This window comes from Chlamydotis macqueenii, chromosome 1 (assembly GCF_036417535.1).
Source record: "Chlamydotis macqueenii isolate bChlMac1 chromosome 1, bChlMac1.mat, whole genome shotgun sequence".
Lineage (NCBI taxonomy): Eukaryota > Metazoa > Chordata > Aves > Otidiformes > Otididae > Chlamydotis > Chlamydotis macqueenii.
Window position 1 is genome coordinate 109,867,784 of NC_141556.1, and position 144,179 is coordinate 110,011,962.

General features: G+C 36.7%; 2 protein-coding genes across 4 annotated transcripts; one reads left to right on the top strand and one right to left on the bottom strand.

Annotated features, from left to right (window-relative positions):
• The first annotated feature begins 28,258 nt into the window (after positions 1–28,258).
• On the top strand, positions 28,259–54,884 carry CHODL (chondrolectin). Of its 3 annotated transcripts, XM_086739618.1 has the most exons (8): positions 28,259–28,371; positions 43,670–43,982; positions 44,756–44,913; positions 48,260–48,307; positions 48,691–48,774; positions 50,456–50,558; positions 52,916–52,994; positions 54,669–54,769. In XM_086739618.1, exons 1-8 carry the CDS (start codon positions 28,275–28,277, stop codon positions 54,669–54,671), a joined length of 885 nt encoding a protein of 294 aa, XP_086595744.1. In that variant the 5' UTR covers positions 28,259–28,274; the 3' UTR covers positions 54,672–54,769. The 3 variants fall into 3 exon arrangements, with proteins under 3 accessions (XP_086595744.1, XP_086595736.1, XP_086595753.1); XM_086739610.1 differs by lacking the exon at positions 52,916–52,994 and having other exon boundaries at positions 54,669–54,884; XM_086739627.1 differs by lacking the exons at positions 48,260–48,307; positions 52,916–52,994 and having other exon boundaries at positions 54,669–54,884.
• Positions 54,885–60,064: 5,180 nt separating this feature from the next.
• TMPRSS15 (transmembrane serine protease 15) lies at positions 60,065–118,150 on the bottom strand. The gene is made up of 27 exons (XM_086739635.1): positions 118,006–118,150; positions 115,368–115,498; positions 114,999–115,066; positions 114,111–114,155; positions 111,585–111,727; positions 109,858–109,902; positions 106,243–106,284; positions 103,769–103,888; positions 98,514–98,622; positions 95,366–95,475; positions 92,919–93,056; positions 91,521–91,670; positions 89,129–89,231; positions 88,497–88,647; positions 87,183–87,324; positions 82,355–82,444; positions 80,929–81,054; positions 80,322–80,453; positions 77,821–77,931; positions 75,038–75,170; positions 69,509–69,604; positions 66,024–66,073; positions 65,412–65,586; positions 63,317–63,498; positions 62,975–63,070; positions 61,905–62,044; positions 60,065–60,220 (listed from the first exon to the last, which is right to left on the bottom strand). The coding sequence occupies exons 1-27, from the start codon at positions 118,148–118,150 to the stop codon at positions 60,065–60,067; spliced, it is 3,129 nt and encodes a 1,042-aa protein (XP_086595761.1).
• Positions 118,151–144,179: the final 26,029 nt, after the last annotated feature.

The window sequence follows — 144,179 nt, forward strand, 5'->3', positions numbered from 1 at the left end:
AACGAGCAGAGTTTTTAATCTTCCCTCTTTTCAAGGCATTTCTTTTGCCCTAGTGTCAGTAACTTCATCAGCTGGAATTACAGAGCAGTGTGGTTGATGATTTCTCATTAATTTTCTTAACAAAAATTATTGAACTGTCAAATGCAATTGTTCAAATCATAGTCAGATAAAGATCTGCTTTATTTTGCTATTTCATCTTATGATTAAAAAAAAAAAAAAGTGGGAAATGATTCTCTACCACAGGAAAACAATTGGAGGCCTCTCCTATTACTTCTTATTAAACAGACCCTGAAATAAAAGTGACTTCCCTGATGATATTCTCCAGACTTTTCACTTTATCCCCAGGGTCCAGAATCTGGAACTACTAGGAAACAGCTGTGCTATCAAAGCATTCCTGTACAGAGGCCTCAAACACATCAAAAATACCAAACTGGAACTGAATGTTCAGGAAAATTATTCTGAACAAGTATACCTCAAGTGAAAGTTAAAACTGCATTTTTAATAGAAAAGGTCCTATTTTAAAGGACCAGAAAATTTACTGAGAAGCCAGTTGCCAGTTGGGAAGAGCTGGTGGGTAGCAACAAGTTCCTAAGAAAGCACTGCATCCTACTTCTAGTAGCAACTGACGTAAATAAAAATAAAAAATGAAGAACCTATTCTGATTATTAAGGACATTATTTTCATTTTAATGAAATTAATTATCACCATAGTCTTCTGATGATGATGAGTGGCAGAAAGTCCTTTCACTCTGATGCTTAGGAAACAGAAAATAAGAAAATGTGTTTTTCTGAAAAGCAAATTATACAGGGTTAAGGAATCTGGCTTCAAAGAGCCAAATAGATCTTTTTTTTTTTTTTTTTTTTCTGTCTCTGATGTCCAAAACACTAAGCAATCAGAAAAAAAAAGACCTGTAATTGAACCAACTTTTTGAGAATGCATCAGATACTGTATTTGCTGCACGTCTGTCTATCCTTATTTCCACCATATTCTAGGTACACATGTAATTTGCAACTAATAAAACCATATCAAGAATAGAGAAAAGCAGAATTTCATGGAATTCAGCTATTAACAGACCATTCTGTCAATGATTTCCTGTAACTGAGCATCTCAAAACCCATCCTTAAGATCACAGTAGAATTCAGTTTGGAAAGAACCTCTGGAGATCTGCCATCCAACCTCCAGCTCAAAGTAGAGTCAGCTACAAGGTCATACAGGCTGCTCAGGGCTTTGTCCAGGCTGGTCTTGAAAACCTCCAGGGACAGAGCCCATAAGGTCTCTCTGGGCAACCTGCTCGACTGTCTACCTGTCCTCACAGTGAAAAATTTCTCCTTGTACCTACTATGAACCTCTCTTGTTTCAAATCATGCCCATTGCCTCTCAGTCCCCTACCATGCACTGCTGTAAAGATCCTTTATCTGTTTCCTCAGTGACCTCTCCATAGGTATAGGCAGGCAGCGGTTAGGTCGCCCTACAATGTTTTTTTTCACCTTTTCAGGCTGAAGAAGCCTTGGCCCATCAACCTCTGCTCACAGGGCAAGTGCTTCAGCCCATGACCATCTTGGTAGCCCTCTACTGAACCTTCTCCAGTTTATTGGAATATTTCTTGTATTGGTGGGCCCAAAACTGCATGCAGTCTAGATTTGATCTGTCGAGCACAAGCAGAAGTGAATAATCCTTTCCTTCGATCTACCAGCTATGCTCCTGTTCATACAGCCCAAGATGCTGCTGGCCATCTCTGCTGCCAGGGCAGGCTGCTGGCTCACACTCAGCTTGCTGCTGGCAAAAGCCCCAGGGCTTTTCCATCAGAACTGCTCCCCAGACAGTCACCAGTCTGTATTGTTACCAGTGATTCTTCCTTCCAAGGGGCAGGACTTCTCATCTGTCCTTGATTTTCATGAGATTTATTTTGGACCATTATTTTGGACCAGCCTGTCTAGATATCTCTAGATGACAGTCATGTTCTGAAAAGTATTGAACGCTTATCCCAATTTGATGTCAGCTGAAAACTTGAGGATGCACTCCATCAGCTCCTCCAGGTCATTGACAAAGATGTCAAACAGGACAGATCCCAGGATAGCCCCATTGGTATTCCATTTGTTACTGACCTATGGTTAGAGGAGGACTTACTATATCATTTTTTGAGCCTAACCATCCAGTCGATTTTGTCTGAACATCCAGACCATAACACCATAATATGAACACAAAAATATTGTGGAGAACAGTGTCAAAAGCTTTGATAAAGTCAAGGTAGATGACATCTGCTACTCTTCCCTAATCCACAGGCCTGAATTTCATCTTAGAAGGTAATCAGATTGTTTTGGCATGATTTACCCTTGGTAAAATCATGATGACTGTTGGCCACCACCACCTTCTCCTTTATATGCCCCAAAATGTGTTCTAAATTAGATTTCTCCATGGGACTGAAGTGCAGCTAACCAGCCTGCAGTTTCCTGGGTTGATTACTCGGCCATTTTCTGAAATTAGTGTGACACTTACCTTTCTCCATTCATCAGAGATGTCCCTTCCTTTCCTTTCAAATATGATAGTGGCTTTGCAAGGACATCACCTAGTTCTCTCATCACCCTTGAATGATCCCGTGGTCAAGTTATCCCTGACTCAGTCTTCACTGCTGATAGCTGTCCTCCTTGAACCCTGCCACTAAGTGTAGGTTTCTGGAAGACACTGAAACGCAGTGGGAGAAAAACTTCATGCTGCCCTTCAGGTCTCTCACAAGTCTTGACTCTAAGTTTTCCTGACACCATCCCTTGATGCCTGGACAGTTTCTCTAAATTCCCCCTTTGTAGTCTGTTCCTGCTAGCATCCTCAATATATGGCCTGTTTGCACCGGGGCTCTGTCATGAGTTCCCTGCCTTGCTCAACAGTTTGTAGCTGAGTTGCACAGTTGCATACCAGAACTCTTGCAGAACAACAATTTTATTGCACAAAAGTCTCCCTGGATTTCAATGGGACACAAGCAACAATTCATCCTTCAACATCCCTGTATTTTGTGTGTCTTCCTCTTGTAGCATAGGCAGCCGTCTAAAAAGTTATCTCCAGAATCGCTGAGCTGTGAGCAGCCAGGAGTATAGTTTACCTACACAAGATATGAGAATCCTGTAATCTTATATACATAATAGAATTTGTGCAAAAAAAAAAAAAGGTGATAGAATGTACATCGCAACAATATGGTGTGTTTTTAAGCAGGGTTTCAGAAAGTAAACAGTGGAAATTCCAAGCATTCCTACTACACAACATGTGCACATGAACACTAGAATGAATGGAACAGAAGAGAAATAAAGCCTCACGATGAGTACTGTTCCCTGACAGGAGGAACAACATGAGCAATTTAACACCAAACTAGCTATTAGGAGAACCTAGTAGTTAATTCCTTAGACAGCAAAAAAAGAGGAAGGGTGTGGCAGTTATACAACAGAGTTGTATTTAAATAGATCTAAAAAGCATTCCTAATATCTAAACTATTTTTTTCTTCGTTTTTCTGTAAAGAAATTTTGTGTAAGAAATCAGATTTCTTAGCTGATTGAGATACATTATAGAGCCTTACAGAAAGCTAGGACAGACTAAGAACATTTTTGTACAACCAAGCACAAGAACAAGCATCGTACAGGCTGGCACCATTCAGAATGCTCTAACAAACACTACTCCTTCAGACTCAGGAGCTAAGTCAGGAAGATTGTCCTTTATTGTTTGGATGACACAAAATATCAAGTATTTCCACTCTTTGCTCAACACTTTGGATGATGCATTTTTGTCTAGAATAAAGTTAAAAATATTGATCATTATACAAACAAAGTGGAAAAGGTTTATTTTTATGCCATGTTAAGTTTGATAGTTCTAGACACTTCCTGACACACTAATTTGTGTGATTTATTATGGTAAGGAAGACAAATTCAGAGAGATGGAAAGAAATCCTAACAGCAGATTTGTGCTAAGTCCACTGTTATCATACAAAGATGACAGTTTTTCCTAAGGAGGCTGTCTACAGAGAGATAGGTTTAATCTAAAATTTAATATCAGCTTTTATGACTGAAAGAGAAAACTGAAATAAAAATGAGCATAAATGAAAGAAATTATACAAAAATTACTATAATTATGAACATCAAAGTTACTTATCAAAACTCCAGCTTCTTTATGCTAATTATTTTCCCAACAGATTATTCTGAATAGGATGAAGCCATCTCAGTTATGAAAGAAAACTAGTGTTTTCCCGTTCCCTGATAATTAGTCATTCATATTTAGATAGCCTTCATTCACTTCTGCACAGGTGCCTCAACCTTTGCCACACAACGTTGAGCTGTATTTAGAGAAATACCCTTTGAATACTTCTATAGAAATAATAAAAAACTGTATTAACAGCTTAATCACCCTGCATCTCTCCAAACAAGAGATATGTCATGTGAAATTCATATTTTTTGTCAAAAACATGCACAAACCAGTTCTGACAGACTAAAATATGACAACGTTGTATCAGCAAGCCTGCTTCAGTAGCCCTGTTAATTTAACAACCTATTCAGCAGATATTCCATTTCCGTGGCTGCAGGCCATGAAGTTTCAGTAAACTTCTATGAGCTGGCACCTGCAAAGCTTAACTCCAGTTCAATAAAAATAAATTCCTGCCTTCCCCATCGCAGATATGTTGACTGCTGACTATGGCTATGACTCTCCAGCAAAAGCATGTCCAATTCACATATCTATATATAGGTCAGCATTATATGTCCATCAGTCTTGTGAACTTATGTTTGGATAGACCATAACTTATGACATGTGAGTGGGAGGAAAGTCCATGAAGAATGATGGAAATACATATGTGCTCCGAGATGTCAACAGGAAAGAGGTTCCCTGATCAATATATTTCTGTCTCTCAGCACTCGAAAAAGTTATTTACTTATGGCTATAAGTATTAGAAAAAATTTCACAAAAAAACTCCAACAAAACAAACACTTTCATCCCACTCCCCCTGCCAATGTCTTTGAACTACTTACTACCTGACCTCATGGGTAAAGAAATTCACCTGCATAATATATTCATTGTCCCATGAGCCAGGATTTTCTAATGGAGAGTTACTGCTAGGGTGCTACACTGCATCAACCATAATGCACCTTACTCTCCTGCTTGACACTGACTGGTACATCACAACTAATTTAGGCTAGACAGGGAGTTTACATAAGATTCAATAAGGGAAGAATGCTTTTAAATACTGGGAAGTCTGGTTTTACCATCTTAGCCACAAAACAACTCAAAATCTCAAATCTGAATGTCTTTAATCAGACATATCTAAACAGCACAAGTTAATGTTCCCACAGAAAAAAAACCCCAATGAAATAACCAATGAGATGATAGCAGTCTGCTATTTCAATAAGCTCCTTAAATAAGCGTCATCCATGAACAGAAGTTGTCAGTTGTCATCCCTGATGAAAATTAATAATTGTCATCACTACATTCAGTAAAAAAATAGACAGGATTAGCAATATTAATATAATTGATCAGGCAATAAAATAAATATAATTGGTTGGTTGCTGGAATGAGTAGGAGGAATTTTCTTCTACTGTTTATTTAATCCAGATTCATGAATTCTGTTAGGTCTTTTCAAGACCATGTGCCGAGTACAGGTTTTATGGTAGCAGAGATACCAAAATTAGTTTTTAAACAAGCTGATTCTAAAGCTAGAAACTACCTAGCTAAAGTAGGATATTTGGCATGGACTAATTAACCATGTAGAAATAAAAATTGATGTGTGGCACCGATCAATTTACGTAGCCAAACGTTCACAAAGACCCTAATGAATTAAAGCCAGGATAACAAAGAACTGCATGAATTACTTCCTTTGCTAGCAATGATTTAAAGGGATGAGAGATTTATGTGCTGTTACTATACTGACTTGGTTTTATCTGGTTTGATCTTCTTAAGGAAAGGATATAACTTGTGAATATGCTTATTATTATTATCCCTCTAAACATAAAGACTATTTGTATTTGATTCCAACAAATGATCATTACACACAGAAGATCCACACTTCCTTCTTGACCATTCCCTCAGTGTCACATGCCTGGCTACTGAAAGATGAATGACCAGCACAAGAGAAGTGTAAGTGTAGAGAGTTGTACACTAGGGATGTTGAACTATTATTGTTCTCTAGAAGATGTCTATCTATCTGTTTTGGCCAAGATATATTGTCTTGCCAATAGCTGTTTGTCCATCTGAAACCTTTCATTGACTGGTTCATATAGCGTCAAACAAGAAATGTTTAACAATGGAACAAGAGGAATAAAGGGAAGGACTTGAGGATGAGAACAGAGCTAGAAGAGATACGAGGAAAGCAGAATGACACCACACTTCCAGTACTCAAGTGCAAAGTGGTGACAGAGGAGCAGAAGAAAGATGTAAGAGGAAAAAATATCAGAAGGGAGGAAAATATAGGAAGTCAGCATCTCAGATATCTTCTCACTGTCATTTGACATGGATCTCTCTTCATCACTTCCTATCAACTAATTTCTACTGACTTCAAGGTGCTTGCACGACAAACTTCTAACACAGTGAAGGAGGGTGGGAATTAATTAAGGACAGTATGTAAGATATGCAGACAGCAATCAAGTTTAAAACAGAATTTCAAGATACCTCGAGGATTTGCTGAATAATATAGATGTCATTATTATAGATATCCCCAGGTAAAACCTAATTTGAGGTTCGTTATATTAAATCCCTAATAGCTAGAAATTAAAAACTGTAATGTTAGCTCATATTAACTTTAACCGGAAATTCTAGTTTCCCAAAATCTGTTAATCTTCCTGTCTGTACACAGTATCTTGCCTTTATTTCAGATCTCAACAAGAAAGATCAAAGTGGCCTTGAAGTGGTTAGCTTGGAATAATGTAGCACAAGGAGCCTGTGATCTGCATAATGGTTAATCTAGGTGTATGCCTCTGTTTCATGGATGTTGTGTGATTGCTATTTAGCCAATATATATACAGTCAAAGTGTAGCTAGTAGATGTACATGTAGTCAAAGCATATTAATCTTGAGTATATGTATAATGTATTGTCTTGTTCAGTTGAAAAATCATAGGCACCTGTTCAGGAACTGCAGCTTTATTAATAAGACAAGAATATTAGACTACACTGTCCAAGGGACTCTTCAAAGCTAAGTCCATATTCCAGTCCTGACTGCTGTCATTGATTGAGAAATTTGTATTTTAATCAAGACTCTATAAGAATACCAGTGATCTTAGAGCTGGTGAACCTCACCATGGACGGGTTTTGAGCAGCATGCTGTGCCTTGACCATAGACCCATCTGATACTATATAATCTCAGGGTTCCCAAAATCAGAAATAGGATTTTATAACTGGCTATCACCTTTTCTGAGCTACTAATTAAGTTATCTGCTTTGCAAGTGCTTGTACATTTCTTATGAGATGTGGAAAGAACTGGCACCTCCTCAGTGCAAAATAGCTCTTGAGCTTCTCTTTGGGGATACAAGGAAGACCTGACCTCTGTCTCTGTGTTAGTAACCTGAACAAATCTAACTGCAAACTTTTCAGGATATATGGTCTGTGAAAGTTACCACTAAAACCCACTGCTATTGCACTTTTTTTGAAACCTCCTACACAGTGTGGTGAACTCTTACAATTAATTGCACATCCATAGTACACTTCTGAGCAGCACACACCGTAATATTGAACTGTGGCAGATAGTGCAGTGGGATATTTTTGGAACCAGGAAAACCCCTCTATTTTCCACAATGCAATAAAATATACCACTGCTTACACTTCAGTCAAAAATTCACAACCAGGTCTTCAGTCTTTCTGTTATTTTTTAAAATATTTGAAAATGAACAGCATGCTAAATCTCTGTTCTAACTGTTTTCCCTCACTGATCTGGCCTCATTTCACAAGTGTAGACTGCTTGTGCCAAGATTTTATACACTGCTTTTTCTTTCTCTCTCCACTGTGCCAATAAAAATGTTTTTCATTTGAAGTCTTATATTTATTACTTTCAGTGTCACTTAAAGGAATAAATCTATCACAGAGTAAAGTGCACGTCAATAAAGTAATGTACATACATCAAGTGAACTTTTTACCAGCTAAAGTACCATGGTACAGAAAATAGAATTCTTTGAAATATACTGTAAGGTAATGTTCTTAACTGTAACTGTAAATTCTGCAGTGAGCAAATAAAAGTGTGCTTTTATGCTCTAATAAAGGTCAGTTTTTAAATACCCTAAGATGTCTTAGCCTATTTTAACCTCTTCCCTATAGAATTGCTCCTTTGAACTAAATGGGAAATATATTTTATCTATTTTTGGTTAATAAATAAATAAATAAAAAATCTATATAGCTAGAAGAGCTTCCATAGAAGATCTGTAATGAAGACCTCTAGCTCCTAATAGCCTGAAACTGTTTGGTTACATATAGTAACTATCTGGAAGGTAGCTGTGCAAGTAAAATAGATAACCACAGCCAATTACGCAGCATATCCTCTCCTATTTGTCTGGACAGCCTACTGCAAGCCAGAATGAGCTGCATTCAAGCCAGAACCTTAACTTATCAGAGTGATCCTTTGACGATCTAATGCAGTTGGCAGAAAGTCTAACTGTTTTTTTCAAATGGTTTGCTGGGAAATTAAAAAGCCCAGACGACAAAGGGATCCATTTAGTGGACTTAGCTCTCAGCATGTGGGCTGAGTGTTTGGCTAGACAACCCTCAGGCTGGCTTCTGTCAAAAATTTGGATGGAACCATCAAGTTGTCAATAGGAACACAATACCATCTCTAGCGGGCATTACAAGTGTATTAAAAGTAGGCAGATGAATAGGTATACACATCTATTTCTGAAGTATTATTATGATTGAGCAGAGTCACCTCAATTTATTTCCATTGGCAGGCAGGCATTTTCTGTTCCTTTTTCATAAAGAACCTCCCAGAGTTTTCTTTAAAACAGTACAGAAGGAATGGTATGCAAGGCTTGGGTATTGCAAATAGCTTCCCTCAGACAAGCTATACGTCCATGCCACACCACACTGATTTCAGGCTTTTGGCTATGCTATAAGTCAGTAACTCTCAAGTCAAATGGGCTCAGTTCACATGCAAAGTGGTGTTTTGCTTGGATTTTATTATTACCGGTTCTGTCAAAGCATCCTTAAACCTGAAAGATAAGCTACTTTTTTTTTTTTTTTTTTTCCCAGCTCATGCGTTTTCCAGTAGAAGTGAAGTCTCTGATGGTCTAATATCACTCCTGTTTCAATTGGTGCTAGTCTTATCCCTGATAAGAGCTTCAACCTGTGCAGTTCTACAAAAGGCAAGACAATTGAGGAGATCACAGACATAAAGCCAAATATATTATGGCAATGGATTTTCACAGCTGCAACAGTGTGTCAAAATCAAAGCAAACTTAAAAATTCTGGAAATAGTACATGAGAAAGTAAGAAGTGACAATTAGATGTAAACCATTCTCCTTTTGGATTGGTATGAAGATCAGAACAAAAGAAACCACACACCTTGCAACACTCGCATCCTTTAGATGTGCAACAGGACCACTTAAAGCAAAACCAGAAGTCTTTTTCCCCAGTCATCTTTCTGATATATTTTTAGTAACATTTTGTGTAGTTTGACAATGAGCTGTGCAAGTTCATCACTTGTTTGTTTCTTGGTTTGTTTGTTTGGGTTTTTTTTTTCTGGAGTATTTAACATAGTGCCACTTTTAGTACAGGACATACTTTATGCTGTTACCATTTCTAGTCTTTCTGAACTCTTCAGGTTTTTTTTAGACAGGGTTTATTTGTACAAATGACATGCTGCATAAGGTCTATAAGTAGAGGATAAAATTCTTTAAAAAAATTTATTTTCCCTCATTAGCATTATGGTAAGAGCTGAGGTAGAAAAGTGATTACAGATATACGAATACTGAGCAGTTAACTTATGAATATGGCAAATATTAAGATTTTTCAACATTGAACACAATAAAAATACAGAACTGTTTTTACTGCCCTATATATCAGCTGAATAGGTTACCAAGACTTCCAATTGCCTGATAATGTTCCAGTGACAGACTGGTCAGAAGATTAATTATCAGTCAAACCAAATAACAGAAGAAAACAGATATTCTCCTCTTTCAGGAGAAAGGAGGTTGATTAATTTACAAATGAAATTTATGAAAAGAGAGTGCTCTGCTCTAATGTTCTGCTTCAGTTATGACAGTGAAGCATAAATGCACTAGCAAAGACAATAGACACAAATTGCTGTTGATAAAAAAGAAGCAAAAATATTCTCAGAATCTCTATAGAAGCAGATACTCATCAACTCTTCGTTGCAATGATTTGTGCTCAGCATTATTGTTTGTGCTGTTAGCTGTTGTTAGCTGTTGTGCTATTGTTTGTGCCCAGAAGCTCTGATCATTATTGTCACCACCCTTGCTAGTATGATCTAGAAGGAAATCATGCCTGCCTCAAATAGCAGAGTACTTCAAAAACAAAACATAGATAACCAATGTAAGGTAAGTACTGTTAACCTTACTTTACTGATTGGGATCTGAAGTCCTACCAGATGCATCCCACAGTACTGGAAAACCGGAAATGAAGGCCATCTCAAAGCTTGGCCTTGGTGACAACACTACCCTTTCCTATCACCTTTTCACTTAACTATTGATAGAACAAGACTGACAACTGAAACTGGACTGACAGCTGTGTCTGGTCTTCTTCTGAATGCTAATATGCTATTATTACACCCTGGGGAGCTAGGTATCCACTTGGTTGGTTACACATGTCAAGCTATTTGATTGCATATGAACCTGCTCTATAGGCCTTCACTGCAGAGTAGGGGAGTTTCGAGTATTACTAAGGCTAGGCTTTGATTAGCCATCAGAATAAAATACAGTTTATGTGGTGCTACTGACTTGCTACTAATTGCACACACTGCCTCAAAACTTCCATCCGATGATGTGAGCTTACAGACAAACAGCAGCCATGCTGTCGGTAGGGAAATAGCCTTCCTTAAAGGATATAAGATGTTCAAACTTTGAAACAGGCCTATAGTTATTTGCCAAAATATTTGACAGTCATGTTGACAACTGTTCCTGGATTGTGATCTGAAATACAGGTGATAACACTCAACTTTGTGAGCTGACACTGTGTGGGTGAACTTCAGAGAAGTAAATATGCCTCAGAGATAAGCAAGTAAGGAGGGTAAAGGGTAATAGAGAGAAACTGTGACAGAAGGAGATAATCAAAATTGGAACTAATTAAGGTCAGGTTTTCAGTAAGTATAGTAGCTTCAAATGAAATATACACTTTGGACATTATCTGTAGGCAAATTTAAAACAAGAAAGTGAAGGGGAAGTCAAATCTCTCTGCTGAGCACAGCACAGATATGTATCAGACCTTCAGGAGCTCAGCAGCATGCTGTGGTTCCCGGGCTTACTTGGAAGGGAAATGTGAAGGACAGTCTGACCCAGCACCAGCAACAGGGCATTCTGCTCTGCAGACTGGGATGCTTTTAAAGTGCTGGAGCACAGATTTCTGAGAAAGAGAGAGACAGGCTGAAGAGAGCGCACTCCTAATCCACATTTCAACCCTCAAATTGCAGACTGTGTTCCCTTAAGATGGAAAGTTTTCCAGAAAAGGGCTACATACTCTGTCAATTCCAAGGCAATTTTATTTTCTGATGCGATCTGTCCTTTCCCACTCTCCTGTAACTGTTGTCTTTGAGTTTTATTTTTGTCATAGTGTTGTCCCCTGAATTTGGACACTGGCAAGTGCAGAGGCTCAAAAATGGTCATTCACTCCTAGGAGGAACATGTTCACTTGTTTTGATTTTCTTAGTAATTTTCCACTGCCATGTTAAATTTCAGGTTAAATACTTCACTTTCTTTGCCAACTAGAAGTAAAGTATTATTGATCAGATCTGAAATAAAAACAAACCTCTGTATTTAGACCTTTACAATGTTGTTATTGTAATTATTTGTCTTGAATCTTTTCATTCACATTTCATTTTAGGACTTCCAGGTAGAAAAATTAGACTATTCCTCCAGAGGGAAAATTCTGCTTTCTGATCAAGTCTATTTCAAATTGTCAAAATTAAATTGACAGCATGCAGAGAAGTCAGTGTTCCAGAAAAGTATCTTCCCTAACTCAAGTACTTTTAATGACCATTTAGTTCACCTTTGTTCTCTTCCTGTATTTCATGAAGATGACGTAAGTAATGATTATTATATTAGCTCTGGTACCATGAATGCTACAGCAGATTTGTAGCATAATTCTCTTCCTCCTTAGGGAACTGATATTTTTATTCACAGCACAAGAAAACCTAGTTTGTGGACAGAATATTTTCCCCCATTTCTGTTTCTTTATTTGGTGTTTTGATGCAATAAATAGATTAGATAGACGAGACAGTAGTTTCATAATCCTGTTCTGAGCCTACCAGAATTAATTACTGTTCACATAATACTATTCAGGAAGTATGTTTTAAAAAGCAGAATACTCATTATCGTATAATTTTCAAGGATGCCATCCACATGGTATAATTCCCAACAGTTGTGGGGACGGATACTTGCATATTGCAAAAGGGGAAGACAGTTAGCAGGTGACGAATTGTCCGGTAATGCCAGTTGGTGCAATGTGTGGTCCTGTGTGAGGTTGTCACAGCATAGTTCTTCTCCCTCATTAGATGAAATTTCACCTGCCCTGGCTGCAAGTATCAGTATTATGCCAATGAGTGCAGATGAGGTTAAATAGCTACAGAATGGATCTGAGCCTACTGAAATTAATAACAGCCTTTCTACTGGCTTCATGACACCTTGTGTCCAGCCTTCAACACAGTCCTTTGCACAAAACTTAAGCCAATTTAGATCCAGTTCCCTTGCCTTGAATAATCCAAAGTTTATAAAAAAGGCACATGAAAATGTATCTATCTGAAGACCTCTTTAGTAGCTCATTTGCCATTTAGTAAGCAGTTCTTGGCATCCACAACTGAAGTAACCTGATAGTTGCCCTTACAGACTGCAAAATTGCAGTTTCCTGTTCATCTTGTTCAGCTTACTTTGAATACTGCACTTTTACCTGTTCTGTCCCTCAACAAAAGAAGAGGAAAATCTCAGATCTTGTTAATGCACAAACACAAACCAGCTTCCATAAAGAAATTATTAGCAGACCTGAAATGTCTTTGTGATGTTTAAATTTATTGCCTAGATCAATGCTGAAGGGATTTCTCTCACTAAACTCTCTAATTCCTAAAAGTTAGCCAGTGATGACTCAAATCCTCTCTATTAGAACAGCCTTACTGAGCTTCTCAAGTTTATCAGTGAGTTAAAATGGTATCTAAGGTATGTAAGTAGTACAAAAATTCTGAACATGGCATCCAAGGCATCACTAAGGATAATTCGTTAGGATGATCCTTCAACAGACAGACTTAATGAGTTCAGAGAACCATTTCAGTCCTTCAGTTACAGAGGTGAACATACCTAGAGCTTAAGCTAGAAGCTTGAGAAACTTTTTTCTAGATCTTCTTCTTACGAAATGACAATTGCTTACTTTGTTATTTCTTATACAGACAAGTGATTATACTTATATAGATCCTGTCATTGTCCATGCATTTTTTTTTCTTTTGTTTCACTAAACAAATATTTGAAGATAATCTCAAGGTGACATTTGGAGAAGCATACACACAGTCTTCTTTTTGGTCAGAAATACAGACAAGCAAAGCATTGAAGTAAGTCAACATTTATACTCTTTTACCACTTTTGTTTCTTACCTTGCATCTGTAGTTGCACATTTCAAAGCACATCTACTGCACATCTGACGAACTATATAGCTATTAAAAACTGAAATACATTAATAGCATTGGAAGGGATAGGGCATACAAATCACTATTAAAGGAGAAGTGGTTGCCACAGTAGTGGTGTACAGCTAAATGTGACAAGATGTTCAGAGGCTATTAAGTTGATGTTGTATCATATTGAACAAAGCAAAGTTAGCCAGTGATGACTCATGTCCTTTCCATCACAACTTAATAAATGGATACAGAAATTATATTGATTTTCATGGGCAAGCAAGTAGATCTGAAATCTGAAAATTTGATGAAATATAAATTATGGAATAGGGACCACGTGTGATGATCTCATAACAGGGTGAAAAGTCCATTACTTGGAGAAAGTATGCTAAATTGCAAAAGTTTATTTTGACAAAATATCACAGTAGGGGTTTTTTTCTGCTAAATATGGGTTGGGAAACAACTTCTTGTGTCATTAGGATTCTCTGAAGCCTTGACTCTAACCATAGAAAGCTCTGATGTGCAATATCTAACATGTCATAAAGTGAAAAGTGTTAATGTGAAAGTACTAATATGAAAAAGGCAACTTCACTCAATACCACAGAATGAAGAAATATAAGAGAAAAACTATTTGCTGTTTTTAAATGAGAACTTGACAATCAGCTTTCAGTTTAATTGCAATTACAATCATTAGGTGAAAACTGATTTTCCCAAAAGAAATTTTCTACATAATAGTGTCCTCTGAGTTTACTTTGTGGGGCTTTTTCAACCAATGCCTCCACAGATCGATGTTTCAAATAAAGATTTGTTTCTATAAAATAAATTTTCTTGTTTATAAAGCATGAGTTATACCTTTCAAACTTGTAACTCAAATAGTTTTTAAAATCAGAAATTAAGAACTTTTCCAAAGTTGCTTTTGTCAGCTTCTATCATAATTACCATGATGTTTTATTAATAAGGGCCAGAAGATGCAAGCAGATCTTCTTGGTTATCCGTCCATATGCCACACAGTCAGATAAAAAAACTTAAACAGGGAAGTGTACTCCATCATCAGAAATGTAAGTGTACAGGTTATGCAGAGGCTAAGAAGATGCATAAATGGAGTTCAACAGTCCCCTTGTTTCCTGAACTCTGCAAACTGGCTTGAGAAGTCCATGAGAAGCTTTTTCAGCTTTTGAAAACAGAGTATACTCTCAAGCTCTGCACTTAGTTCTCTTCCCTTCATGCACCCAGAAGATGGCAGTGTAGGACTCTCCAGGAAATGCTCAGGAGAAGGGCAATATTTGTGTCCAACTTCTGTCACCAATGGGTTTTTTATAAAACATAAAATTTGTGCCATGAATTTATTCACATTCGCTACAGAGGAATCCATCCCTTTCCAGAAGGCTTCCTTCCATTCCCCAGGACCTTGGACATTTCAGCTACCCAAACATGCAATGTGCATCCACATTGTAGGAACAGCAGCAAAGATATTTGTGGAGTACGACTTTTAGTACTTAAAATCTCCCAGATACTCACCCCAAATTAAAGCAGACCACACAATTAAGTCCTGGCTTCCCTGCAAGATTAACAGCAATTTTGGACAGATCATATGGCTTGGGCCAGTCCTGGATATGGCTCAGGTCATGCCCAGGTCATGGAAATCTGGGAAAGTATCTTAGATGTTTGGGAACAGTTCAGTGTCATCATATTTATCGAGATCAATAAAGTCCCTGAAGAGATACTGAGTTTGTATTTGTAGAAAGAGGATTTCCAAGTCTTGGGTCATTCATGTGTCTCTCAGGGGCCTCAAGGCAAGTAGGGTAAGATCTGCAACACACAAGAGATCAGAATAGAATGCTTTGAGATTTTCCAGGTTTTGTTTATAACATCTAGATCAACAAAATTATCTTTAAGATGTTCAGATACTCAAAACTTTCTAAACAGAACAACTCCTATAACAGACAGCTGAACCACTCATTTCTAGCCTCTGTGCTTTCAAGATGAAAGCAATCTTGATATGAATGGCCAGTTGGAGAAGAACATTTAAAAAGATACAGGAAAAACAATTAAACCTAAAAATCCATTTCTACTCAGGTATTGCTACAGCAGTATTTGGAAACTTTTGCAAGTTGTCAGTGATTATAAAGATCGCTTGCTGCTATTTTATTTTACTTAACATGCTTAGGAAAATGTTTGAAATACAGCGCCTTACTGTGTATGTAGTTTAACTCATAATTTTTTCTGATGTTTTTATCAATTAGACAAAACCAATCCTTTCCTGAGCTAATTCAGCATGACAACATACCTACAGCCAATTCTGCCAACTAAGACTACTACTTCTAGGACATTTCCCATGCAGTCACCTGGCTGTAATCCCTTAGTCCATCTTAATAAGAAATGCTCTCAGGTTTTCCACATCAGGCAGCTGGAACGGGCACAAACACTGAGATGTTTTTGCATGTACTGATTTAATCAATTTTGCTCCCTGCTCAGAGAAAAGAAACAAACACCATCTATATGTGAAGCTATGCTCTTTTTTTTTCATCTATGGCAAAATAACCTTATATTTTCAGTGCTTTTCTAAAGGATGATTCTGTTACTAGCATTCTCTCCCCACAGAGAAGAAAGGGAACCATATGCAGGTAACTGCATGCAACAAACATTGGTGGAATAGAAGTTGTGACAATGAAGAAGGGTAAAACAAAGATTAGGCAGTACCCGAAGTAAAAGATTCAACTAATGAGAGGTTATGTTGTATTGAAGTGGACTTATCTTCATGAGCAGGAAATTTAGTCTTAACCTGAAGAATATGAAATATTTAAACAGATATATGAAAGAAGAAAAATTAAGAAATCCCTGGATAAAACTGGATGGATCTGTTGGGAGTGGGATTGCTCAATTTCAGTGTGAGACAAGAGAAGAGATTGATCTCACATAAAAAACTAGGAAAGAGGAAAAGGAGAATCTACAAAGAGAGGAGAGGAAAATAACCTGATATTCATATTTTGGGGGAAATAATAAGAGAAAGGAATAAGAAAGCAGTAATTATGCATTTAAAAGTGCAAAGGTACTTTCCTGCCACTATCCCTGCTCCCAAGCAGGCACACTCTTGATCCTTTAATAATTTGGTTAGTTATATGTGTGATAAGGTTTTAGTTTCCAAGAAACTCCAGCCCAACCTAAACAAACAAACAAATTCCAAACACTTTAAGAGGGTACAACTACCTACCATTAACCACTTTGCTAAAGTTATGCTAGGAAGATACAGCAATCTAACATTCCTGATTGTATCAGATATGTCACTGAAACCGTCTAAATTCCAGCAAATAGATGGAGACACGCACCAAAAGAAATGATTTTTTTTTTCAGTTTTATGACTGAAGCAGCTTATCTAGAACACAGGAATTAGTGGGTTTTTGCATTGTTTTGAGACAGATAACTCAGGCTTATAGCACTTGATTATTTTACAGCTATCATCACTGTACTTGGATGGAGAGCAATATTATACTCTAACATGTAATATATATACACATATAGAAAAAAAATAAATATGTATACATAATATGCATTCTCTAACTTTTGAAGCAGTTTCGGTCTCCTGAAACTAAATACTAAAAAAAATGTTGGTTTTTTTTTTTTTTATTTGAAGTAATCATAATTAAATGACTCCAATAGAACAGAGACTTTGGCCATAATGTCATCTTTCAAAGATGAATTAAGTTTTTTCTTGCTGCGCTTAGGTATATTTTCAATTTGAATGTGCAGTTCTGCAAATTCTTAACCTGTATGAAGCTAATAGACACCGAAGACTGATTCTGTTGCCACTTTAGCCATTTTTGTTCTATTTTAGTATAATTACCTATTTAATTTTCTTTCACTGAACTGTGAAAAATAATTAGCTTTTATTGTTGGGTAAGTAGCATATTTACCTCAACACAATGCTGGTTAGCAGGATATAGGGAAAGAAGAGAATCCAAACAAACACGCTCAGAGACTAAAGTGGCCTTAGGAAGATGATCATAAAAGTTTAGGAGTAATCATTAATTAGCTTGCCTGTGGGCTAGCCACATGATGGAAGCTTTGCCAGTAAGACTAACTCCACGGTTTCACTACACACATTCCCTAATATCCAAGTTTCTACAGTCTATTTACAAAACAAAATGTATGAATTTAGTTCACATACAGAACAATGGCTAGGTGACTTCAGAAGGAACAATAAACATTCAAATCAGTTTCCTGCAGTGAGTTTCCTCCAAGAGGACATGAAGCTTTTTCCATCCCATCCCCTCATAGATATAGCCTGTCATTTGACATTCAACTCTAGGTGGCTGAAGGCGTTCCAAGTTTGGAAACTCATGAAGCCATGGGTCAACTCGTGCAATAAAGCATTTGACAAGAATCATTTTAATAAGCAGATATCCTTAAGATGTTTTAAATCAGAGCATATATTGCATAAGCTTATTATATAGAGCTTTCATTGTAGCAAGTGTAACTGGCATCCTTGGCATGCTACTATTTATTTATGCTTAGGTTTAGCTAAGACAAAATCACCCACATGTTTGTTTTTGAAGTCATATCCTGTGTAGTATGTCCTCTTGCAATAAAAATAACCTTTGCCAAATGTTTTCTAGGAATAGAATAATCTCTTCTTTCCTTCTGTAAAGTTATACACTTCTTTTCAGGCTTTTACTAATCAAACTTTTCATATAGGAATTCTTATTTCTTAAATTTCTAGATTTCTTTTTGCGCTGCAGATGTCAGCAACTCTCCTTCCTTCCTCATTGAGCAAAACCTTTTACCCTTGAAACAACAGAAGCCTGAAGCTTTAATTCAACAATGTAGTCTCATGAGATTATTCAGTCTTCTCTATAAAGATGAAGTAAAATATACTGATCAGGCTTTCTGGAGAGGATGATTTTGTATTTCATGCATGTTATCCACTAAAGTAGCTGCTGCAGGGTGTTTTGTGTGTGGATTGACTCTTTCCCCCCACGTCCCCTGGTGGTTCACTTCAGGAATCATAGAATCATAGAATCTTCAAGGTTGGAAAAGACCTCCAAGATCATCAAGTCCAACCACCAACGTAACACCACCAGGTCCACTAAACCGTGTCCTAAAGTGCCATGTGTACATGTTTTTTGAACACCTCCAGGGATGGTGACTCCACCACTTCCTTGGGCAGCCTATTCCAATGCCTGACCACTCTTTCAGTAAAGAAATTTTTCCTAATATCCAATCTAAACCTCCCCTGATGCAACTTGAGGCCATTTCCTCTTGTCCTATCACTAGTAACTTGGGAGAATCATAGAATCATAGAATGGTTAGGGTTGGAAGGGACCTTCAAAGGTCACCTAGTCCAACCCCCCTGCAAGGAGTCGGGGATGTCCCTGTATCTTCTTCCAGAAGAGCCCAACACTCACCTCCCTACAATGGATAAAAAGAAAGAAGGAAAATAGAATGTTTTAGGATCAATAGCATGTTCAGTTGCCAAAGTTCAGTTTTGGACAGAAGCATAAGAGCCAAGCCTTCAGAGTTCTTGGCATGCCCAACATTGATTAGTCCTCATTGGGAATGCATGACGGTAGTTATAACTGGCATTCCTTCTTCCCCAAGGTAGGGAGGATCACAAATAGCTTAGCTCGTGAAAAGAGATACAAGTTTGTGTCTAGAAGAAAATGAATTCTGTTTCCTGCTGAATCAGCCACCTTATCGCTGCAGAGCTGAATTAGCAACAATTGACATCTGCAACTGAATTAATCCCAGCTCTCCAGGAATTTAGAATCATGAAACAGCGAGGAGTCACTGACACCCTCTTACCGGCATCAGAATTACTGAAAATTATGAGACCATGGTAGTTCTCTTTACTGAAGAGATATCTATGATAAAGTTATCCCTTTTTAGAGAACAAACTCCTCAAGGTGTAGGTAACCTTATTAGACCTTGCATCTGGAAAACGCCACCACCTATAGTTCAAGAGAACAAATCCATGGAGATCTCTGTTTTAGTGCTACATGTTGGGTTAGAATAGAATCATAGAACGGTTAGAGTTGGAAGGGACCTTCAAAGGTCATCTAGTCCAACCCCCCTGTAAGGAGCAGGGACATCCCCAACTAGATCAGATTGCTCAGAGCCTCATCCAGCCTGGCCTCGAATAGCAGTATAACATTTGGTTTAGCTCTTTCAGAGCTTTAGCACCATACTTCATTCAATTTCGGTCACAGAACTAAATCATAGCTCATGTTAATGAGCCATACAGTCTAGTCTTTCAAATGAAATGCTAAGAGACAAATAAACAAGGCAGGGGACAACATAGGTGTAGCAATGTAGGATATGAATGAAAGGTGATAATCTTACTGTGCGAATACTGAGCATTTTCCTTTACTGAAGCATCAAAGATTAGGTGTATTTGAACTAAAAAGTCTACACTCTTCCAGGTTTTGCCTCATTTTCAGCTAGCTACCAGCTAAGCTCCAAGTTTTTCTCCACCCCACCCCATTCCTCTTTCTCAAACTATATTTAGACAAGCAACCCATCTTCGTTACAAAAATCTTTTAATTTTAAACTCTATCTATACACAAAAAATGCAAATGTACACGAGTCTGAAACACTGGCTGGATCTCAGCCTTTCTCAGGCAGAAAGGCTGAGATCCAGCTGCTCTGGGATCCTGTTGCCAGCAGCTGAACCAGAAAGATGATAGGCCAGAAATCTGAAATTTTACAGGAACACCACCTCTCCTCACCACGCTCACCTCTCCTTCTGCTTTCAGCAAGGGGTAGATTTTGGGAGCCTCTGATTTGCAGGACTTATGATTGGAACAGAGCCAGAGCTGTGAAGGCAATTTTGTGTAGGAAACGTGTGTGTGAGAGGGAATGAAGGGGAAGGTAGCAAGGGCAGCAGCACCTAACAGTTAATCCTCAGTATTGAAGCCTCAGAAATAGGATGATGGGAGAATTCTCATAGAGAGCAATTAAAGATCTAAGCTACTGGATGTGAAGTCCTTAGTCACTATCCTTCAGTTTCCTGTGGCTCTAGCCTGCTGTTAGACTACAGCCTGCAGGGTCTGAGACCTCGGCCACTTTCTCCTCAAAGCTGGACCAGAGAAGTCATACTCCAGAGTATCATCCAGGTTATCCTCTTTCAGGCCTAAGCAGAGCTCTTTCTCAGTGGAAACTTGGACTTAAGTGAGAAGTTAATCAGATCTGGTTCCTGCACACATAAAGATGTCATGAGCTGGGACGCAATGTAAAATTTTCAAGATATGAGTCTTTGCAAGGCCACCAAGGAAATGCAGGTCAGAGATTCAGGAATTTCTTACTTCATTTTCTGTCCCAAGAAGACAGGCCTTGCCAACCTGAAAGTTCAAGCAAGGTTGGAAAACACTGACTACATAGTACTAGAGTAAGCTAACCTTCTTGAGTCAGGCCTTTTCTAAGGAACGGTGGAGTGCCCTTAAAGAAGGATAACACTCTTATCCTAGGAACTCTATTTCTGTCTTGAGATTTTCTAAGTAATGTTGTTATTGCTGCAAGAATGGACCAGAAGGCCAGTGAGAAAAACTTGAAATATCAGCTGCTGACAAACAAGTACGACAGCCTCTGGAGCAACGTAAGACAGTCTTGCTCCTGTGTATTTCTGATATCCCTTTCCTTTTGCTCTTGCATTTCTGCTTCAGTTGGTCATGGCTTCAAGAACTTACAGTCCACACAGTTCAGCCAGAAGAGGTGCAAGAAATCATCTCTGCACTCATATGCTCATGTCTCGCACTGTGAGCACATCCAGCGTGACGTGAAGCATAGCTTGGTCTGCTTTCACACAAGCCGGAAGATACCCTCTTTCACTCCCTCTGTATCATAGGCAAACACATCAGGTAGGCTGGCTAAGAAGATGTGATCTGACTTTCCAGGCCAGGAGGAACAGACCAAAACAATTATTTTTTATGAGGTAGACTTTGAATAACAAATTGCCAGCATCAACATTGCTTCTTTCTTCTCGGGCTTGGAAGAGACAGACGCATGTGCACTACAAACTTCATAACACAAAGCTGTAAGCTTGGTGAGAGCTCTTGCTAACAAATTGCAGGATTTGATCAGAACACATTAGGAAACAGAACATTGTTGTGAAACAAAAGTGGGCTGTGTTTGTTTGGTTTTTTTTTTTTACTGGAATGTTAATTTGCATTAGAGTTACATAGATCATTAAAAAGTTGAGACATTGAAAAAAGAAAACACTGAGTTACAGGCAGGACTCCTTGTTCTACTCTTCTCTGTCCTTCCCACAGAAGGAGAGAAAGAAGCTATCTCTACCACTCATGGTTGCCTGAGTGCTTTCACCTCTTTGGCTGATGTGTAGATCTCATGTTTCAGCATGAGAAGGCAGCAGAACCTGAGAAGGAAAATAGGCTTATTGGTGAATCAGGATGCAAAAGAAGATGTGTCAGGGAATAAAGAAGGTTCTGCACGTGGCCCTCTCAGTGCTGTTGGGAAGAGATCAGGACTAAGCAGCACTACGAGCTGCTTTCACAGTATTACAGGGCTTACAGAAGGTGATTCAGATTCATCAGGAGGAGCAAGAATGAGCTGCAGGTCTAGGTATCAGCAGTTAGGGAAGCTCCAAGAACAGTGTCAAGACAGGATAATATTGCAGGATACTTGCAGTAACACTCATAGAATTATCAAATTAGGATAACAGTGTAAGGAGTAGAGTAACAGAACGAGCACTTGTAGAGCTGATAAAAACTGAGAAATGCTTTGCAAGAAATTGCTTAAAAAGAAACCTCACTACATCCTCAGAAATGATATGTGGTCCTCACTTTGTCTCCAACAGCCTGGACGAACCCCTTCTGTTGGTAGGTACAAGTACCTCAAACAGTAAGAAGAAACTGCAAAACACAACCCACAGCTCAGGTTCTTTCCTCTCAGGAAAGAGAGGATTCTGATGGTCAAGCAACCTCTACTGCTGAGCAGACCTAATGAGCAGGGGGGTTGGACTAGATAACCTTTGAAGGTCCCTTCCAATCCTAATCATTCTATGATTCTGTGATTCTATGATCAGCAGCCTTTATTGGTTACCACATCTTCTTTGAATCACATTTTCTTTTCAAATGCGTGAAAGTAGCTTGGAAGGGCGGAATGGGTGTGTTGGCCTGGTAGTCACGCTTTAAGAAATAGATACAGTTTTTAGGAGAAGATAATACTACAACTAAAGAAGCACAAGATAAAGTCTGTGCTCCCTCTGACATGGTTGCTGATTCACAAAAGCGCTTGATCGACCCTGCTGGCAAACCTGTTCTGCTTGACTGTTCGTACAATAGTAGTTAAGAGCAAGCAGTGAAAACAAGGTCTGAAAAATTTGATCAGTGTCTCTCATGACATTGTCATGTCCAGAGAGTCTATAGAAAATTCCAGACTGCAAAGATTTTGATAAAATATATGAGCACAACATAAGATTAGACAATCACAAAGGCCACAACTAAAAGGAAATGTGCAGTGCATCTTTCATGTGGGATACAGTGGCAAGGCTTACGTAAATACTGCTCGTATTTGTAACACATAGTGACCCTAGCATCCAAATGAGGTCCTATCATAACCTTTGGTACACAGGGAAAACATGATAATATGGTGAGAATAGTATTAATCTTAATAGTTCTACTCTCACAAATTTGCTTTGTGATATTTGATGAACATCAATGACCAGAATTTAAGTTCTCATTCAGGCAATTCAAAGATACACAGGCACTTGTGCTCATCCAAAGATACCACTTCATCTCCTCCAGTAGAGGCCACTTGGATTTTGGAGTTGGGCATACACCTTAAGAGAATATTGCAGTGCGTTAGCTGCTTCCCTTCAGAGGACAGACAAAAAACTGGCTAGAAATTTGACATAGCTGTGAATTCTGGTGAACTACCCAGAAAGATCCATTTTCTAACAATAGTTGTTTCCAATTACCCTCTTGCCTTGAATGTGTTTTCATAATGAAGTTTTAAAGTTGTCAAAATATTAATCTTGGCAGTTCAAAACAGGACTTACTATCTCCATTTGGGACAGAACTGCTGCTTACTTACAGTTCATATTTTGCATCTAGTTTAAGAATGAGGCTTAATTAACATGCACAGAGTTTCATTCTACTGATTAGTCTGATCCAAACCCAAGAAATATTAATAAATTTTGTCTGTAGCCATGAAGATTTTGCTGAAGAACTTGCTTTAGTGGAATCTTAAGGAAGGGAAAAAGCAAGTTATTTTAGTAGATACAAGATATTAGAGCTTAAGAATGCGTAGAAAAACCTGTGAACTTAGGATTTCTGGGCTAATATGTAAAAAAATGTCCTGTGGCCTTTAAGAAATTCTGTTTATCTGAAAAGTTTTGTTCATTTTTTAAAGCTACTTCTGCTATATGTTACATCTAAATGGATTATAATCGAAAGAAATTAAATTACTTTGGTCCTCCTTGGCAGAACTTGGTGTAACTGTCAGTCATACTGCATTGCACGTACAGCCACAATGGCATTTTGCACTGAGCAATGCAGCACTGTGAAGAAATACCTGAGTTAGCGCTGAATTAGCTGGCTCCAAAGCTGGACAGATTACAGTGGGAACAGTGCCATTCTGACCGGGGTACCGCAATTCAAGCCAGGGCGCCTCGCTGGCCCCAGCTACAGAGACCACTAACTCGCAGGTAGTTTGGGGATGTCTAAGGGGCACTGTATTGTGCAGGCTAGACATAAATTTTTAGACACTGGAATAATGAACGATAGAGCATTTCCTTTCTTCTCTCCTCTCTCCTGCTCCTCTTCTTTTTTTTTACTTGCATTAACTTTATGGGTGGATGGTACCTCAGATGCTGCTAAAGGGGGATGAGGAAGCTTAAAAAATTCTTCTTTAATCCTTTCCCTCCTCTAGTACATCTTACATCTTCTCAAGTGTTTTCAGCATCTGTACTGAATTATTTTCTGTAACTACAGAATAAAAAATAACATTAAAAATATAATGCTATTATCATAGAATCATAGAATCATAGAACGGTTAGAGTTGGAAGGGACCTTCAAAGGTCATCTAGTCCAACCCCCCTGCAAGAAGCAGGGATATCCCCAACTAGATCAGGTTGCTCAGAGCCTCATCCAGCCTGGCCTTGAACATTTCCAGGGATGGGGCATCCACCACCTCTCTGGGAAACCTGTGCCAGTGTTCTACAACTTGCATTGTAAAAAGGTTTTTCCTAATATCCAATCTAAATCTACTTCCCTCTATCTTAAAACCATTACCCCTCATCCTATCACAACAGGCCCTACTGAACAGCCTCTCCCCATCTTTCTTGTAGGCCCCCTTGAGGTACTGGAAGACCTGTATCAGGTCTCCCCGAAGCCTCCTCTTCTTCAGGTTGAACAGCCCCAACTCTCTCAGCCTGTCCTCATAGGAGAGGTGCTTCAGCCCTCTGATCATCTTCGTGGCCCTCCTCTGGACTTTCTCCAACTGGTCCATGTCCTTCTTATGTTGGGGGCTCCAGAACTGGACACTACTCCAGGTGGGATCTCACCAGGGTAGAGTAGAGGGGGAGAATCACCTCCTTCGAACTGCTGGCCACGCTCCTCTTGATGCAGCCCAGGATGCGGTTGGCCTTCTAAGCCGCAAGGGCGCATTGCCTGCTCATGTTGAGCTTCTCGTCCACCAGCACTCCCAAGTCCTTCTCCTCAGGGCTGCTCTCAATCCATTCTCCACTGAGCCTGTACCTGTGCCTGGGATTGCCACGACCCAGGTGCAGGACCTTGCACTTATTATAGTCCCAATAAAATTGGCAGGGGAAGCTAAGTAGCTTAAACTGTTTTAGGAAGCCAATGAGACATCAAATTGATAGAGCTCTAGTGAAGTTATTTAATAGATTATGCATATGCAAGCCATTTCACATGGTAAATGTACAAAATTATTTTGTCCTCCTACTTTCATTTGTATACCAGGGCAGCTTTAGAGACTGCATCATCTAGGCTCATGGGCAAATGACAGAAGAATTTCAGATGAGTGCGAAAAGTAAAAAGAAAATGATCATTGCTGAGAAATGAACTGATCAAACTGGTGTAACTAAGATTTTAAACAGTACTTCATGAAAGCGAAGCATACAACGCTACTACTTTGGTGAATGATGAACAATCGCAAATTATGCAGTTGCCAGGTCTGGGAAGCAATTATTTTTAACTGAAAGTGAAATCACCATTTCCTGAGAAAAAGAAACACACTTCAACTATGAAAGGGACAGGGAGAAGTAGACAGATTAATAGGTACCACCTTAGCTGGTGTGAATTGGCACTGGTAAGGAAAACTCCTCTGCTGCAGTATCACAGGGGTCTGTGTTTTCTTTCTGCAGGGAAGAAAGCAGCAAGTAGCTGCAAGTAAGCCGAAGACAAGCCTGGAAAGGTTCTACAGATAATTATGAAAATGCAGTTTGGGCTGAACACAGCTACACTTAGTCTTTTTTTTTTTTTTTTTTCCCCCTCTGAGAGACTTGTGTGATGAGAAGAGTAGCAAAGACCAGCAGAATGCCAGGAACAGTCACTGTATATACAATTTTGGCTAATAAACCAGCACAAAGCATATATAAAAAAAAAAGCGCTGTATACTTTACTAAAGACAGAATTTGTTTTGTTTCCCTCTGCATGCTGTTGATTCCACTAGAAAAGAGATGGCAGTGTGGATGCCTAGAGAGTTTCGTCAGCTGTGCAAATATATGACAATTTCATGTCAACATAGCTTTGGGAACAGTGTTTTGTAATGGCATAAGAAAAAGGAAGATCTTTTCCGTGTCTAGGGCTGGTATTTCACATAAGATTCCCACCACTTTGGTGAGTTTCATCCCTTACTATCCGTATGCCATTCCTGAGACAGTAGAAGACTTTACACTCTGGAAAACTTGTAACATCTTTCTAATTTTCCCCTCCTCCTTTGGCTGGACATCACTTGAGATCCAAGATAATTCAGACAAACTTGAACTCCCTCATATTTGCAACACAGGAGTAGGTTAAAAATATATAGAGTTGAAAGGCTTTGATTACCAAATATATTTTTAAATTGTTGTTATATTCATTATAGATTTTGGTTGTGCTCTTCTCTTTCTGCATACCATCAGCTTTACATGAAGAAAACACTGAATCTCAGATGCCATGGAGATTCAGGTAACTTCTCCATTTCGTAATGTATTGTTTAGTAAGACCAGTTTTAGCTCACAGCTCAACTTACCTTTAGATTTAGAAAAAAATTAGTTATTTTATTGGAAGCCTAAAATCCACATGGAAAAAAAGAATATGTGTCAGTCACACAAATAGATAACTCTGCTACTACATTGAAAATGTTGGTAGCAAAACACAGCAACTCTTGAAATAATTTTCCATTGCTACTTATAAATTTCAAGGGGTTTCTTTAGCAAGAAACTGATCTCAAGTAGCTTTAAGGCAGGAACCTAGGAAATGCATCAAGTGTTTTAAAATCCATAGTAATCTGAGATGTGTTGACTTCAAAACCTGGCTACGAACATCCAAAGGGAAAATGACTTACCAGGATGCCATAGATGTATGATCTCTAGCTCAGTTCTGAGAAAGATGAAGTTGACTGGCAAACCATCAAACAGTTTGCATACAAGACGTCTTTTAAACCTGTCTACAATGATCTCTTCAATTTAAAAGCAAAGTACACAAGTCATAAAAGAAATCTACAAACTTTATTTGCAGAAAAAAACCTTAAGAACGTTTTGAAAGTGGTCCTTTGAAGAAGTTGAAAAGAATCACCACGGTGTATTGTCAGAGTGACAGTAACGTGAATTTAACTACCATGTCTTCTAGGGCTGTGAGAAAAGGGGACTTTCCAGAGTGTATATACCTGTATGTACGGATATATATTTACACACTTTCAAGTTGGCAATAGTACATTCCTGTTCTTGCCAGGGGAAAGACAGACTGGGAGTGTCTAGAAAGCCTTTAACAGGTACGAAATCCGCACGAACCTGGGTCTCGATCACATTCGGCAGCCGGTAGGACCCCGAATGACCCAACAGCGTGGGGCTCGGTAGCCGCCCCCCAGGAGCCTCAGGCCTGCAGCGGGAAGAAGCAGCCCCGACGGCAGCGAGCCGGGCCCCGGACACTGGGGACCTTTGCTGCTCCTGACTGGCTCCACGGGGAGGGGCGGGCGCTTGTCGGACACCGGTCCCTTACCTACCCGAAATTGGGCTGACCCCCCGGCAGGTCCCCAAGCTGAGGCAGGGCCAGTGAAACCCTCCAGGTGCGCCCGCCGTCGGGGCGCTCCGGCGGGCGGCGGTGGGGCGGTGCGGAGGCGGTCCCGGCCGCCCGCCTGGGCCGGCCCCCGGTCGGGGGTGGCGGGGGGGGCTGTGGGGGGGGGAGCAGATATAGGCAGGGCCGCGGCGGAAAGGGGCGGCGGTGGCGGGCAGCGGCGCGGAGCTGGGTGGGCGCCCGTCTCTTCCCCGCCGGCGGGCATCGGCCTGCCCCGAGCGCTTCTCGGCGGGGAGCCGGCGGCGGGACCGGCGCCATGGGGGCCGGCGGCGGGCTGGGGCTGGGGCTGGCGGCGGTGCTGGCGGCCGCCGCGCTGTGCGGGCCCGGGGGGCTGGCCGGGCGCGTCCTCAGCGGTGAGTGCGCGGCGGGGGCAAGGGGGGCTTGCGGGCCGGATGATGTCCGGCATCGGTGCGGGAATGTCGTGGGAGCGGGGAGCACTGAGGGGAAGAACTGGGACACAACTCCCTGGTTGGGATCGAGCCCTGAAACCCGCTTCCGAGTGGGCGCACCCCTGCCACCGCGGCGGCTCCGGCTGCAGCCGTGGCCTTATCCACGCGTGTCGGGGCCAGTGAGGCTGGCCTGGGACCACTGCACCCGCCGGAGTTGGAGGCAGTTGTGGGTTTGGGTCCCCGGGGACAGAAAGCCGGGATGTCCCAACTTCTGCAGCAGCCTTCAGCCAGGTCCTAGCGATGCGGTGCCGTCTTGCACCGGCAGATTTTTCCGACGTGGTCGGTTGCCTGGGTATCGTAGCTCTGGTTTAAGAGTTTAAAGAGAGCACCTGTCCTTGCGATGGTGTCTTCTTGAGCAGCAGCTTTACGCTGAGGTTTATTGCATCTGTACAGGAACGCTTCTTCTTTTTTTTGTGATACAGCTAGGAGGAAAAAGCAGACTCCTAAGAACATACAGCACAAATAGTTTTGTTATGTGGGGGTGCGTCTGCTGCTCTCAAAACTGAGAGGAAGACAATACTTCAGAAATCTAACATTTGAGCTTAGGTTTAATTCAAGAGCGGTAGGATCCCATTGTGTATTTCCAGCAGACAGGTGCATATGCTTAGAAGCTGCTAAATTTAATGAAAAGGCTATTTTTCATTGCACTTCGGGTCAGATCCTCCAAGCTAAAGCTAACGGGCTCTCGGAGATGGGTTGTGCAAGCAGATCCATACAGTTGTGTTGAAACAAAGGTTTACGCACTTTGACTGCACTTGTTAACAACTTATGTGTGTAAATCTCTGTATATGCAGGTAAGAACATATCGCTTTACAAACTGATTCCAGAACAATGCAAATTATTTGTAGACAGCTTTTTTAGAGGCTATAACGGTAGCATGTCAAGAAAACTTTTTTTGTAGTTTTATTATGGCAAAGATTTGTTTATTGAATACAGATAATTTTCTTAGTTGCTGATGGAGTACAGTCACTAAACGATTTTGATGATGTCTTATTTGGAGCAAGTTCCTGTGCAGAATGAGGATGTGCTGTTGGGCTTTTGGTGAAACTGTATCTTCCAGGAAACAATAGTGAAGTGGCAGTGCTTCCAATGTTTTGAAAAAGCTTGCCTGCTTGAAGTGTACCCAGAAATATTTGATCTACCTTTGTTATAATGTAAATTGTACAGTCATATAAGATAGAGCAAAGTTCTTAGTTTAACAATTTATATGAATACTATGTAACACTTTATTATTTTAAGGAACAGTGACGATTACTCATCCATGAGATGCGTTTTGCATTAGTATTCTCAGTGCAGTGGTCTGTGTGTGGCTGAGGAAACCCAGTCCCTTAATCTTCTAGCTGAAGCTTTTACATTTAAGTGGCATATGTAGCAAATGGCCCAGAGGTCCAGCTTTTAAAGCAATGTGTAATAAGTGTATACTGCTTAGTCAAACTGTTCCTAGAAGCATATAAGGCTTTGGGGCTTTGAAAGAATACAGGCTCTACCCTGTATTTCACTGAAGCATGTGATAAGTCTCATGTCACTGTATTATGCGGCTGATACTTGGCTGGTAGAATACAGGAGAGGATTTGAAGCCACTTACAGAAAGAACCATTTATGTACTGCCAGGTATATTAGCTGAAGTTGTACTCTTGAGGTAAAGGTGATCCAGACTAGGTAATAACAGCCAAAGATATTCAGTGTACTTGTGCCAGAATATTCTGAAATACTGGCAGGGGAACCCTTTATTTCTCACGAGGACCACACCCCGATCCTGCTACATGCACGTGGATGGGTCTACTACCAGTAGTAGTTTGTGCTCTTTAAACAGGAAATGGTGCTATGGAGTTACTTGTCCGTGTGTGCTGTCCGCCTGACTTCCATCTAGGTTAAATGCATGTAAGAACCAACACTTTTATAAAGACTTAAACAGGCTTTAATTTAAAATCATAAGTCTGCATCTTAAACAGACCTGTTTCTGAAAAATCTCTAATTTAAGTTTCAGTTGTCACAATCTAGAATAAATGGAAATCCCACTGCTCTTATTCTAAGTAAATTAAATACATAGTCCCTCTCACTCACATAGAAAATGTCCCTCTCATTCCAAGTGATTTAAATACATAGTCCCTCTCACTCACATAGAAAATGTTCCTGAAACTGACTTGAGTGCTGGTTGTAACTTGTGGAAAGATTCCCATTTACTGCAGTAAATTTGCAGCAGACCTAGGAATAATTGCAAAATTGCAACCATTTTGACCACAGTGTTAAGAGGGCAGAGAAGGAAGCATTTGCCTTTTCAAAATGCCACTGCCTTAGGTAAAGATTTTCTATTTTGTTTTCCAGGTATGTTAGTTTTCCTAGAATATAATGAAAATTATTATTTGCATCAGACGATTCTCAGTTAGGCATTATTTGTTTGTCGTCTTGAATTCCGGAATTGTTGCAGAGAAGTAATACAAATTCTTTGTAATTTTTAATGTAGTTAGATGGATGTTTTGTGAGCAGTGCTTACAGCCTCCATATCAGAATATCTAGTGTTGCCAGAGAATTGATTCTTAAAGAAAAAAATCAAAGCAGGCTCAGGAGAAACTGCTGAGTCTGCATTGCTGTCCCATGACATCATGAAGAACATGAAGTGATGATAATGCAGTTTGCAAAGATGCAATTACTTTAAGTATCTATTGGGCAGGAAAGATGCAAGCTAATCTTATTACTAATCATTTAACAGCCTGTGTATTAATCATAGATGTTATAGTTTAATGACGCTGCTCAGTCTCTTTGTATTTCTATGGCTTTTTAAATTTTTGGGCTTTGCTATTGCAGTGCATCAATAGCAGATTAAATGCTGATACAATATATTAAAGCAATATATATCTGTTTTGGTTTAAAAGTATTTGGATATATAAAACACTAAATGAAGAAAAACATTTGGTGGGTTGTGAAACAACAGGAGTTTCCCCTAGACTGTGTGCGTATTTGCTTGAGATGCCTTTAAGGATGTGGATACATTCATTCACACAGCTTATGACCGGATTTGACTTGGTCATAAAATATTGTAAAGTAAGTTAAAGAAGTATCTTCATGGGCAATGAATTGAATAAAGATAGCAAACCCTTTCTCAAAAGGCAATTTAATTTTGTTCAGTTGGCTTGGACTGCTTATTACACCTGAGTTTTGTCTATGAGATTTTACTCTTTTTTTTTTTTCTTTTTTTTTCTTTATTTTTTTCTGGGGGGGGGCCCAGGGGGTGAGACATAGACTCTTAATTTTAAGCTACCTCTTTAGCTCAGAATTTGGGAAAGTATAATTTGAAAAAACACTGCCAGTCTCATTTACAAGGTACACTACTCAACAGTTGTGTATTGGAGACAACACTTTGTTGTGAATGCCCAGCATTTAGTTCCATATTAGAAAAACTCTTAATGGACATGTGTGGCTACGTGGTACAAGATCTTTTTGTTCAGTTGTAGGTCTCAGTAATCACTAAAGCTGGGGCTTTGAGAACTGCAAAGGAAACTGGGCACTTAAGTCCTTTGGACACCTTTATTAATTCCTCTCCTTATGCACTTCTTCTGAGCAATGTTTTCTTGGGGATAAATCAATGATCTAGATTCTTAAAGTAAAAAGAGGTGATGACTCTTGGATATAATAAACGTTTCTACTACACAGGCCTTGCTCCTAACCAAGAATTTCCATAATATCCCGTGGAAAGACACTTTTTATTAAGTAAACTGCTATTACTCATAGATGAGAACAAAGTTTTGATAACCTGAGCTGTGTGATGGTGGGTGACTGCTTCTATAACAGGACAGAAGTACTTAAATCCATTTCAGGAATCGAACTTCTAGATTAGAGGTGATCCCCCTTTATCAACCCTGTAAAGCTTACTTTGCCTGTGGGGGAGAGCTGTGTAGGCTGGCCAGACTGTGGCTCTATTCAGGGGCTAAGAAAAGTGATGAAAAATTCTAGCATTTTGTCTCAGGTGAACATGCTGCTTTTCCAGGAATACAACTTCTTCTCAGTATTTGGTTGAAACGTAGAGGAAGGCATTTCAATTCTCAAACTCATGATTGCCAAGTCATAGCACCCCACTTGGCTAATGGGCCCAAGAGGGCCCATTATAGATACCTGCCATGGAGGGTGCTGTGATAAATAATGTGTGGGACAGTGTGGATGGTCTGCTTGTCTTTCACATGGCTTTTATTGCTCCCAGTGAGAGAAGGCTAGTATGCTGTTCCATAGGTGCAAAAAAGTCTCTTGCCCCATAGAAGTCGTGTCCTGTGCCTTGACTTTACTTCTCTGTAGTTCAGGTCTGATCCTGTGTAGACCAAACTTGATTATAAGATAGTTGCCGGGGAACATGCTTTGGTTGATAAAGTGCTCTATACAGCACTATTTTTTGAAGCTAATTCTAATATCTACTTTTTCTTTGCAAATCTCTCATGGATCAGAAAAGAATGTGTGGTACTAATGTGAAATAAGTAAGGTGAAGCAATGACTTGATAGTAATTTCTACACTGTAGCGCAATATGCATACTTGTTTTTGTTTGAGTCTCTTGCTGAAGCAGTCCCCAATCCCGCCACTGACAGGCAGTAGGACCTTCAATTCCAAGCAATCTTAAGAAATACTGAGTTCTAACTAAACAGCTGGCATGGCTCCAACTAAATCTAGATGTAGCTGCAGTGTACACTAATGACTAGGCTTACTTTATAAGCAGTGAAGGATAAAAATCAATATTTTTAGAGTGGGATTAATTTCATTATAACATAGATCTTGAAAACACTGCAGGTATGCTTTAAAACCACCTGTTTCTTTCAGTTGTCTACACAGTGATGTCTGTGAGCCAGCTCAGGAATGGACAGGTACATTGTGAATGACTAAATTTTGGTGAGATAAATTCTCTCTATACATCTCAACAGTTGCTTCCAATACAGGGTTGTATACATGTGAGAGACCTAATGTATACATGAACTAATTCTGCTTTACCTCTGTTGACTTTATTATAAGTGATGATTTACCCTAAGAGAAAAATATTCTAATTTATTTCTTCTCCGCTCCAAGGTCTCTTCCATTTTTTCCTTAAGTGAACTGTCACTAATTTTAAAATCCAATGTGGAATGGCTTTTCCTGCTTTTCTGGTAGAAGATAAATGAGCAAGGACTTGCCTGTTGCCTTCTCTTTTAATTGCGGAACTACTGCAAAAAGATGGGCACTATATTGCAGTCTTACACTTAGATGCATGTAAGATGTTCCACCCTAGGAAACTTTAAGTCCATAAAACAAACAAATTAATATAATTTCACATATATATATATATTACTTATGTCTGTAGCAAATACAGGTATCTTGATAAAAAAAAGTCAGTGCAAGTACACTTACTTGGAAAAAGACATTCAAGTTTCACTTAAAGTAAGAGAATAGGTGATGCTTGCTCTGGGTAATGATTGATGAAGAGTATATTTTAGTGACTAAAGATTTAAGAACTACTTCCTCCTAGAGACAAAAATGAGACATGAGCAATTAGAAGAAACTGAGAATTGCTTAAATTTATGCCTGTGAAAAATCCTGTTGGGGAGTCTACTGTTGGGGAGCTAATATATAATTAGCTATGTATGAAAATGTCTGCTGGTTTGGGACAGGAGAATAAGAATATTCCCTCCCCTCTAGGCTGGCAGACATTATACTTGAGCCATTCAAACTATGGTTTTGTCAAGTCTATTCAACAACATGCTAACAACAACTTAGCTGCCATATTATGTCTGTCTTAAAAGTATCTGGGAAATCTGTTCTGTTCTTCCTAGTGACACAGGAAACTATTGATGAAGGGACCTAATTTGCCAGTCTTGTCAGTGTTTGTGTCAGTATTTATGCTTTTTTTATTAAATAGCTGAAATGATGAAACACACTTGGTGTGTCTTTAGGCTGTGATACATATAAAGTTTATTATGTTAGTGTATGTGTATAAGACTTTTCAGAAAAATGAAAACAATTAAGTAAAACCACTTCTAACAGCTTCAGCAAGAAGTATTTAAGTCCCGGGTAAATAATCCACATCCTGGAGCAGACTTGTAGATGTGTAGATGTTTCTAACACTTCCTCTTACATTGAATAGACTCAGATAGATTCTGTTGATATTTGAATGTTATCGTGGGCCTCCCTGCTTGTGTCTGTGGAATTGAATAGGGTTGTTTATACCCATGAAGAGTATTATACTTTGGGTAATTTTTATTTTTTTAACAAACATAATAAATTGTTAGGGAAACTGGGATCCTGAATATATATGGGAAAAGAAGACACTTATGCCCCATGTCCTGTGCTTATGGTGGCATTTTTCTTACTGGCACTTGAAAAGATTAATATTGTGCTGCACTGAAATGAAAGCCTACCACCTCTGTGGATGCCAGCGCTAAGTTTCTAAGCACACTGTCCTCATCATGCTCAGTGATGCCAAGGAGCCTGCATTGCTTACAGTGACAATGTTGCTAGATCTCTCAAAGACAGATAAGGGGAAAATATAGGTCTGACACCACTCTCAGTTCTGTCTTAAGATGGGAAAAGGGAAGGCAACTTGCAATTTTTAGGGGATGGTCTTGGCAACTATGTTGGCCCTTTGCATGAATCCCTAGGACAGTGCAGTTTTGCACTGGCGCCTTATAGAAAGAAATAAGTGGCTGTCTGCCATGATCAGACCTGTGGTACGTACCCATAAAATGCACGTGATCAGAAGAGAGGAAAACCGTTATTACAGGAAAAGCTAAATGGATCTCAAGCTTTAAATTTATGATGTGCTAGATAGCTGAAACAGCTGATGCAAAAAAGTAGGTACGTTTCACTTAGAAGAAAGTAAAACTGTCGGGGCTTTAATGATTTGACACAGGGAGGGGGAAAAAGAAGTACTTAATAAATATTTTATAGATTTTTTTTTTCACACTGACATATCGCTTGAATCAGTGACTAAAACTGTTTCATAAAAATGGGTATTTATTTTCCTGTTGAAGACACTTACCCTGTATTGATTTACATAATTGTAGTCGTATGTTTTCCAGCAAGGGTAATTATGGATGGTGAAGTGTTGATTAGCTTCGAATGAGATTTAGTCATCACGCTACTTCTTTACATCTCCGTTATCAGTGGCCTGAGATCCCTGACATGTGTGCCAGGGCTGAGAAGCTAACTATAAAATAAATGTGTGTGTTACTTTCTTTGTGAAATGAGTGAATAAGCCTATAGCTGCTTGGTGAACATGGCATCCTTTCATGAGGGCAGGTATTCCAGTTCCCAGTGCATCAAGAACAAGCCAGTCTCTGAAACACCACATCCCTGATTTTGAAAAAACAGACAAACCTGTAGTCTACTTTGGGGGAAAACAAATCCTCTCAGCCCATTATTCAACAGCGTGAAAAACTTATTTATGTTTTGCAGGACAAGGAATCCTTTCTTGCATCTTCGCAAAACCTAGAACAGTGCAGGTTCTGAGCACATAAAAGCTTTAACAAATGTCCTCAACAGTAATCTATTTAGATCAGTACTTGTCATCAGTGTTCATGTGTATATTTTTTTTAACTACCTGTTTTACTAGCCAGCTATTTTGCTGCAATACGCAGGGAAGCTATCAGATTTCATTTTAATTGCATTTATATTCAGCCAGATGGAAAAATCCAGGTGTTAGTGATAAATAATATTCTTTAATATTCAAATCAGCACTGCCCGATGCTCCTTTACAAACAAACTGCCTCCCTTCTGATTGCTTAGTTTTGTAGAAGTGTAGCTATTATGGGTCTATGGAATACAGTTGTTATTCAGAAATAACCAAGTCAACTCCTTGTCTCCAGAAGCGCTTGGAAACACAATAGCATAACTGGTAAAGGCTAACATACAGGTAAAAACTCCATTTCAGTAATAAATGAACTAAAAATCACTTCATATGGCAAAAGAGAAAATAAAGAAGATAGGGACTGGACTGGGACAAATGCTTCTTGTGTAGCTTCATATTCTGCATCAGTGTACTAAATCTCTGTAGGAGTGATATAATACAGTACTTTCTTTTTGCTTACAACTTCCATCGTTCTCTCTGCAAGAGATGCATTAATCCTAGAGATGGCTGTTTGGCTGGTGTCAGGGAACCTCTATAATCACTTTTGCCAGTTCACAAGAGATGGGATGGTCAATGGCTAACAATAGATTATCTGGCCTGTGTTTGAGAGAGAATAGAAAGAATTTGCCTTTTATCTATCATTTTATGCATGCTGTCTATACATCTGTAATTTTCACATGCTAATGCCTAAGCAATTAGCCAAAAAGGACTCCATTATGACCAGTAATGTAAGAAATCTGGCTAACAGATGAGTTTTGCTTAAGAGAGGTTGGGGCCAGCCTCTATTAAGCCACCTTAGACATCGTCTACATGCTAATAATAGAATCATAGAATCATAGAGTTGGAAGGGATTATATGATGTGATGTATACAAACTGCCTGCCTGTACACCTGAAGTACACCTACTTAATATGCAAATGTGGACCTCAGTTATTTTATACAAGCCCTTGAAAGGGGCTTGGACTTTTGAAAGTTTTTCAGAAAAGAAAAATCACTTTAGAGAAACTGTATTATGACAATTACACATAACCCCTAGTCCAGAAAAAGTGTAAATCAATAATGGATGTCTCTTCTCTTTGTAGACTTGGTTATTAGGAGGATGGGAAGTGCCTATTAAGATATGGAAGAGTTAGCTATGAAGATATTAATACAGATACAGGCTGGCATATTATCTACATAGTGGTTTGTATTTGAATGGCAAATTTGTTAGCACACAGAATTCCTTAAGATGCTCAGGAGTGTGAGCTGACCAACATCTGTGATTTAAATACTGGCTCAACTAGAGAACAATGTGTCTTCAGTATTACAAACTTTGGGAGAGAAGATGGCAATTTGCTTTTGTCATAAATGAAGACAGAACGTAATTATGAAATCTTATCACAGCAGTATTTTTTTAACAAAGTAATATGAATCATCAAAAAACCAAATTAAATTCAGTAGATGGACACAAACATGATGCAGTAAAACTTCAACATCAGTAATATAATATATCAAAACATGACCAGCAGCTGAACCCAATCAAAATCTAACTGAATAATACAAAGGTCAGTTGACAAGATGCATCAGCTTTGAATCAAAATGTGATTAGGAAAATTTAATACCTTTTAGCCTATTACTGGCCACATTCTGAAGTGCATTAGTGTGACTTGGTGTGGAGTGCCCTGTGTCACGGAGATAGGTGAAAACAAATTGTGCCCAGTGTCCTGCATGCTGGTTACACAGCCCTTGAGGTCAATGTGCTCACAAGCTCAAGACCAAGACTGGTCTTCATAAACAAGCAGAGAAATGTTATCTTGCCAGTGGAATATTTTGATTAATTTACTTAGATTTCTGTCAAGGTATTACTTCATTATTGCTTTCACATAACTCCCTGTGTCTTTATTTTGTTACTTTATTTTCAGAGGCCTCCATCAGCCTCATGCTGACCTTTGGGACTCTGGTTAGTGTTAAATATGTCACATCCCTTTGTACCAAATGCTTCTCTATGTTTTCTGCTGAATCTATTATCTTGGGAAGAAAAAAGTCAAAGTATGAAAACATAATGGACTTTTCTACAGCAGGTTGTGTTCTCCTCACATACATTATGCACATGTAGCTGCTGTTCCCCACTAATCTAGGTGGATGCTAATGACAGCAAACTCCAGACTACAGGTGAGTTATGAAGTTCAAGAGGAAGAGGGATGGGATTTACCAACAGGGAACTTATCTTCCACCTGACATCTTCAAAATCTGCAGCTGAGTCATGTTTGTTACTCAAGATGACCTTTGTGCCCTCTGTGGCCCATGGGGGTGTAGTTAGAACTGAGCCTGATGCTCTTAGGGAGATGAGTCTTTGAGCTAAGTACTTTATCAGTAATTTTGCTTCTAAATGGCATTTTGCTATAACTTCTGTTGTGATAGATCTGAAGGAACCTGATATTTCTGTTTGAAGAATCATCATTATTAAAACATAATGGAGACATAATTCACAGAAATATCAGATTTGCTTGTTTCTCTTTTTCTTGAAGGAGATTTTTTTTTTCCTGCAGAATTATCTGCAGAAATGTTTTAACTAAGTGTTGAGTATTTCAACTAAAAGCTATCTTTGTTTTAATGCTGGTGTCAAAACATTCTGCTATGGAGCTGCTGAGTGACACCCAAGGATTAGAACTGATCCATAGGAGTGGGAATGGTAGCTAGCACTTCTTACAGCAAGTACTGCACACTTGCTTTCTTCAGCTAACCGGATGGTGAGACAAGGTGAGTGCAAGGGCCTTTCAGCTAGTTCAGGCTCTCTGCAGTAGGCAACTAGAGCTGCGAAGGCTGAGGGAGCAGGGCCAGAGCTATGTTGTACAGCTGTTGTACGCAGGAGAGGTAGAAAGAACAAACCTGGAGACATTTACATTAAGGAAACTGGAGAGAGCTAATATTGCAGTTTTGCAACTGGGAAAAAAGAAAACAACAGTCTTTGTCTGTCAGTTAGTTGTTGCTTCAACACAGCACTCTTCCCTCAGCAGGCAAGAAAGCAATTGTTGATGAAAAAGTAAGGTATGGGTTCATGACACTAAGCCAAGGGTGTGTTTTGCCTACTTCTGTCCCGGGTCTCAGCTGTTTTGCTTGGATGAGGGAACGTGGGTCAAGGATTAAGGCGCTGATACAGTCCATGGAAGAAAGGATGTAAGCAGTCCACCTTCAGCTGTGCCTATAGTCAGACAGGGTTGGTTGAAACCTCAACTTTTCTGAGCATTTGTAAGGGAAAACAATAAGAATGTGTTCTTAGGTCTTGTCAAGTTATTTAGTTAGGTCTTTGGTCTCATACGGAAGGGAGGACTAAATACAATAACATGCTTTTGTTTTTTTTTCCTTTTCTGGATGCTATGTGATGAAACAATGTTTTTCTTCATGTTTTCTTTAATCTCTCAAGCAGCAAAGGGCAGATTTTGTGGAAAGATTATTAAGACCTAACTTGCCTATATTTATTCACACTGCGTAGTAGCTTAGCCGAATTCATTCCAATAGACTTGCTTATAAATCTAGTTTCTAGTCAATTGTGACAGAAAAATTTGCGTTCAATTTATGCAGTTGAAATAACAAATGTTGCTTTAGAATTAACCGTGGGGTCTTGTCTGCTGCAAAGATATTAGAAGAAGGTAAAATAGCCCGTAGTTAGTGTTTCTGTACTTGTCTGCTATAGAATGTGGTCCATTCTGTCATTTTTCACTGGTAAGTTATTTCTGCTTTGTAGTTCAGAAATCAGTAGTGAGAGAAAGCTGTAAAAAATGAATCTTGAAAACTTGACATCTCAGCGTGCTCCAAGAAGAGCACTAAAACATCAACTGATTTGCCAGCTATTAGGGCACAACTGCAGTTTTCCATTAACACATTGAACTAGCTCTGCTACAGCAGATAAAAGTCCCCTTCAAAAGAAGAAAGAAAAGATTCAGAGTAGGTCATTACCTATACACAGGGACTAAATTAACTAGAACAAAAAAAATTCACAGCTTGTTCCAGAAAGCTTACTACTCTGCATCGCATACTTCATTCACACCAGATGGGTTTTAATGCCAAATAATTCTTGGTTTCTTGCTGTTTTCTCTGTTGTTTTCTAAAGGTATATTCTTGCACAAATGATCTGCCTGTAAGGAGGAAATTATTTCTATTGCCACAAGAGTAGGGAGCAACAAATGAAAGAGCAGTTGTTTAGGAGTAGGATTGTACACAAATTTTCATTTGTTCAATTCTTTCACTTCATAATTACTTGATTTTTAGAGTTATTTAACCTTGCAAAAACATCTATGGTAAAAATAGCATCCTCAAAAAAGATTCAAATCAGTGTAAAGAGAAGGAAAAAAAAAATCTTCACACAAAGTTTCAAGATTTTAGCTCACTAATCTTTTCAGATAAACCCTTGGGTACATGTTAGGCCTTCACATCTGTATTCTGGATAAGTCCAAGGAAGCTTCCTGCTCTGAGTGCACGACAGTGGCAAGTTGTTACTGAACTCGTCAAAACGGGCATGTATTAGAGGCTGCAGTGGCACCTATCAAGCAAATCTGCTGCTGTTGTGCATCACCAGCGCATGTCCTTCCCCCTCCACACTCCATATAGTTCCACCTGGTTTCCTCAGCTTGCTGTGGGTGAAGCCTTGACATTGGTGCAACCTCCATATTGGACCAGTATACAGCACAACTTATGCCTTAAGGGAAATGAACTTTATAGCAGCTCTGAATCATGAGGTCCCATGTGGCAACAGGAGTCTCCGTGCAGGAGCTGACTGGAAGGTAAGTACACTGAAGAACCTTGGTCAGTTAGCTGGCAAGGACCCATTTGTTGTGTTGGAGAGGTCATTTGATTGAGGTTTTGGGACAATCACAGAAAAGCAAAGACTGCATGAGAACAGAGAGTGAGTGGAATACTTCAGCCACCTGAGAAACACACAGGGAAGGGGAGCAGATGTGTGCGTTATGGATGGAAAGCTAGCTATTTTCCCATGAAAGGGAGGTGTGGTAGAGCAATTGAGATCGGTAGTGGCTAGCTCACTCATCTCAGTGGCTTGAATGTTCCTGCATGACTGAAGTCATGACAGAGATATTTTGATACTTGAATTTGCTCATAACTTACTACTTGGTGTCAATGAGGAGTATATGCACAGAATGAAATGAATCATAAACCAGTTTATTTCTAAAAAATTGTCTGGGAAATAAAAAGAACAAGACAATGAACAAAAGACTGTCCATAAATCTGCATATACATCTGGAATGAATGCTTTGAATCCAATCTTTGGCTACAGGGAGGGATGTGATCCTTTTTCCTTGTAAATGATTAGTGTCCTATATAACTCAGTGCTAGCCTTTGGATGTTTGCACTGCTGTGTACATATGTGTACTCTGGCAATAAGCCATAGTCACCCAGTGGTGAGGATTAAAATGTTGAACTGCTCCTCCTTCACTGTGCACTCTGTCGTCTCAGTGGGACATAGGTCCCAGGAAAAATAAAATACTTGTGATCGTGTTTGCAAAATTTGTATTGCAACATTATAGATGAGGGGAATGAGTTGTGATTTCACATGCAGCCTTCATTTTTGCACTTTCTGCTTTTGAGCATTCAGAGTTATTACTTTGTTACTTTGATAATAGGGGTATTTTTCTTTTTGTTCCGAGAAGCCTTATGAAGAAACTTACTATTTTATATGCACCTGTAACAAAGGGTCTGCTCCGTGACTCTTCAGGATCATTGCCCAGCTAGGACTATGGCTCTTACGGCATTCATTGGTAGCAAGGCTCTTAACCTATGTGAATAAAAGGAAATAGCGGGAAAGGAATTGGGACATAGGCAGAGTTGTCAGGTCATTATCAGTAAAAGACCAAATAAGTGATCTCTTCCTGATCTCAGAGCCTGGCTTTTTTTCCACAAATATCTGTGGCACAAGCTTGTCGTTACATTAGGTTGTTCTTATTCCTGTATTATTTTGGCAGATTAATTACTGGTAAACAAGTGGCTCTTCAGAAGTCTGTTTGCCAAGCCTAAATAAGAATGAGACCACAAAGACACTTCGCTGTTAAGAGATGATTAACTTATTTCCTTATATGTATATATAAATCTATATATTTAGAACCCTTCTCCTGTCCCCAAATAAGCCTACTGAAGTTCAGTTGCGGCTGATGAGTGAGTTTGTTCATTCCACATCTTGTAGAATAAATTGTAGAGAATCTCAGTAGTTGAAGGAGATGGCTTTTGATTCTTTCCACAGACAACTTTGAAAGGCAGGAAAAAAACGGTGTGCATACAGTAGATATAATGCTTTCCGAAAGCATCACAGGGCTTCTTTATGGTATCTGGATAGCATTGTGATATCTGCTAGTATCTGGAGTTTCTGTTGGCTGTGTCAAGGGATGTTAAAAGTGTGGGTACCTCCTCCAGCACCTCCAGTCCCAGGACTCCCTCCTACTGGGTTGCTGGTACCCATCCCAGTACCCAGAGCCTGTGTCTGAACTAAGGGTTGTGGCTGCCACTTTCCCCTTTGCTGATTCAACCAGTAGCAAAGCTGAGCAGGTATCCCAGCATCACACAGACGGGACAATGTCATGACCATCACACAGATTGCCACAGAAAAGGCACTGCCTTCAACACCCATGTGCAGGACCCACATAAAACACAGCCAGCCAAGTCCCCTCCTCCTTGTCAGCTGGTAGAGGTAGAAGGTCACTACGGAAGGTGTACATCCAGACCCACACACTCCCCCTTTTTTTACATGTGACTGGCCCCTTTTCTACCCCATTCTGTCCATTACCCCCTTTCTTGCTCTCCATTCCCTAACCCTGCGTGGTCCCTCATTGGATTATATATTCCCACCAACTCCCCCAACATCCTGAGTCCCCAGTTGTGCACCATTATGAAATTGCAAAGTCCTATTTGCCTGCAGTTTCTTGATAGCCCACCAATTAGTGTGTCTGACGAGGTTTTTTTTCTTGTGTTTTTTTTTCGCCATTAAGTTTTCCTGTTAGGTTTGTATCTCTGTATTTTGTTTGTAGTGTTCTCCTTTGCTTTTTAGCCGTTTTTGCACTGAAAAAAATCATTGATCAGATACCCTTAAAGGAGCACACACCCTTCCAGGTTGTATTTAGACACCTTATAGCGAAGAGTAGCTATGAGGTCCTTCTGAATACACCCTCTCAAGGTTAGATAGCAGAATCAAGGAAATGCTAGGTTCCTCTTGCCACTAAAATTGAGAATTCTAAACGTATTTTTTTTCCGATCAGATAGCTTCAATCACCAAATAGAAGTTGGAGCTGGTCCATTAGTATGAAATAGTTAAGAAAATATCCTCCAAACAGATCCTGGCTTTAACAGAGGGGCCTGATGGTAGAATCATTAAAGTAGAGAACATTATTCTAGAAGTTAGTGGGAGTTTTCAGTGTCTAGAAGAGTTTCACAGGCCTTGGGAAGAAAGCCATAGATTCCCATGAACTGTATGATATTTGCAATTTAAATTAAAGCTAAGGTTTTCAGCACTGTGAGCCCTTTCATAGATGGACACAAGAAAAAATCTACTGTCCTTCACCATCACTGTATGCATGCTGTGCTATATTTTTTCAGTTATGATATTCGTTGGTATACTCTAAACACTCTCATATTTATATTTTTCAGGTCAAAAGGTGTGCTATGGTGACCTCAAGCGTTCTTGTTACAAGTTAGCTTATTTCCAGGACTTGTCTAGACGAGTGGGCTTTCAGGAGGCCCGCCAAGCTTGTGAAATTGATGGTGGGGCTCTACTGAGCCTGGAAAGTGAAGCTGAGCAGCAACTCATAGAAAACATGTTGCAAAACCTCACAAAGTCAGGCTCCGGGATTTCTGATGGTGATTTTTGGATTGGGTTGTGGAGAAGTGATGATGGACTAGCCACCTCAAGTGCTTGCCCTGACCTCTACCGGTGGGCTGATGCAAGTATTTCACCATTCAGGTAAGTGTACAACTGCTCATTGAGAAGGTTTCATGGAAAGAAATGGAGAGTGAAATGCCTGGCAAATCTTCTAGAAAGAAGCTTGAAGATTTGCTGCCCCATTAAGTTAGTAGCATCCCTCCTTAACTTCTCCCGATAAAGGGGAGCTGGCAACTAGGGGTTTGAATTTGAAGCTGTAAAAGGTTGGCATACTGTGGCTTGAGCCTACAGTTGTCTTTGCTGCTGTCTCATGAGTTTGCCTCTGTATGCCTTTGCTTTTGGAGTTTTTCTGCCCCACATAGAGGATTTAGGATGTGGTCTGAAAGCAGACAGACAAATTCTGCAAGACTCTGGCCACTGTGAATCAGGGAGCCAGCCACCAAGTAAATTAATGCATGTTACTCTAGTGTAAATTGTTCTGTTTCTACTTAGTGTTTTGAACAGCCTTTCATTTCCTGATTAACCAAAAGGTCAAAGTAGCAACAGCTCTCAGAACTTAGGGCAGCAGGACACATAACAGGCAGATAGGAGGGAAAACAGGTATCAGAGCACTGTGGTGTTACTTCTGCCAAGGTACTTTAGTCAGAATTTTTTTTAAGATCCAGAGATGTGGAGCCCAGGCCCTAAACTGCTTTCACAGAGGAGTTGTGGGAAATGCAGCATTTCTTTGAAGAGGATGGAGTGATTGGGACTGACATGTTTTCATTGACATTCACACCTTTCCTTGGCGCCTTGATGAACCTTGCCTTCAAAATGTGAAAGTTTTTTTTTTTTTTTTTTATGTGTACCACTAGAAATTGGTATACAGATGAGCCTTCCTGTGGAAGTGAAGCCTGTGTTGTGATGTATCATCAGCCGACTGCAAACCCTGGTCTGGGAGGGCCATACCTTTATCAGTGGAACGATGACAGATGCAACATGAAGCACAATTTTATCTGCAAGTATGGCCCAGGTAGGTGAAACTAAAGTTATATTTCACAGGTGGGACACGTTCTTAGAAAAACAATTACCTTTTTGTTTGTGAAGGAATCTGCAAATGTCTTGTGTACTGATTCCTTTGGTGTGTGAGTGGCTGAGCTGACATTAACAGGGGATGTAATATATCAAATCTACTGGTAATTGAAGTAAACCTATCTGTATCCAATGAGGATGTTTTCAAGGTTAGCTTCACTGTCATACATTCCCAACTTTACTTTGATTTAACTCATTCACTAGTTATTTCATTCTCCAAAAAGTGTTTTAAGTGGCCATTTACTACTTACCTTGCTCGCTGTCAAGTGGGATGACCAAAACATCTCTTGGTCCTACTGTAAAAAAACTACAATATCCTTGCACTTTCAGACCTCTGACATTTTATACGCACTTATGTGTGATGGCTGTTTCTTAAAGTTTTGACTTCAAGAAAGAGAATAGAAGTCCAGAACAAGAAGAAGAAAATTCTACATTCACACATGTAGATTTATAGATATCAAAAGCAGATGCACAGTAGTTCGGATGGTGACAGAAAAAGATCTTAAGCAATTTGGCTGTACTTCCAGACATGACATAGGTTCTATGTATGTCAGCAGAGGAAACGTGAACTATAAACTAAAACTTTGTGTAAACAGAAAAAGGACATGAAAAGTAAACTTTCAAGTTGAGCCTGTAACAGTTTCTACTTTTGGTGGTACTTAGAGTAAATGAGAACTTATTTTTCAACAGGCTCATGCAAATATTTTAAAATAATTTATGGTGTGCCTGCTTTTCAAAAACTGAGCTGAAAGTCAGAAGGCATATGAAATCCTACTCTTAGCAGCTATTTGGCCTACCTAATTCTGTGGTTTCCTACCTGCTTCCTCTGTGCTCATGATCTAGCAATAATCACACTCTGTAGAAGTCGGTCTGTCTGTAGATATCCAGGCTATTTTCTTCCTCCAGTTTTGTTGAACAGATAGGTTTGTCACTGTCTAATATCTTAATGGAGATATTAGTGGCAATTAATATTACAAGCAAATATTAAATACTCAGAAGGCTTGATATACCCACACATTTTACCCCCACCCCCCAAATCTGTTCCTGCTTCTAAAATTATTAGTGACTATCACTGTCTTATGGTGATTAGTTATCATCTTGGTCACACAGGCTGTTCAAGGAACTGTGACGTATACAATTTTATTACTTTTACAACTGATCACAATTACTTTAAAGTAAGAGAGGACAATAAAAATGTTGTTAAAATAAAAACATTTTTCTGTCAGAAAATGGAGGTTTGATTAAAGGACTCAGTTTTGAGTATATTTCATATCAAACAAACAAATTTAAGTGCCATAATTATTCTGTAATAGTGAACTACTTACTGTTCTAGTTGTGATGTGATAATTATTTTTGCCTATTGCTTTCACCATCTGAAAAAATGCTGAGTATTATGGATTGGCAGAAAACAAAGTGATAACAGTAACAATGAAAATGAATTTATATTTATTTCACTATGTAGAAATAGATTACTAGTATATAATGAGGCGTATAATAAAGCAAACAATATATAGGTAGATTATTATTAGGACCTACATTGTTATGCAGCTAAATACAGTACTGCTGAATTGAGCTATTTATTTTTCAGGCTGTTGGAATTGTGCTCTTTAGGAAAAGAGGCTATTCTTCAGAAATGTATTTTTCTATCATATGGAGAAGAAGAGTAGATGCATGAATGTATATAAATAGGTATATGACATTTCTTTCACTGACTGAAGAAAGTACCTCAATGTTTGTAAGAAAATTACATTTGCTATCCAAAACCTAGTGAGACTTACAAATGACCTTTCTCCCCCACCCCCCAAATGACTGTAACAGCTTTAACGTCAGCCATTTGCAATACAAAATACATCCATTTTACCAAGAGTATTAAAGGGCCACATGTGTATTGAATTTCACTTTGTTATCTGAGTATAATGTTTTTCACAGCTTTCCTGTCTGTTTTGAGTATATGCTGTATGATACCAGTCTTAGGCCAAAACACAGAGGTTGTAGGTGACCATGATGAAGTTGCATACAATTGTATCTTCAGCAAGTTCAGGGCAGTGCTTACTAGGCAGTCTTACTCAAACAGCAGCTACATTTCTGGTAGTCTTTTCCATTTTTCTAAGCACTTTTAATAGTACCTCCCTTGACAGCATTTACTGTTGCAATGTTCAGTCTGGCTTTAGATCATATTGATCATTCAGCGATCTTAAATTTAATTATAGGTTGGTAATTGCAACCACATTTAGTTCCTGTCCAGCTCCTGGAGGTTTGATTATGCAACCAAATTAAAAACTCATCTCCTCTTCTGCTGTCTAGAGACAGCAGCTCAGTTCTTTGTGGTATTTTGATATCTTTCTTTATATATGGCCAAATGTAGCCAGTTTTTACAAGAGTAGATGAAATAATTGCCTTTGTTCTAGTATGCTTTATTGCTCCTTCAACATCTCCCAGCATGTTGTGCTTATCAGGATACTCGGAACTGCAAGCTAATAGCACTATAGTATTAATATAATCTTATTATAAAGGCCTGGTATTCAAAAAATCATGCAGATTCCACTCCTATGCCCATCCATTCAATATGAGGTAATTTTTTTCTACAATCTTTATAAACTCTTAATTGTAACAATAGCCATAAGTAAACTTGTAAGCCTCTGCAATACAGCTCAAAGCCATGAAGTAGTTCTCCAGTTTCTGATGCATTGCAAGAAATATTTGAGACTATCATTCCTGTTATGGTAATTTCACTTCCTTAGGTGATGTGTTAGAATGCATTGCCCATGATTTGTCTTTTAGGGCTGCCTGTTGAAAAAAACCCAAACTGTATGAAGCTCACATCTAACCTCACAAACTTGTGCTGCTTTGTTTGCTTTGTAGCCAACATTCTGTAAGCATTGACTTGAAAATGTGGATAAGATTTAAGTATTAATCAAGAACACTTCTTCTCTTATATTCTTTTAGGATTATCTGCACAAATGAAATTTTGGCTATATTAGGAATTTTATTCAGCACAAGAAATTAAGGATTCAGTGATTTAGCTGGTTAGCAGATGCCACCGAGAACTGAAACTAGGATAAGCTGTAGACCTTTTCTAAGAGGCAAAAAAGTATGAACTAGAAGCGGTTTGACACTAGTTTGCAAATAGTTTTTGGTAAGAAGATTAAATGCTGAAGAATTAAGCAATTATTGTTTTGGAGAATGTATCCATTTCTGTGATACTGCATGTATAATAATGAAAACATCTGTTTTATTACACACACTTTTCATTCTTCAACAATTGATTTCAAATATTGATTTAACAGATAATGTCCTAGAAAAAGAATTAGGAGACAGAGCAGAGCCAAATTACGGTAAGAATTTTTGAAACATTAAATTGAGTTGCAATGGTAAATACATAATTATAAGGATAGCTTATAAGAGCCTCCAAAATTACTCAAGTTTAATAGCCATAGTTTAGAACTGGAACATAGGAAAAGTTAATCCTTTAGAGACCAATAGCTACAAATATATGGCTATTGTTTAGAATAGCACTGCTCATAATTCTTGTTCCAGATGTAATCCTAGTTTTACAATAAGATCCTTTTTACATGTTTATATCCAGCAGTTTAATCAGTCCTGAAAATGTTCATTTTTCCAATATAAATTAAGATATAATTAATACTAATTTATTTAACAATACACCAGCCATATTTTGTGCTTACTGCTTTCCTGAAATGTCTGATATCTTTTTCAGGTATTTTTCCAACAGTGCCAGCAGGAAATCCTTATGACACAAGCAAACCAGAAGATCAGTATCATATTATTGCTACTGAAACAGGTAATGTGTTCATATGGTTTGAGTGTTCTGGTAAAAATATTAACATTAGACTCAGTTAAATTAATCTTTAATAATTTCTATTATTGTTAATGTGAGGAAGTAGTCTATTTCCTCAGGAAGTGCCCTGAAAAAGTATATTTTTGAATAACATTTCAAAAGTTTAGTCACTCCTCTTCGTAACTGTGGAAACAAATTATTTTCATGTGTCCCCAAACTTTGATCTAAATCTACAGTTCAACAGTCCTTGAAATTTGCACTGTTGTCTCTGACCCTGGTCAGTCTCTGTCCAGATGCAACATTTTACCAGTGTTCACCCAGCTGTGGAGCATCTCCTTCTAGGCTGTAGTAACCCATGCTTTGCCTCTTTCTATCTCCTCCCCACCTCTTCCCCAACCTGTGTAACAAACATATGGTGCATACATTATTTTTAGTATCTGATACCTGGGGCTCAGAACAAAGGCGAAACTGAATCTTTCCTTAAAGACAGGGCATGAAGTTTTCAGTTATCTGCTGAATAAGCACTATGACATAGCTCCCCCAAGTACCTTGTGTTTTAAGGAATACCACGTGCTAAGAGGTATTAAATGCTTTGCTGAGATTTCTAACAGAGATGGTGCTTAATATTTTGAAAATGGATACCTACTTCCTAGGAGCTTGCTGTAATGCTCCCAGCTCCTTCATTTAGCAATTTATGTCCTGAATGGAGTCCTGTGGTTCATGAAGAATTGTAGCATGGCCTTAATTCAAGGAATTGAACATCTCTGAGGAGCAACTCAGAATTTTACAGGATTACAGCATAGGATTATGGAAAGCTGGTGCTCCCTTTCCACACTTTTTGGCTGGATTTAAGGCATTTTCCTAGCTGATGTTCCCATTGTTTGTAACTCCAGAGAAATGGATATACTGATGAACTGTATTTTGAAATCAGTACTACTATTTTTACAAATCATGCAAAGGCTCTCTATCTAAAACTGACAAACAAACCCAACCTGGGCATTCACACTTATTCTTGCTAGTGAAAATATGTTCAAAAGAAGACAATGGGTAAGAAAGTCACCACGATTTGTATGTCAGTGTGTACTATTTTAAAACATGGGCATGTAGTTACTGAAAAATCGTCAAACCCTTTCTGGAAGTTGTAGATCCCATCCTCTATTCTAGGCAGATTAATAGAGTGCCACCTTGTACCATTTCCCACTCCTTGTGCCCAGGGACCTGCTGGGAAACACCTTTAACTCTCTCCTCATTGGAGAGAGGGCAGTGTACATTTGTCTTTTAAGGGGAATGGGAAGACAAGAGCAGGGTTTGTTCCTCTTGTGGTCCTACATGGGTGGGAATCCAACATGTAAGGGCCCCTGAGTAGACAGGTTATATGAATTGTAAAAATAATAGGCTGTGAAATGTATTATCTTTAAATATTTTAATTTTCAGTTATAAAATCAGAAGTCTCACGTTGATGCACACAAAAAATACCAGAATTTAGGGCAGTATATGTTTTGCACATTGTTGGAGAAGTACTATTTTATTCTTGATATTGCTGAGTCATCTTTTTGGAGCTCTTCCTATAGAATGTTCTTTTGTGTAATTTAATGTATTTCTGATATTTTGTTCCAGATTGTTACTCATGTAGTTAAGAGTGTTTCAACGTAGGGGACATTAATGAGAACTTTTTGTTTTGTAGGTATAATTCCAAATCTAATTTATGTCATAATACCCACTATACCACTACTGCTGTTGATACTGGTGGCTTTTGGGACTTGCTGTTTCCAGATGATTCATAAAAGGTAAAATATACTAATCCAAAATGGTCTTTAATGCAGAATTCATGTTTCTATTGGAAAGCTATTCATACTGAAAGACTGCTTACATCTGTCCCCAAATATGCAAACAAGTATCATTTCATCCAAGTAGTCTACAGCTGAACATTCACCATCAGGCTATTCCACAATATACTGAAATAGTTCCAGGTCTCTTAAAGTATTGGACTTCACCTGTTTCTGAGCATTTGATATGCTGAGCTGCTATCAGCAGTTTTACTTTACCTCTTCCATCATGATTACCACCTATATAGAATCTAGGCTTTGGGGAATAATAGTGGGGTCCTCCCTGATACAGGGAGAACTCAAAGATTCACCTCAGTTTCTGACCGAAAGTGTAGGTTTTTTTTCCAAGGATAAACCTAATTGGCCAGCAGCTGTTTAATGTTGTTTCAGTGCACATCCTATATGAGCAACATATGGGCCACTGGAGCAGACAAATTGAAAACAAAAAGCAAAAACATGTTTTGAGCCACATGCCAGTGCAACTCCTTTGTACATCATGTATCTGTCAAACAAGATGCATAAAGTAAACAGATATGTGTACGTAGATGAAGCATCAAACAAATGTATTATTATGCAAATAGGAGACATTTTAGCCCATGAAACAGGGTGTGTTTTCATCCATACTTTAAAATTCTTTGGACTTTTGTCTTTCCAAAAATACAATATGCCAAGATATGACAACATACAATATTTTTTTTTTTCTGAATAATCTTTCAGAAACTTTAAGGATACTTTTCATTCTGCAGGTTTTTTTTTTTTCCGGAAGCATTTTCAAGTTAATGTAATCCAGAAAAGTTTAAACTGAACTATGTTCTATGGATGAACACTATTTTGGTAAAATAACAAGAGTAATAAACAGATTCACAAGCTGTTTTCCCTCTTGAAGAGCAGCAGTTCTATTAAGGAATATGACATCACTGTTTCAGGAAACTAGAAAAAAAATTCCTCCCTACTTTTAGTCTTTATTTTTTCTTCGTGGTTTTTATTTAGCATTCAGCCAATAGCTGAAATATCTTATTTCAAGCGAGAAAACACTCCAGATGTCGTCTGCTTGTATCTGTATGAGTGAGCGTACAATGATGTTCGCAGCACTCCTTAGTGACGTATCTCATTAAAACAAGTGAATGTAAAGAAAAGATGTTATGAGGTCTGCATCATAATCTGGATTGTGTATGTTATGCACTTTCCTATAAAGAAAAGGAAAATGTGCACTTTCCAACCTGTTTTATGGCAGGCAAATTCATTGTTGTGAAAGGTTTTATCCAAACCCCAGCGCTGGGGCTGTAGAAGTTTGGAAACTCAAAGCAAAAAGAGTAATAAAGGAATCAGAAGTATAACAATAGCAATTATATAAGTAATCTAATTCTGGAGCCCTTATTACAATGGACCTGGATTTCTTGGTAAGTATGACATACATGTTCATACCTTTTTTTGGTAGCTCTTCCTCTTCCCAGAAAAGATTCAGCTCTTGAATACTCCTGGGAAAACAATCAGAGATTCATGGCCCACTGAAATCAATAGAAATAGTAGTGTTGACCTCAGTGGGCTTTGATCAGGCCTTTGATGCTATAGCAGTTCATTCAGAAGTAATTAATCTGAACTTCCAAGACTTAAAAATTACATAGACAGATATTATCTGTACTTTTTTATTTTAGCTGATTAGTTTGGTAGCTTAAATGATACAAAAATCAGGGAGAAAATGGATTTGAATAAAACCAGATTTTTTTTTCAGAATGTTCATTTCGCTTGCACCAAAGCTTTTAATTAAAGAAAATAGAACAAATTTTCTTTAAAATTCATTTAAGTCAAAAGAGGATGTTGTGGTATCACCAAAAATGAAGTGTTTTCTTTTTTATCTGTTGAAACAGAACTATGTTTTTAAAAAATGTTTTCCCATCTATTTTCAGTTAGATTTCCGCATATGACCTACCTTGTGAATCATTTTGGTTCATCACAAATATGCAGTTCTTGGGTAAAAAGCAAATGTAGAAAAGAGATGAACACTTGAAGTGATCATCTGGACACTGTAGAGCTTTTGGAAAGGGATTCTGTCCTGCTGGGGAAGGAGGGATCCCCAACTTTCCAAATGAACTTGACTTCTCGTTCTTTTTTAGGCTTCCACAACATGGTGATCTTTCCTCTGAAAGCCACAATCCATGGCCAACCAGGACATGCCTAACTTGAAAGGTCATGACTAATTTTGCCTGGCGTTGGGCTCTTGAAGGGTAGTAACAAGGCAAAGCAAAACATCTTCCCTGTAGCTACTAGAAATGATCAGCTCATTCATGCTTAGATGCTCTCCCTTTCATTTCTTCCAGGGAAGCAAGGAGAAACTGCTTCAAAGACCCATCTCCATTATCATCTGAATGCCTTGCAGAAAGTTTAAATTCCAACCTGGTATATTTCTCAGTTTCTATGATTGCATTTGATGGTCAAAACAGTGATATACTCAAGCTATTTATTGCATCTTCCTTGCCTTTCTTACTAAAACCTGTTTCCTGAACCCGATGTATAGCTGTTGAAAATCAACATAGGTTCGCTGAAGATTAACTCATTTTATACAGCTGAAGTTCTGATCCAAGGTGTTTAGAAGTTCTTCCTGCTGTGTGGCAAGGACTCTCCATCCAAAGCATTTAATTATTAATTTACAAAATATGCCTAATTTTGCTGTATTAATCTGGAAGGAAGTGGTGAATCAGTTTCTTAAAGAAAGAAGTGCTGAAACTAGTTGATTCATTGCAATTGCTTTGTTTATAGCATTGTGGCCTGATCTAAAGTTCACTGAAACCAATGGGAGTCTTTTCAATTACTCCAATAGGCTCAGGTACATAATGCATTACTTTGTAGGACTTCAGAGGTAAGTCTGGAGGGACTGAAAACTACTGTACTGTCCAGCTCCCTCAACATACAATTTAAATCAACTCAGACTGGCTTACATTTACACACTAGAAAAGGAGTAAAACTGAATGTATAGGACTGTTGGGATCTTGACTCTCGGGTTTCTAACTTACAGAATTATGTAGGGCTACTTCTCCTCCTCTGGATTTTACTTAATTGGGAAAAAAAAAACCATCAGTGTGAAATATTCTGTCCAGAGACTAAAACATTTTGATCGAAATGCAGCTGCAATGGCTCATGAAGTGCCTTTTCTTTTCAGTAGACTGCAGTGCAGTGTCATCTGCTGTCTAAGCAGGGGGAGGTGGTGTGTTGTGGCAGTCATAGCAGAGATGCTAGCCATGTGGAAAGACTGGAATCAACTTACAGGGTACCTCAGGGATCCCTGTAAAGATTAGAGTGAAGATTTTTGCAGTGTTGCAGAGCAAGTACTTCTGGAACCAGTTTGATCTTTTTTATTAAAAAACCCCAAACGCAAAAACTGCTGCTGACAACTTTGAATGAAAACTAGGGCTAAGGAAGCTTTCTACCAGTCATTCATTGCTAGGAGTCTGATTCATGTGCCATTACTTCATTAGAAGTTAGATCAAGCCCTGAAGGGAAGAGCCTTTCTGGCATACCAGTACACACTGACACCTCTTAGTGTGCCATAGTCACGGGGGGGTGCAGCTTCAGGATGTGCATGGGCAGGGTTGTGGTAGCCTCTTGGGGTGGGTGGGCTGTACCTGAGCACATTGGACATAGGCTTGGGGGCGTATGTGCTCCTGTTCCCCCAGAGAAGGGAAGCACCCAGCCTCCCATTACCCTGGCCAAACTGTCCGCACCCATCTCTGAAAAGACCACTGTGTATGAGTAGGAGTGGTTGAATATGAACTGAAAAAAAAAAACCCCACCAAAAAACCAAGCCAAGTTAGTTCAGTTCCTGGGAGGGGCACTGCTCAGCAGGGTGGTCTTGTAACTTTGGTAACAGTTGCTTACCTTGACCTACTGCTGTGATGCTATGCTTGGTGCAGCATGGGCACAACAACCCTTTTGTGGATGGGGAAACCTATGCTATGAAAGCAACAAAGATGGCATTCAAGTAGGGGATGAAATACCCAGATCTGATCACAAACCTGAATCAGGACTGCAAAGGCACACATGTACTGAAAATAGTTTATATTTTTTTTTTTTCAGTAAAGGAAGAACAAAAACAAGTCCAAACCAGTCCACACTATGGATTTCAAAGACACCTAGGAAGGACAGTAGCATGGAGGTATAATGATTTACTGACTGAAAACAAAGCAAAAATAACATTTTTGCAGTCAGACTGTATTATAATATCGTCAAAGAACATTAGCTTGGAATGGCTTGAAAATGCAAAGGATCTACAAGAATGAACTGTAAGCTCCCCCTTGAGGCAAATGTTCAGATAATTTTTATATAATGTTTGATTATTAATTCAGTAACAAAATATGCCATGCTAAATAAAGGGTATGTGTTTATTTTGCTAAGAGATGTAAGTTAGCTAGTTGTGAGCAATGAAATGAACGGAGCATTTGAAGTTTTTATGGGGAAATATCTACAATGTGTATCAGTTTTAAGACTGTTTGTAGTTAAACAAACCCTCTTTGTTTTCTTTAGTCTCTCATGCATTGTAATGTAGTTGATGTACTGTAAATGGAACTGCCAATTTTACAGTGTAACAATTATTTATCTTTGCATAAATGTTTGATATAAAATATTTGTTTAGTATTTATTTGCACATTTAACACAGTTTTTGGTCCTCAGACACACAAATTATTTTATTACACATTAACATGGTCACTAGCAGAGATAGCCACCATGTTGTGACATTGATCTGATGTGGCAAAACTCAAAGATTCATAAAAATCTTTTGATGTCATATAATGAATCCACTTTGACAGGGAATTACCATAACATTTTTACATATTGGTCCAAGGTGAACATAAATCTCTTGGCAAGTGATACCTCATTAATGAGGTGCCCTTTGAAGGCAGCCATTAGTTTTTATTTAAGTAAAATATTTTTTAGGAAAAAAATAATATAACAATGGGCAAGAGTTTAAGATTAAAATTACTTGTTTCAGTAAATCTAGGTAAAAAAGACATTAATGATCAATTAAATGTAGCTAATAGTTTGTTAGGAATAATGCAAAGTTTAATCAAAGAGAAGACAAGTGGCTTTTCTTGGAAGTGTGAACTAATAGTTCCTAACATTACTCAAACTATTACCTAGAAAAGTGTTACTTATGTTAATGGACAGACACATTTAGAGGTAAACTTGATGCATTTAAAGTCTTCTTCTGGAGTTACCTATTATTAACATCATTAATATCTGTTCTCTTTGGTTCCTTAAAGAGCTTTCTGTGCACTAAGAATAGTTTTACTAGTCATTAAGAGTAGATCTTGAGGTGGTAGCAATAACACTCTGCCTGATTTGTTGGTGACAGTCTGATGCAGTAGCAGATTATCGTTACGGGATTTTGCTGCAGTTGCAGCAAGAGTTCAAGAGCATGAATTCAAGCTAGTTTCCTTTCCATTAACACAGATCCAAAACTACCACTGGGTGAAAGTTGAGGAGAGCTGGACAGAAGAAAAGCAACTCTTTGGGTTGCCTACACTATGCTAGCTGATGTTGACCATAGCTTTGAAGTTCAGAGACAATTTTTCTGAGTAAAGGAAAAAAACCCCAACATTTGAAGTTTAGTAGCACTAATACTATTTGTTAATGCTATTGCTGAAGCACTTTTGGAAGCATCTTAAAGTTGTTGTTATGCGTGTTTTTACTTACTCTTTGAAGAAACCTTCTTCTATAGTTCAGATATAAGTATTAGTATTCCAACCTGAAATATTCTGTAGTTTTTCCAGTCAGTCACAACTTTGTTCTTTGCTCAATCCCTTATTTCAATTTCCTTTGTAATGATTGTAAATACAGAGAAAATACTATGAACCTGTATGATCACCAAGACCAGAATTGTTTTTCTTCTGACTTAAATATTGCTTAACTCAAGTGAGGGCAAGAGATTCCTCTTTCTTGGGAATAGTTGCAGTAAAAAAAAAATTCCTTTATGGTCTTGAAGACGGATTAACTCCTCAAAGAAAATAGGGAAGGAGGGAGAGTGAAGACTTACATGAAACTGTTTCTTGATACTTTGTGCTTCCAAAGGACATATAAAGGTGTAGCAATCAATATTCTGATTAATACCGCAGAAGTGACAGAAGTAATTTCTGTGCAGCGATTAGGAGAATGTAAATACCTTCAGATGTCTTTCTTACAGGGTGAAGGCAATTGCTGGGCAGTTGTCAGCATGGATCAGACTTAAACTCTGTGTAACAGAAGAATGGGAAGTGGCATGCAATACTTTTATTATAATGAGCTCAGATTCTACATGTAACTAAGAAATATTAATTATTGGGACAAAATATTTACATATCATATCACCTACTTAGGGGAAGGAAATAGTTTCCTTCAATGTATTTCTGTTGCTTAGGATGTTGTTCCTAGATACCAGGTAAAATCTAAACAATCGTGAGCGTCCTATGTGGAAGACTGCAAAGGGTGCATGGATCAAACTTATAGTCTTATGACTCCCCCCTTTAAGTAGGTGATTTTATTACATGCAAAACATACAAATCCCATACATACACAAATTCTTTCAACATTATTTCCCTTATTTTTATACATAAAATGGAGATAGGAGTAAGGGTAAAAAGGAAAGGGGGGAAGATAGGTGTATTTCACGCTTGCACAGACAATACTTAGAAATTAAACCTTATGCTAGTATTTCCTTTGGATTTAGGTGGGGCTTCCAGAAAAACAACAGCAAGTATTTACTTGACATGGTCCATTAGTGGTAACAGAATTGTTATTTAAAAATTTAAAAAAAACCAAACAAAAAAACCCATGATGAAAACCCTCAACCCGCTCTGTCATTCATATTCACGTTAAACTCTACCGAAGGAGAAAGGAAAACTATTTCCAATTTCAGGTGGCAGATTTTGTCAACTAGAGTCACTTTGAATAATCTTGTTGGCTTTTATATACAACTGTGGGGTCCTCTCATGGTGACCACATTCCCTTCTGCTCGCTGCCTCTCTAAAGCTCTTCCAAATGGCAGCAGTAGGTGAGGCAAGGAACTGAAGGATGAACAGTCAACCTTAGCTAGTCCTTAGATGGATAGCATGGGTTCAGTTTGACATTTTAAAAACATTATACTCCCACCACGCCTATTTTCCCCAGGGAATGAAATTTTTTCTTTTTTTTCTATGGTGATCTTGGGCTTTTGAAAGCAAGAAGCATCTGAGAGGGAAAGGTCTTGTTTCATTCTTTAATCTTTTAAACTTTTTTGGGTGCAAGCAAGTGTAAGTCAGCATCTAGCTTCCACTGCATTTCAAAGCATCTCGGACCTGTGACTCAGTTGAAAGTAATCTATTCTGCCCACATGTTTTAACATAGTGACAAGTGGTTTCTTCATAGGTTAATATGCAGGTAAATGAAGTAAATGGATTCTGAATGAAGGTTAGAACGTGGTTGACTAAAGTTATGTTAGTTTTATCTACACATAAATTAGTTGAAATAAAATGTTTATTTTTAATTGTACTAGTCTATATAACATATATGTTTTTCTATAGTAGAGTTCATAATAGGAAATTTTTTAGTCTGAAGGGATAGTTTATTAATGTATACCTCAAAATACATCTATGCTTTGCACTTGGGAAGCAAAAAGTACACATAAATAGAAGTATATTACTGTATTTCTGGGAAGCACATTTTCTAGTAACTGAATCTGCTTTGAGTTGGCTCTTGTATTTCATTAACAGACTGAAAGACCATTTACAATAGTGATGTATGGTAAGTAATGCAGAAATCATGTCACATTTTAATTAAGCATTTTAACGTAATTGCTTCATCTGAATCAATTTATACTGGTAGTAGAATGCACTTCATTTTCAGTGTCTGTTTTCAAATGAAGGAGAGTAACAGGAGAAACGGTAGTCCACCACAAAAGATAGGATTTGCAACTTTAACATTTAAATGTTAAAAACTGTGTGGTTTATATGAAAGAAGGTGTCAGTTCTCTCTGGCTTAGTTACAGCTGTTTGTGTTCCTTGTGGTCACAGATGTATTGATAAATATTTTGGTCTAGACCTATGCCTCTAATGCTTATGAAGACCTGAAAACATTTTGGGACTTGATATTTTATATCAGTGACTGCCAACCTGTGTTTGTAAGCTAGCCTTCTATTTCGAGCACTTCATATCTGCATTTAGTGTTGTAAGCACCAAGTGTGTGAGCTCCTTGCAAAAATCATACATCTCTGTGTATATGTGTAGATATACACACATAGAGTAAATTAGAATCCATTTTGTATTTTCATGCAGTACTTTTGAATTAAAATATATTAAATTCCTACACTAGCCTGAAAACAGAAACAAAGTGCATCATATTACACTAACACTGAGACACCATTGAATTTAAGGCATTTCAACAAGTAGATAATTATATTTCAATAGAAACCTATTTAGAAAAAAGCTCAAGAAGATTAAAAAAAACCCCTTTTTTTCCTTAATATTCTTTCCCCTTCAGAATGCTGTAATATGCTATCATGATAGTTTTTGTGCAAAGCACAAGATCAGTATTAAAAGTCACCAGTACAGAAAAAGCATGTAATATATCAAAGGAACCCTATTAGTTTTTATTCACCAGGAATAGCTTATACTCATTATTGTCAGATGTTTTTTTAAAAAAAAACATTACTTTTTATGAGAGGAAGTTGCAGTATTGTGAGTCTGTGCTTGGGTCTACACAAGCAAATATCCATAATTACTTGAATAATTACCAAAACACTTGCCTAAAAAGAAAACTAAAAAGCTGTATTCAATCCTTGCTTAAATCTATTAATGCCAAATGATTTACACGAGAGAACATCTGGCTTACATTCAGTTTATTCATTAGAAAGCAGCATGATACTTAATCAGCCTTTGTGCACAATCCCTAAACCTCATTCCAGAGCTTTTTAATAGACAAGACAGAAGAACTCCCACAAGGCCAGTTGAAACAGATAACATATACCTTAATTTTGATATGTGTTGAGATTACTGAGAAGAGTTGACTGTGCATTGAAATGAAAATGCATGTTGAAAAATACACTGTAAAAACATAAAACTAGGTAATGTTTGCCTGAAATTAATAATTGAAACCATTTTTCAATGAAGTATTTGGAGTTTGCAAACATTTTTGTTTTTTTTTTTACAGCCCATGCTTTGTAATAGCTCTCCACTATGCATTTAATGCACTGATATTCAAAGAAACTCTTTCCACGTGGTCTCATATAAAAGAAAAAGTAAAATGATAAAACTATTTATTAACAAAATGACAGCATCTGTTTTGAAATTCTGCTCTAAATGGTAATGGAGTTCTTAATTATTAATATTTTCCTCCCCAAAATGTAGATATTTATTCAGTTTCTCTAACTGTGAGATTGGAATACCAGTCTGCTTTACATTATTATTATATAATGTCTTACTTTGAACCTTTAAATTCTATTTCTATCATTAAAAAATATCAACCTAATAGATGATTTCTTTGATCCAGTCCACAAACATGGTGACCCTAACATATACTCCTGGTCGTTTGGGAAGGGCACACTTATAGCCGAATGATGTTATACCAACCAAAAACCAGTTGTTACCATCTTCAGATGTCAGAGGGCCACCTGAATCTCCCTGCAATATGAAATTCAAAAGTTAAAAGTGAACAGTGTCAACTCTGAAGCAGAGCCTGTTTATGATGTTTTGTTTGTGTTGATCCTTATTCATATCGATTGTATCCCTTATATGCTTTGGGCCCCAGAAGTAAGATCAATATGAATTTTTCCATGTGGAAAAATTCTTGAGGTAATCCATTTCCTTTTTTCTTTTTTTTTAAAGGATGTGATCTTAAGCTTTTATCAGTCTTTCAATACAGGACTGGATTTGAAATTTTTTTTTTTTTGCTTGTTACTTTTACATTGAGCCCTTCATCTTTCACAAAGCCTGGGTAAATGTGTAGGATCTTTTTTTTCATTTAATCTATTCAGCCAAAATACAGTTCTATTTTCAGTCACCGCAGAGTATCTGCAATTTCAAATTTAGAGAAAAAGATGGCAAGATCACCAGAAGAGGAGATGTCCTTTTATCACACTTCCTTCTCCGTAGTTTAGCAGATGTAGCATTGCAATAGAGTGTGGGAGACAAAATTTGTTTCTTCCCACAGCCTGAGTAGGGGGTGAGTCAGCCATGAGTGTCTTGTTTGGATGAGAAAGAAAACAATGACTATTTTTGCTTTATCTATCAGGTTAGTTGAACCAGTGTTATTTTTATCTTCTCATGACTCTGTGAATGGAGCTTTACATGAGCGTTCTGCAAGGACTCAGCCATTAAAATGCTTCTGCCCATAACTCTAGGGCATCCACAAAAGTTCAAAGGCTGTGACAGCAGCCTAAAGGCTGAAGCACTATCAGAACTCGCTTGTTTGTCTTTGCTCATGGTCGAATGGTCATTGATCACAGTATTGGTCACTTGTACTCTGTATCAGCCTGTGGTGCTACACTACGTTTTTTTCAGTATGGTGTTCAGAAGGCAAAAAGGAAAGAGGAAAGCCAGAGAGGCTGAATGAATGGCAAGTGAAATTAGGCTTCATCCTTCTAGACTAAACTAGCCAAAGTCACTGCACCTGATGAAGGCTTAGGTTGTGAGGGCAAGGCAAGAGCAATTATGTGAGAGGCTTCACATCAGACTTGAGGAGAACCAGCCAGTCTCTGTGGCATAGGCTCCATATTCCTGTAAGAAATACTGTGTGGCGGCCAACTCTGATTACATCCACAAAGAGCAGTAGTGTGTTATAACCAGAACTGGAATGGACAAAAACTAGATCCCCAAAAGCAGTATATGAGATCAGTGCAGAAAGGCAGCCTCTCCAAAATACTGTGGCATCCACTTGCAAAAGGTCTCCAAAGTCTACAGATTCTGGGGAAAAGCATCATTGCTCTCTCTCTCTTTCCCTGCATGAAGCACTTCTGAGACTTCAATCTATTTGGTATTTATTTCTCTGTACTCTGCTTTTCCCTAAGCGTGTTTCTCTTTCCTTCATGGAATTACTCAGCAGTGGTTATTATTTGCTTAATGCAGAACATTTCCAGTCCTCATATTTATCTCCCTCCATGGTTGTTTATATCAAGATGATAAAAAGTAGATTTTTTTTTTCAACTTGTATCCTGAGAAAACATTAAATGGGCAAGATACCGTGAGTAGAAACTGCATTCATGGATAAGGTTTATCCTGATTTTAATGACTGGAGAATCAACGAGCATTTTATTCAGTAATTAGATACGGTGTATGCTAGCAGTGGAAGTATGTTGCTTGTGTTTACCTGACAGGAATCTACTCCTCCTATGTCATATCCCGCACAGATCATATTCTCAGTAATACTATATTCTGGCATCCATTGTTGGCATTTTTCATTTGAAATGAGAGGGACTTCTGCTTCTTGCACTATATCTGAGGTGGGACCTGATGAGAATACAAAGTATGTTTACCCACTGTAATAAGTATGTACATCCTTCTCAGAACACCAATGGTTTTGTTCCTATTCCAGCATGCTGGGCACGCTACTGAGCAGCAGGAAGCCCTGCCTCACTGCTGTATTATTCAGGCTTATACCCCTGTAACAGTCACTGATTAAATGGTGCTTATTAACTGAATCCTGTCTTTCATTTGTGTAATGGGACTGAATTTGGTTATAATTAAATCAAGATTACTAAAATCAATGACTATGTATGCACTGTAGAGAGATCTGAGGGATAATTAAGGGCTTAGGAGCTTGGATTGTCCAATGTTTCCTCACCATTCATTGTGTAACTTTGAGTATTTCATGTTTTTATAACAATTTCTGTTACTAATTTCTATCCAAAATTTGAATGTATTTTTATTCTGAAAATGTAGAAGCAAATGTGTACAAACAACTATGGGGTGAAATGGCATGTTTGATATTTCACAGATAATCCAAATCTGGAGCATGTGATGTACAAACAGAACATACATTTCACTCTACAGTCAGTATTCTTGATTTCTGGGGAAAATCATTTGCACATTGTCCAAAAGACTAATCTTTCTCCTCCCCCACCCAATATCTGGAAATAAGATGTCTATTTCATATTGAGAAAAGTAGTCATCGTAACTTCTAAGGGGATGCAGTAAGTTTTTGTCATAATTTAGTAATCCTAGATTGGTGTTTTTTGGTTTGTTTTTTTTTTTTCCCTGAAGAAATATAACTCTATTACTTTGCTTTAGAGAAGGAACAGTGGAGGGGGATAGTTTCCAAATCTTTGTATGGAGGAGTACCTCTCTAAACGATTCTACCTTAGCAACCCCTGTGGAATGAGGAGCAAGCTTTCCCTCACAGCTTCATGCCTGTCATCATTTTCCAAGAAGATGACCTACCTTCATTCAGAATACTACCCCAGCCAGCAATGGAGCAGTTCGTTCCTGGTAAAAACTGTTGACTTTTTTCTGGTAAACAGATAGGTTGTATGTAATCTATGAATGAGAAACAAGCAATCATTTCAACCTCTTCGCTGTATTCAGGTTTTTAGGAAGTCACATAAGAAGATGTTCATTAATTCAAACCAACTTTTTGGGCAAGATATCCAGGAAGTACTGGACTGACTCCAGAATGATTACGTTGTGAAAAATGTTCTTCTGCCCCATCACCCTCATATGCTTAGCACAGTTAGAGTTTTGCATAATAGAGTAAATCTGCTTTATGGGAAAATAACAACTCACCTGTATATTGCACTTTGTATTGAAGGTGCATGAGAGCAATATCACTATCTTTTGTACGCTTCATGTAATGAGGATTTATAACTATTTGATCGATATTTTGAACTGCTGTTGAAGGTTGTGTCATATTTGATTGGTCATACAAGCCAAGGACTGCTTTCCATTGAGATGGTTTTAACTGCCTCCTAGAAGTTGCAAAAAATATTCACAACTATGAATTATTGATGACAGTTTTGAAAAATAGGTTAGGTAAAATGTTAATTTTTTCACCTCATGGTAATTGATAGCATTTGCACATTTTGTCAAAATAAATATAGTGGGTGTGTTTACAATTTAGTGATAGTATTACTATCTTAAACATCCACACTATAGAAATATGTGGTTAATTTTTTTTATATTAAGCTTATAATGCATTATTTATAAAGAATTAATCAGACAGTACTGCAGAGGAGGAAAATACATTAACTAATTTACTATGGCTTTTTAAAGACTGTGAAGAATACTGCTGACTGTCCACCAGGCAATTAATATCAGGCCCAGTTAGAAAATTATTATGGAATATCTAAAGAATAATAGGTCTAAAATGTCATTGAAAATGCTGCAGCCCATAGACCCAGAAAATTGGTCTCTTAATTTTTATTCTAAATCGAAAAAGATATGCTAAACCAAAATATGACATCTGCATTTTTTTTTTTTGAGCTACGCATGCTGGTTTGAGTCTGTATTTATGTTAGAGAACTTAATTATTTGCTATTTTTAAATAAACTAGTTTATAGTTTCAAAAATATGTTTTCAGCCTGATTGTTGTACTGAATTGATTTCTGCTGATCTTTTGGTTTGACATCAAGAGGTTATCTTGTTCTAAACTAGGAGCGTTCAAGTTCAATGTTCAGAATTAAGGTGTGAAAAGGCAAGCTCCTGCTTAAGAAAAATCCAGCAAAGTCAAGATGATAAAATGAGATTTAAGTGAAAATAGAAAAGTTATTTAAGTGAAAAGAAAGTACCAAGACAGATGTGGATTTATTTTGCGACAACTAAGAGGGCTTGATCCTTCTCATTTCAGTGTCTTTGTGTGGAATATAGCTCCTGTCATGCAATGAGGCAGCATTAATGAATTGGCATAGTCTCCATTGCTTTACTACTTAGCTTTTTATAATGAAAGCTCTACCATAATGTTGAATATTAATGTTTCTCTTTTTTGCCATTCCAGTTTCTAGGTGTCTTCTACAGCACTTGTTTTTATTATAGATGTTATGGAAGCAAACCCGAGAAAATATTTAAATATGCCTCAATTCTTTGAATAATACAAATAATCCAATATTGCCTAATCAATGCACATAAATAAAGATTCATTCCAAGGATGCACAGTAAATCTTGATCAATCTATGATAATATACAGGAGGAACAGGCAACACTGAGTTTACCTTTATGAGGTATGAAGTCATCCTTTATACCACTGGCAGTGATTCAACTAATTAGTGGAGGCCCATGTTAGTTATGGGTTAAGTGCAAATGCTCAGTATTAGTATCATATGTTTAAAGAGCAATTCTTCATTGTTCAGAAAATGCTGCTTAGTTTCCATGCTTTAAAATAAGGACTGAGGGTTGACCAGAAGGTAAAGGAGCCTTTAGCTGAGCCCACAACTAATCCAAAACACAGTTAATTAAACAGTTAGCTAGTTGTTAATTTTTTTAATAGAAAAGTCACAAATTATTCATAATCTGATGCCTCCTTAGTAAGCCTACACATAAAACAAGCGTTTCATCATCATTAAAATCAGACAGAAAAGGTATGGCATAGATGTCATATGGCTATCTCAGCTAGTTGGAAAGATACCCTAGAGTCAGAGGAGAGAAAGAGGCACTTGTGAATTTATAGTAATTTCATTCTAAAGTAAACATCTAGAAACCCTCTGAAAAAGTGCTGGTCCCAAGTGATTTCAGTAGGATCCTTTGAAAGTGTGTTTTGCTCTATGTAGGATTGATTGATGGCTCAGGTCATATTTCAGCCCAGCTTTACTGGGCTATCCACCATTTGGATGCTTGCATGTTGTAGGAGTATCAGAATGTGTTAGCTTCTGAGTGCAATGAACATTACCCGTATACACAGTGTGCTGCTGTCACCAGCCATTCATCACTGACAAGGGAAGCTCCACAAACAGGTCTGGAATTAAAATGGAGTGAAACGAGCCAAGGCCAAGCCTCTCTTCTGGCATCACTTCCACCTACAATCCTTGTTTGGTCGTTCTGAGTTACCAGGTGTTTTCCACAAGCTAAAATAAATAAATAAATACATAAATAAATATTTTTAGATTTTCAGAGGGATAAGGCATGTTTTATTAGACTAGCTGATATTCTTGGAAAAAATAGGCTTTGTAGTATCTGAGCTGCTATTCAAAAGTACTATTACTGTGGAAAAAAAGTTGGTGTTTTATAGCTGAAATCGACATGCCACCTTTTAACTTGGATCTAGATGTGTTCTTTCGTAACACCGTCTGGGTTTTTTATATATGCATTTTCAGTATAGATCCATCTCTAGTGTATACTTTGAAAATAAGCGAAGACGGTAAATTTTCTTGTGTTTATATCATTATGAGTATAGCTTTTATAGTCCATTCCCTAACCTTTCAATTCAAACTATAAACATTAGGCTTTATGGACTGAACAATTTGGTTTCTGTGTGAAATATTCCCAGGGTATGTGTACTTACGTTTAATGTTACATTGCAGATGAACCACCAGGTTGTTCAAACAGTGTTCTCTAGAATGAAAGTGCAATTAAATCACAAGTATCTGCACACCAGGTAACACTAAATGACTGTCAAATATATATGGATACACACATATATAGATAAAAATGTATATAAGCATATATATATTCATGACTACATTAGTTTATCAGTATCAAGCTGTTAAATATAATATTTTGTCCTACATGTTTTAATTATAAATAGACAACATTCTATTATATATAATATTAAATGTACATATTCCTCTTCAATGGATGCTTAATTGGTGTACTTTATGGAAATAAAAGCAGGCTCCCTTTGTGTTTTAGGGAACTGAGTCATCTGTCTGTGACAGATTCTCAATAAAATTGTAACTGCATATGTTATTTTTTAGCGTTTGAGATATTTTCAATACCTTACCACTAGAGATCAGTGTGACCAAAGAATTTAAGAGGTTAGTTTGATATCACTGTATCTTTTCACTAAGATTATAATGCACTGTAAAATATATAGCTGCATATACAGGGTTAGAAATTATTTAGCAGAGATATAAAGCTAGGGTCTGAAGAGCACGGGACCACAGATCAAAATTACTCATGCATTTCTGATACCCAGAGGTTTTAAGATTATTTTCATAGCTTGTAATGAATCTGATCACTTGGGACAGTGTGTGTGCTAGCAATTTACATCTAATACACACAGAAATATATCAAAGAAAAAAAAAGGTCTCTCCACAGCTAGCTTACAGTATACATTTCCACATCATTTTTAAATAGAGAAAGGGAAGGATGCTTTAAATGTGATATGGTATTATGTATCCCTCACTATGTTTGCTCTAAAATTTGTTGTCTCCTGTGAGAGACATACCGCGTGACGTGACCCAGCATTTTCCCAATGGCATAGTGGTGCAAGAAGGGCAAGTGGGAACTGTAACCGCTCACACCTCCACAGTTAAATCTTCACTGCAGAAGAGGTAAGAATGAGATATGCCTCCAGCCCTGAATAGTCTCACATAGCTGTTTTCCACTCCAAGATAAATGCATAATTTTAAAGCTGTAATTTAAAAAGTGGAAACCAAATTCTGTAGTTTATATTCAAATCTATGTTGACTTAAAGATGTCCCTTGGTAGTGAGACAAACATCAAGAAGGAAGACCAGAAATGCATAATCCCGCAGGAAACCAGGACCATCTCTGCATAAACTTCATAGCTACTAAATACTCTTGATGAAGGTCCCTCCATAGGCTTTAAAAGGGTGGTCAGGGGTATATTTATCCAGTCCTATGCTTTCTTCTAGGTAGATGCATAAACTAGCCAATCTAACACCTAATGTGTCAGATTTGTCGCTATTTATTTACATTGAAGCAGGGAGTTGCATGTAACGAGGGTCTTTGTCCCATCAGCAGTACCTACTGATTGCTTTAGTAGAAATTACTTCATGGGCCTCTGCTTTTTCTTCTTTCTAAAGCTATCTCCCAGTATGAAACCCACTTCCTTGCCTGCACTGCAATTCACCAGTCCTGAGCTGTCTCTTCATCAGCACAAAGAGTCCAAAAGGCAACAGAGGTAGTGCATGTGCTGAATACCCACCCTATGTGCCTCTCTGAGCATCATCTGTGAAGCAACATGCCAGATAGAAATCTGGAGTAGCTGCGACATCTGTGAGTATGATCTTCACTTAGGACTGGCAAAAGCAATTATGCCTGTGGAATCTGCTCACATAGATCTTCAAGGCAGGATTTTGTCCTGTTATAAAGCTATCCTGCCAAGAAATACATTACCTAAGGGCATCAGAGAACAGTTTTGCTGTCTCTGCCACCACAACTCTCAAGTCCTATTATACATGCCCTCCTTTGCTTCAATGGTAGCTACGCTTGAATAAAGACCAAAGACAATGTGAGAAATGTATTTTATAACTTGATTACCAGTTAATTAATCTGATTTTTTAAATTATCAACTCTGTGCAATCTTTTTAGCATTCATTATATGTAAAAAAAAAAAGTGTGCAAATCTGTAATGGTGTCACCCTGCAAAATGGTTCCTATCAGCTGTCCAGATGAAACATGGTAGGAGATACCTATTTCTGCAACAGAAATACAACTAAGATGAATGAACTTATTCCATTTCTTTCTACATTAATCACTTTTTAGTGTTTAATAGATATTAACAGAAGACATCTTTAAATCATTACTGCTTGTAATGATTGCTTGTGGCAGTGCTGGTTTAGACATCCACTCAAAAAAATAAAAAATATCTTGCAATGATATTTCATTAGTTTAAGGTACTTTCACCACCAGTGAGAATGATAAATGTTTTGAGATTAACAGAGTATAATTAGAACATAAAATGTATTCTTTAATTTTTTTTTTTACTGTAGATAAAATACAACATAGCAAATTAAAAATTCTTACTATGTGGTATGTTTATAAAGGAAACCCGAAAGAACATTGACTTTTGCCATCCTCAATATGGTTTCAGCACTACAGCAATTAGACAGTGGTTTTCTGCCTCAATGCTTTTGGTAGGATTCCAGGAAAACGTGTATAGTAAGCCCTCTTATAAGAAGAAAAACAGTAATTGAAGTCATTATATATATTTTATTATAGTCATTTATATTTTTTTTTGTTTTGTTTTATGATGGCAAGCCTTTCCCATTTCCCATATCCTGAGAATATAATCCTGTGCTAATGTTACATTTCATTTAATCTACAAGAAACTCTACCAGTTTGTAGGGCCCTTCAGAATCACTTCTGCTATTATTTGGACTGAGAAATATTAGAATATAATTGAATATATTCTGAGGATTATCTGAATTAATGATTCACTTCTAAATGTGGTGACAAATCCAGAAGTCATTTTGAGTGGGACTGGTTTGTCTAAATATAGATATCTGTCTGTGGATTTCTTACCTTAGTAATGCAGATTTAGTCCTAAATCTGTATCTATAAAGTCAATGGATTATTGAGTGTGACTCATGATGTTTCAAGAGATGCCTTGATGGATCGCAATTTGGAGTGCTTATTTTTTCTATTGATTATCTAGTGTGGTAACTACTAAATAACCGTGAGTGAATGTCACTCCCTTTTAATTCTTCTACTACACTATATATTCATAATTTAGAGATTTCTAGATAAGAAATATTTTGTAAAAATAGCAGTATTTATTGTTTTCACTGTAAATGTATAAAGGCTTTATGTAAGATTGTACTGAATGCTAGCTAAAATTGTGTCTCTCTCCTTTTAAATTTACAATAAATGCACAAGAATGGAAGGGGGAAGAGCGAGTTGCCCAATGTTACATATAATTCAGCAGTAGACAGAGAATAAAACCTAGGTATGTTTGTAGTCCAGACCTCATACAGAATGATGTTACGTCTCAGATAAACTTGAGCTGGAAAGTAGTCTATGAACAGATACCGTCATACTTTAAGTTTTCCTTTGTATGAGGAAGAAACCTCACTCTACTCACCTTTTTGTAAATATTAGGCTGTGGTTAGCTGCTTTGGTGATGTTGACAAATGGGCCGTCTCCATTGAATAATACAGTTGATGACATATTTGCATTCCTGGAAGGAAAAGTCACACATGCATATTTTTAGATATTTATCCTGTTCCACCAGTGGAAGAATGTTTGGGAAATTATTATGCTGGTGGAATAAATGACATCATTTTTTTTTCCTGAAATAATGACTATTTATCAGGAGATTTTTGAGGCTTGAAACTCACATGGATTAGAATGCGACTCACCTACTTTCACTCTTATATCTTATGCCAGGATTTCTAATGCTACAATAGTATTGAAAGAGACAGAAATTAATAATTTCAATAGCAGTAAATGATCAATTTCTGCTTTTCTGTGCCACACAATTAAGGGTTTGCAGTACCAATTCTTAAATATATGGAACTAAAACTTAGTATGCAAAAATGCAAAATGGAACAGCAACTGCTGGACCTCAGAATATCACAGTTTTGCTTTTTTGGGGGGAGGGGTTGGTAATTACACTGATACTATACTTCTGTGCTTAGAGAAGAAATGAAACTGTATTTTTTATCATGAAGAATCTAATGGAATAAATGCTACCTTCCTTAGAAGTTGTTTAACCTCATAGATCTGTTGAAATAAAAATAACTATTTGTAGAATAAGTCAAGAGTGTCATATTTGCTATTGAACAGGATAGTTCCTCGAAGTGGAGTGTACTCGACTCACTTTTTTTTTTGGTAATGATGGCCTTTTGAACACCAAGAATTCTGTGTACTATTGGTGAGATAAATTGTTTTGATGTTTACAGCCCATATCCAGATTGACTTTATAGCCCAGTCTGCATCATATACTTTGTGATACTGCATTTGACCAGCTTGGAACATATACCCAAGAAACATATTTGCTTTCTCTAGAGAAAGCATGGGGGAAAAAGACAGCTGTGGTCAGATTACATAATTTTTTGGGAGGTGACAGCCTACTCCCATCTGACCCTTTAGCCATACATATTTCAGGAGCAAGAAGAGAACCATTCGTGCAGGTTTAATACACAGGGAGCACCTGTGTATTAAGGAAGTGCCTTCTCTTCTCTTCAAATGCAGTAAATCTAATTCTCCTGGGAAGTATGAAGCCTAGAATCTGCCTGCAAATCTACTGTGTATGGGGAGTAAGACTAGGCATAGGAGAAAGGAGGCGTTCAATAGCCCTACTGTGCCACTAGGAGAGCTGCAGGAGCTTTTACCAAGGTAAAAAAAATGACCAGGCTACCAGGAAAAGCTTAGGGTATATGCATTTGTGAATATTACTGACTTACATTTTCCATGGCACATTATACCAGGAAACTTCAATTGAATGCATGTGTGTTTTACTAGCTGTAACATAATAGACCATGTAATAGGGCAAACACTATAAAGCTTCCAAATCAAAGCTTCCACCAACTTCATAATACTTGTGAAGTTCTCTCATCTCATCTCAGCGTCATTCTTGGTCATTTTCAGCAAAGACTGGGCAAACTATTTTCCACTGTTCTGCGTCTTTTATTTTTTTTTTTTAATACATATTGCTGAAATTTATGGATTACAGTTTGGAACTTCTCTGAGCTTCTCTGTAACCACAGGGGCTTTATTAAATTTCCTCAGATTTTTGCAATAAAAGTCCTTTTTTGAGAAAACCTTTGATAATTTCATTTGGGTTCTCAGTGCACCGAAGTACGCACAACTGGAAATCCCTAAGCTTTGTGAATGACCACAAAAAAAACCAATTTGCTACTCTTTTAATTGACTTATTGGTAAATGGTGAGGGTTAAGCATTTCTGTAAGTATAAGAAATAATACACTTTTCCTGGAGATATTCAGTTTAGTAAAAAGAATATAATTTGTTCTTCAGGTCCAGAAACACAGTGTCACAGTTCTTTAATTTCTGTTAATGAAAATGATCTTTTAGAAATCTTGCAGGTTCTGATAAAAATGGTCTTTAAGAGGCTAACTTAGATGTTAAGTAACCCTCATTCAATTCAACATACTCACGAGGCAAAACTTACAGAAAACTTAGAGAACAGTCTTAGCAGTTTCTTACACACAGATCTCTGTGCAGTAAATTCCTCAGATATTATTGGTCCTCATGTACCTAAATATCCTATGCATCACTATGATTTCAGTCTCTAACAGTGTCTCAGATGTGCTAAGTAGCAACAAGCAGTAGCAAATGTTGGGAAAGATTCAGCTAATGTGATACTATGCTGAAAAAAAATATTCAGAATAAGGGTAGAAGGGTAGTCTGTATAAAAACCCCACAGCACATTTCTTATTTGAAGAAAATATGTTCACACACTTTGTAATTCATTGTTCAGTTCTCAGGCTGTGGGATGTTTGCAATTTTTTTAATTTCTGCTTGAGACACAGGGCACTGTTTCTATTTCATGCACTGATTTTCTGACAGAAAAACAAAAAATGAAGAATAGTAGCAAATTACAAGTAGCAAACACTTTCTTTGGTATAAAAAAAGCTTTGTTCACATGTGGATTCATATGATAAGCTGTTGTTTTCTAAATGCTTGCATTCACACAATTTTTTATATGAAAATTTGCAAATGATAAATAAAAGTAACCTTTCTGTAATTTCTGAATTTGAAATGAAACTTCTTAAGTACTGGGTTTAAGCCAAGCTTACTAGCAGTTTCTGATCCTAAGTGAAGTTGTGGACCTACAAATCAAAGAAAAAAAATTAAGACTCCTCCTATGGCTCTCGGGTCAAATTAAGTCTATAACCAAATTGTTAGGACTGTCCTAATTCTGGTCCTCAGTGCTGCAAGCGTAGCTTGAACACACTGAGAACCCGGTTCGTTCTTACATCCAGCACATCCAGTTTTACTGTCAGGATTTTCTGAGGTATCTCAAGGAGCTACTAGTGACCACTCATAAGTGGAGAGGATGTAAACCTAATTGACCTGGAAATCTCAAACAAGACATTGTATTCCAATGAACTAATTTCCTTCTCAAGAATTTTGCGAGTTCATGAAGAAAAGAGACTGCAGGGTTGAGAGCAAGTCCTAAACTCTCAGTCCGTGTTGGACGTTTGGGTATGGCAAAATTGTAAGGTTTACCCCCATTCCTGGGTACAATTCAGTAAAGACCCAGCTGGCTCTGGTCCCAGAGAAACAAACATGTTTCACAGCAGACCAGTAGAATGGTGAAAAGCTCAATGTGTAATTTTGTTCGTTCAAGAAATAGCGATGCTAATACTCAGATTTCAACAGTGTTTTCACATGCACACAGTTACAAGTGCAAGCTGACCAGAGGATCTTGTTCAGGTTTCTCAAGAACATCAATTTTTGCACCCTGCACTCCAGACTTGTTAAGAATATTTGTAAATTATTTGCCTAAGCTATATTTTGTAGATGGACACATAGGCGTGCCTCTAGATTTGCTTCCTGTTTGGCAAATACCACAAATGTGACAGTCACATGTTTGAAAAAGGAGGCAGAAGGATTCACATGTGTGCTTTATTAGAATCTGTGTGGAACACTGCACTTTATAGCTCAGTTACATAAGTAATCAAGATATGCTACAAAACTCCTGTATTGTTTCAATCCTTCTCATAAATTAAAATGAAAATTATACTGGCAAATGTATAAGAAATTAACAGCAAAAGCAAATTGTCCTAGAGGTACCTTAGCTTCTTTCTCTAATAAAGCATAGTGCTAGGCAATTATTCAGTATAGGAGTATGAGCTATGGCTTACTTAAGACTTGTTATTACAAACGTCTGTTTAGCAACAAATATGGTGCCACTTAATAACAAATATAGAATCATAGAATCATAGAATGGTTAGAGTTGGAAGGGACCTTCAAAGGTCATCTAGTCTAACCCCCCTGCAAGGAGCAGGGAAATCCCTGACTAGATCAGGTTGCTCAGAGCCTCATCCAACCTGGCCTTGAACGTTTCAATATGCTACTACAGAGGGATTAATGGGAGGAAGAAATAACATGATGCTTACAGGAGTTATATATATGCACATATATGAGAATTTTATCTTATTCTGTATGATCAGTAACGGCAGTGGCACCCGGAATACGAGAATGTGATGCAATTTAGGTTTAAAAATTTTTTTTCTTGACAATAGGAATATGGAATAAACTGAGAAGTGGAATTAAAAAGATGTGGCTAGGAAACATAATAGTAATTTTTTTTTAACAAGTATATCTGACTAGTTTATAAAGATAAACTGAAATGTATTGCCACAGAATATTATGGAGACAAAAGCATAAGTAATTTTTTAAAAGTAATAGAACGTACCATGGAAGACAAAGTTCATTGAAGTCTATCAAATATAAAAATGTAAATTAAACCAATAGACCACAAAACGACTTGTGTCCAGATGTTATAGAAGGAAAGGAGGCGGGAGAGAGGGAGAAATAATCAGAAGGCGGCGGCTAGTGGCCACCTTAAAGGTGGAACGATTAGTCATAGTTTGTATGTTATTTTATGCATGCATAAATGAGATAGCTACATACATAAATTAGAATCAAGATTTGTGCATGCAGGTGTCTGATATTTATGAAAAAACTGTACCTACGTAAAAGGAAAAAAAAAGAAAAAAAAACAAACTAGCACACATTCATCCAATGATTAAAAATATTTTCAAATAACACTTGGATATTTTTCTAAGTCCTCCTAACTCCATGATTTCTACAATTAATTTATCAGTAGGGCATTTGCAGGCATCCTACTTTGGTCAGAGACCAACAAAATGAATTACAAGCTTAGAATTTAATTTGTTTATTACCTCGATGAGTGACATTCCCTAAAAACCTCAGCACTGTAGGAAAGCTATTTATTATTCAGTGGATGACAGTGAAGTTGCATACAGTGTAACTAAGGCCAGAATTTAGGCCATAAATTTTGCCACAGATTGAAAAATACAGCACTTCTGCACTCAGCCCTCCTCACCTCTCCCCTGGAAATTCTGACAAACAGTGACTGAAGCCAAATCTAGTTTTTCAGTCATATACTTTGCTCCTCCATCCCCCTCTAAGTATATCTCAAGAGACATGCAGTTTCCTCTCCCAACAGCTCAGGTCTAATGATAGGTATCAAATGTGTTTGGAGCCCAATAGCAGAATACCCAAGTGATTATCTTGAATTTACTTGAAGTGAACATTAGCCATGGCTGCTGTTTGCTCCGACTTTGCTCTTGAGCCATCCTCATAAAAGTGAAGACAAATGATGACATAAAGTGATAGAAGACTAATACCTCCACATCAGCCTCCCAGGGTTCCTCATGCCTAATCTGCTCTATTCAGAGTCATCAGTCCTGCAATGAATGCCATCAAAACAGGGTTTACAACACTTACAAATTTGTTGGCACACCAAGCACTTCTCTTGCCACAGAAAAGTACATTTGCCCTTTTTTTTTTGGTATGGTAAATATATGAGTAAAATGATGAGCAAAACACCAATATACAGACTAAACAAACCTGCAAACATGTTACAAGAATAATGAATATTTTTTTTTCACTCACCCTAACCCCAGCAGCTGGCAAACACTGTCTGAAATCTGTTTATTCCAATCATCTCCACATACCAGGTGCCAGGTCTTCCCAATCCTGGCCTGTACTAGACCTTCGGTGCTTAGAGAATCATTAAACAATCTCACTGTAGACCGAAATGGAGAGAAGCATTTTAGATAGGTGGTAAACCATGCTCCCCCCTGCCTCAAGCAAACAGAAGTGTAATGTAAACAGATTTATTGTTGCTAGCAAAGAACAAAAAAAAGTTAAAATACGTTACAGCAGTAATAAACCTAGCATCTCCAGGATGTTTCGTTCCCACAGGAAGGAAAAGTTATTATTATGTCCTTCTATATTTCTGCCACAGGAGAGCTTCATACCCTGTATTTTGCAAATGTCTCACGAACAGACAATAAACAGTACATTTTCCATCAACTCTAACCAATGTTTTTTCTTAGCCAGCATTATGTAATTTCCAGATACTGTGTGAAACTTAGGCTGCACGATGCTTAGTAGCACTCACTGGAAATAAGTTTAAAACCAGAGCTGACAGAAAAATTAGATTTTCCAGTACCAACTGCTATGAGAATTTTCACTGTTTTCATTGCAGCTTTAGTTAAAACACACATACACAAATAATGAAAGCTCCCTGAAAACCAGTCTTTCTATCAAAACTTTTCCCGAAACATAATATTCAGAACAAATTCAGAAATCCATTAAGTATTTGGTGAAAAATCTTATCGGCATAGTGTCTAAGGAAGTTGGACCATAAGGTTTAGAAAAGTCAACAGAATCAGATACATGTCTCAGGAGCTACAGCTGCCTTTCAGGGAGACGACAGTTATTGTCAGCACGAAGTAGAGAAAAACATACAATGCATGTGAAATTTACTGGTTGCCAATTTTTTTTTCAAGTCTTAGTTGTCCAGAAAACCTTTTTCCATCAAAATATTTCCACAAAAAAAAAGTAAAGTGTACCCGCTATAGTAAAAAAAAAAAAAAAAAGAATAGATTTTTAAGAATGTCTCTTTGACATCCAGAGTGCATGCATGGAAAAAGTGGTATACAGTGATTAATTAATGGCAAACCTCAGTCATGAGAAATTTTTGAGCAGTCTTGAAAGATCTCAGAATTGTTTGCACTGTGAGATTTCTTCAAATTACTTTTGATACCTCTCCTCTCTTCTACTTGAACAGCAATTCCTTTTCCTTTTTCTTCATCAGATCCATTTTCTTCTCCAAATACATTGTCAGTAAGGAATAAGAGAGTCATGTAGCACTCAGCAAATGCTTAATTCAAATGTAATCTATTTTAGAATTCTGCAAAGGAAGAGATATCCTATGCCTTTTCTTTACAGTCCCTGGAAAGTTTCAGAAGTTGGAGTATTTGAAAATGACAGTTTGTCTAGTTAAAGTTGCCACTTCTGATAAGAAATCGAAATTGGTTTCAGGAAAATGAGCAAAACATTTGGACACTGAAAAGACTCGATGTGAGGATGTCTAATTTAATTTTCTTTTTATTTTAAGGCTTAGATTGATTCAGCCAATATTTGGATTAAATGGGTTTTTGGAAACAATTCTCCCAGACCTTTAATGTGAGGTAATTTATTATGAAGTAATAGACAATTTATGGAAAAATAAATCTTTGGGAAAATGTACATTATATTAATGCTGGTGATGGCTACCTTGTTCAGGTCTTCTTTAGCAATGGCCGGAAAAACCCATTCGTTTCCTTCGTAAGCAAAGGAACTGAAGGGAATTTTATTCTGTGCATTTTAAAGGAAGAATATGTTTGCAACAAAACAGCTAATTGCACTAATGCAGAGTGAATTTGTGCCTTTGAAGTCATATATATGTGTATTTATATATGCTGTATACATGAAAAAATAATATATATATATGCATGTAAAAGACATTGAAAACGATGAGAACTGTCAGCACACATTTGAGGACACACCTGATCCCTAGCAGTCCTCTTTAAAACAAAGGAAGATGATGTTGCACTGAGCTTAAAAACTCTTTTAACTCTTCCCTTAGTGTTCCATAATAGATTGTCAGACACAGCAATTTAATTTCTGTGCTAGGCCCAACATTATTTTAACACCAGTTTTACATTTAAATTATTGTTTAGAGAATGATATTTCCTTGTGCATTTCTATGTGAAATGAAGCCATATACTGTACGTCTACCTTTTGGAAAGACTCATTTTACCAGAGGACTAAGCAACAGCAGCTGTTGGTCTCCTTCTTGTAGGAACATACCCATCCACTATGAGCAGTGGATGCTGCTTTTGCAGCTTGGTCATCCCTTCACCCTATGGCAATGCCTCCACGAGACAGAGTCCAGGCAGGCTGGAGGGTGCCACATGCTTCAGACCCACAAGACTATCTGGCAATTTCCATCAAGATGACTCTTGTTCTCTACCTTACACTGCAGAATTTATACTGCTGTGAAACTCAGTTTCAGCCAAAAGTAACAGAATTTAGCAGTATGAAATGGATACAAAAGTAAAGCATGTAATGAGTTTTCACTTAATTTGGGGGCCATTATAAGCAGCTACAGTTTTAAGCACAGAGAAACTTCCTACCTTTTCCTTCACCGGCTTACATACACTATCTCAGAAAAGTTACTTTGGTTTTTTGGCCCTGACAAACTCAATGAGATACTGATGTGTAAATTGGCATGGCCTACATGCAGCTGCAGTAATTTATGCTGTCTGAGGGTTTGTGACTGTTTTCATGGATAATTCCTGCCAAATATGCATGCATTCCTTTACTTTGGATGAAGAAAACCTTACTGCACTTTGCTTCATCAGAGCCATCTTCACACTGAGGCAGGTTGTCACAAAGGTTATGCAATGGTACACACTTCCCGCTACCACACTGATGCTCATCAATTGCACAAGCTCCTGAAGGAAAACAGAAAAGGAAAATTAATGCCTAATTATGAGGAAGGCTGGTGTTCACTGGAGATCATACACTTCATCTGAAAGAAAAATAGAGTGGATAGTGTGCAGAACCTTTGATTTCCTTTTCTTTTCTTTCCTATTCGTCTTCCCCCACCCCCCAAAAAAAAAAGGGTTATTTTCAGATAAATAGAAGCTAATTAAGAATGAAACGTATAGTATTATACCGTGTAGTTTCTGCTATAGTGATTACTAGTGTTCTTCTGTTACATGTAATAACACATGGAGTGATGAGAAAAGTAAAGTCCTGATCAAGTCCTGTCAAAAGTGACTAATGATTTCGAGTTCCAGATGTTCAACACTTTCACAAAATTTTAGAAATCTTAAAGTATGTCAAGACAAATGTACAAGTAAAGAAGCATTGAAAGTCAAAAGTCTCCTTCAAAACCTGTCTAGGAGGAAGGGTGGAAGAGACAAAAGTAGCAGAAATGAATGAGGAAAGCATCCACAAAAGTAGAATTAACCTGCTTCTGTATCAGGTATGTAACAAAATCAAATCAGACATAGAGTAAACATAAAGTTATAATTATTTCTATGGCCAAAGTGTAATTTTAATGGCACCATTATATATATTTACAGGAAATATACAGTCATAATCTGAAATTCTACTGAAAAAAAATTATTTTCTTTATTTTACCTTCCTGGACTTACTGATTTAAACATTTAATTATCTAGAAGTCATATTTAAGGAAAAATAATTGCTTTGTTTCTGAATTTTTTATATTAATGTAAACTGATTTATTAATCAGTCTGTATGGCCTCTTGTACACTATGGAAGTAAATAATATGGTTTATAAAAGGCCTGAACTAGATTTCACACATTCAGTGGCCATAACTGATACTAGATTTTCCATAGAACTTAGTTCTCACAGGTTTTTGTATTATATTGCATACTGCCAGGAAATATTTATTTTAAAATTACTCTGCCTTTTAAAAAACTCAATATTTTGTGGAAAAATAAAATACAAAGAAAAATCTGCTTTTCTTGTAAAATTAATTTATTTACTGACAATCCTCGGGTCTGCATGCTAATCATATCAGTCTCTATCCTTTGGCTGCAAAAATCATGAATAAGCATAATTCTTTTGCAAATGGAATATTTTAAATATATTTAACCTGAAGTGGCAATGGCCACTTTGAGAACTCTGCCTTGCCGAGCTTAATTTGTATTTTACAGAAAAATATGGGCAAAGCTGGCTCAGCAAAGATGTGGAGCCAGCTGAAAAAAAGGCATAGTGTTGTTGGACTGAGCAACTATGATAGAGAAGGCGAAACAAAAAGCAGCAAAACAGTTCTATATCTGTATAAACCTACCTTTCAGTTTTGCACAAGGGGACTAAATGGATTTGATTTTACAAAGGAAAATAAATGGTTAAGATTTTTTTAAAGATTAAGAAAATTAGTTAATCTATTAAAAAAAGCTGCAGCTAGCTAAACATGCTGGGAGACACTTGATATTTAAAGTAAGAAAAAGCATGTAGATTGTTGTTGACTTTCTGTTCATAAAAATCAATGGTACTTCACACATGTCTGAGTACATACTGCTTTTTCTTTATCTTTTTTTTTTTTTTTCTGCTGTCAAAGCCTCTAATTAATTAATCAAGATTTGGCCTGGAGTTAATGTAAGTATTTGTCCTGGGAAGCATATTGCTGTTCCACATACTTTAGCACTTTGCTCCATTTCATATGTTTTTGGAGAGCTAGTTGCTGAATAACTTATATAAGTAACAAGTCCAATTGCAGTCCCAACAAAAACAGGAGTCTTTCAGAAGGGGACTGGCTGAGACCAGAAACACTGTTGTCCAAATATTTAAAAGACTAACTCTTCCCAGATCCTTCACATACTAAGAACCAAATTTTTAAAGATGCAAGAAGGACCACATTGCAAACATTAATCAGAGTTACCATATATGTTTTTCTCTTCTAGTGAATGTGATCGATAATAAATATTTTACAAATGCTTTTAAACATACATTAATGGCACCCACAAATGAGTCACAAAGTGATGTTCTTTTCTGAGGCTTGTATATAGAGTAATTTGTATTTGCCCTTCCAACATTTGAATAGTTTCTGGTCAAAATATGAAGTCAACTTTTCACATAATATCACACAGAGTTGCAGATGATACAAACATTGATCCAATAAAGCAATAAATACATCACTTTTCAAGCTAGAAAAGATAAAGTACAAATGGGCAACCGCTAGGCTTTTTCTCTTTAACTTTTTCATGTTTTGTTTATCAAAGGCTAGGAGTTACCTTCTAATCTCCACTTTTTCTCAAATGTATTTGACTAATTGTATAACCTTTTAAATACAAGGGTTTACATGCTTACCTAAATGGTAACCAGTGGTAAAGTTTGCAAGAAATCCCTTCTTTGTTGCAGACTTGTCTGTAACAAGGATTACTGTCATCTGATTTGTAGTAGAGAAGACATCTGGCAATGGGTCTTGTCCTGTGTAGACAGCTATTCTCCAGGAGAACATGAATACCTTTAAGCTATTTTGTTCTTATATATTTCAAAATGTTTTGGGTTCAAAAGGAAATACTGCTACCACACAAATACAGTTATTCCCCCAAACCTAACTGCTATCAGACTGCAATGATCAAAACTCAACTCCAAATTTGACACATCAGTGTAGAAAAATAAGGTTAAACTAAGAGATTATGCTTCTTTTTTTTTTTTTTTTGTCTACATATGTGAGCAGTCATTTATTGAGAAGATGATTTAATTTGGATTGCTGAGGAAGCTGACTATGTGCAAATATTTGGGAAATGGGATGTCACATACAGTATGCTTTCTCAAGTTTTCCTCCTAATTTCAGAGGCTCAAAAATGTGAAGAAATGTATAACTAAATTAGAGAGAATTAATTGCCTTTATTCATCAGTTTGCTCCAATTTTCTGATTATATTCATTTTAGTACTTAATGCTGTTACTTGCCCAAAAGTAAGGAATTTGGTCCTCTGCCATCTCTGACTTCAACTACATCATGAATATTTTCCAGATCAAAAACCTGAAAATGAAGTTGAATGTTTTTTCCCTTTTCAGCATTTAAGTACCACACACCTAGAAAATAAAACACACACACAAAAATCACCTTTTCAATTGTTACATGTTCTGTGTCATTTTTATGTTGAAGGATTTGGGGGGGAGGGCTGGGGGAAATGTCTGCTAAACTATTAAGAATCACCCAAGAGACTTAGAAGTTCAAATCTTGTCTTTAACAGAAACTTATGCTGTCAAATCCATAATTCAATAGACTCTTATTCTCTAAAACACTTTTGAAAGCTGAATTTAGGCTCCTAAGTCATACACATATGCATTTTTTACCATCCGTAGCAACTGTGAATTTCCCTAAAGTAGCAAAGCTAATTCTTTTGTAACTGTGAAAATGTGACAAATAGTCTTGTCACTTAAGTTTTATCTGATAGTAACATAACTTGAATATTCAGTCACAGAAGCCTGTCTTTCAAGTTAGATGTCTTTTTAGAGAAGAAGTATTTTCTTCTGCTTATCCTATGCTTATATTTAATTGATGTAAGTGGATACTATGGAAATCTTGTAAAGAAAGTTAAAAAAAACCAACTGTTTTTTAGTCTGTTCATAGAATGAAAAATATTTTCTCACTAGTAGGAATCTCATTCGGGAATTTGTGAAATTAATACCTGGAAATGAGAGCCATATCTCAAGTGGGACAGAAACACAAAATTACAACTCTTGTGATTAGCATTCCAGCACAGTTCTTCAGTTAAAGGTGAAGTAATAAACAATTAAAATTTGATTAAGAAGCAATGACAAAGTTATCTTCCTTGCTTCATCCATCAACAGTACATAGTGGATCACCTTGAAACATTTTCCCTTTTGCCAGCTGTAGATTCATCTAAATCAAGTAATATCAGTAGAATACTTATGTCTCTTCACTGTATGTTAAGAAACATTCAATAAAGAAAGGATCTCTTGCAAAATGCATGTGCACATTCTTTGCCTGTAGAAAAGGTTAACTATTTAACAGAAGAGATGATTATATTAACCTGGCAAATACATTGAGGTGTAATGGTGAAATGGGGACTTTCAGCACCTTGCCTGTTTTTGCATTGACATAAAGATACTTGATGTAATAGGCATGATCAAATTGCCTGTCTGAACCCATTCCAAGGGATTATGCTTGTCTTCATCACTTTTTAATCCACTGGCACATGATTCCTTAGATTCTGCTAAGTGCCGTACAGACTTCTGTTAAAAGATCCCATTGTATATAGCTTAGATCTTTTTTTGCTTGACAGCATCTGACTTTGAAAAGCAGATTTAGTATCTCTACTTTTATATGGCTACACTTTTCATGTAGACTTGGAGAAGAATGACTTACAAGAAGCTTTATTAGGATAATTGCTTGGAAAGTTTTCAGAGCTGAATGTACTGTTTGGCTCCCATAGTTCAACTGGCCCTCCACAGTCAGCTGAAAAAGAAAATGTTTCAAAAACATAATTAACATATTGTCTTACTTTTGCTATCCATTGTAACAAAGAATATTTGGAAAAAGTAATTTTATGAAGAGGATATTCAAGCTAACTTCACCACTGTAAGGGTTCAGTTATGGTGCCATTTGTATAAAGCTTGAACAATGAATTGTGAGAAGCCAGCACTGTGGTAAGGACACAGAACATCAAGGAAACAAGGTGTGTAAGACATTCACTGTCCTTATTAATTAAAGTGTCTAAGTCAGACCTGCTGACATATACAATTGATGCCACAGTGTTATCTACAGCTATAGTTCATACATTGTTCTTCGAGGAGTGCTAGTGACCAGGTGCACAGCTGTGTTCGTGGTGGTGCTATGAGAAGTCTTCCCCATGTAGTTAGGGGAAGGACAGAGTCTGTACTTTGTTTGGTGATTATTGGTTTGCAAGCTGTGTACCTGACAGGAAATATGAAGAAAAGAATGTGTTACAACCAACTGTATAATTTACTAGTATATTAATATAAAAGTTAGAAAATGTCAGCGCAGAGCCCCCCCTCCGTATATTTATACACTTAGCTTGTATGCCTTGCTTATTATCTGGTTGATCTTGCAGTGCTAGCAGAGATACTCAAGTATAAAGCCCGTTTTGTCATCTAGCAAATAAACTTTATAGCAGAAAAAAAAAATCTATACTATTATTTTTATTTCATCAGGATCCTGGAAACTTTTACAGTTAAACCTTTTAGATATTAGAAGTAGCCATTTGTCTTTTCCTTGAAACAACTGCCCCGATAAGAAAGGTCTTTATCATGAACATGTACATGCACTTATATATAAAAATGAAGACAAATTATTTAAAAGCATATATTGTAGGTATGTATATACACACATACATGCACTCACACACATAGACATAGTTAACTGTACTTTATATATTCAATATTATTTTTCAGAATGGTTTTTTACATCCAAAATATGTCAGCTTCATCTTCCGAAACTTTACTTCATATTGAGAAATATTGTTTATTTTCATTTCAGCTGTACCATCAGAAGGATCTTTGCTGTTTTATCACTTCTGTTGTTTGCAACTACTTTATTCAAAAATAAACAGTGCTCTTCCACTTGCTTCAGAAAATAGAAGTTAAGGCAGAAGAAAGCTACTTCTTTATTTTTGTTGTTATTATTTTATTCTTTGAATTTTTTTTTTTTAAACTTTCAAACTTTGGCTAATCTTTAACACTGCATACCCCTCCACCACTTATGGCTCAAATTTTGTGTTTCATTGTGTCTGTCAGTATTCCGCACTCTGAGCTACTTGGTTGGGGACTGAATGATCTAAAAGTCCTACTGAGTTTGCCCTCTGAATCCCACTGGGAGGAAGCTCCGCTAAATACAAGAAAGATTTCAACTTTCTCATGACAGCCATCTTATAGAACTTTCTATTTCACCAAATTACTCCTGACAAGAAAAGCCAAACCCTCTGAAAGGAAAAGGAACTGTTAAGAATCGCACATTGACTTACAAATATATTGTGTTTCAGCTGTATGGCTCACAATGACTACTTTCTGTAAATATCATTAACAAATAAAGATTACACTGGCTTTTTTAAATGGAACATTATTGCATGTGCACACAGACACACCACTATTGTAAATCTCCATGAAGAATACATGATTCTTAGCCAGTATCATCTGATGATATGAGCAGAGCAAACCCAACTTTCTTAATAGTAGAACAAGGGCACCTTCTGATGAAATCTGATCTGGTGTTGACTGCATGTAAGACACATTAGTAATGATCTTCTTTCTCTTGCATGGAAAAACAATAGAAGTAATTGATTTTACTCATGCCTGGAAAAATGTTTTAAAATTTTCCAGTGATCTTTAAACACAAATTTATATGGCGTTACTTGTAAAGCTGTAATTCATTAGAGAACCAAATAGGCATCACCACCAATAATCTTGGTCCTTTCATTGAGCATAATAGACCATTTTCTTGACACTGTAGAAAATTATATATGACCTATTAATAAAATATTCCTCTGTGCTTTGATCAAAACTTTAATTTAATTGACATACACATCTTACGTGTGGAATCTACATTGTAATTTCCACACTGTTGTTTGTGTTAAAAGACAGGTTATAAATGAATATGAAGATGAAAGCAATCTTTATTTTAGATGAAAGTGTAATCTGACAGTCTTGTGCTAAAGACAAAAGTAAATCCAACTTCCCTATCCCACCACCATTTTTTTTTTTTTTACTTTTCAATGAGCTTTTGTGGCACTGTGAATGATGCCAGTGCCTCTTACTGAAACTCTAAGTCTATCAAATGAAACTGGCTCAGCTTTCATCTCGTGTTTATAGACATGACATTTGTCATGAAACCATTAGTGTTAGTAAGCTTGCACCTCTTCCATCAAAGAAATTTCATACTTCTTTGAAGATGATTGATAATATTCACTTTTTTTCAGCAGTTTACAGGCAGCATATACGTAGCATAGTTCAACGAATTTATGCAAATAAGTTAGTTTTTCCCCAGTGACAGCTTAGACTGTGCTTTTTTATCATATTGACACTTCCTTTTGTTTGAATATTAAAACTTCATTGCTATATTTTGGGTAGAGATCTATAGTTTGAATCACTTTTTTTTTTGGTGTTTTGACAGCAGCACTCAGCTACTATTTGCCACAGGGTCATTCTACCACTAACCATTAGACTGATGCTGACTTGTGAGGTGTGTTTACCCACAGCACCTGAAAGATGGCTGGAGGAGGCAGATATCAGCACTTCTCCATGGTATTACTTTAATGAAAATTGCAATCAAATTCCAGAACTCACTTTGGTAAATTATGACTGAAATTACTACTGTTATTAAAATTTAATTTTGCTGACAGAGACATCTTGTTGAACTTTACTTCCCCATGTCTCAAGATGAAACTCTAAAACTGAATTTTGCTCTTATATTTAGAAGGTTTTGTTTTCTTAACTGTCCTGATCCAGTAGATTTAGAGGTGATAGATTTGATAGACTGACAATATTAGTACACAGTGCTTCAACATGAATATAATGTAAACAGTCTTTTTCTATTATTTTCATTCTAGGCCATTTTTTATTTACTATATGCTGTCAAGGGAGCCACTAGCTGTGCTTTGTGAGTGGTAGTAAATCTAATAGGAGGCAGTTCTGGAACATACTTACTGTTTGTTTTAATGATTTGAATCCATCTGTGAATAGGTCTTTTGTAGAAATCTCTTTTGTTCCCTAAAAGTTCACTCTTCTTTCACAATAAATTACAAAGCCCTATCAGAAATTGTAATGATTTTTTTTTTCCAAAAGCTCTATTCATATTTGTACCAGTTTTTGCTTTGAATGTATGGGGACCTGGTTAACATCATATACAATCTTTCTCCATTGTTTTATATACATTTTCCAGATTTATAATGATGGCTACAAGTATTTTTTCATGTTTTTCCCAGTGAGATTCTTCTAACTAGTCCTGTGAAACTGGAATATCTTGAGGAAGCTTAAATCTCTGTGCATTCCTCTAGAACACTCTGCAATGTGATGGGTCTAGATCAAGCTGTGCAACCTGTCTGGAGAAGTGCGTATGTCCTACAGTAGAGACTTTTCATGCTTCCTTAACTTCTACTTAACTTAGAGAAGATGCCAAAAGTGTGCAAATGAAACCAACCCTCTTCCAGTTTCCCACTGAACCCAAGATTCAGAAGAGGTGCCAAGAAGATACTGAAAGAAGAGGCCCCACCAAGCAGGAAAAAAGCCCTGTCCATTATTACTAGAGCAAGCACCTACCTATTCATCACTCCTTCCTTATCACAAGAAGTAGAGTCATGAAAGGCAAAATTGAAGAAATCAGATTTAGGTTTCAACACATTGCAGAATTTATGCATATATTGAAACCTCTCATTAGATCAGGGAGTGGAAAGGGTCCTTTGACTGTTTTTCTGCTTGTTTTTTTTTGTTGTTGTTCATTCATTTTCTCCAGAACAAAAACTGCTTACTGGCCTTCTGTCCATTCTATTTCCCTATTTAAAGCTTTTTCAAAGCAAATATTGCTTTCTTTTTCCTTTTCAATGTAATCAGACACCGTAGGAATAATAATACAGCAAAATGCATATTGGGAAGAACTTATTCACTGTAAGCCTTGTTCCATATAACACCTTTATTTTGGGTATTAGATGCATATATCGTGCTCCAGTCTTAAACTATTCTGGCACTATTACAGATTCATTCCCCTAAACATGGGATTTTTCAGTGTGCATGTGTTCTCAGAGCTTGGTGAATTTTTACTATTGAGACCTCTAGTGATATTATTATGTGATTTTGCTCATTCTCTTATTCCACTGCTACATTGTTTATATTCTCAAATATAGAGGTTATAATCTTCCTTCTCTTCCTTCTTCCTTCTCCTTCAGTGGCTTCCTGGAAGCTATACTAATTAAAGATTTTAGAGAAAAATTCTGAATTCTTTTATTATCCTTCACTCTTCAAGTTTTGTATGATACTGTACTGATAGCTGACTGTGAATCTATCAGTTCTGTTGCTATCAATGGAACCACAGGTAGGGAACGTAATCCCTGGTATGTTATCCTGAAGATAGTTTTATAATGCTGAAGAGAGATTTTTATAAACCTTAAGGTTGAAAATTCTGAATCACTCATACACAAATACAGTAATAGGAAATAGCAATCAACTGTAACTTAGTGTTTACTTACTGGGAACTGAAGATTCAGTAGTAACAGTTGGAATCACAGTTGGCTCTACATAAATACTTTCATTACACTTTCCCTTTGTCAGGCCAATGTCATCCAAGGCAATATCACTGGGACCACGCTTTTTAAAGGCATCAAAAATAACCTGCAGTTCATGAAAAAAATTTATAATTTTATAATTGAATGAAACATTTTACAGCTTTCTATGCTGAACTATTCTGTCTTCTTTCTTGAATGTTCTTATTTCCACTGTAACCTACACTGGTGCTATACTCAAAGGAGGGCATCAGGGATGGGACAGGATTTCTCACAAAACAAAACAACACTATGCAAACCAAGTGGATCATTCTAAGGAATGCAGGAACTTCTTAAAACTATTAAATAACTTTACTTTTTATGTATAAATACATGTAAAGTTTGAAATACGAATTATGTATCACTCATCTCATCAGTCCAAATTTCTGATCTAATGGTATATCTCCACGAAAAATTGAAATTAATCTCATTAGTTTGTTATTATGCTTTAATATCCCCATATTTAAAGTAATCCTGCTACCAAGGAATTTGTACTGGTGAAACACAGCTAGGTATATCACTATTCTTGAGTTCATAAAACACACATTTGCTGGAAATCTGATGCAGCCAGGTCACAGAAGCATTTACTTCCTCAGATGGTAAATGCATCTTTCTGGCAGTGCTTTTGCAACAGTCAAAACTACTATAGCAGGACAAGCCATCTCAAATGCCTATAAAAAGAAATTGTTTTCAGTAGTGAGATGCTGAAGGAATTGTCTAGCATAAGTCCTCTGCTTTTGTTTACAGATAAGTCAGGTTGGTGGTGCCAAATATATTTCCACCTGGAACACACTTTCTGTGAATTATTCTGTAATTAAACGATGAGAATATTGCTTCAGAATCTGAAATTATTTAATTGAAATCTTCTCATGCCTATGTGCTTCATATCACATTCGCTGTTGAGATTCTAAACTTCACATCAGATTTTGATGGGCTTTGAACACCCTTGTTTTGTGGAAAGCTCTCTTTCATGATAACATTGATTGTCCTATGACAATGCTACGGTTTTCTGTTTTCTACAGTAATAATAATACTTTAAATTCCAGAGCAGGAAAGGGGTGGGGATGACAATTCCAATGAGACTCCAGTCTTCTACATGATAACATTTATTTGATGACATGTACTAGTAAATAGTACTAGGTATTATCTTTGGAGCTGTGGGTCATTGGGTTCACTTGGCAGAAACCTCTGAAATCAGTTTATCTAAAATAAATTTTAAAAAGAATTAGCAGTTCAGCAAACCTTAAAATCAGATGTTTCGTTTAAAGTTACTTGTCCATAATTCCAGTTGTTTCCATAGTTTCCTTCTTTCTGGAAAATTATCTTTTCCAAGCCATGCTCATTACTTATGCTAACTCTTAAACGGTAAACATTAGTACCGTACATGAAATACCTAGAGGGGAAAAAGCAATTTTGGTATTATTGCCACAAAGTGAAATCTAATGAAAAAACGTCAAGCTTTTTGTTTTATGAATGGTTTTATGGAATTAGGAGTAATTTGCAGTGAGCATGAAAAGAAAATGAATCTTATGTTCAGATTACACCTGGAAGATGTACTTGGTACTTTGCTATGTTTTCTGCAGAGACTAGTTAAACTTTAGGACAAAAAACATTTCAAGGATTCTTAATATAGTGTCTGTATAGAAATGAATATTGGATGCAGGATGAAAAAGAAAATAAGTTAAAGCTAACTGCAAGACTCAAAGCTATAAAAGACTAAAAATTTCAGGCCTGGAGTTGAGACTGATCATGGAAATTCAAGAGAAGCAAGTTTGTATTGCTGGCACACTGGCTTGGATTAACATGATACATAAAAGAAAGCTATTTGGTTTTATTCTTAAAAAATTACATATTTAGGAATTATGTAAGAATACCAAAAGCTTAGACAAGATGGATCTGAAAAGAACAAAGGCAAACTCAGAATCCGAACTCTCTCTTCTCCAAATCCAAGTCCTATGGGTGTTGAAATATAAAATCCTGCAAGAAAATGAGCAGCACAATTTAGTCAGTACAGAATTACTGATTGTTTTTTAAATGAGAGTTTTTACATTAAAAATAATATCAATAATATAAAGGACAAATACTGTTGCATGACTTGGAAGATTCCTGACAGAATAAGCGTGAATGATTAACCCAAGTTATAGTAATCTGTCAAAGACATTAAAATTAACTTTTAAGCTTGTTGGATACTCCTGAGAACTGCACATGAAATGGGAAACTATCCCTTTTGAAGTCAGTGGGAAATCTGCCTTTTATTTGGTAAAGGCAGCAATTCACTGGAGAGATTTCTACTTAGTTTACAAATATGTCTTCCTGTTCGATGTTGCTTGTGATTTTCTAGAAGAATTTCCTGATATTTTTATAATTTTTATCCACATAATAATGGGAAATATAGGTTGAGTGTTGAGGGGGGTGAGAGAATGACTACATGAATATTTTATAGCAAGAGGTAGCATTATAAACAAGAAAAATACATTATTTGGGGAAATTGGGTTTTTAGCTTTTCCTGAGTTAACTCCTCGCAGCTGGGAATTTGGATTTCTTGCTGGCATAGGGAAAGATAATGTGAGGCCAGGCTACAGAAGCATTGTGATTTGTCACAAGAAAAGAAAAATTAGGCAGAGTTAAAAATCCTACAACAAAATTCATGCTTTATTGAAATCATGGCTGTAATCTTAGATTTTATTCTATTTAATACCTATATATGCAATTATTATATTAACAGAATCTACAAATAAATATAAATATAATTCTATAATCTAAATTATATATAATATATTCTGTCATTTATACTTCTAGATTAGCTAGCTTTTTCATGTGGGAGGTTAAAGTACCTGAAAATTAGCCTGAAATCTGAATCAGGCCATTAATTTATTGTGTTGACTTAGAAAGTATGCATTAAAATACATGTGGTATCTAGCTTTAAGAAAATGAGCATAGCAATCTTTTTCAGAAAAGATCTTCACATAGTCAAAATGGCTGTCTCTTTCATCTGTTCTCAGCATTCAGTATCAATTATTGAGTATGAATTAAGCTCTTTGCTTTTTAAGAGCATCAAAACAAAAATACACTGTCTCACTGGTTGTATGTTATAGCTAGATATGAATGATGCAGCTCACATTTTTACTTCAAATGCAGGTCATAGAAATTTGAATAATCAATATAATAGCAACATTACATATGTCATCTTAGATGTAGCACAGTAAAACAGAGAGCACCTAAAATAAGTTAACATTTTCAAGAGAGCTAGAAATCATTATCAACTGTTTTATTAAACAATTTTTATGTTCTTTCATCTGATTTGTATTCTAGGAGTCAAGTGGAGAGATAAAATAGTATTCTGAAGATTGTTTAGAAAATGTGCATTTACTCAGAGAAAGGTGAATAATTTCTATCCAATAATGTGCTGAATAATATTTTTCTTTTCCTAGGAGTAACTTCTTCCAGAGTAATTTGCAATTTTTCAAGTTATTTGTCATTGAATAAGTTTTGTATGAGTCTTGCACAGAATACTTACAACCATTGCAAAATCCAAATTATGTTTGCTAGTTTTACCTGGACTGAAAAATCAACTGAGAAAGAGATTGTTTGGTTTTCCTGTTGAAGCAGAAAAACTTTTGCAGTCTAATTCTGGGATAAGTATTCCTATCAGTATTGTCTCTTTAATTAAAACTCATATTTGATATGATCACTCTTCCAACTAAGCTATCTTACTATAGCAGTTGCTGGAGTGCAACATTTTGCACATGTGTTAAAAATCAGTGTGTTCGGTGTACAATTCTAAGTGGGGACACAGGTGCCCACTTAGGTCAAATTTATGTAAAATCAAAAATTAACTTGTGACAACCATGAGGTTGTCACCAGTAGATAGGGATGAAATAGAAGTTATTCCCTTAGAACGTAACTATACTTGTTTTTTTTTCCTTAAGGTAAACATGTGGGTTTTTGACCTATAACACTGTTGAATAATAGAAATTCCTTTCTCAGATAAGGCCCTTTGGCATATTAATAGCACTGAAACTTTTCAGTACCTCACACTTTAATCACTTCATGTAGCCCTTTGTTTCTTCTTTCACTATTGGTACCTTTACACAAGATGGCAATTAGTAGCATAAAATATTTTGTCTGGTACGTCTGACTCATTTTTGTGGCATAAAAAAATTAAATTCCAACAATACCACTATGAAGAATCCATTGTACAGTGGTATAACATAAGCTAAATCAAGCATTTCCTTTAACCTACAAGCAATTTGCATTTGATCTTACCTGATGCATTGCCTAATGTATGATCAAAATCAGGACCACTCATGGGTGGAAAGGTAGGACCCTGAACTCTCTCCCAGTCTGAATCATCATCTAAATCTTGTATCCAGTAACAAAAGCCATCTTCAAAAGTGCAATTGACTTTCTCATAATCTGTGAATAAGAACCTCTAGTAAATAAAAATGACAGAGACATTAAATATTTTCTCAGAATTACATGAGAATGAATGACAAAAACTGTAAATTTAAAAATATGTTTTAAAACTGGAGCCCATGGTAACTCTTCTATGCAATGCAATATAATTACTCAAATAAATGTATCATTTGTACTTGTTAATGAAATACTATTGCTCAAGGTCATCCTACATACTCTTGCACTCATTCATCAACCTTAATTTTTGATCCTTCACTAGTAATGTGGTGGGGAAATGAGAGACGACCGTTTGCATAGCTAAGCCTAAGAGCTAAGCCTGCTCGTTTTCTCTTTTCTTTCACAAGGCCTCATTTGCTCCAGCTGAAGGAGCTCACCACCAGAGTTGAATGCTCAGAAGATAAGTGCTGTGCTTCATGTAGCAAAGATGCCCCTTTCCTTGTCCTTCTCCTTTGCACACATATATTTGATGCAACATTCTCATCACTTGTCTTCCCATTACATTTTGCTCAATGTCTTTTCACGGTGCTTTGAAGTGCAGGTCAGCCCCCAGCAAGCGCTTCCACATGACAAGGGTTTGCTTGCACTCTGGATGCTTCCTGCAGCATATCCCTTCCCCGTCACATCCCCTATTCACATCCTCTCAAAACATAGCAGCTGAAGAAGCCTTCACTTGTTCAATCTGCATCAAAATTTTTTCTTGACTTCTAAATTACACCAATGCATGAGTCATATTGCTGTATTTTGTTGTCACTGTAGATGTACTGCATCTAGACTTTCCCCAAACCCTATTTACTGAACAGGTATTTTCCTGAATGTGAGTTTTACTGTTTGGGATTACTACTTGTGGCAATGACTTAGGACATCAGAAACTATGGAGAGCAGGACTGTCAGGCGATCACAGAATTATGATTAATGTCAATGATTCTGCAGTGTTCGTTAGTGAACAAACTGACTGAGAGGAATCTGATGGAGATATGGCCAGAGTTTTACTCTTATTTAAACAGATTAACTTTGTGAAGCATCACTCTACTGCTAGATAGAGGCCTATAAACCTATGGACAGTCTTATTGAAATCAGTGATTTGATTTTTAAAATAGTATGAGGTTTCTCAAAATGGATCTAGTTAGTGGACTGAGGTCAGAAAATACTGTTTCCCTTTTCACCTCAATTTTGTCAAACTGAAAACATAGTTTCACCAGACTTTCAGGATAATAAACAAACACACACATAGAAAAAAATAACACTTACTGTTTAGGTCATTTGCATTAAATGCAGTGTACGTTGCATTAAAGCCATTGTAATTTTCAGAATAATCAGATATAAATTGTGCTGTAGCCTCATGAGAAAAAATGTAAATGGTCTCAGGATTACTCCCTGATAGAGAAGCTGAGAACAAATAAAGAATAACGTAGTCAGAGACAAAATAATCCAATACGCATTAATATCCCCAGTGCTGTCACAAAAATACAATGAATTAGCTTTTCAACTCTTAAAGAATGCTCTCCGTCTTGTATTGTGATCCTACCTACAACAACTTCAAAACCCTGAAGGCATTTATCTGTTTGGCTGCCATATAAGTATTCTGCGGATCCCATCTCTCCTGTTCATCGATATGGATATCAGCTAGTGGAGAATCATCTCTTATAGTACACATATTCAACACTATAATCTTCATATCCATGCTTATTATGCTATAAATGTTCTCAAAATTTACAGATATGCACTCTGAAACTCTAGAATCATAGCATTGATTACATATTTTTGTTATACATACTTAGTCTCACAGTTTAATAATTAACACATACAGTTACAGATATTCAAAGAGTAAGGAAACTGTGAAATTATGTAGGAGTTTCATTTTAGGATGTATACATGAAGACATATAGCTCAGGAACAACTGCAATATTCTGAGAAGCAACTGGACAGGGTGTTGGATAATCTCATCTATGCTTCCTTTTCAATGAAATGTTGGACCAGAGGATCTTTCAAGGTTCCTTCCAACCTGAGTAGTTCTATGATTCTATGGTACAACGTATCTAAATTTTGGCTTTAAATTCTAAATTACTTTAAATGCACTCATATAAATTACATATATGTGAAACAGAAGCATTGATACAAGTTATCATACAGTAAAATAATTGCTTCTTCATCTAAAGCAGATATAATGTCGGGCAACAATAGTTAGACTAGTGACTGCAGTCAGGATAAAGAAAATCTGAAGTTCCTCACTGTTCTGTAAAAGTTTTTGCCTCCACTTATGAAGTCCTTGACCAATTTTGCACAGATAGAGAGACTTGACTTTTCTGAGGAGGAGCTGTTTACATACTTGTAATATTATACATTTGAAACAGTATCAAATTATTAAGGAAAGACAATGAGCATCATCATTCACACTTTTAATTATATATGCATTATTTTCTTTCCTCTTTCTCAGGTTCTTTTACTTAACTAAGTGGAGAGTCTTAATCTGGAAATCTCTTGTAGTCCTTCTACAAGAGATTTGGTATTTCCAATACCTGTAAATCTACTCCTCAAACTGCAAAGTTTTAGGCAATCCACCAAAGGACAATCTTTAACATTGACTTTATGTCTTTGTGGTAAGACATAACTGGTCATCCCCATAGTAGTCCTTAAAAACATACAAGTTAATGGTTGTTGCAGAGAATATTATTGAAGCAATCTTTCACATCTAAATTAAAATTCTGAAGTTGGGTCAAACTCAAAGTAGTACTGAAAAGGTAGACTTTCTCCATTCTTTTTTTTTAATGAGTTTTTTACTATTTCTCATTCTCATTCTCTCCCTGCTTCAAAAAAATAAGGATAAATAATGATTAATCTTTATGACTTATCTCTATATATTTTTCTTCAAATATATGTATTCCACCTCTGACGGAATTCAGCTGGATAGACTGAGTCTTGTGAAAAATGGGCAGAAACTCAGTTTTCCAGAAGAGAATATAGAGACAGAAATAAGATATTATCAATATTTCAAGGTCTGAGGACCATGCTTGCAATGAATTTCAGGGAATATCATAGCACTTCTCCCAACACTTTCAGTTTAGATGCTTTCATTTTATATTACTGTGTGTGATGTTACAGTATCTTCTGACACCATATTTCCAATGAAACATGGACCCCAGAAGATCATGGCTGTGATCAAGTTATCAAGATTGTTCAAATAAGAGCTTAAAAAAAAAGTATAGATGTGGTGGTTTAGCCTGAGTCACCACACAGTTTCTCACTCACCTCTCCCTACCCAGCGGGACAGAGAAGAGAAATTGGGAAGAAAGGAAAACTCGTGGTGACTCGGGCTGTTGTTAATGAGACTTTAATGAGACTAGGAAAGCCAGACGGTATCCTTGGTCTCATTAACAACAACTTGTATAATCAGAGTGTTTTTATCAACATTCATCACATACAAAATCCAAAACACACTGGCTACTGAGAGGAAAATTAACTCCATCCCTGCTGAAACCAGGACAATAGATTTCTTAATATATTAGGGAAGCATTTATCTGGTAACTTTATAAGAGCAGATTAGTATATTGAGATTAATTGTCTAACAAAGGAACTTTGTACAGATGCATTCTTCAACTTAAAGATAAGCATGCATTTTCTTTTTCACTTCAAAACACTTATTTTACCACTTAAATTTTACTAATGGAAAAGTAATATTAGCTGAAAAATAACCTTACCTCTTAAAATCCTGTTTTGTCCTATACCTTCAAAAATATTTAAATTGTCTGCATATTGTTGTGTATCAAAAGAAGTGAAGTTCAGTTTAATGGATAACCCTTGAGGCACTCTAAAATAACAAGAAAAAAATAAACGTCAAAACTGAAATTTATGTTCTAATAATCTTTTTTTTTGACTGTGGTAAATTCATTGCTTGCTTGAATGATGTTAAGTTCAGAAACAAAGTGAAAGTACATTAATCAAGATTATTAATCAAGATTACCCATTTGGCTAACATCTATTTTGTAAAATTACCGAAGGAATAGGGCATAAACATTTTGTAAATGTACAAATACTCCTTTACTCATTGGAGTTAAATATATGTTAGGAACTGAATCTTCTAAACTCTAGAATCTGATATTCAGCTGAACAGGTTTTTTTTTGTGGGTTTGTTTCTCTACATCCCATAAGTTTACAATTACTTTTTAATACATATTATTAATATATAACATCTCACTGCTCAGTTAGACTTCCTAAAGTCAGAGGGATTTTGTGATGGTATCAATATGAATAGCAAGATATCAAAATCTGTCTCCTGAAAGTCCAAAACAATGTCTCTTATGACAAAACCAGGATTTGCATGAAGATTTGAGGATCTCAAATCCACTGTTTGGGAACATGTTGTCAACTTAACCATCACTCAGTAAGTTTAATAACAAAAGTCACTTTTACTAAAGTTTAAAAAATACTAGGTTTTATTTGGTGCAGTTCTGTTCTTTCAGTAATCTATATTTCAGTAGTTCTCCTGTTACCTTTTCACTAGATGTATATGGTAGTCCAAACTCTAAAACTCTGTTATCACAGTCAGTATAGCTCCCTATATCACTATTTTCTATTTTCTGAAATTGAAAAACCTCAATAAAAAGAGCTTTTCAACAGCAATCTGCTGGTGCTTATCAGTACTGATTAGTAGAGAAGTGTGAAGTAATTATTTGAATATTTACATTTGCCTCTTTTTTTTTGTTATATAATTCTCCATAGGATAAAATTATTATTAGTTGGAAAAGAGTAAAACATATCATTGAAATTTAAGCTTTCAGGAAGTTAATCTTTCAGGGAAATAGTGAGCACACTGCTCTTACTTTTTAAAAGGAGAGGAAAGTACATCTTAATTTGGGAAGAAGTTAAATGGGGTGAAAATGTGAAAGCTTTTCCTAAAGGTAATGGGGAAATCTTTCTAGACAAAGAAAGGCAGAAGAAAAAAAAATCTTGGATGTATCAAAGGGTGAACTTTAACACATTTTAATAAGAATGATAAAAATAATAGGACAAAATGTTTCTCATTGATTACTGGAAAACCCAAAAGGTTCCCTCATAGAAATACTTCTGTTCGAAAGAGAGACAAAACTGGAGTACCACATTGAATTTTTCAGACCTTTACTGTCTATGTTGCCAGATTTTTTAAAAGCAGATTACTAGAAAATAAAACCAGATCATTGTTCTTGACATTGATCAATTTGTAATTACACGGAACTGCAGCACCTGTACTACGTTATTCACAGTTACTCATGATTCTTTCCAAAATTAAGCTTTTGTTAGCTACGTTGGAGCTACTCCAGAGGAGGGCCACAGAGATGACCAGAGGGCTGGAGCACCTCTTCTGTGAGTACAGGCTGAGAGAGTTGGGGCTGTTCATCCTGGAGAAGAGAAGGCTCCAGGGAGACCTTACAGCAGCCTTCCAGTACCTAAAGGGCGCTTATAAGAAAGATGGGGAGGAACTTTAGCAGAGCCTGTTGCAATAGGACAAGGAGTAACCGTTTTAAACTAGAAGGAAGTAGATTTACTCTTAATGTAAGGAAGAAATTTATTACAGTGAGGGTGGTGAAACACTGGAATAGGTTTCCCAGAGAGGTGGTGGATGCCCCATCCTTAGAAACATCCAAGGCCGGGTTGGATGAGGCTCTGAGTAACCTGATCTAGTTGAAGAGGTCCCTGCTTCTTGCGGGGGGGGCTCGGACTAGATGACCTTTCAAGGTCACTTCCAATCCAAACTATTCTATGATTCTATACCTATCTATCTCTCTCTCTATATATACCTAATACAATGCTTCTTGCAGCTATAGCAGTGTTTGAAGCAAAATGAAGGAACAAATGTACTAAACAGAAAGAAAAATAAGACTTTTTTCCTGAAGTGTCAAGGTGAAGACAAAAGTCCTGAACAAACTCAAAGGTTAGCACTTTCAAAGAAGCCTTGGGAATGAGAAGTCCAAATCTTATCCAAGTTTAAAGGCATTTCCTTAATCTTCTTTGAAACACTTCTACCAAATTAATAATTCTCAGAATCAAAGAATGGCCATTATTACAAAGCCATAATAAGAATTGCTGCCTTTCAAAGCCGTAACTTCTGAACTAGAAGTTATTGTAGGGATTTTTAGGAGCTTTGAACTTGCTATCATCTAACATTTCAGATGTATACTTTAGGATGAGATTTGTCACATACCACGGCTATCGTTTTTTCTCCCTGGCCTATGAAGTGAACCTAGAGTGTCAAAGTTAAGTAGCTGTCCTGTCCTGTAGGTATGTCTCCTTTAAACAAATTTAACTTAAACAAATTCAATTTCTTGTGCCTAGGGCTTAAAAGGCATTTGGTGCCATTATGTCAAATAATACTCATGGGCTTTTAAAATATATTCCTAATGATTTAGAAGCTCAGGTGCTACTAACTCTCAGATGAAATGTATACCTGTAAATGACAAAAGAATTCTTGAAAATTCCATGTTGGTAACAGTTGTATCATATAAAACCTTTACCTAAAGACTAATATTTACGGTAATACTTTGAAACAAATATCTTTCAATTCTTTTGAGTTACATGATTTATTTTGAGCTTACAAATATGTTCCTGTGCATGTATATAATATGTAAGAACTCTCAAAACCATACCTAAGAATCTTTGTAAGTGGGAAAACTATTGATATAGTTGTGGAGTTTAAGCATGCAAGTTTTTAAAGAAAAGTTACACAAATGCAAAGGAGAAAATGCTATTACATATTTTCCATGCTGGGCTATTTGTGAATACAAACAAATGGCACAAGGTTAATGTGCAGAAAACAATATCTCCTCATAATAGAAAAAATGTTAGGTTGAAAATTATTGGAAAATGGCTTACAGTATAATCCATTGGCAAACAATATTTGCATTATATGGTTCTGGATAATTCATAGAGTGAAAAAACCCAGAGGAATCAGTCAACATAAATTTTCCATCACAAACTGCAGCTGTAAAGACATAATGAAGAACATTTGTCAAAATGCCATTTGAAAAACAGAATTAGAACCAAAATGAAGGCAACTTTAGCTGTTGGTTTACATGGATTACCTTGGAAATGCTTTGTAAGCAACAATGGGAAGACAAAGTAAAACACATTACCAACTTGCTCCCATTTCTAATTCCTATGACTATTTGATTTCAAATTAAATTAAAGACAATCCAACTAATCCAAACTAGTTCAAACCAATCCAAATAGTTGAAATCAAACAGTTGGATGCAACCAATCCAACTCTCATTTTATTTCATATATTTGTAAGGAAACAGAATAATGATTTAACAGTCCTTATCTATAGCTACGTTAAATCAGGAAGCTGTGTTTGCACAACCAGAAACAATTTGCTATCATGTGAATAAAAGCAAGAAGGGATACGGTTGACTGTTACTATCTCTAATTTTATGAGCTTACAAGTTCCTTGCCTTATATATCACTAAGTGCTCAAAAACATAAGTGGATATCCCAAGTTTCCGGCCAGCTATCAAATTCATTCATCTGAAGTAAACATAATTTTTTTCCAAAGGCTTTTATTAGTTTTATTTCTTTAGTGCTGCTATTCCATTCTACATATGTCCTTCAGTTTAAAAATCAGTTGTTTGTTTTTTTTTTTCAAGAAGTATTTTTGAGCCTCAGCAAAATTGGATAATGTTAATAAAAATAGAGTTATTATTATTCATAGACAATGAAGCACTATTGAAGATTTTGCAGCATGTCTGGAACATTATGTTAGGAATCTATCTGATGAGGGTTTTCTTCAGGTTTTTTTGGAAAGCATAATAGAACTTTCAAATAAGGATAAAATCAGTACCATACGTGATTATCTGTAGAGGTAAGAACAAGTTTATCAGTTTGAGGCAGATGATAAGAGATCAGATACAGTTTTTCATTAACGTCAGAAATTAAATCATACCTATAATGACTAACCAAATTGTGAATAATCAATCATATTGAAAATTAAGTGGAAATTTTATTGACCATAGTCCTCCTCTGAGAAATTATATGCAAAATGATAAATTGGGACTCCTTCTCTGTTCATTTTATAAGTGTAAAATTCTTTCTGACTACCACTGTAGCAAACACAACATAAAAATTAAACTTTATTTCAGCCAGGCTCAGTCATGCACTGTTAATAAAAGTGTTACTATTAAAAAGGGATTAGTAAGATACATCCTGATCTAAAAAGGAGTTTCTAACACTAGCAGTAATAAAAAGAGATACAGAATACTGTTCTAATAAGATTAATGACAAAAGTTTACTCTTCTCAACAATTAATGTCTGTTCTTATTTCCTTGCATTTGTTTCTTCTTTGAAACTGGACAGAAAGATTCAGGCAAAAGTTCTCCACAGCCTAGCAATAGTCAGTGCTTAGTATCTCAGGAATGAGCCCGAATATAGCTGGGACTCATCAGATTTCCCCAAGAATCCCCCAGTGCTTCCTTATTGCAGAGGAGGCAGCTGTGGTCAAAAGCAGGCAGGGTCATTACATTTCTGCTGCCTCCTGGAGCCCTCAGAAAAGCCTCAGTTGGTCTCTGAATGAGACAGAGGATATCTTTTGTAGGAACCACTTTCACTGCTTTCCCAACATGCATCTTGCTGTCCATGTCTATTTACTTATGGTGCATAGAGGGCACATTAGGAGGGCTTAATTGTGTTATGAACTGCAGGGAGAAGCTCCCCAAACCAATCAGATCAAGCCCACATATTACACTTGACAGGACCTGTCTCTGCCAAGGGCAGTACATTACTTCCTGGCTTACATATGATTAATCTCAGTACTGTAGTGATGCTGTGAGGTAGGTAATCACCAAATGTTAGCCTAGACATATAATAGCTGCAAACAGAGCCTGCAGAGAGAAACACCTCCTGGGATCAGCCTCCAGTCTCCCTCTCCTTACGCTTATGTGCTACATGGCAATGCTAGCCATTATTAATAGACGCTGTTCAGACTTTCACATTTCTTTAGAGAACCTTTCACTAAAATTGCTAACTGCACTTTTGCAATGCCTTTTGTTCCTGCACTGCATTGCAGAGCCAGAAAGAAACTCTTCAAGACAATTTTAATCAATAAAACAAAAAATGAAGGTGTTCAGTTGCCTGAATCTCTGCTGAGAATCTGAGATTTCACTGAATTTTGCCTAATGCAGGAAGAGACTATTAAAATTCACCACTGAATCCTATATTTTAAAACTACTAACGTATTCTAAAATTGAAAGTACTAGAGGGATTAATAATAAAGATGAAAAACCAAACCAAGTTTTTTAAAGGACAGCAACTCCATTGTGTGCAAGAGCAATTGTGGTATAAATTATGAATTGGCTGTAAATCTTATTGTGAAACTCTGAAGCACTTCTGAAAATCCAGACAATTTTAGCATTTATATGACTGTATTAAGTTACCCTAGGGACGGGATATAAGCGACAAATCAAAGAGAAGGAAAAATCATCAAGTATTCCATATGTGCGTACGGCTTATTGCCACTCATTCCACTGGTTTTGCAAAATCTACTAAGAAACCTAACAAAATTTAGAAAAGCTCTGAGGTTTTGCATGGAAAATTTTAAGACTTAAAATGTAACATAAAAGTCATGGAGCAACAGTTTGTCCTCCAACGAGAATTGCATTTCTGTAAGGTTATGAGTGAAACTGATAAACTAATGGTAACTTAATTAATTGCTTGGAAACACCAGACATCAGTGAAGATCAAAAGGGATAAATCATCTAGCTCCCTAAAGTGGACATTCTATCTATTTTTACTTGTATGCACATTCTTGAAATTTCAGCTTGGTTGTGCATATTCTTTGGTGACTGTTAAAACACTGATGAAGAAATAACATCCTCAGTAACAAAGGAGCATGGCATCCACAACTCATATTCGATAGAGATTCTGGTCCAAAAGCCATGTGTATAAGAGGCTACACCTTGTCTCAGAAACTATAGTCAAGCATAATTCATAACTTAAGCCACTGCGTAGCCTTCAGGGCACATCTGAGTCATGTCTACATAGCTTTCACTGCAAGTAGGTGAGCTTATTTTTGTCCGTATGTACCAACGTATGAATGTCAATCATGTTCTGTCCTGTATAACAGGACTATGATATCTTTAACAAAATGTGAGCAAAACTTATAAACTCAGACCTAATCATTCATAGTAACTAAAAAGCCTTCATGTATAATACTACTTTTTCTCTATAAGTATCTGCACTTTTTTTTTATTTAGCTATATCTAGAATAAAATAAAATAAAATAAAAATAAAACAAATACCCCAAACAAAATCCAAGTCTCAAAACAACAGCATGATAGTATAAATGAATGACTGAATAACTCTTTGGCGTTGCGCTACCTTAATGCTTGCAGTGGAACAAAGGTCTAGCTAAGGCTAGTTTAGGACCTTCTGATTTCCTCAGCTGTAGAGGGACATTCGCAGAGCCCATCATTGTTATGGTCTAGCTGGATGCAGCTGTTATGCTAAATAGACCTTTGAGTGTGTTTCAGTGGTTATTCTGCTGAACTATTTTGATGGATATTTTTGCAGAGAGCTCAGCTAAGTCTCCCTTCTGAGCTGGCTGCACTCAGAAAAATGCAGGTAACAGGCAGGCAATTCACCTCTTTTTTTTTTTTTTTTTTTTCCTGAGAATATTCCGCTTCTGGCAGAAGGGGTCAGTGTATCACCAGCTTTCAGAATCAGAGTTGCAGATTCTTGAAAAAAAATTACTCTTTTACTTGCTTTTTGGTTTTAAACCAGAGCCCAGTGTTTGACATCTTTCTGAAAGCTCAGACCAGACTGCCAGCACCGTTATTCTCAGGAAAGCTCAGAAGGCTGTTCTCACAGCAGAAAACAAATAAGCTTTCCAGATTTCTAGCACCAAATTCCATGTTTAAAAAACAAACGAACAAACAAAACACTCAGGGAGTTAATTGCTCCAACTCCTCCCAAAACATTTGCAAAGTTCTCTTTGCAAGAAGACTTTATAGACTTTTAACCGAGAGCTGAGACTGTGAAGAGCAATGCAGACAGCATTAACATGCATGCCTCCCTACCAAAAATCTGCACATGCGCTTTTGTAAGTGGCAATGTAGCCAACGGTACCATTTCACAGTGTTCACTGCTGCATGGAGCAGTGGCTCCTCTGTACAGAAAGGTGCTCAGGGAAACGAGGCAGTCAGATAAAGGCAAACAAAATCACTGGCACTGAGGGATATCAACTTAAAAACTGATCAGATTTGTAAGGTTTTCACAGAATCACAGAAGGCTTGAGGTTGGAGGTCATCTGGTCCACCCCCCGCTCAAGCAGGGCCACGTAAAGCTGGTTGCCCAGATTTTCACATCATCATCTTGCATCCCTCACTGTGGTGCCAGCAGCTCAAACATTTGTGCCACTCATACAGACACTCCCATTCCCTAACACTTGGTGCAGTGAGATGAGGGTGGGCAGCCAACAGAGCTAGAGCTCCTGTCAGGGCTCCATCCTGCCGGGGCAGCAGCCACAGTCACCCACTCTGGCTGCAAAATGCTGCTATTGTCCCTCGCCCTGCTGCCCCATCTAAGTTTCTGGGTGTACAGTATCAGTGTATCTGAGTGTACATTGTAGCCTAGGAAAAGCTGTTTGTAGTGTCTTGTATGCTGATATTCCTAATCCTGGAATCAAAAGTGAAACCTTTCTTGTGACTCCAAATACGCTGTTAGGTGGTTTTTGATACTAGGTAATGTGGCTTTATGTCTCTTTAGGGTCATAATTTTAATTTATTTGGAAAAAACCATGATTTTATATTACTTGTACACAACTTCATATGATTTTTAATATTATTTTATAGTTTGCATTATACTTAGTTATATTATCAATATTTTATATTAAGCAATAATGTCTATATTACTTTATATCAATATAGCTAGATTGTAATATTTCTTCATTATTTATTAAGCCTATTCTTCATTAATGAAAATTTTAAAGAATATTTTTACATTTACAAGATAAAGATTATAGCAATCATTCTTGTTATTATTTTAGTAGAACTGATTTGCACTTCACTGTGCAGTTTATTGCCTGTAAAGCATTTACAAACTACTAACAGGTTTAAGTATGTCTAAAAAGACATTCTTACCACATCTTTTTTCAGATTCATCTGAACCATCTGGGCAGTCCATGACTCCATCACAAAACAAATCTTTATTAATGCAGGTTACACCATCACCACAAAGTTCAGCAGGTGCCAAGCACTGGGCTGAAATAATGACAACAGCAATAATGGCAGAGCACTAATGCAGTTTCATTAAAAAAGAAAATTGACTTACCTCTGGTTACTCTAGCACAAATGAAATCAACTACTCTATTACGTTTTATAAAACTGCATTTTTAGAAGCCTGGAATGAAATATCACATACTAAAAAGATAAATATGGCACCGTATGGAGGACATTCTCAGAGGTGACATATTTTTTGAAACTAAGCTTGAAGTAGGTCCGGAAGAAAATTTCCACGAATTCCCATTTCCTTCCTCTACCCAAATAAACCACTTTAGGCAATAAAATAAATGACATTTTCCAATTTCTTATGTTTGAATAACATAAATGCACTTTGGTTTAAATAACAATGAAAAATTTCTTATTGTAGTTGAATACAATGTACTTAAATTTCTTCAACTTCCCAATTTTGCACTCCATCATAGTAAAGAATCTCATTTTTTAACCAGTATATCCTGAAAGCCTTTAAGACTGGATTTCAAAGTATCAGAAATATGAGACACCCTATTCTTTTCAGATTTGCAAATGTAATTTATAAGTTAAGAGCAAATTTCTGCAAAAAGAGTAGGTGGGCAGATCCCTAAAATTGTGGAATCTCATTAATAGTATTTTCCTAGAGCATAAATGTTCATCCACTGCAAACATACTCTTTTAGTCTTTAGATGGTTTTGGTCTTAGACAGGTGTAGCATTCAAGTAGGTCCTACTAAAGTGAACAAAAACATGCAGCTAAAACCAGCTTTGCATAACTATTAATTTCAAAATTATTGAAAATTGCATCAAATTTTATAGAAACTATTAATCTAGCACTATTCACATAGTTCCTTCTCTTTACTTCAGTAAATGCTTCAAAACTTCTTACACAAGAAAAACAAAATTAATTTGTAAAGCTGATCTTGAAGCCTCTAACCACTATGGCTTGACTTATTTTTTCATAAAACGATTAGTTCTGGGATCAGGTTAAGTAAATACTTGTATGATTTTATTGTATCATATCAGTATAAGTGACAACGACTGAAATTGGTTTGGATATACTTTAGAATTTCAAAGTGCTTTACAAAACACTGTCAGTGTTAGCAATGCAGACAGTGAAAAGCAAAAGAGCTGCCATTTTAAAACCCAGTTGGTAATCGAAACAAACCAAACACACTTTGGTCATGTGTTAAAGGTGATAACAGTGCCAATGAATTAATTGCCACAGATGAGCCGAGACAAAACTGTGCATTCTAGACCTAGGACACAAACCCAACCAATAATCTAGGAATATGTTTTGTACAAGCCCACTATGCAAGAAAACATTGTTTACATATGACATGATCGAGACTAGTTTTGTTCTTTAATTCAGAAAACTAGACAGCATTGCCACCTACTGGATAGAAATAAACATTTTCTAGTAAAACATTTTAACTTCTATTTTTAACAGCAATTACCCTAAATTGCAACATAATTGCTATACTCAGCTAAAAATTGGCAATAAATACATTAGATGCATTTGAAAATGCTTACAAATGTCACACATATTTCACAATTTTATAAGGCTAGGGGAGGTTTTCAAAGATTCAAACAGTTCTGGGTTTCTGTCCATCAGAAATCATGTAAGAGTTTGCTAACAGGTTTGGCTTTTTTTTTTTTTTCAAAAAGTCCCACGAAATAATAGGAAACAAAAATGAGCAGTCAGTATGAGTGTCAATATATACACCAATGTACACAACACATATACCATTTTTGTAGAATGTAGTCTTAGAAGTCCATTCTTTTTGAAGAGGTCTCTATAGTCAAAACAAAGGTAAACCCACATGTCGTGTATTTGTAGAAATGGGATGAGAGAACTGAATGATGCAAGAAGACACTGTACGCAAACAGTATAATTCTAAGATCTCAGACTGTTTCATATAACCGCCCTGCTTCTCTCTGTACATAGTTACTTACCTGTAGTTGTTGAGGATTTGGTTGTGGTGAGTTGTGCTGAACCTGGGCAAACACAATCCAAGGTTAGAACTCTACTTCTTGCTCTCTTGGAGCACCTTTGCAGTTGCTTGAGCAGAACTAAGAAGCAGCTAGTCTGCTCTAGTATCTGCATTATTTGCTGTACCCCCAAACCCCAGCTTAGGTAATAATATGGTAATGATAGCTTGAGTAGCTTGATCTTGAAGGTAAAATGTCACAATAAACATAAGAAAAATAATGTGGAATCCAAGTGTATTTTAAATCTTATTCTTTTAGCTCTAGTCACATGCTTTTCAATAACTTCAAAAGACTTTTGGGAGTTACTTCCTAATTAAAAAAAAAAAAAAAACAATGCTTTCTTATCTTCCGCTAGTACGTAAATGATCTGACCTGAAGTTGGTGTCAGGGAGCTTGTAATTAGATCCATGGGATCTGTTAAAACAAGACAAGTTATGACAACTTTAATATTAGTACTCAAATGTGTACATATATTTTCTCATAAATAACATTGCTCAACATTTCCGTTATCACAATGTGAGGACAGGAGCTTCAAACCTATCTAGTATTTGTATATTAACATACAGGTATAGATACATACCAGTGTGTATACATATTTACACATAAACAAATGCCTAGGTACACAAATAGATTTGTATTAGTGATAGTAAACTGCAAAACATTCTGGAAACATGGAATGCTTGTTTGTGATAGCTTCAACAAACTTTCCACCTAGTGATGCTTTTAATAACAATCACTGAAGATGTCCCTGGCATTTCCAACTCCCATATAGTCTTTGGTTTTTTTTTTTCCTTTTCGAATTTGCATTAGCATTCCTTTTTAGTATTTTTACTTTCTACATTAAGACTCAATTATGTGAGTAGGATGGAGATGTTCTCAGCTGGAAAAGATCTCCCTGTCACTACAGTTAATGGAACCTGTCTATTAGGGCAGGCCTTTGACACAGTTTCCCACAACATGCTTCTCTACAAATTGGAGAGATATGGATTTGATGGATGGACTGTTTGGTGGATGAGGAATTGGTTGGATGGTCACATCCAGAGGGTAGTGGTCAATGGCTCAATGTCCCAATGGAGATCAGTGACAAGAGGTGTCCCTCAAGAGTCCATACTGGGACCAGTACTGTTTAAGATCTTCACCAATGACATAGACAGTGGGATTGAGTGCACCGTCAGCAAGTTTGCAGACGACACCAACCTGAGTGATGCGGTCGACACACCAGAGGGAGGGGATGCCATCCAGAGGGACCTGGACAAGCTCAAGAAGTTGGCCTGTACAAACCTCATGAGCTTCAATAAGACCAAGTGCAAGGTTCTGCACCTGGGTTGGGGTAACTCCTGGTATCAATATAGGCTGGGGGATGAAGGGATTGAGTGCAGCCCTGCCGAAAAAGACTTGGGGCTACTGATGGATGAAAACCTGGACATGAGTTGTCAATGTGTGCTTGCAGTCCAGAAGGCCAACAACATCCTGGGCTGCATCAAAAGAAGCGTGGCCAGCAGGTCAAGGCAGGTGATTCTGCCCCTCTATTCTGCTCTTGTGAGACCCCACCTTGAGTACTGCATCCAGCTCTGGAGCCCTCAGCACAGGAAAGACATGGACCAGTTGGGGCAGGTCCAGACAAGGGCCACAAAAATGATTAGAGGGTTGGAGTACCTCTCCTATGAAGAAAGGCTGAGAGAGTTGGTGTTGTTCAGCCTGGAGAAGAGGAAGCTCCGGGAGACATTACTGTGGCCTTTCAGTACTTAAAGGGGGCATACAAGAAAGATGGGGACAAAGTTTTTAGCAAAGCCTGTAGTGGTAGGACAAGGGGTCATAGTTTTAAACTAAAAGAGGGTAAATTTAGACTAGACATAAGGAAGAAATTTTTTACAATGAGAGTGGTGAAGCACCGGCACAGATTGCCCAGAGAGGTGGTGAATGCCCCATGCCTGGAAACATTCAAGGCCAGGTTGGATGAGGCTCTGAGCAACCTGATCTAGTTGGAGATGTCCCTGCTCCTTGCAGGGGGGGTGGACTAAATGACCTTTGAAGGTCCCTTCCAACTCTAACCATTCCCTGATTCTATCATTCTATGATTAGTTTATAAGATGAAGGGCTAGAAGGAATATTGAGAGATATAGTGAGGCCTTCTCTATTATTTGTCATCTATCAGTTTTGCTGGCAGAAGTTACTGATCACTGACCATCACAGACATACTTTTTTTTAGAAGTTCCTGCTCTCCCAGGCCTACTAATGCATAAACTTGTATGACGACTTCCTACCAATTTTCTATGAAAACATACTTATTCAGCAAATACTGTTAAGCTAAGCTAGGCCATTTTGTATTAAATGGATTACGGAGCATTCTATGTCACCAAATTTAAGGACACAGTTCCTTTGGCAGAGAGAGAGGGGAGCTCAGCAGAACTACAGGGAGGGAGAAGCTGGGTGGACTGTTCTCACATAGCTACATTCAAGGAAGGAAGCTTCATTCATAGCTTCACAGTGGTTTCCAAAGTGTTATTTACATAGATATCTACACACATATCTGTTTATGTATTTTCTGAAGGATCACTATTTTGGAAGGAAGGAAACATTCAAAGACCTAAAACATGAATGCATGCATGATCAAGCAGTTCTAATAAAAAATTATCAGGAAACTTGAAGACATCTTGAAGACAAAAAAAAATTGGGATTGTTACAGGCGCTACCAAAAGTGCATGCACAAATTGACAGCAAAAGCCATGAAAAGAAAAGCACAAGACAGTGACAGAGACATCAGCGGTAAAAGCACAAATCATAGATTGTCAATTTCTGCATGATCTCACTAAAGTAATACGTGAAATGGATAAGGATGGCTTTAGGGTCAACAGGGCCAAAACCCAAGCATTCAGCAGATGTAAACATACTACATATGGTAAAACTCAAGTATATTGTGGCATCTGGACTGAAACAGAAAGAGCAAGGAAGTAGACAGTGTTAGCAAACATACAAAAATTACTCCAAACAGACCCAAGATCAAGGGGGAAGGAATCCACACCAGGAACATTATTTCCATTCCAGTCTAGGGATGCTGACAACTCTTAACTCCCTTCCCCCTTCCTCTGGCATCCCCCACCCCTGTCCTATTTCTTCTTGAGGTTGATTAGCAACATTGAACTTAGGACTCAGGGGAGCATTGAGAGAGCATACCAGAGGGACAGATAGGAGAAAATCTGTATGTTAGTTGTTTAAACTGTATCATTTGGGATAAGCTGTAGTAATTGTACACTTTGGACTATACACTTTAGCAGGCCTGTAACTAGACTAATAATAACTTTCATTTTTATAGCTGTAATTAGGCTATCAATAAATACTTGGCTCCTATATTCAAAGGTGCATTCCTTTAGCTCACAGAAATTGCATTAAGCTTCTGCTCTGGTATCCTGCCCTAGAGAATTTGTATGTGATAACTTATATTCAGTTTGTATGTGGCAACTCTGCCTGTATCTAAGGCTACAAAGCACCTACTGTATTATTCAGTTGTCTGTCTGACTTTTGGCAAGTTTGTACTCAGTGAATTTGTGAGACCAAGGAATTGTGTCTGCTTCATACTGTATCATCACAAGACTTCCATGGATAGTGAAAGGGAAGTCTATCAATCAGCATTGCTCAGTGTATTGGTAACCACAGCGTGAGAGTAGGACTCACTGGCCTTATCTACCTGCTCACATCTGTGAAAACTCCAGTTTGCAACTCAGCTGGTTGATGGAGACTCAACTTTTTTTTTTTTTTGATGCACTAATTAAGATTTTAGAGCTTTTGTACAGACTTCAGATCGCTGCTTTCTCAAATGGTCAGAAATTATGAACAGCGGCTAATTATCACTAAATGGACCCTAGCAGTCAAATCTCAACTGCAGCTAAGACAGCTTTTCTAAGTTATACCAGCTGAACTGCAAGTCTCCTGTTTCCTCATGTTGTATTGGCAAGAAAAAACTGTTTCTGTTTCATAAAAGATACTAACCTGATGAAGTTAAAGACATCATTGTAGTAAGATTTTCATCAGCTGCTGGAAGAAAACAAGTTCATTATAAAGTCATTTTATAGCACAGTATCTAGTTTTATACAAGTCAGAGAAAGAAAGGCTAAAAAACCAAAGTCAACTGTAACTATTCCTCTAGCAGTGTCCTGCTTCCCTCTTTTTGGCCATCTCACCCTGTTCCCAGCCTTTTCTCAAATTCTATGATCATCCTAAGAAGGAAAAGTCTATATTAATACCTTTCAATCTTCAATCTTTACTCATTGTTTTGCATATAAAATGTCCTCATCTGGGAAATCTCTGTTTTGACACTTTTTATATTATGGAGATTTTCAAAGCACCTGTGTCTTATACGACAGTATTTAGATCAGAAAAATGCGTTAAAATTAACCTGGGATAATTTGCAAGAAAGTAGTTACTTTTAATCACTGTCAATACTGTGATTTCAAGCACATCTGTGTTGTAGTTCCCTTCCTCTCTGAAATAGGAATAAGAATAAGAGATATAGGATGCAAAAGTGCTATATATAATTATGATTGTTAAATATTTACAGTTCTTATTTTATTGAAGCTTTCCTGATGGAATGGACAGATGACATCTCATGTGAAAATAGGCATTTTAATGATCCACAGCAAGAAAACTTTTACTACTTCAAAGTTCATCAATATATATATAACCTTTTAAAAAGCTCTACATAATTTTTTTTGGTGGCATTTTTGAAGTATAGTGAGCAATCACTATCCACAGTGATGTGCAGTTATTTAGAATAACTTCTTATATGTGATGCAAGTAGTAAAGAGAAATAAAGATGTCAAGATTGAATTTACCTTCGAATATCTGAAGTACTTAGCAAAAAATGCACCTTTTAGAATAGAGTAAGAGACAATTGCACACCAGATGTCCTACTCCTCTTAAAACAATCAGTTGCTACTTAATAGTATCTCCAGCAGGTCTTCAAATGTCAGCTAATCAACTTCCACTTCAAAGGATCCAAATTACTTTTTATCCTCATCCTTAGTAAGGGTCTGTTTTGAAGCTTATTGACGTAAAAACAAGAATTCCCATTGATCTTGTTGGGTTTCTATTTAGGCTTTCATGAATCTTCTAGTACTTACATAAAATCACTGTATTTGTATACTTGCAGAATTTAAAACTACCTAGTCTTTAAAGCTACACTTTTTTTTTTCCCATTTAGACTTTGCCTAAGCTTTAGAGGAATATGAAGTCAGTTTCTTGGGCCTACTTCTCCAGAAGCTACCCTATGTATTCAATTCAGTTCTTACTGACATCTTTTCAACAAATGAGTCTTCACTAGCTGTGAGGCTGAGCCCTTTTCCTTATTCTTTAGCAAAAGAAAATGATAATTGCATTTACTTATGAAACAACACAGTTGGGGCTTAACTGCTTTAATTTGAGGGATAAAAAAATTACAAATGTTATGTTACATAAAAGAGATTAAATTGAGTAGGTTTCACTGGGAAATCACTACTGTGTCCTTTACTCACTTCTTAGTGAAAATATACAATGATGACTCATATTTTCTAGTTGACAACTCTGTAAATGGTTCTTTCAGCTGCTGCTGAAAGTTCTGCAATGGAGAAGCAAGGTACGCGTGAGCAACAATCCCTTTGCTGTTTGAGAGCTGAAGTTTTCATTTCTATTATTTGTAGTTCTCAAGGATCTATACAGAGAAAAATGTCTACTAGCATTACCTGTGACTTGTATGCTGTTCACATCAATTTTCAAAGTCTGGATTAGATTAGTTTTACTTGTGTTGATACCCAAAACGAGCTCTTTTTTCACTTTCTCAAAGGTTACCATCTGGGTAAAATAAAGGTTGAAGATAACAACAACACTAGCAATACAAAAGAGAGGAGGTGGTTAGTTATGCAAGCTACTGAAGTAAATCATATGACATCATCTAGACTATATTTGATTCCAATACAAGTTCCATTTGCAGAGTCAGAGTGTCTTTAAGTGTTGGCTGGCAAAGACGACACATAAAGAAACACCTCTCAATTATCAGATCGGTTTGAACCTTGGAAAAACAGGGTTTTTTTTTTCTTTATGTACTCTTATTTTCACTGTGGAAAAAATCAAAACAATATCAATTGCTGCAATGGAGCTGAATTTGAATAAACTAAAGGAGAAGCAGATGTATTGTTATTCAACAGATCTTCTAGTTATTCAGCAGATCAAATTAAATATTGATGGTGAACCTTGAAGTGTTATGAAAATTATACAATATATTCTCATATATATAGTATATATACAATGTATATATACGTATATATATTCATATATATACAGAAATATAATACACAATGATCACTTTTATAAAGCAAAACTCATGTGTGGATTCTGCATCTATGAAGATCTACTGTGTGACTACCTGGATTCTCATAACAAAACAACAATGGCTGAAATCATAGGTATTTTGAAATCAGTGGTTAAACTACATTTAACTTCTGTGGGGCCTGAATTTTATCCAGAGTGTTGTCTTGTTTTCTCTCTTCCACCCTTTCTAGATACTATTATTATGTTTTACATGTGTAGCTAGATTAAGGCAGTGTCAAAGTATGATGCTTGCTAAAGTTAAAGTATTTCTCTACCTACTTAAATTTAAGTGTAAACTTTTTTATTCTTAAACATTTGTATTATCCAGTTGCAACTGACTCAGCAGTGCTTTTTGATAAGGGGTGATTAATCCTACAATTTTGCTGAGCATAGTCTTCAGTTTGCAATACATGGAGAAACTCTCCTCTTTAATTTCTTACATGTTTCTGATAACCTCTAGGCCATGCTGAGCAAACAAAAGTTTTTATTACTATCCTTGTGACTCAGCAAAGTTTCAAGGGTGAAATAACAAGGAGATTGCCCAAAGGGGTAAACACTTTTAAAATGAAAAAAGTCAACTAGAAAATAATTTCTGAGACAAAGTAATCTGTCAAGTATTATTTCAAAGCAGAAATGAAGATAGATCCTTACTGATGTACTAAAAGCTGGATCCAACATTCACTGACATCATATTTTCTGTGATTTCTGTGGTACTTGTGTCAAGACACAGGCCTGGAATTGGTTTTATACCAAATATAGATGTTTACAGTGCGGATACCTAGATTCCTACTGTAGTTGGTGGACAGAAATAAGCTGTTCTTTGACATAATTGATCTCCTCTTAAAAAAGACATCTAAATTGACCAGATGAGAAAACTCTAAAAACCCATCACTCAAGAGAGTCTTGAGCAACTAGCTCAGAGATGTCCCCATCTTTGATGGCCAAATTTTGATGAGCATACTCCCATTCTATGTGCAGAAACCAAATTGTACTGATTTGATCTACCTTTACAAGGACAAAAACCTGAAAGTGACCTATTCCTACCACTGTGTACTTCATTCCTTTGATGTTATGAAGTCTTTCATACAGTGATCATACTCCACTTTTCTAGCTAATTAGTTTTATGCCCTCAGTATTCCAATCGAAAGATTGCTCTCATTCAAAGCTACTTCCCATTTTCAACATACATATTCATGGTTGGCTAAAATAAATTTTTCTTTTGCAAGCACAGTCATTCAACTGAACTATTTCCTTTGAGTATTTATCCACTTTATGTATTTACAGAAAACATTCATATCACAAGAACAGCTGGTATCACAGAATCATAATCTGTGACATAATTCTTAACATAATCTGTTGTTAAGAAATATGCACTCTTCTTTAATTTTGTGGTCTCACCTATAAGATAACTAATCATGTCATTCATTTCACAAGATCTTCCAGTTCCTCTAGAGTCTTAATCTTTTATCCTCTGTTATGTTCTTGCCTGTCATAGCGTGTCATCAGACTTTTATTTATTTAAAACTTAAGTTTTTAATGATGATGTGAGATGTGCCCCCCAGTCTAAGCAGCTTTCCACAAGCAAGCTCAGCACAAACTGGTATCTTTTCCTTTCTAGCCAGTTTTCTATCTGCTTCACTTGTACCTGTCCTTACTTTTCCTATTTTTCTTTCTAAATTGACAGTCTCGAGGACTATTATTATTTTTTTTTTTTCCTCTAAACCTAAAGGATGTTTCTGGAGGAAAGATGTCTTGAAGCTTCATGTGCTCTTTAGAGGGTCTTATCCAATCTCTAAAGATGTATTTTTTCATCCATTCACTATTCACAGAAGAACTTTTTAAATCAATAGCATCACTGTCTTTTGCCCATATTTTAAGTAAACTCTGTTATATGCAATTACCCAGTCTCTGACTTCTTGAATCTTTCATGACTATCTTCAGATTTCCTGCAGAAAAAAAAAAAACACACAGCAAAGAAACACAACACAAAAGCATATGATTCCTCTTGATTTTATAATGTTGTGGATAGGATGGAAGTGTGTTCTGAAACTGCTTAATAATCTGAGACAGTATTACATGTGTTTTGCTGAATCAGGACCTTATTAAGAACAGTGCAGATGGAATTACCAGTACAGACCCCACTGCATATACTGGACTTTTTTTGCCAGGTGGACTTCAGTAGGACTGCCAACATAATAGGATATTGAAAAATGAGGTACAACAAGCTTTAATAAATGAAGTAGGTCTTACTGTGCCTATTTTATGGACTCTTTAGGACGCACAGGGTGCAGCTTTACCTGGTATCAAATGACAGCCTCACTTGCTAACACCCTAATGTATATGAGTTAAGTGGGTCAATATCCATAGGGACATGTGAATGTATTTCTATTTATCTCAACTTACACCGGCAGCTCTCTAACCTGAACTTTCTTCAAGATGGCTAGGGCCAATAACCCTATAAAAATAACATAACTAACAAATTTTGGGAAAAAAAAAAGATTTAGCAGTTCTTCAAAATATAGAAGTTTTATAAGTTGGTGTTAGGACTTAGCCTTACTCATTTGATCAAGGCATGGACATACAGGAGTTCAAGAAGGAAGTTTGCCCAAGGAAACACATCGATGTCAAACTTCCTATAACAGTACTTACGTAACAGTAAGATATGGAATGAATAATATAAAATGATCCCAAGAACCTATTGAAAAGCAAGGTCTTGATAAGCAGTCCTCTCGTTACCTAAGTGAGGACTTTTGATGTTTATCTGCAAAGTTTAATTAAATTGTACTTACTTGAATTGGGAAATTTCACATCTCTCAAATTCATTTTTAAGATCACTTGCTTGAAAGACTTTTTGTATCTATATAGAAAAGAGACATCTTGAGCCAATGCAGTAATTAAAAATACACCTAGTTGTACACTGCATTCATAGATTTAATATTAAATAATTTTTCCTTCCAAAACGTAGAGTACAGAAGCAAACATTTCTTTGATGCTTCACTGACTGTCACAAATAAGGGATATACTGAGTTCTGACCAGGCTTAGGACCTGAAATATTTCATTCCGGAGAGAGGAAAAAGTCATCAACAGCAGATCATTTTAGGGAATTAATGTACCTACCACATAGTCTTGAATTAACCAGAGACCAATAGATTCTTACCAATTGTTCAACATCAAAGGCAAGGACTTTGAAATCAGCTGATGATCTGTCTTGCAAAGCAGGAGTGAATGATGTCCCAGAGAGTATTTTAAATGTTCCCATGTAGCCATGAGTATTTCCATCTGCTTCAGCTAGATAATTAAAAATAAAATTAAATGTTTTAAATTGTATAGAAATAAATGAAAAGCATTGCATTAGACTTTATTTCACACAGAACATCAATACAATCACTTTTAGCTTTCTCTTTTGCTATGTAACTAGAGATGCTTTGCCTAGTGCTGATTTTAAAAAAAGTGATAGATATTTTTCAAGGTTTACAGTAGTTACAACTGTAAACATACTTTTATGAGTACTACTTGTCCTTGATTCTCATTACTTTAAATTCTGTTTTAAACACTGTTTTCCAGAAGCACTGTGAATGGATAAGGGGGACAACAATATGTCCAGTTATATCTAACACAAGGGACAGAGATACATGGGAAGAATGATAGTTAATGAATTATGAGTTTTTTGTGCATTCTGGATTAAAAATATTAAGAGATACTACTTCACACTTTCTCTATTACATGCCGTGGACTTTTTATATAAATGTACACTGTTTTCTATGACAGCACTGGAAACACTAGTGTTAGACTAGTTAAACTATTTTTGACTTGACCTTTCTTATCCTCCTTGCATGAAATTCTTGGAGGATTTATGAGGAAACTAGATAACTGGTCCTTACTGAAAATTTAATCTTGATTTTTAATAAGTTACAGCATATGAAGTATGCATAAAGCAATTCATTATACATTAAAATATTTCCTCACCGTGAATTTTCAGATAAGACCTGAACTAACCTGGATGATTGATAAAAAATGCCTTTTCTTACCAGTTACAGTACCAGTGGTATTTTTAGGTTGTGTTTGAAGGCACTAACATCCAAAACAAGTTTTAACACAAAAGCAGATAACTAATAAATACTATAGAAAACAGCTTGTGTTGGACGGCACAGTCTAGTGACACTGTTTTGTTGCTGTCAACTAGTAACAGCAGACTACTTCTTTGCTTCTTTGAAAGCCATTTACCCTTACAACAACTGAAAATCTGTTTAAACTAATGTTTCTAAACAGCAAAGGCCTTTTTCTTTTTTGTTATGTATTAAATATAAATTAAAAAAAGCCCTTTATAATTATTATTTGTACATTATTAAACTCTTGTCTATTCATCTTCTACAGCCCAAGTCATTAATTTAAAGCCTGACTTCAATGAGATGCAATAATATACCACCATTACCTTTAAGCTTATTTTATTTTACTGGAATGCGATAGTATTCTGGTGAGAGGGGAAGAAAATCAGTAGGGAGAACAAGTTTTAAAATCCGGAATGAAAAACAATAGTAACTAAAGAAATAAACAAAAATATTCTGACAAAATAGGGTTTTTTTTAAGATATGGCTTACTGCTGCTTTTGTTTTCATGTGCTTCGATATGAAATAGTATGGACTTCTGGTTAATGAAGGCACAAAAAACCTCAATATATCAGAATTATTTTTTCAGCTACAAAGATCACTTTAATGAAAAAATATATTTCTTGAATTTTTTGCTTAATCTGTTTCCTTCACTCCATTTCAAAATGTCTTTTTGCTATTACCTGTGAGAGCTCTATAGCGCTAAATATGTTTTCCTCCAATCAAAAAGCTAGATCACAGAAGGTTTGAAGAGAGCTCTAGAAGTCATTTGGTCCAACCTCTCAGCTCAAGCAGGGCCATCTACAGCCAGTTGGCCAGGACCATGTCCAGACAGCTTTTTAATATCTCCAAGGATGGAGATTCCGCAATCATCTCATCAGTCCTTCACTGGATTGTCTCCAGTGGCCCTGTATCTGTCATGTACTGGGGAGCTCAGAACTGGACACAGTACTCCAGGTATGGCCTTACCAAGGCACAGTAAACTTATATCCTCAAGACCTTTAAACAAAAATTTCAGTTCCATTCGAGAATCAACCTACATTGATTTTTTAAATTTAGTTTACTTAGAGTATTAGTGACTTGATTTGATCATATTCTGATCATTGGCTAAATATTAAGAATTACTTTACCTTAACTTTACATAGGACTGAGAGCTGACTGTCTAATGTAGGATCTCTCTCTCACACCAATAAATGACTTTAAAATAAACTTATTTTATAAAAATGAAAATATTCTAAGAGATGTAGAACACCTAAATCTCCCTGCAGACTTCAGTGGATTATAAATGTCTTTCTGAGTCAAGCCTCATACATGGAGAAAAAAGAAAAACTTCACAATTTACCATGTTATCTTCTCTAGTTGATGAATACAATTGAACAACCAAAGCCTTAGAGCTTTGATTGCATTCCAAGGACCTCTCCTAAAGTCTAAACCATGAAAATTGTTTTCTATAGCTTCAAGACATACTTCAAGTGCTTGTATTTTTGCCTATTTTTTTTCACATCAATTTCCAGGGGAGAAGAAGAGAAAAACATCAAAATTCCCCAAACACCACTCCATGGCCCCTCACACTCAGCATTAAAAGCATGGCATGAAATATGAAATACAATTACAATGACAACACGACTGGCTTCAAAGTCTGAACGTCTAGTGAAGAACCCCTGAAAAGGCTAAAGGCTGTCTACTTACCTCGTTCTAACTCTTGGATTGATAACCATGAAAGTACAATCAGTCCAACACAAACACACACAAGAACTGCAAGCAGAGAAGCAAACAAAATTTCATAGTAACTAAGAGGAACATATTTCTCATCAGACGATTTTTTCTGCTTCATTTCTGTCTTGAAAGCTTGTATGAATTAAGGACTGACAAAAGACACAACCTGAAAAGGAGGGCAATGATCCGCATGAAGAGATATTTATAGGGGATGCTTGTAAATTAATTACACCATAAAACTTAATTGATATAGGTTTTTACAACATTCCTGAACAGTCATATTCATGCACAAGATATGCAAATATGAAGAAAAGAAATGTCTTTGGAAAGAAAGCACTTAAGATTATGTCTCCAATCAAAAATAAGCAAAACCACAGAAATATAAGGTCAGTCATTGGATTTGCATTATTTCTTCTAATTTGATACTTTAAAATGAAAATTAATATAAAATAATGCCATTCGATTTACTTCTTATACAGTTGGGGTTTTTTTCGGTAATTCTTCACAAGTGCAGTTAGAAGGACAACAGTGAAAGCCATATGATTCATAATTCTACTTTAAAAGTTTCTTTAAAAGTAGTTATATATATATAGGAAATGCTAGCAAATGAGCTGTTTAGTACTGTGCCATACATAGTTCAGCAACATGTTCAGCATTGAATGGTAATTCAGCAGTAAAAATTTAATCTACGTAATGCGTGGTTCTTCAACCACACATCTGGAGAACTAACCAGAGAAGATATTATGAAATGTATACTTGTTTTATATTTTCTTGCCAGGCATAAATGTGGCATGGGATGCAAGCCCTTGATAAAGATAAAAGTATGGTGGATGGCCAGTGCTGCATCCTTAATAAAGCAAGAGTAAGTTACACAAACAACATACAATCCAGTCCAAAACTTTTTGTTGTAAATTTAATCATGTCAAAACTTTTGAGTAAATCAGCTCCAGAAGAGCAGTCATACTGATTTTATGTCTTGTGTCCTGTGAGCTACCATTTTTCACTCTGGATCAGAGGTCCTAAATCCAGATTTATGGTATGACATTACTCAGTTCTCCTTAAGGAACTGGAGAAGTCGGGCAAACCAGTCATATTCTCATCTCTAAAAAGACAGGAAAACTTGTCTGATTAAGTCTTTGGAAGAGAGAGGCTCTAGCTACCTGTAAATTGAGAGAAATGGAGGTAATAAAAATTGTGAAGAAATTAGGCTCGAAATAAGACTCTTGGATGACATAACAGTTCTCTGCTCAGTCTTTGAGAACTGAGATATTTAAAAGCATCTGCAACACAACTGATCAGATCTAAAGTATCTAAATCACAACCAAAATCTTGGTCTAACAGTAGTATCCTTGATTTAATGTGTTATCAAAACACAATTAAAGAAATTCAGTAATATTTCCCATTACTAACAATAAATAATGATTTACTTAAAATCAAAATCTTTAAAACAAAATTCAGGGCAGATTAATCATATTGCTCTTACAAAGCAAGAGTAAACTCAGTCTATATCCTGCAAATGGATGAGATCTTTGAGTCATCGTGCTAGACGAATTAGAATAAGAAGTGCTTCCGTATGTATTGTGTATGACACAATCACACATATATGATTATAAATATGTGTTTTTATCTACTTATATGTGTATAAGAGCAGATTGAATTTGTACTGCTGAACAGTTTTCTAAACTGTGGCACAGGGGTATCTCTGTAGCTCTTTGTGATTATTCAGCGATAATTTTAATACCCTTCATTCCAGCATATTTAAGTTTATATTTTTTTTTCTGAACAATCTATCACAGAAGTTTAGAATACATCTAAATACTTCACTTTTCTCAGTTATACATGTTAGATTATTCCACATCTAGCAGAATTACATAGTTGCATGATAGTTGGAGCTGGTGCAGGTGTCTAGACACTGGCAAGGGGGCTCCCCTATGTGGAGAGGCTGGGGCTGCCCCATGCAGGACATAGCTGGTTCCAGCTGACTCCAACGGCCCCATCGCAGAGCATGGCTGTGGGAGCCTTAGAGAAAGCCTGTGTAAGAAAAGGCAAAAAATGGCAAAAAAGAAAAAAGGAACAAAAGAAGTGTGAGAAACAGCCCTGTGAGCACTGGAGGGGAGATGAGGAGAAGGAGGAGGAACTCCAGGGATCCTCTGCCGGGAGGATCTCTGGATCCTCCTTCAGGGATCCTCTGCAGCCCTCAGAGAGACCAGGCTGGAGCAGGTGTTTCCCTGCAGCCCACGGAGAGACCATGATGATGCAGGTATCCACACTGCAGCCATGTAAGACCTCATGCTGAAACAAGTGGATATTTTGTGAAGGAACTGCAGCCTGGGGAGAACCCAGGCTGGAGCAGGTTTATTCTGAAGGTCTACAACCATAGGAAGGATCCACACTGGAGCAGGACAAGAATGGGAGGATGAAGGAGTGGCAGAGAGGACCTGTTACAGACTGACCACATTCCCCCAGTCCCCATCCTCCAGTGCTACTTGGGGACGGCAATAAATTAAATTACTTTTCCCCAAACTTAGTCTGTTTTGCCTGTGACGGTAATCGGTGAGTGATCTCCCTGTCTTTATCTTGACTCATGAGTTTTCCTTTCCAATTTTCTCTCCCTGCCATGTTGGGGAGGGGGAGTGAAAAAGCAGCTGGGTGGGCATCTGGCAGCCAGCCAAGGTTAACTCACTGCATTTGTCCATGCTCCATGGAACAATACCAGTTTATTCCTGTCTTATTCCTAATCAGATATTTTCAATCAAAAATCCAAGGAGTTTTGTGCAGATGGACTTTGGATTCCTCTGTCATATTTCATGTAATTTAACTATTTGAATCATTGGCATTGTATATCACTAGTAAAAGATAAACACTATTACCCAAAGATGTCGCTACATTTAAAATTATGAATGTATGCCCTAATGGTGAAATGATTAACCAGAGAAGTAAAAATTACAGGCATTTCCAGCTCAGTTCTTTTACTAGCACCTTGCACGTGATAGAGTCCGTGTTCACTGCAGGGGGGCTGGACTTTTAAAGGTGCCTTTGAAGGTCCTTTCCAACCCTTAAAGCTCCCTTCCAACTCAAACCATTCTGTGATCCTATGATTCTATGACTGTGAAGTTGTTTATACACTCATATTACAGTCTCGCTGAGGACATAACTTAGCATGGGTAGTCTCCAATTGGAGTTGTGACTCCTAAAAATGAACTAATTTGCTAAACAATTCCAGCTGGCAACAAGGTCATGGTAGCAACAATTAAGAAGCAAGTCCTGGACACTGAGCTGGTAGAAATTAAGAGTGAGCTCTTTCATTAATTTTTTTTTTGTAACATGTTATAATCTGTACTACTATAAGCTGGTTAAAAAAAAAATAATAGAGTAATCCATGATTTCACATATTCACTTGTAAATCTTCAAAACGAGGGGGACAGACTTCAACACTGCCAATGCTAGCTTATCATTAATCACGAATTATAGAAGCAGAGCAGTTTATGCTGGAAGGGACCGATGAAGTTCATCTGGTCCAACATCTTGCTCAAGCCAGGGCTAACTGAAATTAGATCAGGCTGTTCAGGGCCATGTCCATGCAAGACCTGAATACCTCCAAGGTGGAAGACCTCACAACCACTCCAGAAAAACCACTTGTGCCAGAATTGAATACCTGCATAGTGATTCTTTTTTTTTTTTCCCTTTATGTCTTACTGGGATTTCAGTTGCTGTATGTTGTGTTTATTGCCTCTTGGGCTTTCACTATGCAATTCTGAGAAGAGTCTGGCTCTGTCTTCTCTGCAATCATCCCTTAGGTAGCTGAAGGCAGCAATTAGACACCCCTATCAGCTTGTCAGCCCCCAGCCAGTACTGGTACATAGGATTATTCCATCCCAGATTGAGGACTTTGCACTGTTGAACTTGATTGAACTTTATGAGGTTTCTGTCAGGCCATTTCTATGTCTCTTAATTACAAGTACATCCTGTAACTGGAAACTTCCTTCAATACATCGACTTCACTTGCTTCTACTCTTTTATTCCTCATTTAATTACTTGTCTTCCTGTTCATTATCCTTCTGTAAATTCAGAATCAGACTTTTTTTTGATCATAATTCTAAGGTTTATTTTTCACTTTGATTTCCTCTAGAGACTGATGGGACTCTTGAAAGCTGGATTTGATTGGTTTGCTACGTGACTAAACTGATGAAATGGTGTAATCCATTCAGGAAAAGACTGAACAGTAACTGATGTTACTATCAAATTAGAGAGAATTTCCATCTACTGCAAATTGTGATTATTCAAAGGTCATGAACAGCCTGCAGCACAGAAATTATTAACTTGAGAAAATAATATAAAATTAAAAATAATAAATCAGATTATCCAATTCTATTGGCAAACATTTTGCAAACAGGAAACTAACGAAATCAGTTGCATGTTATTTTATAAGCTCCAGTTTTACAACACTGGTTGTCAACTGTATGATAAAACAATTATACCGTGATTTAAAAACAGTTTAAATGGTACAAAGGCAAACACTTTATTAATATGTTCAAACCCAGAGAAATATGGCAAGTTATTTAAGTGCGGATAATTTATTTTTTTAAAATTATTACTATAGTCATACTAGTGAAATGTGAGATTAAGTCATTTTTAAAGAACTAGTTCACTGCAGTGATAGAAGCCTAACAGATTCACAATTAAGTTTGTTTATATTGCATCCACAACTACAACTCCACAGGTTTTACAGCCTTATTGGGCTGCTTTCATTTTCTTGTTCAATCAGTCTCCAGCACAGGGTGAAAAGACTGCTGACATAGAAAGGAGAGGATGTTGTGTTCAGATAATTCCTCTAACACCCAGTCTATCACAAACATACTTAAAGCCTGACATTCCATTAATAACTAGCTATCTGTGTGAAAATGTTTTGGTTACCCACACAGAATTGCCCTCCCCTATCAAAATAAAATTAAAAGCAGCTTTCTTATGGGAGCTATTTTCAGATGTTGAAGTGATTTGTCGCTTTTGCTATTCAGATTTCCATAGAGGAAGGCAGAAAACCAACTCAATGGATTTGCAGTGAAAGTGCAGGAGCAGACTATGAGCTTATTTTTATTATTGCATCATAAGAGAAGTTTAAAAAGGAGCTCATACAGAAGCACAACGTCTCCTTAATTCCATATTAAAAAAAATCCCAAACCTGCATATAGATTGCCTTTAACTCTTCTAACTGCACGGATTGAAGATGAAGAATATACATGGTACTGGTCAGTCAGATGTCAAACTTTACATGAAATGAAAAACATTACCTCATTTACTAAATAAGTTAGCAGAATTTTTAGTAGATAAAAATATATGATTCTTTGTGTGATCCATTATTTAATATTGCTTGACTAAAAGTGGCATAATATACATCATTAATATGCATTTCTCTCTTCAAACATCTTCTCACGTGTATTTGACTCAGCAAGACATAGTTTGGCAGAGAAGTCATGACTTAGCAAAAGACTACATAGTCGTTGTACACACTCTATTTTCACCTCTTCTAGGATGATCCAACTTGGAGGACTTGCTGAATCTTCAGTTTTCTAGGATGGTATTTTTTATCCTGAGGTTCTTAGACAAGATCACAAAATTTTAAAAGTGCATACAGTATTAAAGATGTAAGTAATGAGTAATTTTCTTTTCTTTAAATTGGACCAGAGATGATGAAAAAGCTATACTATAGAACACAAAAATGTTCAACAAATTTTCAAAGACCTATATTTTAGTCAAGTGAAAGGTATGAAGGAACATCTACATTTTTGCCTCAAAGTCATGCAGTTTGAGCTAATTAAAAAAGAAACTAAGGAACCAACTAGCCAACCAACCAACCAAAATCCTCCAAAACCAAACCAAAAAACCAACTTGGTTTCAGAGTCATGTAACACGTTGTATTGAATTTTCAAGGTTTTGGTAGCAAGGGGGCTACAGAGGTGGCTTCTGTGAGAAGGTGCTAGAAGCTTCCCCTGTACCCAATAGAGCCGATACCAGCTGACTCCAGGGTGGACCTGCCACTGTCGAAGGCGGAACCAACCAGGGATTGTGGTTGTGCCTCTGTGATAACATATTTAAGAAAGGGAAAAGGTTGCTGTGCACATAGCAATTGCAACCGAAGAGAGGAGTGAGAATATGTGAGAGAAACAACTCTGCAGACACTAGGATCAATGAAGAGAGAGGGGAAGGAAGTGCTCAAGGTGCTCAAGCTGCCGGGGTAGAGATTCCCCTGCAGCTCATGGTGAAGAGCATGGTGAGATAGACTGTCCTCCTGCAGCCTATGGAGGTTAACGGAGGAGCAGAGATCTACCTGCAGCCCGGGAAGGACCCCATACCAGAGCAGGTGGGTGTGCCCAAAGGAGGCTGTGATCTTGTGGGAAGCGCACACTGGAGCAGGCTCCTGGCAGGACCTGTGAACCCATGGAGAGAGAGGAGCCCACGCTGGAGCAGGTTTGCTGGCAGGACAAGTGACCCCATGGGGGACCTGTGCTGGAGCAGTCTGTTCCTGAAGGACTACACCCCATGGAAGGGGGACCCATGCTGGAGCAGTTAGTGAAGGACTGCAGCCCATGGGAAGGACTCACGTTGGAGAAGTTCATGGAGGACTGTCTCTTGTGGGAGGGACCCCACACTGGAGGAGGATATGAGTGTGGGGAGTCCTCCCGTAAGGAGGACTGAGTGGCAGAAACAACATGTGGTGAACAGACCACAACCCCCATTTTCCTGCACTGATGGTGGGGGAGGAGGCAGAGAATTCGGGAGTGAAGTTAAAGTTGAGAAGAAAGAAGGGGTTGCAGGAAGATGTTTAAAGATTCGGTTTTTTTATTTCTCATTACTCTAATCTGATTTGATTGGTAATAAATTAAATTAGTTTTCCCAAGTTGACTCTGTTTTTCTGATGATGGGAATTGGTGAATTATCTCTCCTCGCCCTTATCTTAACCTGCAAGCTTTGATTGTATTTTCTCTCCCCTGTCCAGCTGAGGAGGGGACTGATAAAGTGGCTTGGATGGGCACCTGGCATCCAACCAGGGCCAACCCACCACATAAGTGTAACTGCTCAGAGACCTAGGTAATGTAGGTGTCCATTAGGTTATGGTATATGAAAGGTGGGAAGATAGAGAACGGAACTGGACACGGAGATCTACCTTCAGTTCCTAAACATTCCCCAAAATGAGGCTCTGAGAATTCACTGAAACAACAATTGTTGAAAACTCTGAGTTGATCTCTGGTAGATCTCATCACATTGGAAGATTTACTAGTAGTGGGAAGATCTACTCATGGAGTCATATGAGAAGGGTGTTCACATACACACCGGACAAGAAATAAGAGTTTCCTAGGGGTGATCACTAAACAGATGGGATGTGTAATGTGCAAAATAATACAGTAATGGGTAACTGAATGCAACTGAGTAACTGTTACACTTACTTTATATTGAGGACCATACTGAAACTCTGACAAAGTGTTCTGAGGATTTTTAGATTCCTATCACATATACGCTGTTTTGTACATTCACAATTTAATTAAATTCTGACTTCCAATAAGCCTATAACAAAAAGGGGAAAAATGCATAAAACCCCTATGGATTTTATACAACCTTTGAAGAGGTTTCAGAAATATGGATTAAAATTAACTGTTCAATGATATCAGAACTAATTTGTCTCCATGTTAATCAATCCATATTGGGAAAGTAATTAAAATGCACTGCTGTCATTAGCAGGTGTAATTCTTCAGACTGGCTTGGTGAAAAGAAAATTTGCATAAAAAGCAAAAGTGGAATATATCACCTTTCCCACAATTTGGAGAAAGATCTTTTAAAACAACAAAACGCCAGAAAAAAACCTCCAACATAACAAAAATCATAACTTCCCTTGTTTAAACACATCCAGAAAGTTTCCACAGGGCAGCACTGAGGTTCCTTTCCAGATAATCAATATCTTATCTGACTTTGGATAATGCAGCTCAAGATTCACTTACTTTTCCAGAAGTTCACAACAAGGAATCAGAGAAACTTATTTTAAGTCAAAATCAGAGATATGTGTTTCTTAATAGATTATAATAAAAAGTAGGGCAGATTAAGAGTATCCAGAAAGGAAATCTGTGATGAATCCACTTTACTTCAGAAGTGATCACAGAGCCAGCAGCTAGCATGGAGAGTAAGGGGAGACTTTCACCTAACTTCAGAGGTCTAACAGTGAGGGCAAGAATTTTCTTCTGGAGGCAGTTAATCCTTCTTCATTGACTAAAGAAATACCATAAATGAATATTTTTTTTAACATAAATGTCTAATTTTTATATAGCTAAAATTAGGTAAGCTGAGTATAACATCATGCCTTCCATTCAGAAAATAATTTACTTGGACATATTGAATTAGTTATCTGGTTTTGCAGCCCTTGATGCACATGTTTCTTTGCATTCCCCCTTATTATTAGGAGTAAAAAAAGGTGTGGATCATGAGAACAAAGTGAAGATAATAGCAATCAATAAATAAAACACTAGTTAGTGGAGGTTGACTACAGAAGAAAACAGAAATTAGCATGAACCATCTGAGTAACTAAAAAAGTATGCCAATGCAAAGGTCTCTGTGCAAGTAAATAACACAAGGCAGGAACACATCGTGCACACGTGGGAAAGAATCAGTCTTAACTCAACTGATAACACTGAATGGCAAAATAAGCAGGTGAAAGACAAAGGTCAAGAAGAAGTAGGAACATTATTGCTACTCTGGTTAAAAGACAGTGTGGAACAGCAGCTGAAAACACCAGTAAATTTACCACAATGTAATAGTTCCTGTGAATAAAAGCAATAACAGCAACATTGCTGTGCATAAAGATTTGTGCCTTAGAGGCCAGTATGAAAGTGCTAAAAAGAAAATTAAAATGGCAGGGGAATGATTCTCCTCTGTCTTCCTAAGCTGTTTTTTTTTTTTTTTCCCCAGAATGACAGAATAAATGCAAACTACTTATTCTATACTAGACATATAGATCTTTGTCAGTATATATTTGCTTCTAAAGAAGCTTTGGAACAAATGTTTGGTACCTGTTTGCATGTCAAGGGGCCACTAAACAAAGAAAAGAAAAATATCTGAAATAAAGGATTAGATAGGGCTAGTCTAACCTCTTTCCATCCTATGTAAGCCATTACATGGTATCTATAACCTCCACAAAGTATGGGGGAAATACTGGTTTTAAATATTCAACATATTAAAATGCATCCTTGTCTTTTTGTGTAGTATGCAGCAATCTTTCCCAAAGTTGCCCGTGCTAGTTAGCAAACTCTTATCCTTGATATATATTCAAAAATTTGTGTCTCAAAAATATGAAAAATGGGAAATTTCATATTCAAATACAAATTAAAGCATTAAGGCCTGTATTTAATGAGTGTTATTTCAATTATTGAATACTTTGTTGACTGCAGATCTTGGAAATTTTAAGCGTTAGTATCCTCTGTTCTGCAGATCAGCTAGCTGAAGGTACTTACAAGATTATTAACTATAAAAAATGGGAATAGCACCTGTTTCTCTGAAATTTACGTGCTTTAAAAGTCCCAGTCTCCAGGTCGTCTTGCTAAATCTCTGGCTCTTTTAGGCAAACTCATATTTAAAATTGATCTCTTTTCTTATAACACTGGAAAACTCTAGCCGTAAGTATCTCCATAGCAGGAAGAGTAAGAAATGCCTAAGAAGCAATAAGTATCTCTGTTTCTAAGCTATATAATTAATACTACAAAGACCAAGATAGTTTGTCCACAAGCCTTTGGAGTTATTTAGGAAATCTGTTTGCAAAATCCAGTTTGGTTTTATGAAACATTTGTACTCCTGTCTAGATATATTATGAATGTGACAGTCCTCTTAACTGACTGAGGTTCTAAAAGGCAGATGATAAGGAACAAACCCTCAAATATCTCCATTATTATGCCATTTGTTACTACTTCATAGAGGTTATTTCTGGTTGACCACATCAACCAGAGCAAAGGAAAATCAGATACACAGGTCAGAGAGAGAATACTCAATTTAAAGGAGAAGATAGGAAAAAGTAAATCTGAAATCCTTGGAGTTCACTCGTATAAACAGTGCACAAAATGAGGAGAAAGCCGAGGGCAAAGAAGCTGTAAAAAAGCACAGATAAGCATCTACCTAGTGCTCAGTGTGTCAAATGTAAGCATAAGCTTGCTCTCTAAAGATACATATTACAAAGCCTTTTGATAGCATGACATTTTTTGATGTTAAAAATATTCTGCATGTTCTTCCAAAAACATTTGACCTCAGTCTTGCTCCCTTCCTTTTGAAATTTGTAGTAAAACTTCCAGTAGAAGCTGAGCCTAACTTGTAGAAGAAGAATTATATCAGTTCAGAACCCTTTGAAAAATATCACTTTACAACTAACATAACAGTATGACAAGAATTATGACTGTTTTGGAGGAAAGGGATGATAAGCAAACTATTGTATTCAGTCTTTCGAGATCCTGCAAATAAGATAACACAGATCAAAAGTTAGATCACTAAATTATTTGATTACTTCCTCTGTACTTGACCCACAAAATAACTACTGAACAAAAGAGAATTTATATTCTTTTAAACGTATTTGGAAAGGCATCCAGGTTAGGCCTCTGTGACAATCCATTTAGCTTCTTGCACCAAATTAACTTTTCACATTGGACATTTGACAAGATGATGGAGAAATAAAATAAAGAATGTACAATGAGTTTTGTATTTTTCTTTCATAATAATTATTATAACAGCAGCTGACAGGTAACACAGAAGGATGAAGAAAAAGCTCTTGGATTTTGAAAATGAGGTGAGCTAAGGAAGTAATTAATTACTTTCTCAAAGGATCATATAATTGGACTCATCTATTTGAACAGCAGTTTGAATTTTAGTAATCGTGTTCATATTATTCCTCATGACCCATTGTGAGTGCTATGAAAATAAGACTATCTCTTGCAAAAAAATTTAAATGCTCCCAAGATGCTGACTGGTAAAAAGTTTTATAACTTTCTGTTGATAAAAACATTGATGACTTCTTTATTTTAATGTTTACCCAAAATAGGATAAAATTACCTAATATCAAATATAACAGAACATAGGAAATACTATCAATAGTATTTGAAATTGTATAGCTTTTTTCTGTAACAAGATTTCAGCCTCAATTTGTCTTCCTTTAAAAACCAGAATTGTCACTCAAAACCCAATAAAAACTGAACAACTAAACACAGGACTACTCTGCATGTAAGAATTTACATACAAATGTAAATCAACTCTGACAGATTTTATATGCTTTGGAGGAAAAAAAAACAAACCAAAAAGAGCAAAAGAGTTGCTCTTTTAAGTCAGTCTGAAATGTGACAAGAAAAAAAAATAAATTAGAAACTGAACAATGAGCAATGATGCCAAAAATCAGGCCTTATAAAATTGCTTACAGATGAGACTAGAATTTCAGATTTCATACAATATTTTTTCCGTCATAGGAAGGAAGGGACAGAGAATGGGAAAGGGATGCTTCAGTATAGTTCTACAAGAAAGAACTTAAAAGTTTCCAAATATATCAGCATTTTAGCTTCTATTCATCTGACTTACTTTTGCTATACAAGTGTTTCAGCATCTCCAGCTAACATTTATGTCAATTATTTCAATAGAAATGTCAAAACCCTGTAGTCACTATACAGCCTACAAACCCCCTCATTTTTCCCGACTTTGCATAAGCAACCCATTTTGAATCAATTTACCTTTAAAAATTTGTCTTATTAAGTACTAGCCCTACAAAGGCATTTGAGATCTCTGTTCTTTTTCATTTACGTATAGAAGTGATAAAAGATTATATTCCCTCTCTCATATATCTGTCAATTATTGTGGTGGTTTAGCCCGAGTCACCACACAGTTTCCCACTCATCTTCCGCCTACCCAGCGGGACGGGAGAGAGAAACTGGGAAGAAAGGAAAACTTGTGGGTTGAAATAAAAACAGTTTACTAAAATACTAAAAATTACAAAGATAACGGAATATAAGAATATTAATATATACAAAATATACAAAATGAACAATGTACGATTTCTCACCACCTGATGTCTGAATGACCGACACAGCCCATCCCCAGCAGCGATCATGGAAACGACACCGAGCAGCAAGCAAAGTGGGGGACAGCAAAGCAGCAAGGTAGAGCGAAAGACGCAAGCAAGCAAGAGAGATGGAAAGAAGATGGATGCCAAGGATGCATGCCAGAATGGATGCCCAAATGGATGCCCCCTGCCATGGGCAACTCCCACTTATATACTGAGTATGATGTTTATGGCATGGAATACTCTCTTTGGCCAGTATGGGTCAATTATTCTGTCTGTCTTTTGCCCAGCTTCCTGCATTTGCACGTTAATGAGACTTTAACGAGACTTGGAAAGCCAGACAGTGTCCTTGGTCTCATTCACAACAACTTGTGTCATCAGAGTGTTTTTATCAACATTCTTCACACATGAAATCCAAAACATACCGGCTACTGAGAGGAAAATGGACTCCATCCCTGCTGAAACCAGGACAATTATTTAAACTATAAATGGAATATTTTCAGTCACAAAAGAATAATTTGTAACTTAAAATTCAGAGATTAGATAGAGTCAAATATATATTTTAAGGCATAATTGTTTGGGTATAGCTATATTGCAAGGTTATCCTGTTACTACCAAAAAAAAAAATCCATTTATATTAAAGTGATTAGAGTTATTGTTTTGGAGACAAAAAGATTTTACCATATACTGCTAGAAACTGGCCTTCCAAACTCTGCTCTGGAGGAATAAGGAACCATAGATCTAACAAGTTTTCAGAGATTTAGGGTGGCAGGGCAGCATCAAAATCTGTGAATGCTGAATTAGCAGAGTCCCACATCTTTTATAACAAATATTAAGCTGAGTTTCTCTTATTTTTTTTTTCCAGAAGTAACAAAGGATAATCAAAATAGATTACTCCTTCTAAAAGAACATGGTTTAAAAATAAATATGGTTTATTTAAATTTGGGGTGGGTCTTTTTTTTGTTTTTTTTTTGTTTGTTTGTTTGGGTTTTTTTTTAAATAAAATATTTTCCTACACTGTAGCAAACATCTGACTTTCTTCAATAAGGTTAGTTTCATTTGGGGGCACTAATGTCCTACTTGTACCAGTATACATTTTCCTTTTTCCCCCGAAGTAATACTTCTTGCTGATTGTCTTTGAGACTCTGTCTTTGAGATAATGTTTATCCAAGAGAAAAAGGAGGTAACAAATTTTAAAGTCAAATTGTGCCATCACATGCATTTTTCCAGTGTTTTCAAAAAAAGAGTATGTGGAGGCTGAAAACAGCATAATGTCCCAGAACAATGTTTTTCAGAGCAGTCATACGTGATCGCATGAAGAGTCAAATACAAAGAAAAAGGGCAATTTCTCAGAGTGAAGCAGTCTAGTAAAATGTCTATCAAATGGTGTAATAATACAACTATACAAGCAGTAATATTTATACAAACTGTAAAAATTTGAGAGATAAAAGGATAATGGGATTATAAAGTAGCATTTATTTCTATTGTATAATTTCTGTTGTTTTCTTTTGGCTGGAAAATATGTGAAATAAAATAATTAGAGATCTTTTTGTTTGAAAATTATTTGTAAACTGTTTTCTAAAAAAGCATGAAAAACATGGCACTTTTGAAACAGTGAAGATGGGATAGTTAATAACATTTCCACTACCTCTGTGAAAGTCAACAGAACACACATGCTAATTCAAAAGTCACAGAGACGGAGATAAACTATTTGTTATATAAAGTACAAAAGCTGAATTTTCACCTCATTTCTAATAAATAACATTATCTGAAAAGATTAATCCTGAGTGAAAAATAAAAATACAGAGAATTGAGAGATATTCTGTCTAAGTGAGATTTAGATTTATTAAGATTAAAATTAAAGAAGGAACATGTTGGTAGGACATGCTGTAAACCTGTTGCAATAAGGGCATGGACCCCGTGGATGGTGCACCGGAGACCTTTATTGTCCGCCAGCCTAAGTCTTTTATTTCTTTTCTCCGTTACACGCGGAATGCACGCGCTTAATCATCTAATTCAATTGGTAGCAATATACTGTTCACGCGCCTTAAACTTCATTTGGATTGATTATAGATTTTTAGTTGTCTTTACTATTTTTGCCTTTGGTATTTACTTATCTTGTTCTAATTGCTGGGGTTTTTTTTGTTATTGAGCAAGTGGTGTTCAAGGACATAGCTCAAATTCTTCAATATCAGACAGCTGCGCTGCGCTCTCTGTTCCCACATAAACCTGGAAAAAAAATACAATCCAGGTAAAAATGCTGCAAATTAAGGTTAAAAAAAATACCAGAAATACTAGAAAAGTTTTTAAAAATGTAAAAAAGTTGCCACATGAATTTTGAAAAACACTAAAATGCATAGACTAAGGTGGAACAAAATGTGCAAGAGATTTTTTTTTTTGTCTACTACAAGAAATTCAGGCATTAATTGTTACAATTTTATTTATTTTTTGTAAAGGAACACATTGATTACTCTTCTCCACAGTAATGTAAATTTTTGCATGTAATAGTGAAGAAATTATTTGGTAAATACAATTTTAAAAACAAACAGTTGAAAGAAACTGTGAGTGTAATTTTGTTGTAGATGAACTCAAGGATAGAAATATACGCTTTTCAATGTAAATCTTAAAATATAAAAAGGTAAGTGTGTAAACAATTACCTTCAATGTTTTTGAATGTCTATATTTTTGGATGAACAAAATGTATGTGTAATTTTGAAACAGTTGTGCTTAATATTTAAGTCAGTATTTTGGAAATATATGCTGTAAGGATGTCAGTAAGCATAAAGGGAAGTGGTGGAAACACCTCAATTTTCAAGATACTTTAACAAGTTTCCACATGAAGAAGTGTTAAAGACATTAAGTTTCTACAGAACAGGCTGATATGTCCCTGAATGGAGACTGAGAAAGATGGGTTATATACAGAAAGCAAAAGAAAGAGCTTAATTATAACTTTTCAGGCTAGAGAAGAGACTGTAATGGAGTCCCTCAAGGACTGGTGCCGTTCTTGGTTTTTAGCCAGCTTCTTCAGCAATGACCTAAAGAAACGAGGAATCAGTGAAATCTCCAAGTTTGCTGCCGATTTTAAGCTTTGGGTAATTGTCAGATGCACTAATGACAAGAAATTCTAGAAGGATTTCTCATACCTGAATTAATGGGTAAAAAACATGGAAAGTGACCTTCAGTGTAGATAAATGGAAGATCATATATCTAGGGGAGAAAAAAAGTCTGAAATATGACTACATAATGCTAAATCTGGGAGTAGTAGTTATAACTCAGGAAAAAGATCCTGGGAGAATTCTTAGCAGTTGCCTGAAATCTTCAATTCAGTGCATGGTGGCAGCCAGAAGAGCAGAGAAAATATAGAGGGCACCATTAGGAGGGTAAGTGGCAACAATGAAGAGGACATTATTAAAATTTATTTAAAATGCTACTTAAAACCCTTGGGGCATTCTCATCTTGAGTGTAGTTTCTGCTGAATGGACAGTTTCCATTCTCTGTGTCTGAAGAATAACAGAGTAGACTTAGAGAGGGTACAGAGGAAAGCAACTAAAGTTACTAGGTTTGGAAGTAACCAAGTTTCTGTATGCTTCCTAAGTGGCATCTCTCATTGAGAGACAGAGTATCCTGTTGAGATTACCTGGATAGATGGAGCATTGGTCTGACAAAGTTGTTCACCTCTTTTTAAAAAGTTTTTTAAAAGTCTAATTTATATATATATGTATTATCTTGCTTTATTTTTTAGATACAAGTCCAGTAATGATCTCAAGTTTGCATGTTTACTGAGCTTTCAACAGAATTTGGATTGTCCTAGCTTAGTAAAGAATGAAAAACGTGTTCACCCCTAAACTTTTGTATGGAAAGCTTGATACCACCACTAAACAAAAGAATCCTTTCCTAAATACAAATTTATAATTATTTTTTCCCACATTTTACAAAGAATAACAGCATATTATTGTATTCACAGTTTAACTCTGTTTAACTGCTTTGCTTAGTATTTGAAGCACTCCTTTTGTTAATTCATTTTAAATATTTTTTTTTCAAAAGAAACAGGGAAGAGTAGATACTCTTAATAAAGACAGTAGAGGGTTGTGTGATTTTAAATCTTAACAGTGCCCAAGACTACAGAAGTTAAATATTTGGTTAAAAAATAAACAAAGAAAGAAAAAATAGAAAGACATACAACCTGCTGCATCAAATGTCTTCTCCAGGAGATCTCTCATTTCTGCAGTCTCAACTCTGTATCTGCTGAATGAAACAGGAGAGTATAGTCTCTTCAAAGAATTATTTAGACAAATTAATTTTGAATTAGACAATAGGGCCTAAATTAACATAATAAAATTCACAGTATTCAGAAGAAAACAATTATTAATCACATTTGCTCTGATTCTAAATTTCTTTAACAAGCAGAATACTCATTCATCTTAAAGAAATGTTTTTCAGTCCATATGCTCTCCTTTTGTGAGAAGAAAAGACCTGATGAATCTTAATATTGTGGATGAAGGAAGAATCTATCTACTTCTTGTTCTCTACAAGAATCCAGAAATTTGGTCTAAATAAAGCTTTCCATGACTGCATGTGGAGATGTATTTTTAACAATTCTGAAAGGAATTTTACTGGTATAGGTTACAACATGCATACAGTTTCAGTTGGATAGAGAAACCATGTCACAGTAGTTTGAAGAGATGAATGCTATGAAGGGGTACAAAGCCCACTTAATCCTTCTTCTGGTAAATCTATACAAGAACAGAAAAAAAAGGTCTTTATCTTATTTGCTTTATGGAATAAAGTATGCAATAGAATATAAGATATTCCAGGTTTTTTTTTTTATTAATGGAAAAGTATTCTCCAATTTCAGAAACAGAAAAAAGCTGAAACACATCAACTGTATTTCACACGTTAAAAAACCTTCACATATTTGTTCATAGTATACAACAAAAAGACTTTGTATTTTATATTAATTGTCACACTGCTACCAAAAAGAATATTAACATATGAAGATTAAGTATATGTGCAATTTATGATGTTATACGATGGTCAAACACTATATTTTCCCTGAGACTAAAACCAGATTCTGCTGAACTACTGTTCAGCAAAGAAAGGAAGGTTTGTTAGGTCTTGATCACAGTTTAGCATAGTAACCAGCTTATAATTGATTGCATTTAACTGCACTTTCCATGCTATTACAGACTTTCATGAGGCTTAGCAAGGGCTTACAGGCTGTCTCTTCATCTGATGTGATAGCACAAAAGACAGTTTCAGACTCTGAAGACAACTGAACTAAAACAGAAGGTCACATAATCCTAGCAGTATTCAGGAAAATGAGTGAAAAAAAACAGATTAAAAATTATAATATCAACTCTAGTCTTGTAAATACATCATTGTAATAGAGTGCAGCCAAATATTTCCTCCTCTTCTTGTATGGATGTGTCAGAGTAGGAATCTGAGGCAATACATATGGTCTTAACATTCCTAACACTTCATATTTACTTTTATTCATGTAAAATCTACACATCTCAAGTTATTGTAATCACTGAGGTCAAAATCTATTACCTGGGAAGTCATAGGGTAAAATGTTGATTTCACCATCAAGTCCATATTACTCATAGTTACTCATAGTAGTCTTTCAGTACCTCAAGGGGGCCTACAGGAAAGATGGGGAGAAACTCTTCAGTAGGACCTGTTGTGACAGGACAAGGAGTAATGGTTTCAAAATAGAAGGAGGTAGACTTAGATTAGATATTAGGAAAAAATTTTTTACAATGAGGGTTGTAGAGCACTGGCACAGGTTGCCCAGAGAGGTGGTGGATGCCCCATCCCTGGAAACATTCAAGGCCAGGTTGGACAGGGCTCTGAGCAACCTGATCTAGTCGGGGACATCCCTGCTCCTTGCAGGGAGGGTTGGACTAGATGACCTTTGAAGGTCCCTTCCAACCCAAACCATTCTATGATTCTATAATATTAAAAACAAACAGATAAACAAATACCCACAACTTCACAACAAAATGCTCAAACAAAAACCGGAGGGAGTTAGTTAGAAATCTTTCACACAGGCCGGTATGTGCTACTGAGAGAGTGGCACAGGTGAAGATAGCTTTAGGTAGTGGAGAGAAATATTTAGAACTAGAAGCATTATTACATTAGCATAGCTGTTGAACACCAAAAAAAAACCACTTTCATCACTGGAGAGGGATTGTTAACGTGGTAGTAGCAGCACTGGGCTTTTGAGCGCAGTGAGGGCAGAGGCTAATAGTTAACAGTATCATTATAGCTGCAGTTCTCATTATTAGAAACTTCTGTTTGTTGTGCTATTTAGAAAGCCTTTTGGAAATAACCTTTATTTGGGCTAGGGGTTGGACGGAGTCGGAGACTGAGGAAAATAACTGCTATGAGTTATTCAGCGTGGGAAAGAGTGGAGAATAGCAAGCCAGGTGGAAGAAACACTCCTCCGGGAGGGCTGAGCCCCAAGAGAGGATGCCACATTGCCACTCCCTTAAATGACTGCTTCTCATTTAGAATTTCTTCCCGAGTTTGTGACTTTCAGCATTCTTTCTTTTATCAAGGGGCCATGGGAGCTCTTGTTCCATCTGAAAATAAAACCAAAGCTATTACAAACTCTGAATTTAGAGTTGTATTCCCATTACTGCACCCAAGAAAGAATCATATCCCCTCTTTTATTAAACCAAAACTAAAAGTTGCAAGAAATTGCTGTAGTATTTGAAAGCTTCCACTCATGTGGCATATTCTTTCACTAGAGCCCCTTTTTGTTCTACTGTGCAGTCTTCCGGGAGAAAATAAGATCATTTCAGCTTATTTAATAGAGTAGAGAAAACAGACTGGATTTTTTTCCTCTTCTAGGTTTTTTTTTTGTTGTTGTTGTTGTTGTGGTTTTTTACAAAGTATAAATTACTTGAATTTTTCTCCTTTCACCTTTATACTTCTCACAGGCAGGAATTTGATTAAGTCACTTTCTGTCATTATAAGCAGGATAAACACGTAATCCTAAAACCACAGTTTTAGCAATATTTTTTTTAGAGTTTGTTTTATTTAACCCATTGACTCTCTTTTTAGTTACCTGCATTTGTTTACCTCCTTCCATAGGTAATAATCAGATTCCATCAGCTATGAGAAGAATATCTGTTTATTGAAGTGGATTTAAATGAATCTTGGCTAAAGTAATTTTTAATTTTATCTTCTGTACCCCTGGGTCCTCTTGATATAAACCCTTATCTTGATGTATTCATAACTTAAACTCAGAGGATGTAAAATTTGAAGTTACTTTTAGGTGACTAACCAGAACTAGGAAAAAATTACTAAATGAACGGAGAATGAAAAACCACTAGAACTTTCTGAATCTGAATGCATACTGGAGTGAGAGAGCAGAGAATGCTACAGCTTCCTCAGTTTTCCTGAAAAATCCCTGTGCGGTCCATCATGGTATAGGACCCACTTTTATTAATCAGTAACTTTTTAACAGTTGTACACCGTTGGGTAGTAAAATACCTCACTAAGGTTGTGTGGAAATATTTTTACACATATACATAATACATACAAATAAAGAAATAATTTAAATGGTATATATTTAAAAGAATGAAAAAATAAAAGTATATATTAAAAGTATTATTTCTTTCAAATATAAAGTATAAAAGTACATAGTTCTTTCAAATATACTTTTTACTTAGTAATCCAGTATCTACTCAAAGATTACCCACTATTAATTAGGACTGCAGAGACACACCTCTCTTTTTTGAGTATATACATGCCATTTCTAATGAATTAAGAACAACAGTTATCTGCCTACGGATGTGCACATTCTACCTTCAGTATAATTTTTCAGCAAAGACTTCAGCATTTAACCAAATTTTCTGTGAGCAGAGAACTGCATGGCTACGGCAATGACTCTATACACCTACATAGATATGATTGCTGAAGCAGAGCCTAAGACCTTAATTTAGAAGAACATATAAGATCATACCTATCTGCAAATATGTCCTTAAGGCTTACTGATACTGAAACAAAAAAAGTGGAATAGAAGTAATTTTGTGACCTTGAACATCACAACAGACACAGCATGTTGTAAGATACCACCGCACTTACAGGATCTCTAGATATTACCATAATAAAAGTGAACAACACTGATTTCAGACAATGGGTAGCAATTGCTTAGCTACAATCTAACTTTCTTTTTCAGGATGCAATTTACTTCACACAAAAAACAAATGAGGGGAAATAAAAGGAAGCCTTCTTCACCTTCAAGATATTGGCTGATCTTGGTACTGAATGTTTGTTCTTTCGGATTCTTTTTTTCGGGATATACAACACAGAGAAAATATGGGCACTCCTGAATACAAATGGTAAAAATTTTAGTGAGATAGATGAAAATGAAAAAATAGATCTCTGAGAAAAACAGAACTACAAAATGTACCAGCAAAACAAGATAAAACTGGGAAAAGAAAAATCGAGGGAAAGTGCTTCAAGTTTTCACAGAAGAAATTGTGCAGTTCAGAGCATGCACTGCAAGAGGTGTTGTTATCTATATAAGAAAGAGAAATGCTAGACAAAGGTGACTGAATAGCTTGACATGAAAAAACATTCAATGTTGCATGAGTAAAATTTACCCAGTTACTTGAGATTGATCTTAATATCATAAACCAAAGGAAAAAATACAATCAACCTCAAGAAATAGATGTAGATGTAGTGAAAAGGTCATATAGGCTTCATTTTATACATTTTCCCTTTTAAAATGTTTCAAGTAAAGGAAATGAGTAATGCACAGGAACAAAGCCTATCACCAAATATTAATAAGTAAGGCACTTGCAAATTTAGCCTTAACTTAGCCAATGACTAGAAGTGCACTGAGGCATTTTACTGTATGACTATGGAGCAAATTTAATAAAAATATGCAAGAAATATGCTATGTCTCATGGAAAATGAGTTATTGTAGTTCTGTATGATATGTTGGAAAGTCGATTTTATGAATCATCAGCAGCACACAGAGATGAGTAAGTTTTGCACTCTATGAAAATTGTACTGCTTTATTTTGTATGGATTTATAACATAAGAAACAAAAAGGAAATATCATATCGCTTGAACTTCTACTACAAACCAAAAAACTTACAGTCTTTATACTATTCTTCCTTAGTTCAGATGGGGCTTATCTGAAAGGGCTCAGGGAGCTAGCAGTGATAATACTAGAGGTTATTGATTCAGCTCTGAATGCCTGCCTAGAAAGGCAGCTAGGGTCCTCTGCTGAAATATGTAAACATTATAGGTGATGCTCTTACACACGTTTTCAGTGAAGAGTGGATGAGTAGGAGGTCCTACAGTGAGTAGGATGATGCAAGCAGGTGGTGTCCCCCTCGGCTTTTTTTAAAGAGGATGTTTCTTCAGCCTTTGAAAACGAGGAGGAAAATGTACTTTTCCCATAGGCAGATAACATTTGCCTATGGAAACTTAGAATTTGGATTAAAATAAGAGCCTGTCCGAAGCACAGCCAACTATACCTACCATGTGGTAGTGGCTTTACAGGACAAATAAAAAGAAAAAAAATATCAACCAATAGGCAAAACTCCTTCTCTTTATGACTTATACAACTCACTTCAGTAACCTAAAGCACACTTCTTAGCTCTAATACTTGATGAAAAGTGTAGATTTGGATGCGGACAGACAGCTGAAGAAAACAGAAACGCATTAAGTTGTGTAGGATGCAAATAAGGGAGGAAGAATTGGCTAATAGTCAGTTGTACTCCTCTCATCTTTTGATGGGCTAGAATCCCCTTGGATCTCAAACAGCAGACTATGGCTATATTAATCTAAAAGCATAACCTGCTTTCAAGCTCCACAGGGGACCTAACGTATGTCATAATTACACTTAAAAGATTGGGCTTTTCTGAAAATTGAGCGCTATACTTGAACTGTGTTCCTCTAAAAATATCAGATTAGAATTCAGGACCAGAAACCTTACATAGAATAGAAAAGCTGAAGATACTATAAACATTGCAATTTTAAAGGAAGCTTTTTCTTATTCAAGACATATTTTTATGCAGTTAATTCGGAGGCAAAAAGGCACAGCATGATCATTCCCACAAGTTCAAGGAAGCCACCTCATAGGTCATACTTGATGGATATCTACATCCATGATTTTGACAAACTACTTTTGATTTGAGTGGCTCAGTAACCATATGCATTAATGCTACCAATTGGCAGATCTTAAGCACACTGGCTATTCAGTCAGTGTGTATGTACACACGTATTCTTCCAGACGTTCTGCACACTGTAAACTTTCATTAAGGAAACTGAGATTGATTAAATGTTGACTGCTGCATAAACTTTTGCCTTCTAAGATGATAATTTTTGGGCTTTTTGCAGATGTTATTTCCCCTAATATAAAATTCTAGCTCTTGTGTTTTCCATAAGCCAATCATAACTTGAACTGTGCAAAAAGAAGCCTGGCCAGCAGGTGGAGGGAAGAGATTCTCCCCCTCTGTTCTTTACTCTACTCTACTCTACTCTACTCTACTCTACTCTCATGAAACCCCACATGGATTATTGCACCCAGTTCTGATGTCCCCAGCAGAAGAAAGACACGGACCTGTTAGAGCTGGTCCAGAGGAGTGCCACAAAAATAATGAGAGAGCTGGAACACCTCTGCTTTGAAGACAGGCTGAGACAGTTGAGGTTGTTCAGCCTGGAGAAGAGAAGGCTCTGGGGGCACCTTGTTGTGGCCTTTCAGTACTTAAAGGGCCTCATCTTTACTAAAATGTTTCTCCTCATCTTTACTTAAGAAAGATGAGGAGAAGCATTTTAGCAGGGCCTGTAGTGATAGGACAAGGTGCAATGGTTTCAAACTAAAAGAGGGTAATTTCAGATTAGATATAAGGAAGAATTTTTTTTTTTGCGATGAGTGTGATGAGACACTGGCACAGGTTGCCCAGAAAAATTGTGGATGCCCCATCCCTGGAAACGTTCAAGGCCAGGTTGCATGGGGCTTTGAGCAACCTGATCTAGTCGGGGATGTCCCTGCTCCTTGCAGGGGGGTTGGACTAGATGATCTTTGAAGGTGTCTTCCAACCCAAACCATTCTATGATTCTATGATTAGACAGAAGATTCAATTGTATTGACATATGACCAGGGATGTTTCATTAGTTGTTAAGTTCATTAAAATGCCTATGATGGAAAGGAATCATAGAATCATAGAATCATAGAATGTAATGTATCAATTAAAATTGTATTTTACTCATTCAGAGGAATCAGTAAAGTACTGATGCTTACTAATTTCAAATGTACAACTCTAAATTACAAGAACATTCACTAAGATAAAATACTTTTTTTCTCAATTGTATTTATTAGTAACCAATTATGAAAATGTGTATTTACATTTTTGCAAAAGCTAGCAAAGGATGTAAAAGTTAGCAGAGAATACTGGACTCATCATAGCCTATATACTTATTTTTCACTAATCTCTCTGTGTGTAAAGCCTTTTTTTCTTCACTGTCACTTTCTACCAGTTACAGTTTACATAATTCATTACAAAAATTCATTACAGAAGTTATTGAAAATACAGCTAGTGATATCAAGTTAAAGTAGAAAATTCCCTTCAAAATATGAAAAATATTTTCTGATTAGGCTGAAAAGGGAAATGCATTATAAAACAGAAGAGTTTATCTGAACCTAAAAAGCAAATAGTTTTAGTGTGAGTAATGTATGACTTTACAATAAAAATCCCATGAGAAAATGAAACAGAATTATAAGTGAACTACACTTGGTTAATTCTTCTTTTTTTTTTTATGTAATTTCCTAACCATTTAACATGACTAAACAGATAATACATGATGTGAGAAGTTGATTCTTCTATGACACTTGAGTACAGGAAGATTCTCTAATATCATTCAGCACTTTGGTGAATTCAAAATTAGAAATTGAATTAAATATTATCTATTTCCAATCAATGCATTTATTTTTTGTAGTACTTTATATATACGGTGATTATTATAATTGAAGTAGACAGGAAGATTTAAAAAATCTTAAATAAATAGAAAATTATGAACATAAAATTAATTGTTAATGAAAAAATATTTTTTTTTCATTTTGTAAACCTAATATTCCCCAAGAAATTATTAATTTGTTTAATCTAACTTTTCTTGTCTCTTTTCCACCTTTCTTGGCATGATTTTTTGTTCTACAACATAAGCAGGCCCAAACTTAATACGAAATTTTAGGCTGTCTTTCAATGTAAGTGGGTAATAGCTTATTTTCAGTTGTACTAAGACCATGTATGACATCCTCCCATTACTCATAAGGGTTAAGCACAGATTTATTTATAAGCCCATATGAACTGCAATCCAGACATATTTCTCTGAGTCACACAAAATTTTATGGTTTCTAAGTGCTTTCTGGGTTCTTTAAAGGAATTTTTTTTTTTTTTTCACCAGGCTATATCAGATTAAATTGTGCTCCTTGCACTGGCTCAGCTACACCACACATGACTGAAAACGGGTCAGAGAGCATTAATCCTTGACTCCGTATCACCAAACTGCTCACAGAATGTAGCACATGGACTCTTCTTACTGCCTACTAACATCAAAGTGTATCCAGGCAGATGATCCATGGGATTCTGGTGCTGATGAACAGATACAGAGGTTAAGTAGCATGGATAAAGGAGACAAATTCAGGATCTACATTTAGGATCAATTCAGTGGACAATGTAGGGAACCAGAGTCTGTCAGCCCTGCAAGCACCCTGAATTGTTCATTGCTCCCTTGAACTGAGGGATCACAAGGTGCAAGGTGACTAAACTAATTATAGTGTGTGTCCTCCATCCACAATAAAGAAGGACTTTAACTCTTGGTTGTTAAATAAAGTGTTTTTGGAGAGAATCAGTCTTTCCTACTTTACAGAGTCAATATGAAATTTTAGCTAAATGAAAAGTTGAGGAAAAAACAACATTGTTGAACTTTTTCTCTCTGTGTTGGTCTCATTTAGACTTGGCTTTTTGCCTGGGCATTTCTTGGTTGCTCAATGGGAAAAATCAAGGAGGCTGATGCATCAGCTTTCACTATCTGCAAACTAAGAACGAAAAAAAGAGACCAATTTCATGGCACAAAAAGCCTAAAGTCATAGTGAAGGCAAAAGGTTCCAAATGCCATTACCTGCTGTCAGAAATGGATCTTTAAAAGCAGATAAAAGCCGATCATGTCCCTAAAGTAAAATAAACGAGGGGGTGACAGGAAAAGATATTTATAGGGAATGAAAGGAAAGTGCTTTGCTTTGGAATCAGGCCATAAGGGAAAGTACGGCTAAGGATAATTCATTTTACAATCTTCCCCAGGCTGTATTAGTCCTCTTGCAATTTTGCAGAATAATAGAACTAAAATGTTCTTTCCTGGAGCTGTGGGTTCAGCTTCATTAGGTCTTTTTTTTTTTTTTTTTTTTTTTTGTATACTGGCATTTAGATAGCAAGGAGATATGTCCCTTTTATCACCTAAAATGGACAAATGAAGATAATTGTTACTTATTCTAATATCTGTAAAGATCAGCTAAGCTTAGGGGTGTAATGCACTTGTTTTGTTAGGAATAGCCCACTGCTTTTTTAGGAATTATGTCAACTAACTCATATAAATCCAGTTGGTAACAGTCAGAAATTGTTGCTAATAGGTCTAATCCAAAGCCGACTTGAACAGGGAGACTCTCGCTGAGATCACCATTGCTACCATCACTGATGTCAGCTGGTTGTGAAGCAAACCCTACGAGGTCACAGAATGGTGATTATATTTAAAGAAAAATATATATAAAAAAATCATACTTGCATTTCAATCTTGCTGCATCACTCATTTATAGAAGTTAATAAAAGCTAAATTCACTATGAATAGTCCAGATTTTAGTGGTATTTTAAATCTATATCCAAATACAGCTTCTTAAATACATACTTAAATAACAAAATACATTTAAAAGCAACCGTAATGCATATTGTTCAGTTACTGCATTTATAAAAGTGTCAGCTTACTTTTGAACTCCTGTCACTATTTAAAAAGAAAATAAGTCACATCATTAAAATTCTCTACATTATTTTGAGTAATCAGTCTA

Coding starts and splice junctions, on each gene's coding strand:
- CHODL (XM_086739610.1), top strand. CDS start 28,275: ATGGGGGCCGGCGGCGGGCTGGGGCTGGGGCTGGCGGCGGTGCTGGCG. Junction 44,914..48,259: donor TATCTGCAAGTATGGCCCAG/GTAGGTGAAACT, acceptor TTGATTTAACAG/ATAATGTCCTAGAAAAAGAA. Junction 48,775..50,455: donor TATTATTGCTACTGAAACAG/GTAATGTGTTCA, acceptor TTTGTTTTGTAG/GTATAATTCCAAATCTAATT.
- TMPRSS15 (XM_086739635.1), bottom strand. CDS start 118,150: ATGAAGCAGAAAAAATCGTCTGATGAGAAATATGTTCCTCTTAGTTAC. Junction 103,889..106,242: donor CTCCCTGACACCAACTTCAG/GTCAGATCATTT, acceptor TCATTATTTCAG/CCCAGTGCTTGGCACCTGCT. Junction 89,232..91,520: donor TACATTAGGCAATGCATCAG/GTAAGATCAAAT, acceptor ATTTTCTTGCAG/GATTTTATATTTCAACACCC.